General features: G+C 49.9%; 1 long non-coding RNA gene across 1 annotated transcript; it reads left to right on the top strand.

Annotated features, from left to right (window-relative positions):
- The first annotated feature begins 32,922 nt into the window (after window positions 1-32,922).
- On the top strand, window positions 32,923-103,484 carry LOC149361417 (uncharacterized). Its single transcript, XR_016288408.1, has 3 exons — window positions 32,923-33,295; window positions 85,805-85,998; window positions 103,371-103,484. It is a non-coding gene; the product is annotated as an uncharacterized LOC149361417 (long non-coding RNA).
- The last annotated feature ends 40,695 nt before the right edge of the window (window positions 103,485-144,179 follow it).

Below are 144,179 nucleotides of genomic sequence, written 5' to 3'. Positions count from 1 at the left end.
CGCCAATCTATCTATCCCAGCACAATGGCCAATCCTAAAACCATAACAATTTGGCTGTGGAACTGCAGATCTATGCGCAACAAAAAAGCAGATCTGCAATTACACATTCAATCGCAATCCGAAAAACCTGACGTAATAGCGATCCAAGAACCCAGAATATCTCGACTAAAACTGCCAGGGTACCGGGCAGTTCTGCCATGTCACATCACAGAACGACCTTTAACCACTACGATGGTACAGAGAAACCTTACCGTGGTTAACCACGACATTGAAAACGTAGAGCTCGACTGTATATTAATCGAAATTTTAACAAGCAAAACAAACTCCTCTTTTCTGTTCATACTGAACGCATACAGCCACTGCAGGGCGCAGGCTGGACCAGCGAAAGCCGCTATACTGAAAGACCTACAAATTGCAGGACAAAAGCCAACCCTAATTGTGGGCGACATCAACGCTCAACACGTGCAATGGGGACACGCAACTATATCTAAGAAAGGCACGGCCCTAATTGATTTTATCCAGCAAAGAGGGCTAACCCAATACACGGATCCCATGCATCCTACCAGGATAGGCAACAGCGTGAGCAGGGCCACGTGCCCGGACCTCACGATAGGCAAAAATCTCCCAGACTTAAGCTGGAGCAACACCAGACAAAATCTGGGAGGTGACCATTATATCATAGCATATAAAATCACCATTGGCAAGCTCAAACCCCAACCCAGAAAAAACAAGATCGCCGACTGTGAGAAACTTAGGATGACCCACGACCAAAATCAGGAGCCGATCACAGACCTAGAACAGTGGACACAAACCCTCCTATCAGACATGGGAAATGCCACTAAAGTACTAGTACATGACCTAGGCGTAAATGCGAGTGACAGCCGGCTTACACACATGTGGGAGGCAAGGCAAAGCCTAGAAAAAAGATGGCTTAAACAAAAATACAACGAAAAGCTTACAAACAAGATACTCACACTCACAGAAGAAATTCAACACCACTCCGCAGAAATCACAAGGCAGCAATGGGACCATATCTGCGAAAATGCAAATAGCAATCTAGGCATGAGAGAGACGTGGAATCTTCTGCGGCATCTCCTTGATCCGGAATCAAACAAAGCTACGACTCAAAGGGAAATCATCAAAGTTTTAAACATGGACCGAGGCACGGACCAAGATATTAAAAACACGCTACAGCAGAAATACTTCTGCACAACCCGAGAGACGCAGTCACTACCAGATTATAAAAGACAACCTAACCCCCTCCTGGACGCTGACATAACAATAGCGGAAATAAGAGCAGCCCTCCATAAGATACGCACGACATCCGCCCCGGGAGAAGACGGCATTAACAATAAGACACTCAGAAACCTAAAAGACGCTTCCATCACAGCCCTCACGCATTCTGCGAACAAGTGTTGGAGGGAGGGAAAATTCCCAGCGGCTTGGAAACGTGTCAATGTCAAATTCATCACAAAACCGGGCAAAAAGCTCGCGCTCGAAAACCTCATACCTATTTCGCTTACATCTTGCATAGGAAAACTGATAGAGCACGTCATACTAGACAGACTCGAGTCTCATATGCACAAAAAGAATTTATATCCAGACACTATGATTGGCTTTAAACCACGTTTATCAACACAGGACACGATGCTCAGACTAGCAAACGAAGTCCTATCTCAGGAGCAAGAAAGGAGCACCAGGGCAATCTTAGCTCTAGATTTAACAAAAGCGTTTGATAACGTCAAACACAAAGCAATCCTAGAATCTCTTTCACCGTTGAATGTGGGCGAAATAGCGTTTAACTCCAACAAGGACCTTCCCTCTGATAGAGCGGCTAAAATTCAAATTGGCGAAATCAAATCCGACACCTTCAGTTTAGTAGACAGAGGAATGCCGCAAGGATCGGTCCTCTCCTCCTTCTTGTTCAATATAACCCTCATCAAAATGGCACACGCACTCGCGAAAATCCCAGACCTAGAACACTCTTTGTACGCGGACGATATCACCCTTTGGACAACCAAGGGGAGTATCGCCACAATACAAGATACGCTACAACAAGCGGCAGATGTAGTAGTAGAGGAGGCACAAGCCGCGGTGCTCGCGTGTTCCCCCAAAAATCTGAAGTCCTCATCCTACACCAAAGCGTCAAAGGAAAAATAAAGCGCCTGAGATCAAAATCTCCCAGGAAGGGGCAGCCATTCGAGAAGTGGAGACACGAAGAATCTTAGGAATGCTGATACAGTGAAACCAAAAAAACAACACGTTAATTAAGAAACTGAGAAACACTGTCAACCAAATCTCCTTCCTCATCAGACGAATCGCGAATAGGCGAGAAAGAGTTAAAGAAGCCGAGACCAGGAGACTAATACAAGCCTTCTTTCTTAGCACAGTCAACTACACTACACCATACGTCAACCTTACAGTGAGAGAAAGAAACGACCTGGATTCGCTAATTAGGCAGTCCTACAAAATTGCGCTCAACCTCCCTCGTCATACTCCAAATGAAAAACTATTACAGTTAGGAATTCATAACACCTTACCGGAAATGATAGAAGCACACCTCACCGCGCAATATGAAAGCCTATCAGGCACTGAAACGGGACGTTTAATCCTAAAGAAAGCAGGAATACAATATGAAGGAATCCGTACACACACCTTGTCAAATCCAAGACACGTACACGAACACTTAACAGTCCCTCTTCTGCCCAAAAACATGCATCCACACTACGATACGGACAAAAGAAAGGCTAGGGCACAAAAACTTCACGAAATATTTTCAGTTCAGAAAGACACGGCGCACGTGGACGTGGCAGAACATGCGGACAGAGACGCCTTTTCTCTGGCAGTTGTCGATCATCGAGGTTCTCCACTTGCATCGGCGACAATAGATAAAACAAAATTTCCGGAGGAGGCCGAAGAAGCTGCCATTGCTTTAGCCATTATCTCCACCACTGCCAAATACATCATAAGTGACTCCAAAACAGCAATTCGAAATTCTGAAAAACGAAGGGCCCACTCAGCAGCCATCAAAATCTTACAAAAAATCTCCTATACCAGCCAGATAACATTGATCTGGGTCCCCGCCCATTCGGACCATCCTTGAAACGAGGCGGCGCACCAATTTGCCCGAGGATTCGTGGTTAACCGGGAGGTGCGCGACCCCAAGCTCAGGTCGGCCAAGGAGCGAATGACAACCTACAAAGAAATTACTACCCACTTCAAGAAAGAAAGACAGATTTTCCCAGAAGCACATAAATCCCTGAGTAAAACACAACTCAAGTCAGTTGGCGGCAGCTCCAAACAGACACTTTCTTTAATCCGTACATGTACTCCATATGGTTCCCGGAGCAGTACAGCCCCGTCTGTTCCCTCTGTGGGCACCAGGAGGCAGACACACCGCACATCCTATACTCATGTACTCAAGACAAGCCATCGCACAGTCTGCAGCTCTCTACCCAATCTCAGTGGGAGGCCGCGCTGCTCATCTCAAACCCTGAGGTTCAACTTCGAGTCACAGAGCGAGCCGAAGAGGTCGCCGAACGACGTCGTCGGTCGGCCACCTGGCGTCCGTCCTAGAAGAGGAGCCCACCGCGGGGAGGGGAACATCACCTCAATCTGCGCCTAAGACTTCCTCTTTAATAAAGTTTACCTCCTCCTCCTAGTAACCATGCAACCAATTAAAGAGATCGTGTAGTGATGCTACAAGTAATTGGGACTGAGTTTAGTAAATTGCTTAATTACCCAATTAGGCGAATTAACCCTTCTAGTCCGGCCAGATAAATAAATAAAAACGAGTAGGAAGTTGGTGGAGTTCGGGAATCGAACCCCGGTCTCAGAAGTGCGAGACGAGCATGCTAATCACTCCGCCATGCCAGCTCTTTTTTTTTCTTTATTGCCTGTCTTTGGGTCATGACATTGCACAACAAAAATACACACAACGCTATATACATACGACACTGTCGTGGTCAGCCAGCACGAGACTGGCTTCGTCAGCTTAAAATTCCCGCAACATACACAACGGCTCTAGTCTTGAGAGCCATTCGGGAGGCTCCGCAGCTGCTTTTTGGATTGCAAGAAACCAGTCCACGCTTTCCCGAAAATAAATTCGGGCCGGTCGTGCGTCTTTGTCACAATGGTAGCCTGCCATTCTGGAGCGCCATATACAGTGGAGGCCCAAGAGCATTATGAGATCAAAAGGTGCCCCATCCTCATTATCAGTGCTTAAATAGCGAATTCCGTGCGCGTCAAGTGGTAGCTCTTTCTTTATGGTCCTTTGTAACACGTCCCAAAAATAAACCCCTTCCCAGCAATGCAAAAAAACATGGTCTATTGTTTCAGGCTGTTTACAAATTAAGCAGTTCCATCCCCACGGTAAAAAGAAATCCTTTCCCTCTAGAAACTTTTTAAACGGGTAACGTCCCGGTGTGTAAATTAAAAAAGAAAGTCTACTCCTGGTGGCACCTGCATTGCCTTCACCCTTTTTAAAACATCCCCTCCCGGACCTCCACTGTACAAGGCCCTGTACATGGGCTCTGGGAAAACAGTATCACAAAGATCATTGTACAACTTTTTCCTTTTGCTTTTCCACAAATAATCGGTGGAAAAACGTGCCGAAAGAAACCGAACGCTTGCTACAATCTCTTTGTAGTAACCAAAACTTCCACCAGAGAGCTCTTCTGTGGATACCACAAACTCCGGCAGCAATCGCCGCAGCTTCACTTGGCACACGGTGCGCAAGAACGGGTCTATGACGTCGCGAAAAAAGAAAAAACGGTTCACCAGCTGCCTTAAAAAGAGGTGCCCTAGCCCTAGCCCCCCGTCTTTTACCCGCCGGAACAGGTTCGTTCTGCTACAACGTTCCCATTCGGACGCCCATATGAAAACTGCAAAAGTCCTTTGTAGCTTCTGAACGTTCACACGCGAGCAATGCAAAACCTGCATCACATACCAGAGTTTGCTAATAAAAAAAAGATTGCAGACTGTAGCTCTGGCGAAAATTGAAAGGTTGCTGCCTTTCCATTTCCCAGCTCGGTCACGTGCGTCTTTAGTTTGCTCTTTCCAATAGTCCTCGCTATCGCGATAAGCATCGAGCGGAACGCCCAAATACTTGCCCGGGGTCGTCGCCCACGGTACGTTGGCGAAATGGTCCGGGTGGGATGGCCACCATCCATGCCAGAGCCCAAGGCACTTGGACCAGTTAACGCCGCTACCTGTGACTTCGCTGAACGCGCGTACACACCCGACAGCTTCACTTATGCTCCCCTGATCAACCGTAAATACAGAAACGTCATCTGCATAGGCCAGCAGCTTAACTTCAGCTGCTTGTAACCTAAAGCCATTAATACTATTGTTTTCTATGATTTTCATGCACAGCGTTTCGATGTAAATACAAAACAAGAGAGGGCTGAGGGGGCAGCCCTGACGCACCGAACGCTGCACGCTAATGGGCGCCCCCAGACTCTTGTTAACAATCAGCCTCGTCGTGCAGTTTCGATACGCCAGGGCTACACCCTTACGGATAAATGAACCGACGTTCACATGGTCTAAAACGGCAAATAAAATTTCATGAGAAACACAATGAAATGCCTTTTCAAGATCAATCTGAAGCATCGCTACTCGCCCATTGATGTCATCACAGCTATCAAGCACACTGCGCGCTTTGTGAATGTTGGAAAAAATTGAGCGCCCTTTGATTCCACATGTCTGGTGGGGTCCAACAATATCCAATATCACTGTCTGCAGTCTACGCGCCAATACCTTCATAAAAATTTTGTAGTCCACATTAGTGAGTGCTATGGGTCGATACGCTGTAACCAATTGTAATTTCTCTATATCATCCGTTTTAGGTATGAGCACTGTATGGGAGGTCCCAAAAGACGGAGGCAATACGTTTATTTTATAGGCTTCATTGAAAATTGTGCACAGCACTGGGTAATTTCGTGCTTAAATTCTTTATAAAATGCCGCACTGAATCCATCTGGTCCTGGTGATTTTCCTAGGTTTAACTGATCTATCGCGTGCTCTACCTCGCTGTGAGTTATTGTTAGTTCCATTTTCTTTTTGCTTTCTTCGTCAAGCCGTGGCATTGCACCAAGAAACTGATGCGTAAAGGCTACTGCGTCTACAGGAGTCGATGAAAAAAGCCTCTGGTAATATTCATTAAAGGCTTCTTTGATGTGGTCAGTGTCTGCCGATAAGACACCCCCCCCATTCTATTTTATCGATGTGATTTCTTTCAGCGCGCGCTTTTTCTAGACCAAGAGCACGTTTCGATGGCGCTTCGCCAGCAGCTGTGTCTTCCGCCCTTGCCCTCACTAGTGCTCCGCGATAACGCCGTTCTTCCATAAGCTCTATCTTTTGTTTTGTTTTCCTGGCATCTTCTATCCATTTCCCAGGCTCTTTGCATTCCTGCTTCATCAGCGTTTGAAGCAGTGCCCTTAGCTCACCTTCGTCTTGTTTTTCCTTATAACGAATACATGTCGCCCTTTCTATTGCTTTGATTTTTAAAGATCCTTTACTTAGCTCCCACTGTTGCCAAATCTTCAAGTTCTTGCGCGGGTTTATTTTACCTATTTCGTCCTTTACTGCTCTGCAGTAGATTTCGTCTTGAAGAAGCGTGTTGTTTAGTTTCCACATTTCCCACGAAAATGCCTTGCTTCGGTTCACACTTCCCAGGTAGCACTCAACTAAACAGTGGTCTGAGAAGGAGACTCCCACAACTTCATAATGGTTGCAAACAGGGGCAAGGTCGACTGATGCGTAAATGCGGTCCAGCCGTGCATGGCTTGAGCCCTGGAAATGAGTGAACTGCACTGTCCGCGCACCCTCAATAAGTTCAGCCACATCCTCAAGGTTTCCGTTCTCGATCATTCGCATCAACACTTCAGTGCTCCTGTCTCGAAACCCCCGGATGCCTGACCTATCGCGCGCGTTAAGAACACAATTGAAGTCGCCTAATACAATGAGCCACCTCTCCGTACAAAGGCGCTCTTGGAGGCTTTGGAAAAAGGCAACCCTTTTCTCAACCACATTCGGCGCGTACACAGTAACAATGCGCCACTCATTGCCGTTCAGACAAAAATCAAGCACAATACACCGGCCATACACACACGAAAAATAAGCCTGCACCTCTAGCCCCGGCATCTTCTTTACAAAAAGCACGCAGCCAGCCGATGTTCCCACTGCTTGACTGACGACAACATAAAATCTAGTCGTGAAACGTCGCACCATGCTGTCGGTTCCTTCGTTGCCGTCCACTTTCGTCTCCTGCACGGCCAATACATCTATCTCGCGCTCCGTAAGAAGTCGGTACACCTGACCTTGTTTCTTCCTTGCCGCCAGGCCCCTCACACTCAATGTAGCGACTCTAAAGGCGGAGGCGGGAGCCATTTTTACACAAGAGGAAGGAACCAACAGCACGGTGCTTACCTTCCACGTCTAGCGCGCCGCTAGACGCCACTGTTGCCGCCGGTATCATCCGGCGCAAGAACATCAGTCTGCTCGAGTAGTACCTTGCCTGCGGAGGAGTACCGTTTGTCATCTGCATGGTTTGGGCGTGGCCGTAGCGACGAACGCCGGGCTTGAGTCGTCTTTGCAGGGGGCTCCTCGACGCCGGGTGCTACCACTTTGTCCCCTTCAGGGCTGGCCTGGTCATGGGAACGCTTCGCCGGGGTGTTAAGGGGGGGCGAGACGCTTGTTTTGCGGGCGCCGGTATTCTCGTGGTGGTCCTCGTTCAGGTCCTTTCCCTCGACGACTACGGGCTCTGATGGGCACGCCCCGTTCTCTGGCGTCTCGTTAGAGACGCCGAGGGAGCCTCCCGTCGGCTGTTGGCTCTCTGTTTCGTCGGCCGCTTTGGTGTCGTCACTGGGAGTCCCTGACGTCGCAAGTGTGGAAGCCGACTTGCCCGCCTCGTCCGTACAAGTGGCTGCTTCCTCCGCCTCAGCGATGTCCATGAGTTCCGCAGTGTCGTTCGCCTTTCCGAGCCCGGTAGCTGACGCGTAGGTACGGACGCAGTCCGCGTCCATGTGTCCGTAGCGCCTGCACAGGGAACACCTGGGCACCTTGCAGTCGCGGCGAACGTGACCCGTGCCGTGGCAACGCAGGCACTGCATCGGTCGCCCAGGGACAACAACGAGGGCCAGCTCACCGGCTACTCGGACCTGGTGTGGCAAATCATCCACCTTGATTCCCGGCTTCAACTTCAGTAGCACGGTCCTGGTGGTCGAGCCTTTCTCCTTCAAGCCTTGGACACGCCAACGCTCCCGCGTCACCTCCGTCACGTTGCCGAACGCCGCGAAAGCAGTCCGGATGTCGTCGTCCGCCACACCGTGCAGCATCCAATGCAGGCGCAGCTTTACCTGCTGATCTTCAGGGTCGAAAATAATGCACCGGCGCCCTTTCACTTGTAGCTCTTTGCAGGCAGCAAGTTTCTTCGCAGCTTCTGAGGTGCTCATCGTCACCGCCCACACGTGGTTAATCTGATACGCCCCCAACGCCACGACGTCGGGGAGCGCACCAGCGTTGGCCAGGGCGTCCCGAAAATCTTCCACCGTGTAGGGCCTCGCTCTCACGTCTCCGTGAAGAAACACCGTGTTAAGAACAACACGTCCTGTAGGCAAGTTAGGCAAAACAATTTCGTATTCCTGATCTGCGTCGGCAGCTAACCTGTTTCCGCGGCCAGCAAGTGCCGCTATCGCCGCTCCGCCGGAGCTCATGATCCTGCGTCCGTCACGCTCGGTGGCCGGAAGCTCTCTCTCCGCCATGCCAGCTCGATGGTTTGGAATGAACGAAGGCGCGTCTAGTGAATACGGTGTCTTCGTTCACTCCCATCTTACTTCCTTCCAGTTACGGCAGGCTTTAGGCGTCCAACCAGATATGCGAGACAGACACATTTCCTTTCCTCAAAAACCAATTTACCGACGAGCAAGGCGTACAATCACACGGGCGATGGCGTTCTATAGACTCCCTGGCAGCGTTGGAAGACGCTGTCGCGTTTCACTCTTAGAGGCGAAGCCTAACACTTAACAACGCATCAGTGACACAAGCAGCAACACCGCGCTTAAGGCTTTCGCCTCACCGCACTTTAGGTCAACAAAGTGCCCCCCGGATTTTGGGGCGGATGGCCTCTTTCATAGGAACTTGCCAGTACCCGGAATGCAAATCCAGGGAGGAAAGGAGTTCTGCCCCTTGCAATGAATCCACAGCGTCGTCTATGCACGGGAGGTGATAGACGTCCTAGCGCCTAATCCTATTAAGGCGGCGGTAGTCTACACCGAAGCGTATGAAGCCATCCTTCTTTTTCACGAGCACTATAGGCGACACCCAAGGGCAGCTTGAGCGCTGAATGACGCCACTCTGGAGCATCTTGTCGACTTGGTCTTCAAAGACACAGGATAGGGACGTTGTCGCAGCGGTGCGTGGTGACCTGTGTCGACGCCATGGGTGACACTGGAGGCTTGACCCAAGGAACTTTGATGAGTCAAATGACCAGCGAAACTCATGAAGTAAAGTAACAATCTGTGCCCTTTTCAGCGCTGGAAGGTTGTCGTCGATGGAGCGAAGGAATGCTTCGGTCGATGATGGAATCGGGCGGAGCAGTAGGTGGTCTGAGGGCCGCTATGGAGAGGTGGGCGCGTCGTCCGAATCTTCCTGGATGTGCAGAGATGCGAATGGTTGTACGTTCCCGACACATTCACCTAGGCGCAAGGCGTTGGGGGATGAAAATGGGTTAGAGGCGAAAAGTACGGAAAGGCCAGCGGATATAGTCAGTACGGCGTATAGCATAGGAAGACGCTTGCGGTGCAGAAAGATAGTGGACGGTGTGAAGACGACAGTGTTGTCGCGAAGAGAGCCGCAAGAGAGGGGTACAAGCACCGAAAAACAGGTAAGCAGGTCAATGTCTTCGGCAACGAGGGCTTTAACGCAGGCAGCAGAAGGGGCAGCGTCCAAGACAGCTTCGGAGAGGTCAGAGAACTCGACATCAGCTCGAGCATAATCGATGATAGCAGCATGGGACTGGGACGATAGTCAAAGCCCAGGATAACAGCATGAGATCATCAGGGCAGTACGACGAACTCGTCTCGTCGGCATAGATGGTCCCCTTGATGACAACTCGAGCGGTACACGCTGCAGACGGCTGGATGTTCTGAGCGCTTCCAATGAGCAGTGAGAGTCCAGCAATTGGCGTCCTCACTTTTTTTAATTAACTACACTGTTTTACGTCCATGACGGAAACCGCAGAGCCAGTGTAGACAAGCGCCATGACAGAAACGCCGTCGACGGATAATTCAATGAGGTTACCGGCTCGTGGGTGAGGCGTTTCGAAGTTCGAAGGGGACGCAGTTCTGCCTCAGGAATGGGGGAGCCTAGTTTTCCTGCTGGTTAGAGGTGGGGAGACGTCGCATATGCGAGATAGACCCAGCTATGTCGTGGAGTAGAGGGCCGGCGGCTGCAGAGGGCAGAACTATCCGGGGAGAAAGCACGACTTCGCGGCGGTGCAGCAGGCACAGAGTACTGTCTCGTTGGAGGCCAGTACCCAGGAGCTTCGGGAGGAATTTCTACGTGTGGAAGACAACGGCGGATATGCCGGGCTACATGACCAGGGAGGCCACAAAAGAAGCAAATTGCCCGATTGTCCGCTGTGCGCAAGGAATCGCTGACCCTTGAAGTAGGTCGACGGTAAGGCACCGGCCCTCGCAGATGCGCCAAAGGCGCACTATAGATTGGCGGCTGCGGTATTGCGACGGCATCGGCATAAGTCACATGAGCCACGAAAGGAGGCGGTCTCGCGAAGGCGTCGGCATATGTGAGCGGAACCGCCACAGGTTGTGGTCTAGCGACAACATCAGCCTATGGAGACGGAACCGTGACAGGTGGTGATGGATCGGCTGGTGGAAGAGCCTCAGGCATTTGTTATTGAATTGCATGTTGGAGTGCTGGAGCCAGATATGATGGTCGGTCTTGAGCGCTCGGCAGAAAGGAAAGTTCACGTGCCACTCTTTCCCGGAAGAATTTACCACATGAAATCGTACTCACTCACCTAAGCCGGACCGACTGCGGCCTGAACACATTTCGACACATATGCCAGCTTCTAATCGGTCGTCAAGCTAACACCCGCGTCCAGGATAGAGAGCACGGTCCCTACCTATTCGGCAGGAGGGGAACCCCAAGGCGCGGTACTTTCCCCACTGCTCTCAGTCTGGCTATGATGCACCTGACGGCCCAGCTGAGCGGTGGCGCCGGCGTGCAGCGCGCCATGTACAGTCTGGGACAAAAGTCTCCTGACCACATGTTCCTCTAATGAAGCCGATACCTCTGCCATTAGTCTGCGGCTGGAGACCACACTTGCCGAGGTAAAAGTTAAATTTCTGTTCTTTCATCTCCACCTGTGCGGTCTCCAGCCGCTGTCTGATAGTAGAGTTATAAGCTTCGTTTGAGGAACACGTGGTCCGGAGACTTTTGTCCCCGACTGTACGCCGATGACATTACTCTGTGGGCCACGCAGGGTAGCACCGGGGTCATTGAAACCAGCATGCAAACAGCGGCGACTATAGTAGACCGCTACGCCCACCGCTGCGGTCCTCATTTTTCCCCTCAAAAATCGAAATTTGTGCACCTCCGCCCCTCACAACAGTGCACAACTAAAATATCTCTTTCTATTGAGAATGGTCCCATACATGAAAGTGATGAGATACGGGTACTCCACTCTACATCCACAAACACAGATGGCTAGACGTTACATTGGCCAAACTGCGTAAGCTGGGGCACAAGGTGGGCCGCATGGTCCCCCGGGTTTCCAACAAACAGGGGGTTATGAAGTCAGCATGCCTTGCGGCTGGCAAACGCCTTCGTAACTAGCACCTTACCTTATATGGGCCCTTCGTAACCATACCTTATAGGGGCCCCTGCTAATTAGGGGTTGGCAGGAAACGAGGCAGCAGACGCATCCGCCCGCGCGCTCTCTCACCGGGCTGTTTTCTCCTCCCCACCCGCTCAGGAACCCGATGTAAAAAAAAAAATAACCCGGTCTATACGTTCAAAGATATTAAAACCTATTATCAAGATAGTAATCGCATTTACCCTAACCCGTGTAAAGGCCTCAAGAAGGTGAATGAGTGTCTCCTCCGCCTTCTCATCAATAAATTGCTGTGCCCGGCTGCACTAAAACATTTTCACCCATCCTTTAGGGGCAGCTGCCGGCACTGTAGTGTGGTGTCTTCGGACACCTATCACATGGTGTTGGCCTGCCCCTCCAACCCGGCCATTCCCTCCATCCTCAACCCAACCCGGGAGGACTGGGAGGCGTCCCTGCTCAGCTGCCACGACTTACATGCCCAACAACCCTTAGTCAGGCGCGCCCGGGCGGCGCCAACCACCACTGGGGTTCCAAACAAGGGACCTCCACATAGTGTTTGTAAGGAGGGGTCCCTTACGGTCTGATCCAAACATACCTCCTGTCCCTTCGAAATAAATCTTTTCACCACCCCCCCGCACGATGTCGTTAATCTGCTGTAGCAGCGAGGGGTCAGGAGCAGGCGTGAGCGTAGCAAGCGACTCAACCTGCTCTGGCCGCTGCCTATGCAGAATCTTCTGCTTGTGCAACTGCTAAAAGCATTGAAAGATCCTGAAAACTTTAGTAACGGTGCGCAAGTCGCGCGCTAAGAGCATCTGAAAGGGGTCGTCATCAATGCCTTTCAAGATGTGTTGGTCTTGGCGGCTCCCGGCATATGAGGATTGACCCGCTTGCAGAAGTGAACGACATCTTCGATGTAGCTAGTGAAGCTTTCACTAGCCTGCCGAGATCGTTCGTGCAATCGCTGTTCGGCTCGGAGTCGCCTGACAGCCGGTTGACCAAATACTTCTGAAAATTTAGTCTTGAAGGTCAACCAGGTTTGAATATCTGCCTCATGGTTGCGATACCAGAGCTTAGCCACACCGGCGAGATAAAAAAAGGACGTTGTTTAGCAAAAGCCTGTAAGCAACCACTATTTATAGATCTCTGAAGTGCGACCGTTCAGCCGTAGAGGCATTGTCTGCAATCCTCTTGTATTGCTTGCATCACAGACCTGTTCCTGTCCGTGACTCATTGCAGGTGAAAGCCTTCTTCCCGGAAGAGCTCGCATGCTCCAAAGAAATTGACCGTGGTGTCGATCAGCATCTTCCCCGCAGGAAACTGGAAGAATTTCAGGATGCAGGTGTGGGCGTTCTTTCTGTCTACCGGTGCAGCAGAGAATTAAACGATTTCCGCATACCGACAGAATCAGTCGTAAAAACAAGTGCTTGCTCCCTTCTGAACGCAAGGCCTCGCCTGTAGTTTTCCGTGTGCACTTCCTGAAGCCGCGTCCTCTGCAATACACCAACTGCTGGTTGTTTGGTCATAGTGAAAAAGCGCGGAAATCGGTGACCCGCTGCCATGTTTGTGGAAACAGCCATTCGGCTGAGCGCCTGTGCTGGGCCCCAGTGTTGTCGCTGCAATTGCAACCTCTCAGTTGATGAAGTCAACTGTTTGAAACAAGATGACGAACAAAAGCTCTTCTACACAATACATGTGAAGGAATGGTCTAAGCAAATTCGTATGCATGTCTGCACCTGAAGAATAATTCATACGACAGCCATACGCGATCACCTGTTGGAGATGTCCAGTCAAGTCTGACGGCTTAGATGGTGTCCACAATAGAACAGGCTTTTTCTGTGGTGGTGAAGCAAATGCTGTGCCCTTTTACCGAGGCTTTATTTCAACTTTTTCCATGCAAATCTATGCTTTCTCAATCATCTGTTCTGGCGGCGACGTCTCCATATCTTCCAAATTGTGCTGCTAATACTAGTCATTCCATGTCGCCTCTGACGCATCCCAACTCCCGCTGCCACCATCGCTCCTTGCAGTGTCTCTCGCGTCGATATTTGCACCACGGATGTTGAAATGCTCTGCCCTTCTGAGAAGTGTCGAGCTCTTTCTGCACCGTCGAAGTCTTCTGTTCCACAATCCAAAACAAGAAAGGAGCCCCAAATAATCCCCCAGACTGATGATGTATTGAAGGATGTTGTTGCTGCCTCTTTCATCAGTCAGTAATCACGGCGAGCCTAAAGATTATGCAGTGGAATCGCCTCTCCGTTCTTTCTTCCCTCCACGACCTTGAAAATGTTTATAAACTTAATCTAGATATAGTGATTTTGCAAGAAACGTTGCTCTGTCCAGTTCAATCATTTTCAATGAAAAAATTTCGCGTATTCAGAGTAGATCGCATTAACGGCCGCGGCGGCAGGTTAGTAACTATGATCTCTAAAAAAATATGTTACAAGGCCTCTATCTCGCAGAAATTACACTCCCTGACCGTGAATTGTTGGCGTTCAACACCTCCCTTCCGCAGTGCGCCAGTTGAATTTGCAAACGCCTACTTCAGTGTAGGCGTTCGCAGGCCAGGCTGTTTGGATAGCTTACTCAAATGCGCAAACAGTAGAATTATGGCCGGAGATTTTAATTCGCACCACAGTGTCTGGGAGTTCAGACTTCTGCTGCCAGCTTCTTTGGTAATGGATGGCCATGCATGCTGTGCGCTTCTGCAATTCCGGAGCAGCAACCTTAATGCGAGGAGCTTCTCGCTCAGTCATAGATTTAACATTAGCAGCTCGTGTGGTTCAGGTATCTACGTGGCCAACAGAGACTCAGATACATCTAGTGACCACCTTCCAAAAACGTTTACTATTCCTCCTCTCCCCTCAGAAAAGTTGGTGCAACCATGACATCGGTAAGTCACATTTCTTATAAAAAATTGATGTCAGCCTCACTTCGCTCTATAGTTAGCTCGTGTCGGGCAGAAAGAGCTTAGCGGGCAATCTCCTTTCTTCAAGATGCTGCTGCGCGTTCTGTATTCTCCGTGTGAGCTACAGCCCCTGACACCTACCTGCCTCCAAGGTGGACGGGAGTGTATGCGAACGCTTACCGTCGTAGAAAAGCAGCCTGGAAAATCCGTTCGTATAATCAGAGCCCACCTAATTGAATAAATGATAAGTTTTATGCGCCTTCCAAAGAGGCAAGAGAGAAATAAAAAATCAAAATAAGAATAAAATAAACATTGAAATATATATCTCTCAAGCCCCTGAACGAGAATGTTCTGTATAAATTCGTGGCGTAGAATAAGAACGTTTTGCTTATGTCACCAGTTTCCACTCGCGCCAGCATATTCAGAAAAACGTTATTGAAGGCGAACGTGCTATGGATCGGTTGACGGGAGTAGGTAAAATTAGAGATCACTGCGGCTGCCACAGATTACTGCGGCTACCATCATTTTATGTGTTAATTTAACTACTGAATTAGCGTAATGATTGCATGCTGTAATTAAAGGTCGATTTATTTGCCCTGAATATTCCTTCTTCTATCTTTCGGCAACCATTTTGGTTTTTGAAATTTGGCGCCATGGTTGCTGTTCCTTCCACTTCCTGTCCAGCCTATTTAACCATTCAATGGTTTTGATGATGTTTAAGTAACTAATTAATGCATGCCCAAGAAATGTCATCAAAAATATTTCAATTTATTTGAAACTTTTGTTAAACTCAATTGCATTTTTTTGCACTATTTGGCCATCCACGGCTCTTTTCTCGTCCAATAATTACATGAAGGTTTGTGACATTTCGACTTTTCTTCAACAGTTTGAATTAATCAACTGTAGATAATAAAGTAGTCATCCTACCGACATAGCTGTTTCGCGCAGCATCCTCGCGTCGATTAGAACCACTCGTTTGATGCTACCTGTTCTGAGAGCGTCACAACTGCTGCGGACTCGTTTTGGGTTATATTCGCAGGATATCGCTTGGAGTTATTTCGTTCGTATCCTTGATTATACTCCTAAATTCTTTGCAGGGTTTTTGCTATTGGTCTGGCCCTTCTCAAAATTCCGAGGCATGTAGCACGGGTACTTAACCTTAGTCTGAGTCTCTCTCCAAAATTCCGGCAACTCTCTATTGAATCGTTCCCTTAGGTTTTTTGCTCCGCGCACAATAGGGGCGGTCCGCTTTGTCTGGTGGTGGTGGTGATGAAAACTTTTATTTTGTGAAAAAGAGTTTGGGAGCCACAGAGTGGCCCCTCTGCATGGTCGGCGTCCCTAGTCCGGGACACCGCATGACGAGGCCCCGTCTCTCGCCCGTTTCACGAGAGCCCTTTGGGACTCAGGCGAGGAGCAGTTGAGGAGGGCAGTCTACCATGCCTCTCTGGAAGGGGTAGGGGAAGGGGGAAGGTGGGGATTTTGAGTACATGCCCACATCATGTGGAGGATATCACAGGTCTCCCCACAGTGTGGGCATCGCCAATCCGTGTTAGGATCGTATTGTTTTATTATTGCAGGACAGAGTAGAGTACCTGTCTGCAGGCGCATTAAAGTTCGCTCCTCCGTCTTACTCAGCCCTTTCGCAGGGGCCGGGAAAAGGCGGTGGTTGTCGCTATAATGTGTTAATATTTCCCGGAATCGCAGCAGCGGCTAGTTAGTCTCCGAGCCAGAAGAGCTGGGATGAGGAGCCCGGTGAGTAAGCGCTCGGGCAGCCGCGTCAGCGGCCTCATTACCTCGTAAGCCCTGGTGGCCAGGAGCCCAAATGATTCGTTTGGGTGTTGGATCAGTGGCAGTCCGTCGTAGAATACAAGCAGCTAAGGGGGAGATCTCCCCTGCCAAGTAATGTTCACATGCTTTTCGGGAGTCCGTGATGATTATTCTCGAATTGGCGTGGGCGGCAGCAAGCGCAATCGCAACTTCCTCGGCCCGCATTGAATTCGGGGCTCGAAAGGAGAGTCCATCGACGTGCATTTCCTGGTCAACGACAGCGGCCGAGTAAAAGCCCGTGGGCGATGGCCCTGCTACGTCTACATAATATACACCGGGTCGGGAGCCGTGTTGTCTCTCAAGAGCCCGAGCCCGCGCTTGTCGTCTGTTTTCATGCATGTCGGTGTCCATGTTACGGGGGAGCGGGGAGACCCAGAGCATATGGCGCCATAGTAATGGGATACGCTCCGCCTCCTCTGGAGTGCAGTCGTGTTGGATGTGTAAGCGGTTTAGCAGGCGGCGCCCAGGAGCCGTCTGTGTGAGCCGCGTGTATTGGTTCGCGAGGTGGGCCTCCCGCAGCTCCTGGTAGGAGTTTAGCACCCCCAATGCTTGGAGTTTGGCATTAGAGGTAGCCACCGGGAGATCCAGGGCTCGCTTAGTTGACTTGCGGATGATGGCGTCTATTCGCGCCTCATCTTGCTTAGTAGTGCGAAGATATGGCACGGCGTAGAGGATCCGGCTAGTCACGAAGGCAAAGACGAGCCGAAGCGCGTCCCTGCCCCGCAGACCACCCCGCTTGTTGGAAACGCGGCGGATCATGCGCCCTACCTGTTCGCCTACTCTCTTGAGTTTCGCAATAGTGGTGTACGGTCTGAGTCTCTGGTGAATGAAAAGGCCGAGAATACGGAGCTCCTCCACCTCTGTAATAGGACCTCCTGACAGAGAGATGTGTATTGCTGTCCTATCCTTTGGGTTCGCTCTGACATGCAGAAGCTCTGATTTCGCTAGAGCACATTGGAGCCCGCAGTCATTAGCATACGCATCGACTATGGAAGCAGCCTGCTGAAGGCGGTCCTCCATGTCCCCAAGGCTCCCCTGAGTGGTCCAAATTGTAATATCATCTGCATATAACGCGTGTTGAATGCCTTCCACTCAGGCCAATTGGCTTGGGAGGCGCATCATAGCAATGTTGAACAGGAGCGGTGATAACACTGCTCCCTGAGGGGTACACTCTAAGAACTGCTACTCCTGCATTAAGAGTAAAAGAGCCTTGCTACTCCTGCAGGTCTCAATCTACTCTCTCTACAAACGAGAAAGAGTGAAAGGTCCTATTCACTCCTCTTGACAAAAGAGTAAAATGGCATTTCCACTCCTGCATGCCCCAAGGGAGTTCAGTGCTTGTTTTACTCCTCCGCCAAAGGAATTAACAAACAAATGATAACGTTCATGCGGCTCCACAGGCTGCACAATAGATATCATTGCTCATCGTAGCAGGCAACTCGTATTATTTTCTTATGCCGCAAAGAATAATCTACAGCGAGGACGCGTTGTTCATTTTGCTAAGAGCGCTCGCCAGGCATTCCTTCAAACTTGCGTTTAACTGTATTTTCGCGGAAGCACTTACTATATACGTATACGTGAACTACGTATACATACGTATACGTGAACTACGTGAACTAAGGGACTCGCTACTGCAAACGGGCATTGAATGCCCATTCACACTTGCAAGTAGCAAAGGGCATGCGACCCGCAGTCGCTTGCGACCAGGCAGCAGCTCCACGACACCGTTCCTCACACCTACAAGGGTGACCTGCGGGTCGCCTGCTCGTTTGATTCTCACGTGAAATGAGGTCTCGGGAATGACGTCAGTCACGCGCTTTGGCCCAGGCTCCTGCGCCCTCGCGCTCGGTCTTTTAAAGTGGTCTGGTTCCTCGTTATTAGCAGTGTGCTGCTACAACCTGAGCGAAGAGGAGAATATCGTGGCGGTTTTTGATGTGCGCCACGGCCATACAAGCGTAAGGGCGCGCTAGCTTCTCGGGGCCGGCCTGCCAGCCTGGATGCCGGCTGCCGGCGTCAGAAAAATGCACTGGTATTGTTTGTTCACGAACAAAGCTCTGGGATAGAGTATCATTAGCCAATGTCGAGTTGTTGGTAGAAGCGATAACAGCCATACAAATTTCCTCCCATAGCCGCTTTGCTGCTGCTCTGGAGTTCGCCTGGCCTCTGCTATAGCTCCGCTCCTGAAGGGGTCGCGGAAACCGAGCATATATTTATTTCCCTATGACGCGGGGTTCAGAGTAAAACGGTGCCGAGGGTAGCACCTAAGTGCTGGCCAGTTTCGAAGCGCATTCAGCTACAGCATCTATGTGAAATCGGCTAGGTTTAGCGACGACAAGGGCAGCCATCGAGCAGCGCACAGTTCGTCGCCCGGGGCGACCGCGGGCGGCGTCGTTGCCGAAAGCTCGACTCGCTCAATGATTCGCTCCGTAGCTTGCGAATCGCGCACGCAAGGCTGGAAAATCGAGCAGCGACTGGCCTGCGATTGAGCGAGCCTTTATGCCCACGTTTGCAGCACAGGTGAACAAATTTAGCACACATGTATGCATGGAATATCGGCTGCGTTGCGGCGATTCTTAAGCTCGTACTCGACGCCATCATCACCGTTCGGGTGGACCCGAGCATATCTTTATTTCACTACGAGACATAGTTCACAATAAAACGTACTTACAATGCAAAGAGTAGCACCTCAGCGCTAGCCAGTTTCGAAGCGCTCTCAGCTCTGGCATCGAAGTGAAACCTCCTAGGCTTAGCTACGAATACGGCAGCCAGGGAGCAGGCAGAAGCTTGTCGCGCGGCGCGCTCGCGAGCAGCGTCATTGCTGAAAGCTCGGTTCGCTCACAGATTGGCTCAGAAACTTGCTAATTGTACTCGCAAGGCTGGCAAATCGAGCAGCTAGCTGCTGGCCTGCGACTGAGCGCACGTTCGCAGTACAGGTGAACAACAATTAGCGCATGAATGCTTGGGATACCGGCTGCGTTGCGGGCACGTTAAGGCGATTCTTAAGCTCGTCCTCGACGCCATCGTCACCGTACGTGACACACAGGCTGAGAACTTGAATTCGAGTACGTGCTAAAGTAAGCTGCGTATTTCTCGGAACAATCTGAACTCGAAAAGACAGTTGCTTCTGTCGGCTTCCATGCATGTGGGCTCTTGCTAGTGAAAGTACACTCGAACGGGGTGCGGCGAGTGCGGGCCGCTGTTGCATATAAGCTAAAGTGTGAAGCAAGTATCGTCGTAGTTCCGTAACGCAGTTGATATCACAGTAATCCGCTTGTACGGGTCACATTTAAGCTCTGTTTCATGCAGATCTCCGTCGAGCATGCCAGTGTCGCGTAGAGTAATGCATCGCAGCTGCTCTTTGTCCTACCGCTCGCGTCGAACATATCCTTGATATGGACCAGTTTGCGATACGGTGCGTTTCTTTGCCTTTTTTGTCGCATTTAAGGGATTTTCGCTGCCGTCAATCGAAATTGCATTCCGTCAACAGCGTCGTCTGCGCCGTCGTCTGCTAGGACACCCGGAGATGGGATCACAGGATCGCAGCTTCTACAAACGACATGTCAGCAAAAGTATCTAAAAGCGCTTTGGTATTCGCATTTAATAAAGAAATAAAAGGAAAAAATATACTTTGTTTTTGTTGCGAACACAATTCAAATATGGTAATAAAAAAAGCGCATTTGTAGGCTTTTTCAACGAAGCAAAACTGCAGCCGTCGTCACGTTTTGTGTTATTTGGGTTTTCGTAGCATTGTTTGAGTGCTCGTGCGGTGGACGTGTATGAAGAACACAAGTGTGTTTTGGAAACCAACAACGAGAATTACGCCCTGTCAACACTGGTGATTTTGAACGGGTAATGCCGTGAAGAAAGGTAGCGCTACGACTTCTTGTCATCTGGAGAGGCAACGAAGAAGAATGTGCGGTTTTGCTAAGCCTTGATGAGCCGTCTGAACGGTGAGGCCCGTGTACGTTTCTTTACTTCTGATCTCTATTCGCACGCGTTATTAGTGTGCGCCTATATAGGGATGGCAGTGCAGGCAGTCTGCGTGCGGTTGCCTCAGCTATAATGCGTTAAGGCCGATTCACACGACGGTCCGTTCGCCCGCGGCCCGCGCACTACGTATTCATGCGTCGCCACATTGAGATGCGCGCTGTCGGCCGCGGCAACTGTTGCTCCATAGTCTCTATCTGCGTTTAGTACTCGGGTGCCGCGGTGAATAAAAATGCCACCAGTTATCACAACAGAGTTATGCGGTCGCTTGCTAGCGCTGCGAAAAACAACAATGTTTACTACATTCCAATAGCATAGATTTGTGCTACGTAGGAGAGGATGATGAGCGTGCAGTGCCACGTTAGGAAGCGCTCTTGCTAGGCCAGCTGCAGACAGACAAGGGAACTGACAACGGTCGAGTTGCCTCGCGGCTGGTGCCCGTCGGATTGATTTGTGCTACTTAGAAGATGACGATGAGCGGCAGTGCCGCGCGACAGAGCACTCGCGCTAGGCCAGCTGCCAACAGACAGGGCTGGGGCATATCCCTTGCCTAGTCGTTTGTAAATTTTTATCTGTGCTTCCCCATGGAACAGAATTTGACACAGTATTATGTCAGTTAGATCGTTCTTGCGTCTGCCCTGAGGTGTAGGTGTCGATGCTTCCTCGCCTTCAGATTTTGAGAACTGTTTGGGATGCAACTGCGCACTTATTTAGGATTTCCAGCTTTTTGCTATATCCCTCGTTTGTGCGGCCCGCTTTCAAGTCGTTCGCTATATCGGTGATGGTTTGTTATTGATTTTCACTTTCTCTTATTTATTCTTTGTTGACTGCCACCAGCTGTGCTGCCGGCGATTCTCCGCGCTCGGAACTATTCCAGGCACGAGACCCTACCCACAGACCTCCCTGCACCACACTCACCAGTTTTCTTCGGTATTTTTTTCCCTTGCTCTTACTTGCATTGCCACTAGGCAGTTTTTATTTCTGTGCAGATTTGTTAAATGCAATACCAACTTTCGTTTCATGCTGTAATGTGAGATATCGTGCTTCTTGCTAATGAATGCATGCCTTTTCCATCCTCTCGTCATTTGTGCAAAGCAGACGGGTCTACTGGTCGCTACGTTCAATTTAAAAATACCTTCGGTGCTGCTGCAAAGCACCCTAGTAGTAATAATTAAATCCTGTGCATGCTATATTCGAATAGTCACGCTCTTTTCATCATGCATAAAAATAGTGGTATTCCAGCCTGCTCATCTTTCTATACGGTTGTGACAGTCATGTAAATCTACTGAAAAAATGTATATCGGTGCATCACATACAATCTGTTCATTTCTTTTGTCATGGGCCATCTCATTGCTTTTTGTGTTCCTATGTTAATACCTTATTCTAATTTATGAAGCAGTAGACAATTTCTTCTCTTGTCATTCATGACATTGTTACGGCCACTGACAGCAGTTGCTCTGACATATTTATTTGCAGTTGCCAGCTGCCAGTATCTAGTGGGTCATTCGTGCTTCCAGCTTTTGGCTGTGCTATCTCTCCTCAGCTGTTTGTGGTAGGTATTGTTTTCCAGTGATGCATACCTTACCTGCCTATTTAGAAACATTTCGTAGACATAGGCTCACAGCCGGGTTTAGAAAGGCATGCAGAGCTCTACGTGCACTTAGCAGCAGTACCTCCCTGTATAATCACATGAATCTGATCCTGAATTACATGGATGTAATTGCATGATCTGTATGAAATAGTCGCTCGTGAAGCTTTTGACTGCTGCTGTTAACATAATGGAGTTTACACTGCTTCAGGTGCAGTGACTATTTCACACATGTTGCCTCTTATGCATATGTGCCCTCTGAAAGGGCGAACATATTCCTTTATCCCTTTAAAAAACATTGTGTTCTATCATGATGCTTTACCGGTATTTCTGGTGTATAGACCAAAATGTCACTCAGTATTGTAACATGAAGCGGGAACTCAGTTTGTCCAATGTTTTAGAGGTAACATGATGCGGGAACTGAGTTTGTCCAATGTTTTAGGGGTCCTAAAACATTGGACCAACACAGTTCCCACTCGAGTTATTGATCAATTCGCTCTCGCCCTACCATAACCTTGCCGTCCAGGTTGGACAAATTTGTAGAGCGACTGCTCCAGTGAGTGGTGGTTCTGAGTTCGAACACCGGACCAGGACGAATCTTTCTTTAACTACGAAGTTTCTGTGAAACTGTGTAGCTTTCCTTTGTAGCCATTTGGCTGTGCTCGAGTGGATGTCAATTAGTAATTACTCCTTATTACAGATCTTTTGTCAACGCCAAACTGATTCAGTAGCAACAAATAGTAGAAGGGTAAAAGCATGCTGCTCCCAAAAATTCGTTAAGCATGTTATAAAATGTGTGCTGTATTGTTTTAACTGCTGCAAAGAAATAACGGTGATGTTAGATGCCCAGCCCCTATTAGGTAAACATAGCTCGCAATTAACACAGTCGATGTAAAAGAAATATGGACTTCAACCCTCACGACGACCCTCACCCCAGTAAAACAAAAAGTGCCAGTGTTGCCATACTTGAGAGCTTTGCTCTTTAAAAGTGCAGTAGACTGCTACTCAAAGTTGACAAAAAAATGCGTCTCGTTTTCTGCATGTGCATTCCACAGTGCTGGTGCCATTTTCACTGGCCATTGACATTCAGTCGCATGATGTGCACCCCGCTCCTCGAGTTGATTTTGTTTGTCTTGTGAACCTGCCGTCAAAATCAGTGGAGGATAATGCTTCCCCAGTTGATCTGCAGTTAACCTTGTCCTTTGCCAGCTGCTGTCACCCTTTCTCCACAGAGAAGGGCGGTGGGAGTCCAAGCCAGGTGGAGTTGAAATATTTGACTAGTAGTGGACAGGGATCCTGCGGTTTGTTGAGAACACAGGCAAATTGGAGACTTATGGAAGAATTTTTTTACCAGCCAAAAAAGACGCATACACAAGAGAGAACGGCACAGGACAAGGGCTGGTAAAAGCCATAGTCCTCTGTGGTTCCCTGTTGTGTATGTGTGTTCCTTGGCGGGTAAAATATTCCTCCGTAAGTCTCCAATTTGCCGGTGTCCTCCACAGATTGGAGGATCCCTGTCTGTTACTAGTCAAATTTCACTACTCCACCTGGATTGGACTCCCACTGCCCTTCTCAAACTTTTGAAATCCTGTTGCCCTAGCAGATCATCAGCTGTGGGTTGTATTACTTCCGCTTCAGTGAAATTTGACATGTAGCGGACAGGGATCCTAGAATTTGTGGAGTACACAGGCAAACTGGAGACTTATAGAAGAATTTTTTTACCAGCCAAGGAAGACGCATACACAAGATTCGTTGTTTGTGTTTCACAACTGAAAGTTCTAAATGCGTGCAGAAGTGTATCGTGCATTCGCACGTATTTTGTAAACTCAATTTTTGCAGCGTTAGTTTTTCGGAATTGGAGCTGTAGCATTGCCGCCACAGAATCCCGCTCGTTAACAAAGCGCACACTTATTTGCTAGGTATATATTCGGTATACCGCAACCAGTATACGTCACTGTTTGGAAGGTTCTGTCGCGAAATTTCTGATTGTGCAAGGTAGCTTTTCTTTTAAAATCAAGCGCTCGCTATTTGCTTTTTCCTGTGCATATTCATCGGTCGTTTCAATTCGGAAGCGTTGGTGCTGCAAGACGTGCATACGGAAGCTACGTTTGTGCACAAAGCTCCTGAATTTTTGAAAGCGCAGCTGTGACAGTTCTCGTTGTCATAAATAAGTACAAAGCAGCCTAATCTTTTTGGACACACCATTTCATGCTCTTAGCTGTTTCTGAGAAACAGGCTGCCTTTTTTTCTGTTTTTGGTGTGAAACATTCCTAACAACTTCTTTCTTTCTCCATGCACAGATAGCCTATGCATACACGGGCAGCTTGATTGCAATATTTAGGGCAATATTTATAACAGGTGCAGTGAGCCTTGGTGCATGTGGACAGAAATTAAGCTAGGGTGGGGTGGGGTATTTTCGCACAGGGTAATGTTATGCGGAGGGTCTGGCGTATTGAAACCGAGTCCTTCTGAGCTCTTATTAGACGTCCCAGCACCAGGACAGTAGTTGAGGCTTTTCTTCTTTGTTGCCTTAAGCCTGCCTTAAGAGTCGGAATCACAATGAATGACAAAGCCGCAATTATATTGCAGTTTTCCTCATGCCTCCCCTGGCTTATACTGACCTTTGATGCCATTGCCATTGCTCAGTTTTAAAAAGTGAAGCAGGAGAGAGAAGATATTTAATTACAAATTATTTAGCAGTCATAGGCGAATACTGTGTGGTTATCCGTGCATAGTAATGCCTTATGCATCATTAAAAAAAAATGTGCAACTGAAATTTGCTCGGCTGCTGACCCAAAAGACGCGGGTTCGATCCCGGCCGCGGCGGCTGGAATTTCTTTGGAGGAGAAATTCTAGAGGCCCGTGTACTGTGCGATCCCTTAGCGAAAAAGAGGATGTGCTAAAAATGCATTTCAAACGTATTGTATTAATTTCATATTTATTTCGCATTTTTTCGTCCCTATGCTTAAACTGCAATACGAATGCTTTCTAAGTATACTAGGAATAATATTTTAAACGTTCTTAAAAATACGTGAAAAATACATTTTTGCCCGCTTAGCATATTTATAATGCATTAAAAATACAATAAAAATATACATCAGAAATATACTAAAAATGTACATTTAATACATTAAAAATGTGTTTACTCGGGCTTAAAACAAGTCTACTGGGCGGCTCCTTGGAATGACACGGGTTAATTCATCAACTGGAGTGTTAACAAATCGTACACGGGTATTTATCATTAATCAACAGGAGTCTGATATTATAAGGTCACGTGATTGAATGGGAACGGGAGATACCTACATACAGCATACCAAGACGACAGCGACACAGCAAACAACAAATCCTACGACAAGCGCTGTACTTGGCTTGCCGTATATATACCCAGCGAAAGCGACGCACTATTTTGCACGGTGATGCCTTTTTTTGCGCAAATACTGTGGGCTTCCAAATTATCGCAGAAGTACCCTACTGGTCGCGTTCGAATCTGGGATTAATTGAGAACAGAATTACTAGTTGAAACTTGCGTCAGGCACAGGTCAGGAGTCGAACTGTCAACCAACAGATACATGGGCGTGTAAGGGAGCCGGTCTGCCCTGCCACACGGGGTCCTTTCCGCTGGCTTATTCGGGCCCAGAAGTACCCAAGGCGCTTTTCCTGGTATAATGCTATCACGTTCTCACACGGAAATGTTCGAATGACATTGAGTGGAATGGCATTCGAGAATAGGAATGACATTCGGACTCGATGGACTGCCGCGGTGCTGCACGACACTTTCGAAACGAATTCGAAAGCCTCAGCTCGTTTTCAGTGTACAGCGACGACGACGACGGCGGTCACACTGGTCCGACAACGACAGTATATATCACGCTGAACAACAGCATGTAATTATAGTGAAATATCTAGTTTACTATAATATGATCTAGAGGGACACGTTTTTCAGGCCAACGACACCGACGAATCCGGTCGGCGGACGGTCAGCCTTGTCAGCGGCTGAGCGAGAGCACGGTGATGAGGCGGCGGTGTGTGTATGCTCGCACTTCTAAATGAGCGAAACGAACGGCTATATTTCACGTGTGCATACCTGAACACTCACCAGCGATAAGCGCTTGCAAAATCAGTTTCAATCGACGACGGCTCTGTTCCCTTCCGCGACGACTAGGCCCAGCGAGTTCGCAGGGTTGGATCTGTGATTTCGGCGGTTGTGAAGAGCGAATGCAAACGGTCACCAGGTGTAGTTTTGGCAACAGTGACCTGAAATCAACTATTGCTTACATCGCAGGGCACGCGTACGATGAACGGGTATCGCCGGTGTGACCCAGACTGCCGAGCCGTGCTTTACGGCCAGCAGCAGTCGTCGCCGTCGCTAGCTTGTGGATAACAAGTTAGGCCGTTTCAGTTAAAGCGAACAGTCGCCATACATACTTCTGGATAAAGTAGTTTAAAAAAAAATACTGGTCACGTCGGAGAAAGCCGGGACAAGAAGCGAGAAGCGCCAGTCCTGCGCGATGCCAACAACCCGGCTTTCTCAGGCGTGCGATCGCATCATCGCTTCCCACACATTGTAGCACTGCGTAAACAATCACGAGTACAACCAGCAAAAAAGAAAACAGATTGTTTATTAGAACCAAAGCGCAGATTGCGTTTTATGTTATGTAAACAAGCGATGTAAACAACAGTATGAGTGCAGTCGTCCTCATCGGCGCACTCCCGGGGAAATTTCATGCTGACGCGGTTAATATTCATTGGCGTAATATTATCTTCAAGCACTCCCTTAGACAGAACACGTGTAGCATCGTTAGATGACATTCGGCTGGAAGGCATTCGAAGCGCCCGTGTAGCAGGGGTATAAGTGGTGATCACCTTCCTGCTAGAAGTTACCATAAACGAAAGGATGACAAGAAAGGGAAAGTTTTCACTCTTCGCTGAAACGTCATTTCGAGCCCTAGATTGTTCCACGGTAGCTTGAAGTGTAATGCAAATATGTTTACGCGGACAACCCATTTGTTAGAATTTAAATATACTTCAGACGGATTAATTGCGTATTTACGAAAGTACACTTTAAATAGATGGCCAGCACCAAAATGCGATGTCCCGAAACTCGATTTTGAGCATTAGATTGTTCAACGACAGCTTGTAGTGCGCTGCAAATATGCTAATGCGGACTGCCAATTTGCTAGAATTTCAGTGTTCTTTGGACGAATTAATTACGTATTTACGGAAGTACACTTCAAATACATTGACGACACGCAAATGCCATTTCCCGAAACACGATTTCGAGCACTCGACTGTTCATGGCAGCTAGAAGTGTGCAAAGACGTTTAAAAGGACTGCCCGTTTGTTAGGATTGAAATATATTTCGGATGAATTAATTTCATATTTACGAAAGTTCACTTTTAATACATTGACAAGATGCTAAAACTGCATACATATACGTTTACAAGGGCTGCCCGTTTTCTAGAATTGAAGTATACATTCGATGAATTAATTTCATATTTCCGAAAATACACTTTTAATACACTGACAAGATGCTAAAACTGCATGCATATTTTTTCATGTATTTGAAAAGTGCTCGAAGTATGCTTTAAGTGAGGTATTTTTGGCACATTTTAAAAATATATTTCGAATACCAAGCATGAAATTTCAGAAACGTATTTCCTACATATTTTTAGTGCATTCATGAATACAAAATATGTTTAAAATACATTTTAAATAGACCTCCGTATATTCCAAACGTATTAGTTTTTGCTAAGGGATGTCAGTGCACGTTAAAGAACCCCAGGTGGTCGAAATTTCCGGAGCCCTTCACTACGTCGTCTCTCATAGCCTGGGTTGCTTTGGGACGTTAAACACCATAAACCAACCCAAACCAAACTGAAATTTGTTGTCTGCCTCTTTGAGATGAAAAATTTTGAATTTTTCCTTCACTATTTTAGAGCATGAAATTCAGTTAATGGTATCTGAGAAACAGGAATTGCAACAGCCATTTCTCTTCAGCAAGAAAACTGTCATTGGTTTAAGTGTTTTCCCGATTCAAGGTTACCCTATATTTTAAACTGCACAATGTATTATGTGACAAGAAACCGTCAAGCACAATAGGTGTGGTTTTAGAAATGACTGGAAGTGATAAGGGAATACATTTACTTAGAGCAGGTAGTGACCGCTGATCCGGATCATGAAGGGTAATAACTAGAGGAATATGAATGGGGTGGAGTGCATATGGCAGGTTTTCTCAGATCATGAATGGCAGTTTTTCAATACCCCTCAAGAGAAAAGTATACAACAGCTGTATCCTACCGGTATTCACCTATGGGGCAGAAACGTGGAGGCTAACGAGAGTTCAGCTTAAGTTAAGGACAACGCAACGAGCTATGGAAATAAAAAATTACCGACGATTACGTTACTTCCTAATGCGAAATTTGAGCGCAGCAAATAAGCTGTTTCACCTTTTCGATAGTGAGTCAACCCCAGCTGCGGAGTTGGTTTCAGGGACAACGCCGCCGATGCCGACACAAACAATATGATACCCTCGCTTCCGCAGCGCTAAGAACCAGGTCTAGCCGTGGGAAGGTGGTCACGTATTCGTCGACGTGCCGGGGCCTACGTGAAATAACCGGCGCGTCGGCAACTAAAGAGCACCCTATCCGCCACACAAGAAGAGGGGGGGGACCCTTTCCTCCTCTTTCTGCATGGCGGCGACGGTGTTCTATGCAGTCACGTTATCTGGACTCTCTAGCGGCGTCAGCAGCATCCAGCGGTATCAGTCGGTCGCTGCTAGCGCTGGGGGGATGAAAGGGGGGCGGAGCTGGTTACGAGGCCGACGACAACGCCGACGACGACGCGAAACCCAGGAACGGACGCCAAAGAGGTGCGCTCTAAAATGATAGGCGTAACGTTAAGAGATCGGAAGCAGGCGGAGTGGGTGAGGGAACAAACGCGGGTTGAAGACATCCTAGTCGAAACAGGAGAACAAAGGGTGCTTGGGCAGGGCATGTAAGACGAAGGCAAGATAATCGCTGGTCCTTAAGGGTAACGGAGTGGATTCCAAGAGAAGGCAAGCGTAGCAGGAAGCAGCAAAAAGTTCCATGGGCGGAGGTTTGCAGGAACACGGTGGACATAGCTGGCGAAGGACAGGGTTAATTGGAGAACATGGGAGAGGCCTTTGCCTTGCAGTGGGCGTAGTCAGGCTGATCATGATACTTGCAGAAGAGCTTGCTCATGTTAAAATTTTCATTTGGTAAATATGTGCTTGTTTTACATGCACACAGCTTTTGAAAGGACTAGCATAGTGATAATTGCATTGGGCTTCATAAAATTGTAGCTCTGAATGAAGGTTTGCAATGAAACGTGTCTGCACTTGGTCACAATATAGGTACACACTAGTGGTGACATGACACACGATCAGTACATTCTAGTTGTATTCGTTCTTTTTTTTCATGGGGTTACATGCAGGATAGTATGAAAAGGGCATTGGAATTGACTCTTACTTGCATTATGTTCATTCATGTTTGCAGGCACCCGGAGAAATGCACGCATAGCCAAAGCTCCTTCACTCAGCCGAGCAAGCTACGGCATCATCCAGCATGTTAGTTTCTTTTGACCGCTTACAGCTCACTGCGGTGGATTTGGTAGATGGGTTTACTTTGCTTTTTGCAGTGTTCTTGGCATTTAATGTCAAGTACACCCCAAAAACAAAGCGGGCTTGTCTGCTGCTTGAGACACTAATGGGGCTTGATCCTAGCGAGCGCCTCCCGAGCGTGTTTTGGGCAGCCACAGCAATCACAGCAATGACTTGAGAAATAAAAGTTATCAGTGTTGTACATTTGTGTCATTATTTCTTGAACCATTGTTATTCCCAACGCAGACAGAGCACCATACTAATGTGCAAACTGTAGTGTATCCATAAAGTAGTTGTATGAGCAAAAATTATTCTACTCAAAGATTATAATCCCTTTTGCTCATTACTCTTTTGTAGATGTAGCGCAGGTGGATCCTGCAAAACATATGACCAATTTGCTCTGAAGAATATGCGAAATAAGAAAATTAGTAGGACACATTGAAAACACGTGAAACTCCTTTTGAAGGAGTAAAATAAGATCTGGGCTGATACTCCTTGAAGGAGTATAGTCACTCTAACAAACGGAGTCCTGGAACTCTACCTGAAAGAGTAGTAGGATGCTGTTTCAATGTGGTAGCTTTACTCCCTCGGAGGAGTGCCTGTACTCTATTGCAGGAGTAGTACAGTACTCCTTGAGTAGGTGTTGGATCACTCTTTGTCCAGAGGGAGTAATTTTATTCTGGAAAAAGGAGTGGAATATGGGACAAGCGAATACTCCTTCAAAGTGTGTTCTGGGCACTCCTCTGCACTCCTTTAGTTCTAAGAGTGTACCCCGTGTTCCCATCATGTAAGGGCCGTATTCCTCGTCCTCAATCCGAAGAAAGGCCTGGCGATTAGACAAGAAATCTCTTACATACGCGTAGGTCCTAGCCCCACAATCGGTAGAACTCAAGTTGGCCAGGATGCTTCCGTGTTTCACATTGTCGAAAGTCTCTTTCAGACCAAGCGCAAGGATGGCTTTGTCATTGTGTTCCATTGTTGTGGGTCGTATTACATCCCTGTGCAGCTGGAGAAGGACATCCTGTGCAGACATGTGAGGGCGAAACCCGCACATGGTGACTGCAAAGAAGCCCTTACTCTCCAGGTATGGAGAGAGGGGATCCCGTACCATCGTCTCCATAAGCTTGCCCGCACATGAGGTCAGTGATATGGGCCTCAGGTGGTCCGTATTCACGGCCTTACCTGTTTTAGGGATAAACGTCACAAGTGACGTTTTCCACTCGGGAGGGAGTGGACGCCCGTCCCAGATCTGGTTGATGTATTCTAATAAATGAAGGTAGGCTGAATCCGGTAGGTTCGCCAACAGGTTCACTGTTATGTGGTCCCGTCCCGGAGCCGTACCCCAGCGCATTTTTGCTAAGGCCGCCTTAAGGTCGTGCAACTCAAAAGGGGCATCGAGTGTTTCATTAGGCCTGCCAGAGTACATGTACTCTGGCCCAGGCGGGTCCTCCATACGACAGAGATATCTGCCGCACAGAGTGTCCGCAAGTTGCGCCGTCGTACCTTGGAACCCTTGCAGAGCCCGCCGGAGCTGCTTTTGCGTCTCCCCTCTTGTTTGGGAGGGGTCGATTAGACTGCGAAAGAGACGCCACGTCCCCTTCGAGCTCATCTGATGAGCTGCGGCGTCGCAGCGTGCTATCCAATTTGAATCTGAGAGCTCGGCAGCATACGCTGCAGCCTGCTCTGTGAGTTTGGCTATGCGGTCGCGTAATTTGCGATTAGTTTTCTGCTTTTTCCACCGTTTAGTTAAGCTCCGGCGCGCCTCCCACAAATGCAGGAGGTGGGTGTCCACTGCGGGGATCTCTTCGGTGGTTTGTAGTGTTGTGACGTGTTGTTTCTGAATGTTGTATATGTGGTTAGCCCACTCCGCGTAGCCGCAGGAAAATAGTACGGGAGGGATAGTGTGATTCCGGAATTTGTGCCAATCGGTCAGTTTGGCCTGACCCCATTTTTTTCGCGCTGCCTTTGCCTCGAGTGTAATCCGGAGAAGGAGGTGATCGCTACCTAGAGAATCTCCCAAGTTCTCCCAGGCAGCCACTCTAGCATTTTTAACGAGAGAAAGGTCTGGACACGTGTCGCGGGTTACCGAATTCCCCACTCCAGTGGGATACGCCGGGTCCGTGAGCAATGCGAGGCTGAGGGTGGAGATGATCTCCGCCAGCTTACGTCCTCTTGCCTGTTCCAAGTGGTAGCCCCAATGAAGGCTGGGAGCATTGAAGTCTCCAACGATCACTAGAGGCTCTTTGGCTGCCAATTTTATCGCGCGAAGGAAGATTTCATTGAAAGTTACGCGCGGCTTACGCGGAGGGCACTATATGTTGAGGATATGTATTGACGGGTCGCGGCGACTGAGAGGCAGTACTCGGACCATAGTATATTCTTGCTCGGTACTCAAGTCTAAGTCGACCTGAACCACGGTGTAAGCCTAATTCACCAGGATGCACGTAGAGGGGCTCCCCTGAAAGGTGCTGTAGCCTGATAATTTAGCGTCTATGCCGGGCTCCTGCAGGGCAATGAGCGCCGGCATGTCACCTAGGGACTGCAGGTAAAGCTGGAGGTGTGACCGCTTTTTCCAAGCTCTGAAACCCCTGCAGTTCCATTCGATGATCTGGAATTTTTCAAAGTTTTTAGCATTCCTATTACATCTGGTAGCCATCTTGTTGTATTTATTTAAGGGCGATCGGATTAGCTCTGGTCGGGAGCCGGCGCAACCCCAGTGAGGGGCCGCACCGCAATATTTTAAGGTCCCTCAGATGAGGTTAGGACTCCCCGTGTCTCTACCAGCTCTGTCGTTCCGTGCGGGCGCCAAGGGATTCTCGTAAAGTAGTCTTTGCGGCTACTTACAAAATTACGTTATTGCAACTGGTGTTCTACCTTGTTAACTATACATAAAATTTCCCCGAATGTACACAATGTGTACTTTATTCTATCTTTGGTCACTTTAATTTGTTTATTTCGCAATGGCTTTTTTGAGCACAAAGCACACAGCACAGGACGGCGTTCACTGGCAGTCAGCGTTTCTAGCAGCACCAAACCGAAGCACGCGCTGCCGAGAGCAGTCAGGCTGCCGCGCGGGCAATTTTTCGTTGATGAAATGAAAATTTTTCAGCAATTAACATACCTTTTTGTCTATTTTCAGTCATTCCACTATTCCACTTCGCCGCATCACGCCTTTTTTCCCGTGCCAATGCATCCTTCGCATTCGCCGCTGTACCACGGACAATCCCCCCGCATGAGCATCTGCTATTTTTACAGAGAAGACAAAGAAGGCATGCACAGCTCCCGCCTCCTCTCGAACGCGCTGCGCCGAGACGCCAGAGCCGGGCTTTCTCGTGCCGCGCCAGCAGCACGCAGAAGAAATTCGATGCCTTGCCGCTGTGGTCCCGGACTCTACGCTCCTGAGCTGGTACCCTGACCCGGTTGCTGGCCTCCGTGGAGGCACTCCACTTCGTGCTGGTGGCCTGCACTTGTCCTGGGTCGGAAGGCATCGCCACTGCAGACGTCGACAAGGCAATGGTGAGCTTTTTGTACCGTTTTCGCCGGCGACAGCAGGGGAGAGGCATTGACAGGAATCAGTGATTGTAGTAACTTGAGGATTTTTCTCCTCTCGCCTCCAGCCGAAGCCTTTGTGCGTTCTTGCAGCGCTGGGATGCCTTTCTGAAGGGTGTTGGCTAGGGAGGTGACCAGAGTCAGAAGAAACTTGAATCGAGGCATTTGTTGGCTAAGCCTCGTTAAGAAAAAGGCTGAAGTGGACCGTAACCCTACTAGCCTAAACTTGTTTTCCCACCGGTCCTGCTTTCGTAGTTAATTTATTGCGGTTTCTTTTTTTACAGTGACATGTTTTTACTGAGACTTTTTATTGAAAATTGTTTTGCAGCTTGCGTTTGCTTATGCGTACCTTAATGGTTGTCCTAGCACGCCTCGCTCAGCCTTGACGGGTCCTTGCACTTCCGGCCAGCTCTTGTTTTACGTTAGTCCTGCATGTGCGCTCGTTCTCATTTCTTGTGCAGCATCTGTTGCGTCACAATTTTTTAAAATGCCTTCTTTGGTCGAGACGCTAGAGCACTTAGCCGTGTATTTTCGAGCCGCATCAATTAACCGAAGGGTCTTGTTAAGCTTAAAGGGGTCGTTGACCCTTCCAGCACCTTTTGTTTTCACCAGACCCGTGCACGTGCTCTCGTTTTTCATATTGCATTACGCATCTTGTGCCAGTTGCGGTTTCTTAAGGCGGGAGGGTAATGCACTCACCCTTACATGTTCGTGTTTTAAGCATGAAATGCTTTTAGCTCCCGTTGTGGCAGTGTGGTGCCGTCACGCCGAGACCGAGAGCGAACACCCGGGCACTAAATTCCACTCATCTGGGCACTGAAACGAGATCATCCGGGCACCATACGGGATTTAACGAGACTATGCGCTCCTACAGGACCGGCACACAAGCACCGGTAGCGTCGCGCCGAACGTGTGGTGGCGTCCCTTCGTTCCTGTACGGTGCAGTTCGGGTGTCCACCGAGATGACAGAGAATTACTGCGCCATTTCTTTTCCTCAAAAAGCGTTGCGTTCAAAGGCCTCGCGCTGAACGGGTGGTGGCGTTCCTCCCTTCCGTTACGGTGCGCTTCTGGTGTCCACCCAGGTGACAGAGAATTACTGTGCCATTGCCTTTCCTCAAAAAGCGTTGCGTTCAAAGTCCAAGGCATCGCACTGAGCGGGTGGTGGATAGGTAGGTAGGAAAGACTTTTAATGCTCTAGAACGGTGCTAGTAGCAGACGAGAAAGAGGTCCATCTTCCTTCTTCTCACAGGGTCGGTGCCCCTAATTCAGGGGTGGTGGTGGTGAAAACATTTATTCAGAACGGACAGGAGGTGTTTGGATCAGCCCGTGAGGGGCCGATCCTTACAAACAGTAGGTGGAGGTCCCTAGTTTGGGACCTCAGTGGCGGTAGCCGCCGCCCGGGCGCGCCCGACTAAGGCTTGTTGGGCCTGTAAGTCGTGGCAGCCGAGCAGGATCGCCTCCCAGTCCTCCCGGGTTGGGTTGGAGATAGGGGGAATGGCCGGGTTGGAGGGGCAGGCCCACACCATGTGATAGGTGTCCGAAGACACCGCACACAGTGCGGGCAGTTGCCGCTAAAGGAGGGGTCGAAATGTTTTAGGGCTGCCGGGCACAGCAATGCATCGGTGAAGAGGCGGAGAAGCCGCTCATCCGCCTTCTTGAGGCCTTTACATGGGCTAGGGTAAAGGCGATGGCTATCTTGATAGTAGGTTGCGATATTTTTGAACGTATAGACCGGATTAAAGGCGGGTTCTTGATCACGTGGGGAGGAGAAAACAGCCCGGTGAGAGAGCGCACGGGCGGCTGCGTCTGCTGCCTCGTTTCCTGCCAACCCCTGATGAGCAGGGGCCCATATGAGGTAACGGTGTGCGCGGTCCGTATCCCGTATGCAATTTTAAGGCGGAAGCCTTTAATGTCTCATCGTTGTAAGCAGCAGTTGTCGACAGAAAATGTCACGCTTTTCAATTGGTGGAAACGGTCGTGACGTCACAGTGCGCAAATTTCAAACGGGGCCAATTGTACTTAGGCTAGTAACCATGCAACCAATAGACGATATGCGAAATTGCTTGGCGGTCTGGCAACACCGCGCCCACAACTTCCGGTTTCCATCTTGGCGCGGTCGAGCTCGTCGAGCTGGTGCATCGTTTGCTATGCGTACTTTCTTCTTGCGAGTGGAATTTCAACAGGCAAGCTTCAGCTGCTGCGTTGTTTTCACAGCTGATCTTTGACTAAATGTAGGTGCTTTCAATAAGCGCCAGCTTACTCCTACCGCGTCCTCAGCTTCGCTTTAAGTCTGGCGCTGATGATCGCAATAATCGGCACTCGAAAGTGGGTTGGAAAGTCGAACCGTGACCGTGTGCTGTTGTCGTTTTAATGCTCGCATTAAAGCACCAGTTCAAGCATCTCGCATTATCATGGCTATTTTATTCCCAGGTGGACGTGAATTCATCTGGTAGGGTAGCGAGCGGTTATTTTGCGTTAAGTGCGCACGTGTGTTGACAAACTTCTGTGATAGTGCGAACTTTCGTTCGCGCCGACGCCAGGAGCTTCGTGCATTGCAGTATAATCACACAAGACCCTCGACCAGCTGCGTAATTCGATTCCTTTACTGTAATGTGCAATGCGCATCTGCGGTTTTCAACGTCACCGTTTCAGAGCCCGGCGTCGGTTGATTTTCGCCGCAATTCGTTGAAACCGCGTCTTGCTTAAGACGCAGTTGAAGCGAGTATTGCGATGTTGTCAATCGATATTACCAAAAAGAAAGTGGGCATATATAATTCAAAATGTAAGCAAAGACGCAGTTTTTTTTTTTTTTCAGATAAGCACTGAGCTACCGCGGCGGCTTGATTAGAGAAAGAGCGTACAGCTGTAGGTGCCTGCACGGACTCGATACGCTGGTCAAGTTGTGTGTGCAGGGGCGAAATTAGCATGTTCGGTTGCTTCCGAAACTTAATTAGCTTACTCCCAAACTTGGACAAATGGCTTTGTTGCGAAGCAAGCTGTTGAAGCTTGCCACAACGATAACAAAATCTGACGGCCTGAAGCGTTTTCAGAACACTGTTGCACGAACTTTCTAGCTTAGAAATGCGTCCCTCCTTCATAATAAAGTAGCTATATTATTCGCTTCTTTTTTTTAGATTTTCGTCGCCGCAGATATGGAAGGTATAGGAATCCTCAAGAAATAAAGCATTCGCACCTCAGTTTTTATACGTAGGGTGTATTGCTTCATATGCGTATGGTCCAGAGAGTTTGCTGGCCCTTCTAAAACTAATTGAACGCGGGAAAAACTTAACTGAACACGTAGCAAACTAAGCAGTAATCGGCATATGGTTCTTGAGTGAACTTATTTCGCCACGGCACGAGCGATTGGCCCGCTCAAAAAAATTACCTTCTCTATTACGTTGTTCAAGTATACGTCTATATATATTCACGCCCGACCGGAGAGTTGAGAAATGCACGAAATCGGCTTCTAATTTTGATCAGAGACAACAAAGGTTGTGGTCCTTATCTTAATTTAAACGCAAATCACCTCGAGAGATTTGTCAAAAATCAGCGCAGAAAGCGAAAGCTGCGCACTGATCCGCGTGCTGACACATGATACCTCGCATGGCGTTTTGTGTTACTAAAACGTTGGGACGGAGTAAAAAAAATAGAAAAGCGAAAAGCTGGAACGCACCTAGTTCTGGCACGCATCGTAGTATCTTTTCACAGTGTAGAGGGTAGCGCAACACTGCATCGGCATTTTACTTTTCAAACGAAGCGCAGCCGTTTTAACCCAACGCTGGGCAGCGGTTTCGTTTTCTGTACCGTGCCAACATGGAGGACTTAGTTCTCGGAGCGTCGAGAGATGGCGCTGCGCATTTCGCATATCGTCTATTGAAGGGATCGTATAGTGATGCTCCAAGTAAGTGTGACAGAGCTTAGTTAATTGCTTAATTACTAATTAGCCTAATTAGCTTTACTAGTCAGGCCATATAAATAAATAAAACCGATGAAGAAATTGCTCGAGCTCAGGAATCGAACCCCGGTCTTCGGCGTGAGAGACGAGCACGCTATCCACTCCGCCATGCCAGCTCGATGGTTTGGAATGAACAAAGGCGCGTTTAGTGAATACGGTGTCTTCACTCACTCTCATCCTCCTCCATTCCCTTCCGGCGAGGTTTAGGTGTCCACCGACAAATGAGAGACAGATACATTTCCTTTCCTCAAAAGCCAATTTACCGACGAGCGAGGCCTAGAACCGAATGGGCGATGGCGTTCTATCGACTCCTTGGCAGCGTTGCAAGACGCTGTCGCGTTCCACTCTTAGGGGCGAAGCTTAACATCTTAACCACACATCAGTGACCACACTTCAGGTCAAAAAAGTGCCCCCCTGAATTTTGTGAGACAGTTACTGCGTAATTTCCTTTCCTCAAATACAATTTTCATTTTCTTCATTACGGCTCCTCTTTATCTATCTTCTTTCACTCCCACTTCCTCCCTTCCTCTACGGTGCGGTTCAGGTGTACACCGAGATGACAGAGAATTACTGCGCCATTTCCTTTCCTCAAAAAAGCATTGCGTTCAAAGGGCGAGGCATCGCGCCGAACGAGTGGTGGCGTTCCGTGGACACCCTGGCAGCGCAACAACACGCTGTCGCGTTCGACTCCTAAAGGCGAAGATTAAGCGTCATTAATTAGAAGTTAATTAGTATTCAGCCATTAATCAGTAATTAACCATAAATTAGCGATTTGTCATCACTTAGTAATTAGTACTCAATTATATGTGATGCCACCAGTGCCACAGAAACAGCGAAGGTGGTGCGGAAAACGCTTCCGCTTCTACCCACTTTAGACTGTCAAATTGCCCCTGAATTTTTGGTATATTCGATAGGCTAGGAAGGGAGTGCAGCCTTGTTCGACGTTCCGACAGGCCCCTCGCGAGTCGGTGATTATGTATTTTGAATTGGAATGTGAGGCCGCGAGAGCAATCGCGACCTCTTCTGCTTGTGTTGCACTGCGGGCTCTGAAACTGAGGCCGTTAACTGTGTTGCTGTTGTGAACTAGAGCGGCCGTGTACCATCCCCCGTGGTGAGGGCCGGAGGCGTCCATGTAGTCTACACCTGTTTTGTTGCTATTCCAGGGCTCCGCTGAGCTTCGCTGCTCGTTGGGCGTGCTGGATCAGACCTTGTTGGCAACCCAGATCGCCGCTGGAGAGCCGGCTCCCACACCACTGTTCTGCACTCGGTTCTTTGCGAAAGCTGTCGTTCTTACTGCATTCCCACGTGATGTGGTACAACGATGGTTTGCTGCCACACCACGGGCAAGTGTCCCCATATTGCGTCGGGTAAATCTTGCTAAGGATATGCAGGTTTGGGAATGTTCCTGTCTGCAATCTGCGCCAATATACTGCCTCTAGTTGATTTAGATCAGGATGAGGCGGCGGATAGCGGATCCGTACCCCATTATAGTAGTTGAGAATGTCTGAGTACGTAGGGCCGACTCGGTCGGGTAGATCGTCCGATTGGGAGGAAGCTCGGCTCGTATACCCTCGAGCTGCCTCGTCGGCGCGTTCATTCCCCGCTATGTTGGTGTGTCCTGGCACCCAGTAAATGCTCTGTGTGACTTTTGGTGCGGTCGCGCTCTGGAGGAGCCGGAGCACGGCGCGACCTATGTGGCCGTTCATGTAGTTACGGCACGCTTCTCTCGAATCTGTAAGGATGGTAAGGGACATGTTGCTTCGATAACCGGCTACCGCAGCTAGAGCTACGGCCAGCTCCTCCCCTTCGGTTACCGTGCAATCCCTCACTGAGGCGCTAGCTAATTCGTTTAGGTTGGAATCAATAACTACGGCCACTGTGCTGTTATGTGATCTTCCTGTATACGGAGCCGCGTCCGTGTATACCGTTGTGGATTTTGTAGCTAGATTTTTCTGTACATACTTCGCCCGGGCTGCTCTACGGGCCGCATGCAAGTTGGGGTCCATGTTCCGGGGAAGGGAGCGAACCTTTAGCGTCTGGCGAATTGCGTCCGGTATGCTCGCAGTACGATTCTCGAATTCCGCAGGCCGATCGTATGGCCGCATCGCTGGTTGCTCTGCAGCCACATTCCCAAGACTCGTATCTTGTCTCGTTCGGAAATTAGCTTTCCTTCGAGGGAGACATTGAGGGACCCTTATTTGTGTTTCCCTTTGTGGACTCGCCGGAGTTCGGATTTTTCGGTGGAGCAGGCGAGGCCACGTGAACTGACATATTCTTTCCCGCAGGTAACCGCTGCTTGCAGTCGTTGTTCTTTATGGCCGAGCGACCCAGTGGTAACCCAGACCGTGACGTCGTCAGCGTATATTGCGTGTTGTATGCCTTCGATCTTCTCGAGTTGTCTCGCGAGGCCGATCATGGCCACGTTGAAAAGTAATGGCGAGATGACTGACCCTTGAGGTGTGCCTTTGTTGGGGGTCGAAAATTTAGCGCTGCGAAGGTCTCCGAGGCCAACCGTTGCAGTGCGGTTGGAGAGAAAGGCATTCACGTAGCTGTGAATTTTCTCGCCGCAGTGGAGGTTGTCGAGTCCTTCCATTACAGCCGTGTGGCTAACGTTGTCAAAGGCCCCTTTGACGTCGAGGGCCATAACCACGTTCTCGCCTACGCTCGGGACGTTGGTGAGGACTTCCTCTTTGAGTTGTAAGAGGAAGTCGTGGGTGGAGAGGTGGGCTCGGAAGCCGAACATACTGTGGGGGTACAGGTCTTCGTCTTCCATGTAGCTTTGGAGCCTCCGAGTAACGACTCGCTCGTAGAGCTTGCCTAGGCAGGAGGTGAGTGAGATAGGTCGGAGATTTTCGATCTGGAGTTTCTTACCCGGTTTGGGGATCATTACGACCTCTGCATGCTTCCACTCTTCAGGAACCGTTCCTGCGGCCCAGTGCCCGTCGAGGAAGGTGGTCACTTGGTCGACCGCCTCGTCGCAGAGGTTGCGTATGAGTGCGTTCTGGACCTTGTCTGCTCCCGCCGCAGTGTTGCGCGTGCATGCCTTTACGGCAGCGAACACTTCTTCCCTGGTGATCGGCCTGTCTAAGTGGGTGTTCGTTTTCCCCAGATATGGTTTCGCGTATGCAGCAGGCAAGGTCGTGCCGTAGCATTTCTCTTTGGTCTTATCTAGGAGTTCCTCTTCCGTACCCTCGAAGGTGTGGATGAGTCTGCTGATAGCTTTCCCGCTTTCGGCCCTGGTTTGGGTAGGGTCGAGGAGGGTCTTGAGTATGCGCCACGTTTTGGCCGTGCTGAGTGTGCCGTCCAGCGAGCTACTGAACTGCTGCCAGTTCCTCTCACCTTTCCGGTGCGGTTCGGGTGTCCACCGAGATGACAGAGAGTTACTGCGCCATTTCCTTTCCTCAAAAAGCCTTGCATTCAAAGGGCAAAGCGTCGCGCCGAACGTGTGGGGGCGTTCCTCCCTTCCTTTACACCGCGGTTCAGATCTCCACCGAGATGTCAGAGAATTACTGCGCCATTTCCTTTCCTCAAAAAGCGTTGCGTTCAAAGGGCAAGGCTTTGCACCGAACGGGTGGTGCCGTTCCTCCCTTTCTTTACTGTGCGCTTCGGGTCTCCACCTAGATGGCAGAGAATTAGTGCGCCATTTCCTTTCCTCAAAAAGCCTCGCGTTCAAAGGGCAATGCATTGCGCCGAAGGGGTGCTGGTGTTCCTCCCTTCCTGTAGGGTGTGGTTCGGGGGGGTGTAGTTCGTGTTGGTTTTGTTGAGTACGCAGGGTGACCAGATCTTTGGCAGTCACTGATTCAAGCTGCCATTTTTATGCGAAGAATATTACTAGAGGTACACTACAGCCCTTCGCCGTGGTTACGCGCCGTGCACACCACGTGGTACAGTGACGTTACACCACGTGACATACCACGTGACACATGACGTCACGACAGAAGAAGACGGGGTCCACCTCGCGCCGTCGCTGTGGTTGCACGCCGTGCACACCACGTGGTACAGTGACGTCACACCGCGTGACATGCCACGTGACTCATCACGTCACGACAGAGGAAGACGGGGGTCCTCCTCGCGCCGTCGCTATGGTTGCACGCCGTGCAGACCACGTGGTCCAGTGACGTCCACCGCGTGACATACCACGTGACACATGACGTCACGACAGAGGAAGACGGGGGTCCACCTCGCGCCGTCGCTGTGGTTGCACGCCGTGCAGACCACGTGGTATGGTGACGTCACACCACGTGACACAATGAAGTCACGACAGATCGCCGTCACGCACTGGGAGAGGGAGAACGATGCCATCGCACAGACGCCGGAATGTCCTCGAGCGGCATTCCCGCGCATTTCGAACGCGCGTTCACACTCGGTGTAGGTGAAACGCTCGCACCACCGGGCAGGCGGAAGCGGCTTCCGTGTCAATCTAGGCGCTCACCCAAAGCGCGTCTCGGGGTTAGTCGGCGTTCCGCTGTAGCCATGCCGTTGTCTTCTAGTGGTTGTATTAAAATGACCAAGTATTTAACCAAGGAAAGCCATGTATTACCAAGCCTAGCCACCAATATGCTTCGCATCTGACTAGGCTTAACCTTAGCTAAGCCTCAGCCATTTTTTATTAACACACACAGAGAGAGCAAAGCAAAGGTGAAACGGTGACGGCGCACCAACGTATACATGGCGCCATCTTGTGACTGGCCATTACAATACTAACGCCCCCCCTTAATGGACTGTCATTGCACCGACACTTTTGATGCCCAAGCATTCATAGTGCTTGAGAGTCGTTCTTCCATTTAAGGCCATAGTGAAGAGGTCAGCACAGTTCTTCGACGACTCGATGTACTGGAATTGTAACTTTAACTCTTCGACCTTTTCTCTCAGAAAATAATCCTTTTGGTCAATATGTTTGCTTTTATCTGAAGTAACTTGGCTTTTCCATGCGCAATTGCACCCTGCTTGTCAGCCATTAAAATGTGTGGTTCGCGCATGAATTCGTGCGCATTAAGTTCCTTCATGAGGTTTTGGAACCACATTACTTCCTTTGCAGCGTGACACATTGCTACATATTCTGCTTCGACTGTTGACATTGCAGTGCTTCGCTGCTTCTTGCTACTCCAGTAAATCTCAGAACCAGCTAGCGTGGACACGTACCCGCTGAATGACTTCCTGTCAGCTTTGTCACTAGCCCAGTCTGCGTCGAAAAAAGCTTGTATGCACTTCTTAGTTCTCTGGTAGACTAGTGCATTATTCTTTGTACGTTTCACACAGCGAAGAATATGCTTTAGCCCATTCCAATGTTCTTCTGTGGGATGTTCGTTGAACTGGCTCATGTAAGTAGTCGCAAAAGCCAAGTCCGGCCTTGTGCCTCCGGTAAGATAAAGCAATGCACCAATTGCTTGTCTGTGCTTGCGAGGTAGGTCCTCACTTGATAAATTATTCCCTCCTCTCCTGAGTTATTGTCTCCTCTTTGGTACTTGCTTCCATGATGCAAAGGGGACGATACTGCCTCTGCGTCTGACATGCCAAACGTCTCCAGTATGATGTTAGTGTAGGCCGTCTTTTCCTGGGTTAGTTTTCCACCTCTTTCTCTCTTCAGTCGTATGGAAAGAATGTAGCTAGCCTCACCCAAGTCTTTTGCATCGAATACTTGACCCAAGCGGCTCTTGAAGTCGGCAATCTCATTCTCATCTTATGCGATGATCAGCAAGTCATCAACGTAGACTCCTACCGTGAGGTTCTTCGTCTTGTTCATATAAACAGAGGGTTCTGCTTTTGACCTTGTAATCCCCTCTGAGTTGAGCATATATTCCAAAGCAAGGTTCCACTTCCAGACTGTCGTAGCCCGTAAAGGCTCTTCTTCAGAAGGCAGACTTCAACCTCTTACAGTCATTCAAAGGCTGCGGTAGTTTCATGTAGACGCTCTCCTTTAGAATATCATTTAAGTATGCTGTCGGGATGTCCATCTGGTGCATCTTCCAATTTCTCTCAACTGCTATGGCCAGCAGTGTCCTGATGGACTTCAGCTTCACCACAACAGAGAACGTTTCCTTGTAATCGGTACCTTTCACTTGTGAATATCCGCATGCAACCAAACGTGCTTTGTACCGCTCTTGGTCACCATTTTCGTTCTACTTCTTGCGGAACACCCACTTGCATTTTAAGACTTGTCTGTCTTTCGGTCGTGGCACTACCTCCCATCTATTGGAAGCTTCTAGGCTGTCCAGTTCACTCTGAATAGCTGCTTTCCATTCGTCCTTGTCTGGTGAAGATAAGGCTTCATGTAGAGTTTCGGGATCTCTATGGCAGTTTTGCCAGGCTATGCAGCAGCCGTGTCATTCATTTTGACGTGGTTTCTCGTTTGCTAGTCTTTCCGACGGTCTTAGTGCCTGTGTACCACAATTTGCCACGCTGCACAGTCGCTGCGTAGCCCCCTCGGTATGTGTAGTTGCCTCGTCTTCATCAGCTAATGAGGCAACATCTTCAGCACAGTTGTAATCAGTATCATTGCGATCTAAACTACCAACATCATGTGGCTCGCTCAAGCTGTCTTCAACTTGTAACATGACAGTGCAATCAGTGTCGCTATGTGCTTCAGTCTTGCTACTTGTAACTTGGGTAAGCTTGCATGGGAAGGACTCTTCTTCAAAGGTAACGTCTCGACTTACAAAAAAGCGATCTTCCTTCTGGTTCCACAGCTTGTACCCCTTCACTCCTTCTGGGTAGCCGACCAATATGCACTCCTCTGCTTTTGGGCCCAACTTGCTCCCCTTGCACCGTCTGTTTCGCACACTCCATGCTCTGCACCCAAACACTCTTAGGTGGTCCAGTTTCACTTCTCCGCCTGTCCACAGAGCTTCTGGTGACTCTCCTCCAATCGCCTTCGATGGGCACTTGTTTCTAATGTGACCTGCAGTGTCAACGGCATCAGCCCAGAGCCTTTTGATGACACCTGATTCGATGAGGAGGCACCTCGTCATGTCAAGCAACGTTTGGTTCATTCTCTCTGCGACTCCATTCTGCTCAGGTGTGCCAGGAATGGTCAGTTGGTGCTTTATACCATGCTTGGCCAGGTACTCGTTGAACTCATCGCTTGAGTACTCTCCTCCATTGTCACTGCGCAAGGTCTTCACCTTCATATTGTGCAGATTTTCCGCTGTGCGTCTGTAATGGTCAAATTTCTCAATTACTTCACTCTTGGCCTTCATGGGGTACACAACAGTATATCCAGAGTAGTCGTCTATGAAGGTAACAAAGTAATTTGAGCCCCGTTTGGTCGTTGGTGTGATCTTTCCAACCACAACTGAATGCACCAGCTCCAGTGGAACCTTAGCCCGTGTTGTCTCACCCTTTAGGAAACTGTCTTCCCTTATCTTTCCAAAACAACATGTGTCACATTTGTCCTTCACAGGGTCTTCAGTAGCTCCGCAGAGACGTCGAACAGCATCCTGGTAAAGGTGGCCTAGTCCTCTCTGCCACCAAGCCGTGTCTTTGGTCTTTGCCATCTTCGTTGACATAATCTCTTCTTTGACAGAGTACAGTCGTCCTTCTCGAGTTGCAGTAAGGATCAGTTCACCAGTGTGCTTTGTAACTTCGGCATTTCCCCCGGCGAACGTCACTTTCAAACCTCGCTCTTCAATTCTTCCGACTGATAGTAGGTTGCCGTTCAACTCGGGTACATAAAGGACGTCTTCTAGCGGGATGAATGACCCACCACACTCTTCAGATAGTTGAATCTGAACTCATCCTTTCCCCATGACACACATGGATTATTTGCTAGCCGTTTCCACTCTTGACTCGCATGGCTTGAAGTCACTGATCTTTGCCTTGTGCGATGTCATGTGATCTTTAGCACCGCTATCAAGATGCCACACATGAGGAGGCGATGTTATCACATTTTTGGCTCATAAAGCCATCTGTGTTGCAATATTTGCCTGTGATGAGTTTCTCTTCTTCTGGTCATCCCCTTCGTCTTGAAACTGGTCACAATCTTTGGCTATACGACCAATTTTGCCACAAGCAAAGCATCGCGCCTTCTTTTGCATACTTGAGGTACATTGACGAACCTTCTCTTCCTTCTTTACCGTGAGTTGATGATTCACCTTCTCGTTGGGTTGCTTGTTCTCAGTCCTTAAACGAGCTTTAGTGACTAGGGTCCTCGTCTGACTCTCTTCGTCGCTTAACCGATCTTCCTCACGACGCAGCTTTCTCTTTTCTTCGATCAGCAGCCTTGTCTTCACTACTTTGGCCGAGAGGGTTTGTTCGTCTTGCTCCATGTTCAGAATGAGCGGTTCATATGAGTCAGGAAGTCCCATTAGCATCACTAATGCAACCTCTCTGTCTGTAAATGCATAGCCTGCGCTTGACAACTTCCTATGCAGGACCATCAATCTTCCTAGGTACTCTTGCATTGACTCTTCTCTCTACACTTTCACATTGAAATAATCGCGCATCGATTGGAGTATATGCAAGAGTCCTAACTTTGAGTGCATTTCCAGCAGCGTATTCCAGGCTTCATTTGCAGTTTTGTAAGTCCCGATGTCATCCAGGTAGTTGTCCTCGACGATATGGAACAGAAAGGTCAGGGCCTTGTTGTCAGTCTGCTTTTCTCGCTCGTTGATTTCTTTATTCAAGAATCCGAGGTCGATCGCTTCCCAGCATCCCTTCTGTACGAGAGGAGCTCTTGCCCTTATCGACCATGGGTGATAGTTATCTCATGACAACTTCAGCAGTCTCAACTCGTCTAATGCCATGTTCGCTGATACTCGAACGCAAGGGGGACAATGCACTGCTTTTTCGTAGCTGTTTCTCAATTAGTGTACGCGAAAACGATTTTTCAGTCACTTCTTTCCGAAAAATTTCGCCACTAAGATGCACTGAAAAGATTCTGTCAGTCACTTCTTCCTGAGAATTTTGCTGTACTCACGCCGGACGAGTCGAAGCGTCTTCCGTACACATCCAACACGGAGTCTCCAGCAACGCCGGTGTCGCGTGGCGGTCAGTTTTTCTTCCAACAAAAAACGCACTACTCATTTCACGGGCACACACCACTTGTCAGTCACTTCTTCCCGACAGTTTCACGCAGCCCACGCCTGTCTAAAACTTCCGAAGACATCGGCACGACGTAGTGAAGGTGGTGTAGCTTAACGTTCTTTTCTTCAACGTGGTCGCACCTTTTCATCACTCAGTCAAGACAATTTTCTCATTTCTTCCAAAAATGCGGTTGGTGCGTTGTCTTCGGCCCATAACCTGTTGGTCTTGTTGAGTACGCAGAGTGACCAGATATTTGGGAGTCGCGGATTGAGTGGATTTGGCACGAAGCCAACAGAACGACACACACTGTCAAGCTGCCATTTTTTATTAACACACACACTCCTCGTTTCATCTTCGGGCACCTTCATTCGCGCTAATTTACTTATGTCCTTGTATTAATACATGCTGCTCACGTGAATGATAATTGTTCAGGTACGTCTTGAAAAAAAATGGGCAGAGGTGAGATGAGCTGAAGAAACTTTATTTTCGCCAGAAGAAGACCCGTGCCCCTCCGGGTCCGCACGCAGGCGTCCGGGGAGAGGCATTATCGCAGCTGGAAGACTAGCAACGATATAGTCGCGCAGCTTCTGCTGCCAGGCGGGTAGCGTATCGTTGTATGCTAAGGTCGGCACTTCTGAGTATGGTCTCCCATTCCTCTGCATTATTAATTCTGCCATATCCTGGGGCACTGGGGCATCTCCATAGTAGGTGTTCGAGTGTAGCGGTATGCCGGCAGAACCTGCACACATCCGCATCCTGCCTCGGGTCACCTCCTGTCTAGCTCCTCCAGAGCGGGGATGCGAAGTTTCTAGCTTGGAGTCTTCTCCAGTCATAGGCCTCGGCCGAGCTAAGCGATCTATCCGGAGGAGGATAGATTCTTTTGTTCTTTTTCTGATTGTCTGTAATGCTATTAAAGGTATTGGTTTCTTCTTTAGTGCTGAATTCGTATGAGGCGTTAACGGCTCCCCGGGGTAAAGAGGAGCGGGAGACCTGTGGGCAGCCTCGTTTCCAACCAGACCCGAGTGGGATGGGGTCCAGATGATTAGTATATTGTGGGCTGGGATAAAGTCTTTTAGATATTTAGTCGCCATTTCGTGGACGTGTGCCTTGCTGTAATTTCTAATTGCGGCTTTGCAGTCGCTTACTACGTATTTGGTACCTGGCTGAGTTAGATCGATCGCTATTGCAACCTACTCCGCCACAAGGGGTTTTAAGTCAAGGTGTCTTAGAACGCCTAACGTTCTGCCTGTGTCCCCGACGGCTAAGGAGACGGTGTCTCCTAGCGTGCCTACGGCGGCATCAGTGTAGGCCATGGTTCCCAGTGGCATCTTGCCTAGCTTAGCAGCCATCTTTGCGACCCTGCTTTTCCTTCTGCCTTTGTCGAGGATGGGATGCTGTTTCTCGGTATGGGAGCGATAATAAAATGCTGTCTTATTTCTCTTCCCAGATCTGTTCTGGTGTTCACTGTGCTATCTACGATTACCGATTTCGCTAGGTCTAGGTTTTGTTGAGTACGCAGGGTGACCACGTCTTTGGGAGTCGCGGATTGAGTGGATTTGGCACGAAGCCAACGGGACGACATACACTATCAACCTGCCATTTTTTATTAACACACACACAGAGAGCAAAGCAAAGGTGAAACGGCGACGGCGCACCAATGGATACATGGCGCCACCTCGTTACTGGCCATTACACTACTAACAGTTCGGGTGACCACCGAGATGACAGAGAATTACTGCGCCATTTTCTTTCCTTAAAAAACGCTGCGTTCAAAGGGCAAGGCATCGCGCCGAACGGGTGGTGGCGTTCCTCCCACCTGTACGGTGCGGTTCGAATGTCCACCGAGATGACAGAGAATTACTGCGCCATTTCCTTTCCTGAAAAGCCTTGCGTTCAAAGGGCAAGGCATAGCGCCGAACTTGTGGTGGCGTTCCTCCCAGTACGGTGCGCTACAACACGTGTCGTGTTCCACTCATAAAGGCGGAGGTTAAGCGTCATTAATTAACAGTTAATTAGTATGTAGTCATTAATCAGCATTTAGTCACTAATTACTAATCTGTCCTTACTTCGCCATCAATTATGTGCGACATAATCTTGTGGTGACGTCACCAGTGTAACACAGGCAAAGTGGTACAAATAACAGAGGAATGAAAATGAAAGAAGCCAACAGCCACAGAAACCAAGGGGCACAGGGGATTTTTAATTTTTTTATTTATTTATTTTGTGGTGTTGATCAATTTAGAATATTACTGAATATGTTATCGCTTAAAGCTAATTGATAAGAAAAGCAGAAGAAAAAACAACCACTGCCGCCGGTGGGATCCGAACCCACGACCTCCGGACGCGTAATTCGGAGGTCGTGGGTTCGGATCCCACCGGCGGCAGTGGTTGTTTTTTCTTCTGTTTTTCTAATCAATTAGCTTTAAGCGATAACATATTCAGTAATATTCTAAATTGATCAACACCACAAAATAAATAAATAAATAAAATTAAAAATCCCCTGTGCCCCTTGGTTTCTGTGGCTGTTGGCTTCTTTCATATTTATAACGAGCACCTCGTCCTCCTTCCCTTGTTTGCTTAGAGGAATGAAAAGAACGATTACAAAGCTGAAATACATTTCAAATTTTCTTTATTTCAGCATCGTTTACATCGATACCAGAGAGCCGTAGACTAAAAGCCACGCAAACGGCTTGACGAAGCCCACGGTCCCATACACTTGATATAGGATGACACGGCAGGAAATCGTAAAGTAGGAATATACACACACTGCCCGCATGCAAGCAGGAAAATAAAATTGAAACCAGAAAGAAGGAAATACAAATCCACTAAGAGAAATCAGCTTACACAATGCTTTTTAAATTGCTGAGAAGCAGAAAGTGAAGCATTTGCATTCCGTAGTTAGTGCGAGTGCGTGGAACTTTCCACTTTTGCGACGTTCGAGCGTCACGCACTTTTCTTGTTTTTGTGAGACGGGAAACAGTATTAAAGAAATTGTTATTGTACTTATGCCCATTTTATAGCGCTTAAGAAGGGTCATTTGATGAAGGTCACGTATTGAGAGTAAGTTGAGGTCTTTAAAAAAGGGGTTCAGTATGACAGCATGTCTATATTTAGTTATAGCACGGACTGCTTTCTTTTGAATCTTATGAAGTTAGGTAATGTTGGTAAAAGTGGTGGTTGCCCACACTAAATGACAGTAGTTAATGCCGGGCATGAATAAACTATTGTAAATTATGTGTTTGATGCTTCTTGGTAAATAGAACTGTAATTTGTTAAGTATTCCGCACACGCGGGGAACACTGGCTGCAACCAAATCTATGTGCATGTTCCAGGTCATATGGTCTTCAAAGAGTACGGCAAGACATTTTATTTGAGGGACAATTTCAATTTGAGATGTTCCGTATCTTATTTCTAAATTAGTGTTTATTCCGCGGTTTTTTGGCCGGAACAGCACGGCTTTTGTTTTAGTTGCATTAATTGCAAGAGAGTTTGCCTTGTTCCATAAGGAAAGTCTTGCTAACACAGGGTTGGCATCGTTAACCACGTCAGTTGGATCTCGCCCAGTGAAAAGCAATGGGGTGTCATTCGCGTAAATGATGAATTCAGTAGCGTTATCTGTGTTAACAACACCATTTATATAAAGACAGAAGAGTAGCGACCCCAGTATGCTTCCAGTATGCTGAAATGTGAAACAAATGTGAAACATGATTGTTAATGCATACTTGCTGCTTGCCGTGTTTTAGATACGATTGTAATAATTCATAAAAAACTCATCGAAAACCATGTTTCAGTTTTTAGACAAGGTAGTGTGATTAATTCGGGCGAATGCTTTTGAGTAGTCCACAAACACAGCCAGAGAGCACTCATCGCGTTCAAAGGATTCTAATATTCCTTCTTTCTGTAACAAAAGTGCATGTTCTGTACAGATGCCCTTCATGAATCCAAACTGAACGCTTGTAATTATATGGTGCTTACTGATAAAGGAAGTCATGCGTGTATGTATCAGCTTTTCGAAACCTTTTTAAAATACGGGAAGTATGGATAGTAGTCGACAATTGGAAAATGTATTTTTATCACCACGTTTATGTATTACAGTCACTTTCGCCTCCTGCATTCTTTTCGGAAACACTCCTTCAATGAAAGAAAGGTTAAAAATGTATGTTAAGAAAGGGGAAATTGCGTCTATAACTTCTTTGACTGCTTTAATTTGCAAACCATCGACATCACGGCAATAAGTGTTGTTCAGCGATCTAAACACACTCACTACCTCTCCTTCAGTGGTAGGAGCGAAGAACGCACTTTCACGCGTCTGATTCCTAAGGAAAAGCATTCAATCTTCGTTATGGCTGCCACACAGAGATCTAAAGTAATCGTTTAAAGAGGTCGCTAAATCTATACCTCTAATGGCTGTGCCGTATACTGTAATGTCATCAATATCTGTCTTCTCGCTACTCTTACGCCCTAAAAGCATATTTAATCGTCGCCACACAATATCTCTATTTTGCATTGCATTTTTGTCATAAGATTGTATTATTGTCAAAAAAGGTTGTGTAAGTATCTCGTTTTTTCGCACCGCAAAAGTGTATTCACATTATTTCTTTGGGCTTTGGATTGCAGTACAGTTCCAGCATTTATGTTATTTATAAATATTGCATAGAGTTTTTTTAATACGTATTTCTTTGAGGCATTTCTTGGTAATCCTCGGCTTTCTGCCTTTGCGCGCTTGATTTAATGTTAGATAAGTAAAATGTTCATCTTAAGCAGGGAAGAACTTCTTCAGAAACACTTCATACGCTGTTTCGACTGTGTTGGCGCGCCAAACATCTGACCAATCTGTTTGCAAGATTTCCTTTCTTAATGCCGTCAGGTTAAAGCTGTTTATGTCTCTGAACGTTCTGGAGTTCTGAGGTGCGAGATGTGGCATTGAAGTTTATTGAGCTGTAATAAGAAGTATAGGTAGATGGTCACTAATAGGTGCACAGATTACACCAGACGTTGAATCTGGATCATCAATGTTAGTAATGAACATATCAAGCAATGTTGATATACTACTCTGAATGCCTGTTGGAAGCGTTATTGTTTTAAAAAAGCCACTTCACCCCAAAATTCTGCACAATTCTTGCTGTTGCGGGGATATTTTAAGAGCATCTATATTCAAATCTCCCGCTAGAACCAATTTGATATGGCTGTCGTTAACCACGCCAAGGTAATCGTCAAAAAAGGACAAGAAATTCGGCACACTTCCTTTTGGAGGTCGGTGTAAACCACAGAAAAGGTAGTCGCTGTAGCGGAAAGTCAGTATTTCATAGTGAGACGTTATACAAGGGCGGGAATCCACAAGATGACAAGGTATAGCATTTTTTGCCATTAACATAACGCCTCCCCCATTCATTTTTAGTGAAGCGATTTAAAAAGGTTTTGTAGCCAGGCGGTCTAAGCACATCTGTTTCACTTCTATACCATGTTTCTGTTACCATAAAAATATCGGGTTCAAAACCAAGGGCGGCGAAGAGTGCAGAGATTTGCTCTTCTTTGTTCCTGGCAGCCTGGGCATTCATATGTATCAAGGTTATGTTTCTCTTATATTTAGCACGTACCGCACCGACTAGGCATGGTGTGAAAAAGTTGTCGCCCATATTCAATCCATGCGTTATGTTTCGTGAAAAGAGGGAAACTTGCTCATACTATCTTATCTAGATCACGAATGTGGGTAATGCGCAAAGTCTGTGAAGAGTCAGACTTTGCGTATATATTGCCACTCCTGGTCCACGTATAGCTCCAGCCTTTTTCCTTCTTTCTTGCAACAGTCATGCCAAAAAATTTTTTTAGTTGAGGACACATATGTTCGTTTACGAACAGTGAAGCATCATCTGTGAAAACAAGATCTGGGGTTTAAATGCGTATTTTTCGAGCTTTTTCAAACACAGAATTGCACTTTGCTTTTCTCGAGAATTGAACGATTATGTTCGATTGGTTGCAATCCTTGACTGGCACCCTTTGGCAGACTTTGACGTCATTTACTGTGATTGGTTGTTTTATGTTGTTCCCTATCTTTTCTAGGAGGGCTGGCAAGCTTTCACCTTTTGAAGTCGGAATGCCTTTGATTTCTACATTCCTATTCCTAGAGTATTGCTCGAGTTGTGTTATTTTCTGCTCGTTTGCGAGCACTGTTTTCCTCAGCTCTGTACATTCAGAACAAAGCGCAGCATTTTCAACTTTTATTGGAATATTTTCTTCTCTCGTGAGTTTCAGCTCAGCGGTCAGGTCTTCAAAGCATTTATTAAAAAATTCAAGGCTTTTATGTACTTCTGATTGCTCTTTCTAAATCTCTTTCAAGGGACCCTCGCATTTCCTTCAGATCTTGGGGTATCTGTTTTAGAGCTTTGACAATTTCTGGATTCATTTTGACAAAAAGCCGCGGTGGCTCAGCGGTTATGGTGCTCGGTTGCTGACCCAAAAGACGCGGGTTCAATCCCGGCCGCGGCGGCTAGAATTTCTTTGGAGGAGAAATTCTAGAGGCCCGTGTACTGTACGATGTCAGTGCACGTTACAGAACCCCAGGTGGTCGAAATTTCCGGAGCCCTCCACTACGGCGTCTCTCATAGCCTTAGTCGCTTTGGGACGTTAAACCCCATAAACCAACCATAAACCAAACCAAAAACACTTTCAATGAGCTTGGCAGCACCAGCAGCAGTAACAAAGAAGCAACTACCTCAAAATAAAGAAACTTTTTCCAACCTGCAAAGGGATGAACTGCAGGCTTGAAAGATGCAACGTTTCCTCGGTGCCGCTGCCGCCATGGCAAACAGAAACCGGATACAGCTGGCGAGGCAAGGCGGTCAAGATTTTGACTAGTACCGTCTACAACCAATGTGTTATGCCCGTAAACATTTCATACTTACGGTTACGGGGGCGGCAGAGATTTTTTTGTATATGGTTTGAGAGGAGCGTCGGAAGGCCTAGTCGTGCCAGTCAGATTTTTTCAGTTTCGCGGAAACCTTTGTTGCTCATAATTTATCAGCTGTGTGCAGTTGCGGTACTTAAAAATTAAGTCACGTTTTGCTTTACTTTACCTTCTTACCCATACCTCTTAGTCGACATATTGATTCTATGTTAAGCCTAACTAGACTTAGGAAAGCGAGTCTTTCGGTTTTATTGTGCAGCTCCGCACCTTCTTTCGCTCGTCGTTTTGCGAATTTTCCTTATTCGGATAACAGTATACTGGGCTCACCCGTACATCTTTGTTACATATCGGTGGAGCAATAAGAGCTGCTAGGCTCAAGCGCGTATTTGCCTTCGTTATTTTTTTGTCTGTGTGCAGCGTTCGTTAAAATACCCTAGAAAGTGAAAGCACTCTGAAACTTGTATGCGGGCTACAAATACCCTTAAGGAAGCTTTGCAGTTATGGCATCGAGCTTTTGTTACGAAGCCACAGTCGACGCAGCTCTCATGCGTGCCTTCCGTTACAAGCAGTGACTCTAGGTGGAATGTATTTGACCGCGACCTCGCGACACTAGTGGCTCATTCCATTCCCAGATACGGAGCAATCGAAGCACCTCAAAAGTGTTCTCTCAAAAAATTAGCTTCGGTTCAACTACTGCTGAGCCTGGTTACAGAGCGAAAGCTATGGCGCGTCGGGCAACGATAAGCGGCTTGGCGCCTGTAACATTGAGTGTGTTTGGGACACTGGATAGGCAGCGCACCCACCATGCCACCCTGACAGGTGCCAGTGATTGGTTTATGGAGAGTGCGAGCTCACCCAATGAACGCTGCGGCCTATTGCAGCACTGCTGCGTGTCTGCCACAACGTTGTCAGCGCTAACGCATGCAGGCCACACTCTCTCTCTCATCGCCCCACGTACCTATGCGCGCGATTCAGGCGTACATTGACCCAGGGAGCCAGTTATGCACACTTCCTTTCCTTAAAATCATCGGAATGTAAAATGTTGTCAACGCCAACGCCAATTAACACAACGAACACCGGCGGCCTATGGCTTCAATGCCGCATTTCTGCCGCAACGTTGCCAATGCCAAAGCATGCAGCGCACATCTGTCACTACCGCCACCGCCACATGGCTTAAAGCACCACTGAAGAGCCCATTCTTCCAAGAGGGCAGTTATGCGCCTTTCCTCACCTTTCCAAACTGCCGTCCCATTGGTTTCGTAGCTTGAAGAGCGACTAAGGTGTACACTGTCCCAGGGGGCCAGTTTTGGGCCTTTCCTTTGCTTTCGAAGCTCAAGTTGATTTGAACGTGAAAACTAGGCACCCGGCGATCGAAGCACGAGATCCCGTAGTGAAGCTTTCCATTCAAAAGCAGCGGCGTTCCAGTAGGCGAACAGGGGCGCGATTACGAGTCGCTCGAAATTGTCTCAATCGGAAAGTGTCTCAAAAAGTGTCTCATTTGCCCCGTTCCTATTGGTCGGTCGTGACCAGCGGCCATATTGTTTTTTTGCGTCACCGGCCGACGTCATAAAACGGGCAGAAGTATTGACGTTGCTTACCTAATTATGCGAGCCGATTGAGACGATTTTTCGGGATTGTAACGAGTGGTCTCAAACCGCTTGAGACAGAAAATGGCGGTTGTTTACATGGCCGGTGGCCGCGCGAGCAGCGGTGTAAGAGGGTGCATGAAGACGGTTTTGACGTGCCGGACGAGTTGTTTCGACGTTTTGACACAGGAAGGAGCATAATGGCTGTGCGACGAACTCGCCGTTGAACTTGGAGGTTGAGTGCGCGGTCAGTGGAGCGGCAAGTGCCTGTGCGCGCCTTCGCCGCCGGTGGGTTTCAAGACACCGTAGGAAATGAAGTAAACGTCGGTGTAGCCCAACCGACTGTGCAAGTGTTTGCGGTGAGTTGCTGAGACCACTGTCAAAGTTAAGTCGCAGAAGGTGCGCGCTTTCCGGCGAGACCCCTTAAGACAAGGCGGCGGCGAAGGTGGACTTCCTTTGCATAAACTTTCGCCACCGCAGTGTCCCCGGCGGCGTCATCCGACCATCATCCGAACGGAACGGCAACAACACCAACACGAATGTCAAGTTCTTAACCCGAAGCGGGCGGCATGAGTTGGCATGAGTTGGTTACGAGGCGGCATGAGTGATTGTTGGCGCAGTGACCAGGCGTGCCGGCTCTTAATTCCCGCAGTGAGATTGCAAGCTCCCAGCAGCTGCACCAGTCTGCTTCCGTATGTCGGCAGTTGCTGCAGTGTGATTATTCATGGTCGCCTTGTATTTTCTGAACAAAAATAAAAAGAATCACGCATCGCCTTTGGAGCACATTTGCCATCAATAGCAGGCTAGGTGAGTTCACACTGGCGAGACGCGGAGGTCGCGCGACAGGCTTAAATCGATTTGTTACGCTCCCTCCCCGCTTTACATGTGTTTCGCGAACCGTAACTAATTGACCGAAATCGGTCGCCTAGAATACTAGCGCGACGTTTGCAACTCGCCTGTTTGAACTTGCCTTGAAGCTGCCTTCGCCGGTTTTCGAGCCAAGCGCTCCTTCCAAATTGATCTCGGCAGACTCGTAGCAATCATTGCCTTTAAGCAGATTTTTCCGCGCACTTAAGACGTCTGCGCAGTACTTTGATTCTACGTAATGTTTAAAAAAAAGAGGACAGCCGTCGAATCAGCTGATTTTTTTTTCTGTCTGCCATGTTTACGATGGGTGAATATGTGGGTGGAGGGATAAGGCTGAATGTAGCTGAATCCTTTGAGTCAGGCGGCAGCTCACGCCACCTAGCCGACGCTTTTCCGCCGTCAGCGCACCCTCGCGGCAGAAAAAGTGGCTGAAGAGCAAGCTTAATTGCAAATTTGAGGACGCTTCTTCTTTTGCTTCATGTCGTTGAGTTTGAAACATAGTTTGTTAGTGAAATAAAATATTCTTCAAATTATTAACGGTGTGTTTACAGAAAAACTTTAGCATACGGTCTCTTATGGCGCAACTAAATGCTTCCTGGGTGGAACCCTACTATTAGACACCACAACCTCGCTGCTAATAGGTTGATTCCGCCGTCAACGACTCGCGGTGTCGTCATTTTGACGTCAGAGTCTCAAAATTGAGACAAAAACTCGTAATCGCGCCCCAGGAACAGGAGCAATGCGATCCGATCCCAGAACAAGGAGCAGTTTGGCGACGCCGAGAGCAGTCGGGAGGAGATGGAGTTGCTCCCGCGCGATACGCGGAGTGCAAAAGAAGTCAGGTTACGCAAACGCGTCATATGCTCTTTTATTGCGAAGCAATACTACTTTAGCTACCACCTCAGACCGTTCCAGCGCGAGGCGGTGGTAGCCACCACTTGACCTTTGGCACGACCATTGGCATGACGTGATACTATGTGTGTAAAAACGGGGCCTCATCTCGCGCCGACGCAGCGCGAGGCTGGTACGCACCAACGGCGGCCTAACTCTCGCTCCTCTCACCAGGGGGGCCACGAGCGGAGTGACGTCATACCATCTGTGTAAAAACGGGGCCCGATCTCGCGCCGTCGCAGCGCGAGGCTGGTAGGCACCAACGGCGCCCTAACTCTAGCTCCTCTCACCAGGGGGGCCGCGAGCGGAGTGACGTCATAACATCTGTGTAAAAACGGGGCCCCATCTCGGAGTGTATCTGATCTGTTCTCGCTTCGGCGAGCGCGGCTTCGGCCGCTTCTTTTTGAGCAGCGTCCGCTCCGGCGGACGCAGTTGTTGCTGCGACGCGCGTCTTTTCTTTCCTTTTTCTCTTTCCTCTGATCTTTTAACTCTCCTCTATCTGCACGTGGCAGCGGTGGTGGCTTGGCTCGAGCCAGTAGCAGGCCCGTGCAATTTCCTCTTCATTCTTCTCTCAGTCACAACAACAACAACAGTGTATCTGTTCTCGCTTCGGCGAGCGCGGCTTCGGCCGCTTATCTGTTTTTTGAGCAGCGTCCGCTCCGGCGGATGCAGTTGTTGCTGCGACGCGCGTCTTTCCTTTCCTCTCTCTCCTTCCTCTGATCTTTTAACTCTCTTCTATCTGCACGTGGCAGCGGTGGTGGCGCTTGGCTCGAGCCAGTAGCAGGCCCGTGCAATTTCCTTTTCATCCTTCTCTCAGTCACAACAACAACAACAACAACGCGCCGTCGCAGCGCGAGGCTGGTAGGCACCAACGCCGGTTCGCTCCTTTCGTCAACCCTGTCAGATGCCGCCTCAAGCAAGCAAGACACTTCGGATATGCGTCATTAGCCGTGTCAGTACATGGGAAACCAATAAAATAGCGGAACCTATCGTATTGCTTCGCAATTACCTGGCTTGACCAAGCTAAGCCACAGCCAGTTTCTTTACGTTTCCTTTATTTTGGCTCGACTTGTGCGCGAAAGAAATGACGGCTGAGGATAAACAATTGCGTTCTAGCGCGAATTTGTGGCCGTTGAAAGCAGAGAAGACACGATTGACTCGGCATTGTATGTTCAGCTTCAGTCGTTTGGTGAGCGCGAGATGGCGGCCGTGAAACCTCATAGAATAGCTGAACACTATAATAGAGACGTTGGGCGACACCAGCAGTGGCAGCTGCTTACAGTTGGATTGACAGCGTTCCAACCGTGTTTCGGACACGAGTGGAACACGCGCAGGGTTGCAATTGCGTCTCATTGCACTTTGGCCCGTATTGTACAAGACGGGAACGGCCAGTCAGCGAAGTTGGGAGAATTAAGGGGTTCGGAGTGAAGAGTGGCTTTAAAAAGTGCCGAAAACACTTCGGAAATTCTAAAGTGCGCTTGGCGGAAGCCTTGTGGTCAATCCGCTGCAGCTTCCCCGAGGTAGGTAGGAAAGACATTTATTGCTCTAGAAAGGTGCTAGTAGCAGACGAGAAAGAAGAGGTCCATCTTCCTTCTTCTTACAGGGTCGGTGCCCCTATTCCAGGGCTCCGCTGAGCTTCGCTGCTCGTTGGGCGTGCTGGATCAGACCTTGTTGGCAACTCAGATCGCCGCTGGAGAGCCGGCTCTCCCACTGTTCTGCACTCGGGTCTTTGCGAAAGTTGTCGTTTTTACTGCATTCCCACGTGATGTGGTACAACGATGATTTGCTGCCACACCACGGGCAAGTGTCCCGATATTGCGTCGGGTAAATCTTGCTAAGGATATGCAGGTTTGGGAATGTTCCTGTCTGCAATCTTCGCCAATACACTGCCTCTAATTGATTTAGATCAGGATGAGGCGGCGGATAGCGGATCCGTACCCCCTTATAGTAATTGAGAATGTCTGAGTATGTAGGGCCGACTCAATCGTGTAAATCGTCCGATTGGGAGGAAGCTCGGCTCGTATACCCTCGAGCTACCTCGTCGGCGCGTTCGTTCCCCGCTATGTCGGTGTGTCCTGGTACCCAGTAAATGCTATGTGCGACTCTTGGTGGGGTCGCGCTCTGGAGGAGCCGGAGCGCGGCGCGACCTATGCGGCCGTTCATGTAGTTACGGCACGCTTCTCTCGAATCTGAGGATGGTAAGGGACATGTTGCTTCGATAAACGGCTACCGCCGCTAGAGCTACGGCCAGCTACTCCCCTTCGGTTACCGTGCAATCCCTCACTGAGGCACTAGCTAATTCCTTTAAGTTCGAATCAATAACTACCGCCACTGTGCTGTTATGTGAGCTTCCTGTATACGGAGCCGCGTCCGTGTATACCGTTGTGGATTTTGTAGCTAGAGTTTGTTGTGCATACCTCGCCCGGGCTCCCCTACGGGCCGCATGCAAGTTGGGGTCCATGTTCCGGGGAAGGGAGCGAACGTTTAGCGTCTGGCGAATTGCGTCCGGTATGCTCGCAGTACGATTCTCGAATTCCGCAGTTCCGCCTAGCCCCAGTCGCCTAAGGAGAGAGCGCCCCGTAGGAGTCTGCTGGAGCCTAGCTAACTGCGTGACCAGTTGGGCTTCTTTGATCTCTTCGAAGGTGTTGTGAATTCCAAGAGCCAGTAGTTTTTCTTTGGAGGTATTCATTGGTAGATGCAGGGCTGTCTTGTAAGCTTTGCGGAGTATGGTATCTGCACTGTCCACTTCTCCTTTGTTGAGGTTGAAGTACGGGAGGGCGTAACCCACGCGACTAACCACCAGGCTCTGAACCAGGCGCAGGGTATCCCCCTCTCGCAAGCCGCTCCGCTTCTGCGACACGCGCGTGATCATTCTGGCGACCTGAGTGGTTGATTGCTTGTAAAGTCCGAGCGTATGGCCGCATCGCTGGTTGCTCTGCAGCCACATTCCCAAGACTCGTATCTTGTCTCGTTCGGGAATTAGCTGTCCTTCGAGGGAGACATTGATGGACCCTTCGTTGTGTTTCCCTTTGTGGACTCGCAGGAGTTCTGATTTTTCGGTGGAGCAGGCGAGGCCTCGTGCACTGACATATTCTTCCACGCAGGTAGCCGCTGCTTGCAGTCGTTCTTCTTTCTGGCCGAGCGACCCAGTGGTAACCCAGAGCGTGACGTCGCCAGCGTATATTGCGTGCTGTATGCCTTCGATCTTCTCGAGTTGTCTCGCGAGGTCGATCATGGCCACGTTGAAAAGTAGTGGCGAGATGACGGACCCTTGAGGTGTGCCTTTGTTGGGGGTCGAAAATTTAGCGCTGCGAAGGTATCCGAGCCCAACCGTTGCAGTGCGATTGGAGAGAAAGGCCTTCACGTAGCTGTGAATCTTCTCGCCGCAGTGGAGTTTGTCGAGTCCTTCCATTACAGCCGTGTGGCTAACGTATCAAAGGATCCTTTGATGTCGAGGGCCATAATCCCGTTCTCGCCTACGCTCGGGACGTTGGTGAGGACTTCCGCCGCAGTGTTGCGCGTGCATGCCTTTAAGGCAGCGAACACTTCTTCCCTGCTGATCGGCCTGTCTAAGTGGGTGTTCGGTTTCCCCAGGTATGGTTTCGCGTATGCCGCAGACAAGGTCGTGCCGTAGCATTTCTCTTTGGCCTTATCTAGCAGTTCCTCTTCCGTACCCTCGAAGGTGTGGACGAGTCTGCGGATAGCTTTGCCGCTTTCGGCCCTTGTTTGGGTAGGGTCGAGGAGGGTCTTGAGTATACGCCACGTTTTGGCCGTGCTGAGGGTGCCGTCCAGCGAGCTACTGAACTGCTGCCAGCTCTGCCTGGCCAGTTGGGTCGCGTACTCCTCCGCTATCTTGGTGACTTCTGCGATCTTGAGCTTGAGCTTCCTGTTAAAGCGCTGCTTCTTCCAGCGCTTGGTGAGTCCTCGACGTGCCTCCCATAGCCTGATGAGCCGAGGGTCCACCTCTGGTGTTTGCTCGGTGCGATCCACTTCCTGAGTGTACCGCTTCTGCATGTCTTTAAGTTGTTGGCACCACTCATCTATGGAAGTAATCCCCCCTTCCAGGTCCGCGCCAGCCTTGCGGAAAGCCGGCCAGTTGGTGATCTTGGCCGTGCCGAGCTTGCGCTTGATGTTGGTGGCTGCTATCGTAGTCTTCAGGATATAGTGGTCACTGCCTAGATTCTCCAGCAGATTCTCCCACGTTGCGTGCTTCACTCCCCTGACAAACTTTAAGTCCGGACACGTATCCGGGCAGGTCGAAGTGCCAAGGCGCGTTGGTTGAAGTTCGTCTGTTAAGAGGGTACATTGTATCGCTTCCGCCGTGTCCTCGACCTGTATACCTTTGTGATTATTAGTGGGGTATCCCCATTGCTGTCCGCGAGCGTTGAAGTCGCCTACAATGAGCAACGAGTTGCTTTTCGCAAGTTTGCTGGCCCCTAGAAAGAGTGTATCAAAACTCGCATCCCGCTGGCGAAGCGGGCTATAGAGGTTTACGAGAAAGGCACTCTTTTCCTTACGCTTCTTTCGGGAAAAATTTCCGTCACTAAGTGTTCAATTCCGGTGTTGGGAATTGGGTCATAGGGTATGGCTACCAACTTTTTGCTGAACAAGGCTGCCGTGCGTCCGCTATCGTAGCACGTGTATCCCCTGAGTGACGGTGTCGTGTTAGTTTCCTGCAAAGCTATTATATCGGGTGTGGAGCCTTGCGTATGTAAAAACTCGATTATGAGTCCCTGCTTTTGGCGGTACCCCCTGCAGTTCCATTGCCAGATTTCTAGTGGAGTTGGTTTAGCCATGGTTTTGGGCATTCTTCTGATTGGAGCCTTCACTTCCGAAACGGCGCTCGTGTATGAGCCTGTCCCGGTCCTCGTTTCTTATTCGTTGCGTATTTTGACTTTTGACGTGGTTGCGGAAACTTTGGTCCTGCAACGCAACAATTGCTGCAGTAATGTGACGTTCTGTTCTGACAGGTTGAGTTGGACCTGCATGGCATCTAATCTTGCATGAGTTTGGCGGAACTGTCCTTCGGTGCGAATCATGAAATCCTCCATGCGCTGCATGAAAGCTCTTGATTCTTCGGGGTTCACTGCTAAGGGGGTTGGAGATCGTTGCACTTCGGTCGAACCGCTTGGCGCGTGGCGGGCTTCCCGCATGTGTGGTTTTTATTGTCTTTGGCGATTGCGGTCGCTCTTTTATTGTAGCGTTTGAGACTGCAGCTCTTTGGCGACCGTTTCACGACGTCGCCGTTGCCCTTTCGGCGTTCATTGTTTTCATTGGCGTTGACGTTGACGTTTTACACTCCAATCATTTTAAGGAAAGGAAGTGCGAAAACTGGCTTCTGGGTCACTGGACGCCTGAATCGTGCTGATGTGTTTTTGGTGCGGCCGGATGAGCCGTTGCCTAGCAAACCGTCGCGGTGGACACCCGAACTGCACCATATCGGAAAGGGTGAAGTGGGAGTGAAATAAGAAAGTGAAAGAGGGGGCGTGTATAGTGAAGAAAATGAAAACTGTATTTGAGGAAAGGAAATTAAGCAGTAACTGTCTCGCATATCTTGGTGGACTCCAGTCATCCGTTTGTAGAGGAAAGGAGGAAGTGGGAGTTAAAGGAAAAAGAGGGGCCGTAATGAAGAAAACGAATTTAATGAAATGAAATTGCGGAGGAGGGTGTGCCGCTGCGCGGAGGAGATGCACAACTGGTGGAACGATTTCAGTGCAATGGACACCGCTAGCATGGACGGACAGCACGAACATGAGCTATTAACGGGATTCGCCTTAACAATGCGAAAGTTATAATGTGCCGCTGCTCGTCGTGAAGGTAAGGTCAAACTCGTCTATCCTTACCGCCGTACCGGCCACACAAAGCAAACGCGTTCATCGCACAGGATGCGCGGAAACTAGACGACCAGGTCACGTGATACAGCTTCGCTCGCACGCCTGCTCTCCGACAGCACAGAAAGTTTCAATTGGTGGTGGTGTGACAGTTTTTATTCGAACATCCTTTTTGTTAGGCGTTCAGTACATCCTGGGCCAAGGCGACGAGGGCACGTTGCAGTCTCAGATCCAGGGAGGCGAGCCAGATGGGCCACGGTGGGGGTGGGGGGAAAGGATAGGCGGGGGACTGGAAGGCTGCGTGGCACTGTGTAAGGCAGTGTTCTATGTCTGCATATGTGTGTGGACAGTTCGGGCACTGAGGTGTGGAATTGTACCGGTATAGGTAACGTTTGGCTGGTGTATGTAGGAGATTAAACTGTATTCGGCCAAGAATGCGAGCTTCACGGATCGATAAGGATGGGTGCGGTGGTGGTAAATCAGCTAAATCCAATTTTTGCTGCGCGTAGTATTCGTCGACAGTGCGTTTGTAAGCCTTGACCGCCTGCTCCGTGGGTGGGCTCATCCATGGGATCCCCGGCGCCCGGTGTATAGTTTCGCAGGCAAGCTGGTGAGCCAGCTCATTGCCGGGGATGCCCATGTGACCAGGGATTCACCGAAGGGTCACCGGTCGTGGGATTAATGCTAACAGGGCGGCATCTAAGGCCGATCGAGTAGGGAAAGGGAGGGCCTTTCATGTAAGGCACGCAGAGCTCCCTGCGAATCTGTATAGACAACGTATTGGGCGGCGGGGGGTAGGGTGGCAAAGTGTGTGATGGCATCGGCGATCCCGTGTATTTTTAAGCATGAAATGCTTTTAGCCCCCGTTGTCGGCAGTGTGGTGACGTCACGCCGAGACCGAGAGCCATCATCCGGGCACTGAAATCCACTCATCCGGGCACTGAATTCCACTCATCCGGGCACTGAATTCCACTCATCCGGGCACTGAAATCCACTCATCCGGGCACTGAATTCCACTCATCCAGGCACTGAATTCTACTCATCCGGGCACTGAATTCCAGTCATCCGGGCACTGAAATCCACTCATCCGGGCACTGAATTCCAGTCATCCGGGCTCTGAAACGAGAACATCCGGGCACCGTACGAGACTTAACGAGATTTAACGAGACTCTCTAAGCCCTCCTACGCGACCGGCATGCAAGCGCCGGTCGGTCTCCAAACGAGACAAAAAATAACTGCTGCCAGTGCCTTCTCAATGTTTATCAAGATATCAGTGGAGCTGTGGGTTTGATAATGCACGGAATTATAATTTCCGATTTCTAATAACGCGTGCAAAAAGCACATAAATGCCACGTTACACTTCGTTGTCATACGTGATCCGGGGGAGAAGCGCTGCGTTCAAAGGGCAAGGCATCGCGCCGAACGGGTGGTGGCGTTCCTCCCTTCCTTTACGGTGCGGTTCGGGTGTCCACCGAGATGGCAGAGAATTACTGCGCCATTTCCTTTCCTCAAAAAACCTTGCGTTCAAATGGCAAGGCATCGCGCTGAACGGGTGGTGGCGTTCCTCCCTTCCTGTACGGTGCGGTTCGGGTGTCCACCGAGATGACATTAGGCCCGTAAACATTTCATGCTTACTCTTCTCTCGTTTACGGGAGAGGCAGAGATTTTTTCTAGGGCGAGCGTGGAGGGTGGGGAGGTGTATGGACCGGTTGTGTGAGTGCTGGTTGTAGAGAGGGAAGGGTGGAAGAAGAAGGCTGCTGTGGAGCCCGCGGTTTCCATGAGACAGGCGTCTGTGTAGGCCACCGCCGCAGCGTCCAAAGGTGGTTTGTGGTTGTATGCGTATGCCTGGCGGCGGCCTGCGTGTGTGTGTGCGGACATGTTGCGTGGAATGGGTGCGAGGCGGAGGTTAGGGGGATAGATCGGAGACTGCGGTGGGTCTGGGAAAGAGATGGGTGTGTAGGGAGTCTGGGAAAGTATCCACAGTCCAGCTGGTGTACTGGACAGGCGGATGATCTCTCTCTCCCGGTGCAGGTTAAGGAGGGCTTAAAAAGGGTGGAAGAGGCCTGTTCTGTACAGGGTGTCTGTAGAAGCCTGAGGGGGAAGTTCTAGTGTTGCTTTATATAGTGTATTGAGGGCCCGGGTTAGTTTGTCTTGTTGTGTACTTGTAAGTGGGAGAGAACTCAGTTGCAGGCTCGCTGTGCCATTGCGCTTCTGATTGCTCTTTGCTTCTGCTCCTGTTCTGCCTATGCAATGCCCCTAGGCCGACGCTACTGGCTGAAAAGCCTCCTTCCAGGGAAAATAGACCCGACATCACATTCCTCTCCTGAGCTTTCATCCCGCACGCGTCGAGAGCAAGGTGTTTGTAACATTTCATGCACCGATGATGATATTCTAATATTTATGCCTAATACACCAATGAAAACAAGCGGGGCGCGTTTTTTCAGTGGTAACTTGCTGTGAGCAGAGCGAATTGCTCAGACAAGCTGCACGCGAGCGAAAATAAAAAACGGCAGGGGTTTAGATCTGGTTAAACTTGGTAAATTGCGTTAGCAATGGTGCCCGCGTTCTTCTGGCGATTCTTCGGCGCGTTGCCTTCGCCTGGTAGCACTGGGGCGTTCCTGAGCACTCAAGTGTTGAGATTCATCGGTGACCGATGACGTGGAACCACTCTGCGAGGTTGAGCGTTGTCGCCGAGCTGCATCCTTAGCACGACACTTTGCAAGACGTTCTTCACGCTGTTCTGACTTCTCTTGTGCACGTTGTCGCTTTCTCGCTTCTTCCTGTCGCTGACACTTCTGCTTATAAGACTGCTTATAGGAATGCATAGGAAAGCATTCACGCCAAGGCAAGCACGCATTTTTTGACGCTTTACAGCGCGGGAGCATGGGCGCCGCCGTAAGTGGTCATGTGACCATTCCGTCACACAGCCGGGGAGTCCGCAGAACCCCATCGCCCGTTCGGCTGTAGGCCTTCCCATTCGGTATGATGATGAAAAAACTTTATTTGCACCCGTCAAGGAATCGGAGGGCGATTAAGACTTGAGTCTTGACCGCCGTCATCTTCCTCCCCTTTCAGCAGGCTGGGATCCCTTGGGATTCAGCGGAGTCCAGGGCTAGACGGATGACTTCTTTTTGTTCTTCTTCTTTCTGACTGGCCATTAAAGCCTCCGAGGACTCTATATTCCTGTCTGTTTTGTTCTGGCTAGGGCATGTCCACACCATGTGGAACATGCCTGCTATTTCATTACACTGTTTACACCTCGGGTCTTGGATCGCCGAATGCCATCTGCTAAGTGCGAGTGGGTTCGGAAAAACTCCATCCTGTAACTTTCTCCATATGACCTCTTCCTTTTTGCTCAGGCCCTTGCATCCTCCAGGTAGTGTCTGTCTTCCTAATCTGTAATGGCTAAGAATATATTGGTACGTGTTGAGCTCCTCGTCCCTCTGAAGGGGCTCTCTGCTCGACAAGACCGCATTGGGGTCCCGGCGTGTGAGTCCTCGGGCCAATGCGTGCGCTGCCTCGTTTCCCTGAAGGCCCTCGTGGGCCGGAGTCCAAACAAGGTTAATTAGCTCTGCCGGTGTCGGGCCGGTAGTAAGAATTTTGACTGCTTCGACAGGTACTCTACCTTCGTTGTAGTTGCGGATAGCCGATTTGGAATCTGTCATAATCACCCTGACATTCCGTTGAGTTACAGCCAGCGCAATGGCTACCTCCTCAGCCGCTGTTGCCTCTCTGTCGGATGCTGCAGCACGAGACTCGGTCTCCGCCCTCCCTGGTCGCTAGGGCTACAAAACCCGTTCTGCCTTCATATTCCGCCGCGTCCGTGTAAACCACGTCCTGTCTGTTGGCTAATTTTTCTGTACAGCTTTCGCTCTGTCCTTTCGCCTACCCTCATGGTATACCGCATGCATATTCCTTGGCAGTGGTAGGATTCTCATTTTGTTCCTTATGTCTTTTGGGATATTCTCCGTGTGTTTGAGCCGCGATCGAGGTGCGAAGCCTAGCTTTTCTAGTATTTTTAACCCTGAATGGCTGCGTAGGACTCGTTGTTGTTGCGCTACTCTGGTAGCCTCAATGAGCTCGTCTCGTCTAGTGTGTTTGAAATCCCCATGTTCCGAATTTTCTGGGTGGTGTGCACGGGGTGAGGCCCAGAGCGGTTTTGACGCCTTTCCTAATTAGGATTTCAATCTTGTTTTTTTTCTGCTTTGGCTAGCCGTAGGTATGGTGCCACGTATGTGATTCTGCTGATTACGAATGATTGAACTAGTCTTAAGAGGTTCGTCTCCTACATTCCCGCGTGTTTATTTGCTATGCTTTTGTGTAGCCTACACGTCTGGCCTACACTCGATTCGAGTTATTGTATCGTTTCGGTGTTCTTAACGTTTGTCTGTATCCTAAGACCCAGTACTCCAATCATCTCCACTGAGGGTATTTTGTCCCTGTTTACCGCTAGCGTTATTCCATGCTCATGGGGCTTTGTCTCTTTTGTAGGCCGAGGAAGAGCGCTTCCGAGTTCTCGGCAGAACATTTGAGTCCTTGTTTTAGGTACGACTCAATTTCCTCGATCGCTCTTTGGAGGGTACCTTTGATATGCGCGTCACTGCCTCTGGTAACCCAGAGGATGAGGTCGTCCGCGTATATTGTGTGGTTGAGTCCTTCTATACCCGCCAATTTCTCTGGTAAGCCAGTCATTGCAATGTTGAAGAGTGTTGGTGATAGGACCGAACATTGGGGAGTACCTTTGTTGCCCAGCCTTATGCCTTTCTCTTCCTTCCCTCCTAGGCTGATAGTAACTGTTCTGTTTGAAAGAAAGTCCTTCACGTAGTTGTATACCTTTCCCCCTTCATTTAGAGTTTCTAAGCGTTCTAGTAAGGCTGCGTGGTCAACGTTGTCAAAAGCTTTGGCCACGTCTCGCCCGAGTATTACTCTGGTATGAGCTGCTTCGTTGTCTACCACTTGTTCTTTGAAGTATAACATCATTTAAGCATAACATCGCATGCAGAAAGATGTGTCCTGAATCCAATCATCGTGTCGGGGTAAAGTTTTTGTTCTTCTAGGAATCTGTTTAGCCTCGTTTCAATAACGTGCTCCATTAGCTTACCTACACATGAGATAAGCGAAATGGGCCTCAGGTTTTCGAGACTTAGCTTCTTACCTGGTTTCGGAATAAGGACTAGGTTGGGCTCTTTCCACGTAGGTGGGATTCGGCCCTTGTCCCCACATTCCTGCATGCACGCTGTTTGGTTTCTAATTGATGCATCATACAAATTCCTCAGCATGCGATTGCTGATTCTGTCTGGACCTGCCGCTGTTTTAGTTGTGAGTATGTTCAACTCCACCCTAGCCTCTCCGATGGTGATGGGCCCATCCAGAAGAGGATTATCTTTGCCATTGTACTCGGGCAGGGGTGTCGGTGATGGGCACCTCAAATACCTCTCCCTCACTTCAGAGATTAGTTGGTCGCTAGTGCCTTCGTATTTATATACGAGTTTCTGTACTTGTTGTCGTGCCTCATACTTTGTCTTGTCCGGGTCTAAGAGATGTCTGAGCATTTTGCACGTGTTGGCTTTGCTGATTCTCCGGTCCATTTGATCGGAGATACTACCCCAGTTTTGTCTGCTTAAGTTCGGCATGGGCTCCTCTATATCTCTATTCTGTTTGGCTAGAAGCTTACGTATGTTTCTGTTCCCCTTGTTTTGAGCAAGTTTTGCTTCTAGCTCCCTTTGCTTGCGCCACAGGCCTATCATACGCCTGTCCACCTCTTCTTGCGTTTCGTCTGCTTCCACCTCTTCGGTGGCTTCTTTAACTGCCGCGAGAATGTCTGTGCCCCAAGATTCTATGTCCCTGATTGCGTCTCGGGTATGAAGGTTCGCCCTGAATAGATCCCAATTTACCGCTGCGACCTTGTTGGGTTTCGGTGTGGGCTATCCGTCTTCTACCACGATCTCAATAATTTTGTGGTCGCTTCCACTACCTCCCCCGTGTTACACCACCTTGCCGTGATTTGGCCTCTGGTGAGTGTTAATTCAGGTGTAGTGTCCCTACTCACGCTATTGCCCTGTCTTGTTGGTTTGATGGGGTCAATGATTAAGATGAGCTCATTTTGGAGAATGCTGTCCCAGAGTTCTCTGCCCTTGATTTGCGTAAATTTGTATCCCCATGCGGGGTAATGAGCGTTAATGTCCCCGACAATGACGATAGAGTTTTTGCCCGCTATCTGTTTCGTTGTTGCGAATAGCCTGTCAAAGCCACAATCCTCTCTCTGTTTCGGAGAGCTGTACACGTTTAAGATGAATAGGCTTTTCTCTCTTCGCTTACGCGGTATCTTTCGATTAGTGTGTGATCTAATTGGACGTGCCCTGTCTCGTGCTGCAGCGTGGTTACATTGCGTTTGACAAGGGTGGCAACCTGCGTATTGTCCCCTCAGCACGGGTACGATTTGTAACCGGGCAGCTTCCCGTTTTTGCCGCACTGTTTTAAAGCTAAAATTTCGGGTTTGTCTCCCTTTGCAAGGAACGATTGTAAAACGGCCCGTTTACGCAGAAAGCCCCTACAGTTCCACTGCCAGATAGTATTATTGTTTCTTGGCCAAGGCATTTTTGGTTGCTTGTAATTCCGCGTATATATATTGGACCCTGTTTTCAAAATCCGCCGTGAGAGCAGCGTCTCGCTTTGCAAATTCTACTCTGATCGTTTCTGTGACTTGTTTCATGAATTGCATTAGTGTTCCGTTCAGTAGTTTCATGTCCTGCTGTTGTTGGTCGTTTCGTTGATCGAATTTGGTCTCAAGATCTGACTCTTCCGTACGTTTCTTTTTTAATCGGGGCTTTTTCACTGTGTCTACCTCTTTATCCTGCTCCACCTGCATAGGCGCCATTGCCTTTTCCTGTTGCGGTTTGTTTTCTAGGGTTGTTTAGCTGTCGTTTCTAGCATTTTGATCCACTCTTCTGGCTTCTTAATATAATCAGTTAGCCTTAATCTGATCTGCCTGCTGTTTAATGTTTTTTTTAATTATTTAACTGTCCCGGAGTCCTGAGAAACTTTAGCTGGCCAGCTCACCTTTGCTGCTTGCTCCTTGCGTTGCTGTTGCTATCCTGTTTGTAGCGGGGGGAAGGACTCTGACCGAAACCTCGTTCTGCTGCCGGATCTATTACGGGAGCGGCTGTTCCTTCTGTCTTCTTTCTTCGCTTCTTCATCCTCCTGTTTGGCTCCCCATTGGCGTTTCTTGACAATATAAGGGGTGCGAAACAGATTTTTGCACCTCTTGTCGCCGGTGTAGTGTTCTTTGCCGCATAGATGGCACTGCGGTGTGCATTGGTGCCCCTCGAGGGGCGATGTCGTGCCACAGGCGCGGCACTTGGTCGCCTCTCTGTCGCAGACGTCCGAGCGGTGGCCAAGTCCTCCGCACTTGTAGCAGACCTCATAGCGTTTTTTGTGAAGAAAACACTTGAAAGTGATTGCGCTCAAGACTACTCTGCGTGGTACTTTCCCTTCTTCGAAGGTGATTAGGAAATATTTGGTCTTGCCCATTATTCGTGCGTCTATGACTAGAGGGGTGAATCCGTTAAGGCTCAGTCCTTCTAGTGCATACTTGTGTGTGTATTCCTCATCGATTCCATGGATGACTCCCCTGCCGCAACTCTCTGGTGCGTTCATGTAGGTGGTCACACCGCGTTCCTTGTCTCCGATCTTGACAGTTTCAATTTTCTCCACCTTCCTCGCGTTTTCGTAGCAAGGCGAGTGGTAGGTAATTGTTCCTTGCTTGGCGTTTATAGCTAGTCTGGCCTTCAGTGCGTCCTCGTTCTTGATTCCGGCTTTCTCCCTGATCGACGCCGCAATTCTCATCTCGGTGGTGCTCTTCAGCATTGTAAGTCCTTCTTTGGGCCGCAGAACTACTTTCCATCCGGTCGCTGGAAGTCTCAGGAGGTCTGAGGCTATTGAACGTTGAGCGAGTTTCCGTCCCGCCTCTCTCTAGGCTCTCGTGCCGCTGCCGTCGGTCGTCGCACCGGTGGCGGCATTCGCTGCCGCCGCGTCTGGGGCACCTTGTTGGCGTCCCAGGTGGCGTTCTTCGTTCTCGATTCTTTCGGCTCGCTTCTTCAGCCTCATGATTCATTCCTCTTTTTCTTGTTCCTTGGGGTCGATGTCGGTTCCCACCACAGTCACTTCCATCGTCATCGTGGAGCTGGCCGTGGTCGGCGGTGGCGGGAGCTCGCCGGTCGCCGCCTCCCCGGTCGAAGTAAGCCTACCATGGCGTCTAACGCTGGCGAAATTGGAATGACGATACAGTCTTTAAAGATGCACTTGCCGGCACAAATGTGGTATCCTCGGGTTCCTTGTACCTTAGGAAACAGGTTTAAAACACATTTACGGTCAACGTAGGAAAAAATCCGCCATTAAACCACTCAGTTTGCGGAGCCGACGTGACCGCGTCCGTACTCCTCGACGCTCGCTGGCGGACCTGCTCTTCGGTAAATTGTTTCTTGAGGAAAGGAAATGTGTATGCCTCGCATATCTCGATGAACACCGGGACCTCTCCGTAACAGGAAGGGGAACGCCGCGTTTGAGCGCGGAGCGATCGGACGCGTGGCGCATCGCTCCGTCAATTTTCGGCTGGAACCGTGGAAGTCTGATGTAACACCTATCAAACCTGTGAGACTTCATCCGTGAAGTCAGCAGGATCCTAGAGACCCCGATCTGACCCAGTTACGCCCAATTTCGGCCATTTCGAGCAACCATCCGCATCACCACGTAGCGGTCGAGCTGAGCCTAACGACTCCGGCTCCCCCGCAAAGGGTTGCGGAGACGCCCACCGGTCAACCTCTCAACATGGCTCTGGCTGAGCAAAGCGGCTACGTCCCTACGACTTTGTCGTGGTCGTCTGTCAATGTAAGCCAGCCAGGGGACGGCCCATCCACCTTTTCGGCGCAGCAAGCTTTCGTTTTTCAAGTCGTTGAGAGCCGGCGCTGCCGCCTGCAGAACGCACGAGGAGCTGCAATGCCGAAGAGTCCTGTCGACAACTCAGCAACGGGAGACGCTCGCACTCCGTCTTCTAAATCTCCACTGAAGACTTTTTCACCACTCTCCGAGTGCAGGCCCAAGCCAACAGTCATGATGAACCCTGACGATTACTTGATCGTGCTGATGCCATGCAGTATGGTCGCCCTCAAGACAGCCTTCAGCAGTGAACTCGGCGCTGCCATATCGCAACTCATCGGTAGGCAGCACATGCACAGCATTGCTATTTCTCCAAATTGGGAACAAAACATAATTTTCTGTGGCACGCAGAACCCCGAAGTAGGTAAAAAGCTCCTCACGGACATTCAACTCCCCACGAGCAAAGGATCACTCACGCTTCACGGACACCTCAAGTTCACCGGTGAAGTGTGTTCCGGTGTGATTTCTGTTCACAACCTAGGAACAAGTGAGTCCCAGAAACATAATGTGCAGTGGCGCGGTGGTGAAGTAGTCCATGGGCGGAAGCTGGGACAATCGAACGTAGCTGTACTGACTTTCGAAGGACGCAACGTTCCGCGTTGCGTCCCTATAACGCACAACTGACTCCCGCCAAGGAATACAAAAAACAGTGACAGCGTGCTACCGTTGCGGCACACTGGGGCACTGGGTGGACAACTATCCCACCCCGGTCAAAGAAAGATGCGGCTTTAGTGGCCAAAACGTGGGTGTTGGCACTGAGGGTATGGCCCCCCACGATTGCAATCCGATGTGCACAATCAGCGGTGGCCCGAACCTCACTAGCTCTCCCGCGAAAGCACCAGCAAATTCATCCGGCTTCCGCAGCCAGGGCCCAGGACGCCAATCAAACCACCCAAGGGAGCCAATTCTGGCCAGAAGACGCCACGCCATGGCGTGCCGCCTCCCCCTAGAAAGACAGCAGCAGTAACGCCACCTCCTGGAGAAGCAAAGTTCCCAGCTCTCAGCGCTTCATCTGGTGGCGCCACCTGCAACCAACCCAAGGTAGGCAGCTGGGCGAGGACCGCCTCCTCTCCTTCCCGTCCTCCCTCCTCCCCCACCAGCACCACCCAGACATGGGAACTAAAGCGCGCGCTCGCCCTCTTGCGAGCTCAAAACGGCAAACTAGTCATCGAGCTTTACTCGCTCTAAGCCCAATTACCTACTCCGCCCGCGTCGAGCGACGAGAAAGGGAGGTTCTTAATCCTGCGGAGGGTCGCGCCGCGGCCCTGAAGACTCGGGTGACCGCGATCAAAACACAGTTGGCTGACCTCCCCAAAATTATCCACGATACCATCGCGCGTCACATGGAGAGTGCTATCGCACAGGTGACACAAGTCATAACACACATTATCAAAATATGGATAAAAGACAATCCGCGTGTTCTAACACGCACAGGGCCCATCAGGGACGCTAACCGCCCCTCAAAATTCAATACAGCGGTTCCCGATGAGCTTGATTCTTCGGAAGACTCCTGCACGTCAGCGCGCCCCACCCTCCGCCTCCGACCATTGCCTCCAACCCTATGTCGCGAGCAAGAACAACTCAGTCGCTTACACTAACGCAGTGGAACTGCCGAAGTCTCAAGAACCGCAAGAAGCGGGCTGATCTCCGCCTCTATCTTGAGACCCTTGAGTTCCTCGTCGCCATGGTTGCCCTTCATGAACCCGGCGCCGGTGCCAAACTCACAAACTACACTACATTTCAACACAACCCGCAGACATGTACACGCTTTCACAAGCGATATACTGCGCAGGAGGTCACGCTTACCAAAACACCGCCTTTCCCATAGACGATGGCGTCAGTGCTGCTCCTAAAGCGGTCTGACCCACCTATAACTATAGCCATACGGGCGAGTTGGTGGTACATATTGAATGCCAACAGCGCAAACGACGCAGACAAAGTAGAAGAAGACACAGGACAAGCGCTGACTCACAAATGAAATTTTATTCAAGGAAAGTAGTACATTTTATAGAAAAAGTGGCCAACTTATCAGCTAGTGAACACAACCCATGTTTCTACGTGGCTTCAAGATATGCAACCTCACTCTCATATAATGAAATAGATGGCTTACTGACGCATAACCTTGTTTTTTTCCTCATGTGATATGCTTCTATAATCTCACGTGTTAATCGGGACGGGTGTTCGTAGAGGATATCACAGTAAGGCAATGAAGGAAAACAAGATTGGCAGTCTCGAACATGGTCAACTAGATTATTAGATTTGTTAGCTTCCAGATTATTTGCATGCTCTATCAAACGTGTATTGATGCAACGCCCCTGTGTCCTGTGTCTTCTTCTACTTTGTCTGCGTCGTTTGCGCTGTTGGCATTCAATATGTACCACCTATAACATTTACTGCCCACCGAGACTTAAGAACGTCACGTTCAATGAAATTTTCACCCAAGCTATGCAGGTGACACCGCCTTTCACATACACGATGGTGTCAATGCTGCCCCTCAAACGGTCTGACCCACCTATACACAATCTAAACATATACTGCCCACCGAAACTCAAGAACGTCGCGTTCAATGAATTTCACCCAAGCTATGCAGGTGGCGGGAATGGCGGGAAGGGATCCCCTCCTGATCGTCGGCGTCTTCAACGGCCCGAGTAGGCTATTGGGGTACCCCCCAGAGGACAGGCGTGGGCGGAAGCATGCGGAACTTTTTTGCACACTTTAACTCACCCTACACACTGACCCCGCTAACCCAACACGTGTCGGCAATTCGATTCAACCAGATACTTGCCCGGACCTCACATTTACGCGCAACATACGCCATGCCGACTGGCTGAATACAGAGGACACTCAGGGTAGTGATCACAGTATAATCAGCACAACCATTTACATGCGTCCCCTGAAACACCCACTAGCACAAGCTCGTGTCCCGGACTGGACGGCTTTCCTCTCCTCTCTACCTATCGTAGACCCCTTCCAGTCGGGGTACGATGCCTGGTCCAAATCGCTCACGTCTCCACTAACAGGACACGAAAAGCAGATACAGCTCACAGAAACACAAACGGACGTGGAAAACCACTTGCTCCACCTTTGGGAGACCCGCCGCAGCCTTACCAAACGGTGGAAGAAACAGAAACATAACAGCGCCTAAGGAAACGCATCCTCGAACTTCCACAACAGCCAGCGGAATATGCTACTCAGCTAGCCGACACTAACTGGGTGGACCAGTGCAACGCGGCTGCGCGCCAGATGTCTGGCCGTAACACGTGGCGCCTGTTCCGCGCTCTCATCGATCCAATACAAACACGCACGGAAACCCAACGCCAGTTCCATAGGGTCTTGCCCAACTTTACAGGAACTACAACACAGCTAGCGCAAACGCTCAGGGGTGGATACCTGTGCACCACTAAGGCCCCCCGGCCGGCAGAATACTCGTATGCAGGCGAAGATCACAGGGTGCTGGACATCCCGTTCCATCTCCACTACCTCTGGGCTGCCTTAAGCATGATGAAGCGGGATAGTGTACCTGGGCCAGATAAAGTTGCGGTCAAGCTCTTGGCCAACCGTCCCGACGCAGCCTACGCAGCGCTCCTCGACTACATCGATAGCATTTGGGACGGAGAAACTTCCCTCCCTCTTCATTGGAAATTGGCTCTCGTGACCTTCATGCCGAAGGCCGGCAAACCTATTGATGTGGAGAACCTTCGCCCCATCTCCCTCACGTCTTGTGTCGGCAAGCTGATGGAGAGGATGGTGCACGACAGACTCTCCGATTATCTCGAAACACAGCGCATTTTCGCGGACACCATATTCGGTTTTCGCCCTCACAAATCAGCAAAGAATATACTTCTGCAGCTCCACCACGACATCTTAGATCCTGTCGAACGTCCCCCCACAAAGACAAGGTGGTCCTTGCCTTGGATCCTAAACGCGCATTCCACAACGTCCAACACGAAGTAACCCTGGACCCCCTCAGTAACACCAATTGTGGCCACAAAACATTCCATTACATAAGACAATTTCTTACAGACTGTCAAGACTATACACGCGTACAAGATGTGGAACACGGGCCATACACCATCAGCTCGAGGGGAACACCTCAAGGCGCGGTCCTGTCTCCCCTGCTCTTCAATTCGGCAATGCTTCGTGTTCCCTCCAACTTGTCCTCTTTGCGCGGGATACATCACGCTCTTTATGCGGATGACATTACAATCTGGGCCACGCAAGGTAACCTGGGCCACATGGAATCCTGCCTGCAAGCAGCGACTACCCTAGTCGACGACTACGCGGCCTACTGCGGACTCAAGTGCGCCCCAGCTGAATCAGAATTTGTGCACTTACGTCCCTCCCCTCGAGACACAACTCCGCTTCGCATCAGTCTCCCCTTGGGACCGATCCGGGAGGCCAAGGAGATCCGTGTCCTCGGCCTCTTCATACACCACCACCGCAAGGTCGACACCAGCCTAGCGAAACTTCGCACGGTGGGAGGCCCGGTAAGCCGCATGGTCCGCCGGGTCTCCAACAAGCGGGGTGGATTACGAAGCAAGGATTTACTACGGCTTTCCAATGCTTTCGTAACGAGTATGATCCTCGCCTCAACCCCCTACTTGCACCTGCGCGAACACGATGATGACCAACTGGAGGTCATCCACAGGAAGGTCATCAAGCGGGCTCTCGATCTCCCGGTCGCTACATCTAACCAGAGACTACTGGCCTTGGGTGGGGTGAACACATTCCGGGAACATCGAGAAGCCCACTTAGTCAACTAATACACGCGTCTTGCACAGACCACGTCTGGTCACCGCCTCTTGGACCGACTACACATCAAAGACGACTACCACAATGAGGAAAGGGACAGAGTGCCAGAACCCTGGAGACGCGCCCTCACGGTCGGACCCTATCCCCGCAACATGTCCAGAGAAGGCCATATCGGTCGTCACCAGGCACGCGGCGAAGCGTTGGCTCGATAGTATGGTAACACACAACACGTGTATTACGTGGACGTTGCCGGCCCACTCCACGGGGAGTGGTACAAGGCCGCAGTCGTGCACAACACAAACGCAGTTACCGGGCTCACTTTCACAGCCTACAGCGCAACACACGCGGAGGAGATTGCCATTGCTCTGGCTCTCACTAATCCCAAGTCGAAACACGTCGTCACTAGGGGTGCGCGAATAGTGGTTTTTTTTATTCGAAGCGAATTCGAAGCGAATAGCAATTTTCTTCGAATAATTTCGAAGCGAATAGTTCGAATAGTACTTCTGGCACTAAAAAAAGGCTGAATGACAGTAGGCCTTTCCAAAACCATTTATTTTCCTAACACACGAGGCCATTACAAACTGCACTGAGGCTTTATTTAAAACCATGCTTCAAAATTTTAAGAGAGCACCTAAAGTGAGTTAAGAACAATTTTTACCGCTTTTGTATTAAAAAGTTAAAACACATAAAAATACCGCCTGCTTTCTAATCAGAAATTAGAGATAAAATACAGAAAATAACAGTATAACAGAACGGTGCCAGTAGTACAACCAGTAACTGAAACCATAGGAGTAACTGCACTACACTGCAGCAAGAGCACTGAGAACAATAATGAAAAAAAAAGGATATTCTGCACTACCGGTGACCAGTGGTCGAACGGGTCGAATGTCTAACACTGAGCTCGGCAATCACGTTCGGTGCACCGACTTGCCACTTGCGTTGCTTGCGTTTCTATAGTTTAGGATCCTCACTTCTTGGCTTGGACTGCGCCTTCTTTTCGGTTACGCCGATGGGACTGCTGCAGCCAAAGATGTTAAAATCGAACATAGGCTGACCGGACCTCCTAGGAGCACTGGCAGCATCGCACCATCGCGTATGCAAAGCTCCCACAACGCCGATAGGTTGGCCGTACTGTCGGGGACATAGCGTTCAGGACGCTCCGCGCGCGGTTCAAATGTATCGCCATCACCTTGCGGCCGGAGATTGGCGCGTCTATTTCGCTATCCGAGGGGTGCTCGTATGGAAATGTCGGCTCTGCTCTGTCTCTCTTTCGTTTAGGGCGGCAAACTGGCGCTCTTCCCGGCCTATGCCGTCACTCTGACAAGGCGTGTCGCACGATGCATTTATTTTTGCATTTCACTAGCAGCTCGTGGCTGATGTATGCCGGAGCGTTGCTTCGCTTATCAAACTGAAGGATCTGAACATCGTTCCGGTTACATTAAAACTCTAAAAAAACTCTTAAAACTCTAAAACTCTTAAAACTCTAGCGCAGCAAGCGAAACGTCATTCGCACCGCTCGCGCCTCCTGGCAAAAGTGTCCCCAGTAGTACCTCCGAGCAGCACTTAGCATCGCGCTTCCAAGAATGATCTGAGCCTCCAACGTACCGGAGTGCCCGATTTGCGGCGACGGAGGGCGGCACACCGCCCGAAGACGGCTCAATGCCCTGATTACGACGGCGTTCCGTTCCCACCAATCCGCAAGCAGTCACAATAGCAAGAAAAGACGCCAGTCATAGACGGATGCGATCATTCCGACCTACTAAAGTTCGGCAGTCACGTATGCGTCAGCAACCTCCCCGATGCCGAGCGTTAACGACAGTAATCCTCCACGGGTGCAAAAAAAGCTTGGCGTTATCACATGCTAAATACGCCCTTTCCATTGAAGTAAGTATACACTTCGGCGACATCGGGTCCCCGCGCTGCCGCTGTATTTTCCTCGCCTCCGCCGGTAATACGATGGCTTGCTTCAATGCTGCCGAGGGAACGGTCGCCCATGTTCGGTACGCATGATTCGTCACCTGATAGGGTGAAGCGATAGCGCGGTAGGGCTGCGTGTTTATCGTCGCATCTGTCCTATCAGATAATCTTTACCGCAGCTCTATTGAAAAAAAATAGGGGGCCGGGGGGTGGGGGGGGGGGGGGGGTTAAAAGCGGTAAGGCGATGCCCGCGTTCGAGTACTTGAGGTGTGCGAGCTCATCGATAACGTCACCGCCAGCCATAGAATAAAGGGTTCGCTGACAATAAACGGAGGTTTCTTGTTTTGAAGCTTAGACGACCGTCGGCTGTGTTCTTCTTTCATTGCATCTGTCTCGACATGGTGGCAGGGACGCGACTTATGGCAACTTTAGTGCGGAGGTTCGAAGACGGCCAGAACACACGATCTGTCGCAAGAGCGCGTCGCCCTCACCTTTCTTTCGCGTGTCGCTGGGTTCGCACCCCGGCGTGATCGTGATTTGCGTATTGGCTGATCCCCGAGCGTTGAAAGTGCGATAAAAAAAAGGCCATCTATGCGGCAATACTCGGAACCGAAACCATATAAAGCAAGCGGGCAAGCGTCCCAGTAACACTATTCGCGCGAGACGAATACTTCGAAATTTCGAATACCGAGAATTCGGTTCGAAGCGAATATCGAATACCGTGCTATTCGATCGAATATTAGAAATTATCGAATATTCGCACACCCCTAGTCCTCACCGACTCGCAAGGGGCCTGCCGGAACAATGAGCTGGGCTGGGCTCCCCCGCTTGCCTGGCGCATATTGCAAATACCTGCCTATGCGAAGATCCAACTGCACGCAACCTGATTGAGGGCCCCGGACAACAGGGAACTCCATGGAAATGAACAGGCCGATCAGGCCGCCCGCGCACTCTCTCCCCGGGCTATCTCCCTGTTCTTGGAAGGCTACTTCCAATCAGACTATCTGGCCCTTACATTCAAACACATCCGCGATTACTACGAGGAGCATCGGCGCTACCCGGCCCCTTCTAAGGGTCTGGATCGACCGGAACAACGCCTCCTCCAAATTTTCTCTCAACACTGTACTATGCCCGGTGGTGCTTAAACATTTCAGTAATCCTTTGATGGCGCGTGCCAGTTCTGTGGGGAGGTTGGCTGACACCTTGCACATGGTTTGGGCGTGTCAAACAAACCCATCTACCCCCCTCAACTCCAACCGCACCAGAGGGGACTGGCAGGCGGCCCTGCTCGGCTGTCGCCACCTAAAGACCCAAAAGGCCTTGGTTCGACGGACGCGGGCGGCGTTGCATGCCAATAGGCCCCAGAATAGGGGTTCCACCTAGTATTGTGAGGCAAAGGGCCAATAGTGTCCTACCCCAATCCCCTTTCTGTGAAAAAATTATTAGACGATAAATGTTTTTCACCACCACAACCACAGGAAGGGCGGAAGATGGGAGTGAATGAAGACACCGCACTCACTAAACGCGCCTTTGATCATTCAAACCCATCGAGCTGGCATGGCGCAATAGCTAGCGCTCTCGTCTCCCACTCCGGATACCCTGCTTCGATTCCCCAACTCGGCCACTTTCTTACTCGGTGTTATTTATGCGGTCTGACTAGAAATCAGGCTAATTGCTTAACCGATATCATTAGAGTACCATCGATGCACTGCGCGCCACTGCGCGCCAAGGCCAGAAGCGGCGAGCCTCATAGTGGCGCCATCTGTCGTAGACGGAGCAAACTGCCTGGCGCCGCTGCCGCGTGGCGCTCAGCTGGTTCTGCCATCTGGCGCAGCACGGTAGAAGCAACGCTGTTCAAGCTCATCCATCCCTACCGACCGGGTCTACGCGTCGAGGCGAAACCTACAGTAGTACTACTGACGCACTAACACTGAGAGGAAAAGCGCGTCTGGTACCACTAGCGCGATGTCGTCTTTCTCACGCCTCTGTCGCCGCAGCAACGCTAAGGCTGCGTGCGAATTTGGCCGAAGGCAAGAACTACCCAGCTCTTTCACGTACTTGATCTCTTCCCTCACGTCATAGTTTTGGTGTTAACAACCAGCTCCCAGGCGAGAAAAAGTTTGGTTGTCAGGAAACTAGAGGACAAAAACATTTTTGTAGGAATACATCACTACGGCAGGTTTCAAGCCGTCGTCGTGGCTGCGCCTCGGCCGTGTCGGTGCCGGAGAGCATAGCCGTTCTCATGGCAACCGCCGCAGCTGTGATGGGACTTGGCCTTGCCTGGCTCTTCGTGCGTTTAGTGTGGCTGCAGCGGCCGTGTGGGTGCCGGCGCTCCACCAGCTGCACATGTGCGCGATGTCTCCACACACCGCTCGCCTCGCACGGCGTTTAGCGCGGTTAGCGTGGCTGCGGCGGCCGTGTCGATGCCGGCGCTCCGCCAGCTGCGCATGCGCAATAGAGCGGATAGGCGGCGCGGCGGTTGTATAAAGGGGCGTTTGGCGATGCAGCCCCGGCTAGGACTGGCAGACAGATATATCGAGATATGGCAGACAGGCGTCGTTTCATTTCATTAAAACCAATCTTCATTTCATTTTCCTTCCCTTAGGTGCAGTTCGGGTGTCCATCGAGATATAAGAGACAGGCGTCGTTTCCTTTCCTTCGGCCAAGGCGTCGCGCCGAACGAGCCATGCGTGGACTCCTTGGCAACCCTGCAACACGCTGTCGCGTCCCACTTTTAAAAACGGAGCTTAAGCATCATCCAATTTTGAAGCGAGCACAATACGCTAGGTAAAGCCAGCTTCACTGTCGCGAAGTTTTACCTTTATGTGACCTTCATCCTACCACACTACTAAACACGGCGCAACGGCGGTGATTCCCTCTCAGAGGAGACACTTGAACGCGCCGTGTTCCCCTTTTCCAACTCATAATCATGAAGAACCTCAAGAAGAAGAAAAAGTGATCATCACAAAAGCCCATGCCACGCTGCTAACAAATAAAGTAAGAGAAAAGGTGCGTATCTGGCCCCTGGGACAGGACACAGTCGCACAAACCTCAAAATGGAAGAGCGGGAGCTTCGAAAGCAGGGGAAAGGCGCATAACTGAAGCAATGGAATGAATGAATCAATGAATTCATTCATTCATTCATTTAATCATTCGAAAGCGAAGGAAAGCCACATAACTGAAGCAATGAAAAGGCACATCGCTGGGACTCTCTTACAGTGGGTACCTTAGTCGCGTTTTCGTATTAGTGTGGAAACATTAGATGGCTATGCTCTTGCCGAATGACTCGCTAAATGTGTACCCGGAAATTCGTCCCTTGATGTTATTGCTCATACGACGTCATGAGACATTAGAAAAGGATATCAAAATTTTGGTCGAGGTGGGAATCGAACCCGGCCGCTCGCGTCCGAGATGACGGGAGAGGATGGTGCCGCATTTAAAGAATGAAGTCACACCCGAGCTGAGTGACAATCCCTGCCATTTGAGAACTGTAGAGAGAAGGAATGATAGAAAACGCGCGGCGCAAAACCGTGTCTGCCGAAGCGAGATGGATGGATGGAATAAACTTTAATGTCCACGAATAAGACGATCTACCCATCCCCCAACACGCAGGTCAGGGGGCCGGTGCCGCCGCCTTAGATGCAGACTGCAAGGCCTTGGGTCTCAAGAGCGTCTTGGAGTTGGACGAGCACGAGCTGGAGCTCAGGGACCCAGCTACGCAGCAGGGTCTCCCAGGTGTCTGTACTGTCCATATTTTACATACCCCCGGGTGAGTACGGGCTTTCCCATATTATGTGGTCCAGGGTCTCCCTCGCTCCACAAAGGTTGCATTTATCGCTCCTGGCCTCGGGGAACATGTGGTTCGCCATAACCGGGTGCGGATAGTGTTTGCAGTGCCTGCACGCCCCTGCTTGTCTGCTGTCTAATTTTATGTCTGGCGGGGTAGCAGTCTACGCTCCGATATATAATGCTGCGTGATCTCCCCATATTTTAGCATGCACTCTCCGCTCCCTCTGGTATCGAGGGGCCAGCAGCGCCTCGGCAGTAAAGATCTCGAGCCAGTTCGTGGACCATCTCGTTGCTGAGGACGCCTACAAGCGCCAGAGTCCAAATTATTTTAATTCTCCCATGTAGCGTTCTCTAGCCTAGGACTCTGGCCGCTAAGGGCGAGATCATTCCCTTGCGAAAATTTCGTATGGCAGTTTTGCTCGCACTGATGACACACTTCGCTTCCGTTCCACAGCAAGCTAACGCGATCGCACTTTCCTCGGCAATTCTGTGCTCTGCCTGCGTAAAGTGGCAGCTGTCACGGGATTGCCCCGGCCGCTGACGGCCGTTGCCACCATAAAACCGCCACCACCTCCCACCGCATCTACATAGGAAACCTCATGTTCCGAAATTTTGCCGCGTCTACTAATTTCGGCTCGTTTTTGCCTCAGTGTGTTCGTTTTACTCTGGCAGGGGGCGAGGGAGGGGGGGGGGCGGAATCATGAGATTTTGTCAGACTTTTCTATCCACCTCCGCCTTAAAGGCCAAAATTCGCGGTCCCAATGTGAAACGCGTCCGCTCGCTTTGGTATCCCAGTTCCCAGCCCCCCCCCCCCCCCCCCCCCGATGTGAGCATTGGTTTTTTGGGGAAAGACAGTTGCGCAGTATATGCCTCACATATGTCGGTGGACACCTGAAAAGCGCTGTAAGGAAAGGGAGAAAGGTGGGAGTGAAATATAAGAGAAGGAAATGCGGTAGTGGAGGTCTCCGGAATAATTACGACCACCTGGGGATCTTTACCATGCACTTACAACGCAAAGAACACGGGCGCCTTGCGTCCGCCTTAATCGAAACGCGGCCGTCTTTTCTGATTCACCTCCATCGAAACGCTGGCGCCACGGTCGGTATCCATCCCGATTACTTCGGCTCATGATGGCCGATAGGGGGCCCGAGTGGGCGGACACGTTTAATAAATGCTCTGGAGGCAACTCCAGACCAGGGACGGTACTACCAGTTTTTGTCTCACTTTTGACGCTCTGACGTCAAAATGACGATACCGCGAGACGTTGACCGCGGAATCAACCAATTAGCAGCGAGGTTGTGGTGGCTAATAGTAGGGTTCCACCCAGGAAGCATTTAGTTGCGCAATAGGGGCCGTATGCTAACATCTTGCTGTAAACACGCCATTAATAAAATGAACAATGTTTTATTTTCCTAACAAACTCCTTCAAACCTCACAACATCAAGCAAAACAGGAAGGGTTCTCAGTTTTGCAATTAAGTTTGCTCTTCAGTCACTTTTGCTGCCGCGAGGGTGCGCTGACACTGGAAAAGCGTAGGTAGCGTCGGCTAGGTGGCGTGAACTGCTGCCTGATTCAAAGGATTCAGCCATGGATTCAGCCTTATCCCTACACGCACATACTCAGCCATCGTAAACATGACAGCCAGAAAAAAAATCAGCTTATTGACGGCTGTCCTTTTTTTGACACACTACATAGAATCAAGGTACTTTGCGGACATCTTAAGTGCGCGGAAAAATCTATTTAAACGCAGTGATTGCTACGGGTCTGCCGAGATCAATTTGCAAGGAGCTCTTGGCTCGAAAAAAAGCGAAGGCAGCTTTAAGGCAAGTTCACACTGGCGAGCTGCAAACGTCGCGCTAGTATTCTAGGCAACCGATTTCGGTCAATTAGTTACGGTTTGCGAAGCACATGTAAAGCGGGGAGGGGGCGTAATAAATCGATTTAAGCCTGTCGCGCCACCTCCGCGACTCGCCAGTGTGAACTCACCTTGCCGATGGCAAATGGGCTCCAAGGGCGATGCGTGATTATATTTATTTTTGTTCAAAAAAACCAAGCGACCATGAATAATCACACTGCAGCAACTCCCGACATACGGAACCAGACCGGTGCAGCTGCTGGGAGCTTGCAATCTCACTGCGGGAATTAAAAGAGGGCACGCCCGGTCACTGGGGCAACAATCACTCTTCCGCTTTGTAACCAACTCATGCCGCCCGCTTCGGGTTAAGCACTTCATATTCGTGTTGGTGTTGTTGCCGTTCCGTTCGGATGATGCTCGGATGACGCCGCCGGGGATATTGCGGTGGCGAAAGTTTATGCGAAGGAAGTCCTCCTTCGCCGCCGCCTTGTCTTGGGGGTCTCGCCGGAAAGCGCGCACCTTCTGCGACTTAACTTTAACAGTGGTCTCCGCAACCCACCGCAACCCACCGCAGACACTTGCTCACAGTCGGTTGGGCTACGCCGACGTTTACTTCATTTACTACGCTGTCTTGAAACCCACCGGCGACGAAGGCGCGCACAGGCACTTGCCGTTCCACTGACCGCGCACTCACCCGCACACCTCCAAGTTCAACGGCGAGTTCGTCGCATATGCATTATGCTCCGGCCTATGTCAAAACGTCGGAACAACTCGTCCGGCACGTCAAAACAGTGTTGATGCACCCTCTTACACCGCTGCTCGCGCGGCCACCGGCCATGTAAACAACCACCATTTTCGGTCTCAGGCGGTTTGAGACCACTCGTTCCAATCCCGAAAAATCGTCTCAATCGGCTCGTATATTTAGGTATGCAACTTCAACACTTCTGCACGTTTATGGCGTCAGCCGGTGACAAAAAAAAACAATATTGCCGCTGGTCACGACCGATCAATAGGAACGGAGCAAATAAGACACTTTTTGAGACACTTTCCGATTGAGACGATTTTGAGCGACTCGTAATCGCGCCCCAGGACTCTTCCTACCCCTCATCTTCTATCCTACTTCCGCCCCGTTTCCCCCCGTGAACACTCTCTGCGGAGAAGCGCGCGCCATTCTGGACGACATCCTCTTCGGCTGCCCTGCCCATCCTCCCCCGCAGGGACAGCCCGCCATCGGAACATGGGAGGCCCTCCTCGCGTCGCAGGACCCGTACACGCAACTTTACTTTGTGAACCGCGGTGCCCGTGCCATGGCCCTACGTGGCCTGGAGACATGCGCGTAATGTGAGGGCTGTGCGATGGCCCTGAGACCTTGCACGGTCCAAACTCGCTTGTATATTAAGTTTTCGATTCACCCATTCATACGGCTCAGTAGACGGGTGCTTTGACCCACCGCGGCGAGTATGCGCGGCAGCTGGCTTCACCAACACATGTAGCAGCTGGAAACGAAGTCCCAGCGATGTCAACACTGGTTGGCCCAAAAAGAAATTGGCTTTCGAGGAAAGGAAATGGGCAGTATCTGTCTCGCGTATCTCGGTGGACACCTGGACCACGCTGTACACCTTAACCGCGCCGTAAGGGAAGGACGGATGGCGGGAGTGACGGAAGGCCTGAAAGTGTTTGGTTTTGGGGGGTTTAATATCTCTGAGCAACTCAGGCTATCAGTGCCGCCGTAGTGGAGCGCTCCGGAAATTTTGACGGCCTGAGGTTCTTTAACGTGTACTGACATCGCCCAGCAGACGGGCCGGTAGTATTTCTCTTTTATCGAAATTCGACCACCCCGGCCGGAATTGGAACCTGCGTCTTTCGGTGAATTGCTATGGTGCGCGCGTTCTTCTTGCCATTCTTCGGCGCGTTGCAATTCGCCTGATAGCATTTCGCCTGATAGCGTTCACGTGAACCACTCTGCGAGGTAGAACGTTGTCGCCAACCTACATCCTTAGCACGACGCTTCGCAAAAAGTTCTTCACGCTGTTCTGGCGTCTCTTGTGCATGTTGTCGCTTTCTCCCTTCTTGTCGCTGCCACGTCTGCAATCCTATGTGCTTAATCTGCGGGGGCCCGCACCTCACCAGCTCCCGCGAATGCACCGCCAAATTCATTAAGTTGCTGCATCCAGGGCCCAGGACGCCATCCAAGGGAGCCAATGCCGGCGCTACACGGGGAGGGCGGCAGCAAAACAACCAGAAGACGCCACGGCGTGGCGTGATGCCTCCCCCTGGCAAGACAGCAACGCTAACGCCACCACCCGGAGCAGCGGAGTTCCCAGCTCTCAGCGCTTCATCTGGCGGCGCTGCCTGCAACCAACCCAAGGTAGGCAGCTGGGCGAGGGTCGGCTCCTCTCCTTCCCCTCCTCCCTCCTCCGCCACCAGCACCGCCGAGACGCAGGAACTCAAGCGCGAGCTCGCCCTCTTGCGAGCTCAAAACGAAAAACTAGCCAGCGAGCTTAACTCGCTCAAATCCCAATTCCATACTCCGCCCGCGTCGAGCGACGAGGCAGAAAACATGACAGGGACATCCCTCCTCCTGTGGAGAGTCGCGCCGCGGCCATGGAGACCCGGGTTACCGCAATTGAAACACAATTGGCTTAGCTCCCCAAAATTATCCATGATAACATCATCCATCAGGTGGATAGTATCATCGCACAGGTGACACAAGCCGTAACGCACATTATCCAAAAATGGATAAAAGACAATCCGCGCGTCCTTAAACGCGTAGGCCCCATCAGGGACGCTGACCGCCCCTCAAAATTCAATAGAGCCATTCCCGATGACTTCGACTTTTCGGAAGACTCCTGCACGTCTGCACCGGGCACTAGCGGTCTGGGCAGTCTGAACAAAGTGACCCCACCCTCCGCCTCCGACCATGGCCCCCAACCCTAAGTCGCGAGCAAGAACAACTCAGCCGCTTACACTAATGCAGTGGAACTGCCGGGGTCTCAAGAACCACAAGAAGCGGACTCATCTCCGCCTCTTTCTTGAGAACCTTGAGTTCCTCGTCGCCGTGGTTGCCCTTCAGGAACCCGGCGCCTGTACAAAACTCACAAACTACACTACATTTCAACACAACCCGCAGACATGTATACTTGTTCACAAGCGATACACTGCGCAGGAGGTTACACTTCCCACAACACCGTCTTTCCCATACACGATGGTTTCAGTGCTGCCCCTAAAGCGGTCTGACCCACCTGTACACATTCTAAATATTTAATGTCCACCGAAACTTAAGAACGTCACGTTCAATGAAATTTTCACTCAAGCTCTGCAGGTGGCGGGTAGGGATCCCCTCCTAATCGTCGGCGATTTCAACGCCCCGAGCAGGCTATGGGGATACCCCCGGGAGGACAGGCGTGGGAGGAAGCTTGCGGAACTTCTTTCCACACTTGTACTCACCCTGCACACTGACCCCGCCAACCCAACACGTGTCAGCAATTCCATTCAACGAGATACTTGCCCGGACCTCACATTTACACGCAACATACGCCATGCCGACTGGCTGAATACAGAGGACACTCTAGGTAGTGATCACTGTATAATCAACACAACCATTTACATGCGTCCCATGAAACGCCCACTAAAACAAGCTCGTATCTCTGACTGGACGACTTTCCGCACCTCTCTACCTATCGTAGACCCATTCCAGTCGGGATACGACGTGTGGTCCAGAACGCTCACCTCTACACTCACACAACACGAAAAGCAGATACAGCTCACAGAAACACAAACAGACGTGGATAACCACCTTCTCCACCTTTGGGAGGCCCGTCGAGAGCTCACGAAGCGATGAAAGAAACAGAAACAAAACAGACTCCTAAAGAACCGCATCCTCGAACTCACACAACAGGCAGCGGAATATGCTACTCAGCTAACCGACACTAACTGGGTGGACCGGTGCAACGCGGCTGCTCGCCAGATGTCTAGCCCCAACACGTGGCGCCTGTTCAGCGCTCTCATCGATCCAATACAAACACGCACAGAAACCCAACGCCAATTACATAGGGCGTTGCACAACTTTACAGGAACGATAAAACAGCTAGCGCACACGCTCATGGATCGATACCTGTGCACCACTAAGGACCCCCGGCAGGCGGCGTTCTCGTATGCAGGCGAAGAGAACACGGAGCTGGACAAGCCATTCCAACACCACGTCCTCCGGGCAGCCTTAAGCGAAATGAAGCGGGGCACTGCACCCGGGCGCGACAAGGTTACGGTCAAGCTCTTGGCCAACCTTCCCGACGCAGCCTACGCCGCGCTCCTCAAATACATCAATAGCATTTGGGGCGGAGAGACTCCTCTCCCTCTCGATTGGAAATCGGCTCTCGTGACCTTTATTCCGAAGGCCGGAAAACCTATTGATGTGGAGAACCTTCGCCCCATCTCCCTCACGGCTTGTGTCGGCAAGCTGATATAGACGATGGTGCGCGATAGACTCTCAGATTTTCTGGAAACACAGCACACTTTCGCGGACACCATGTTCGGTTTTCGCCCTCACAAGTCAGCACAGGATATGCTTCTGCAACTTCACCACGACATCTTAGATCCTGTCGAATGTCCCCACAACGACAAGGTGGTCCTGGCCTTGGATCTGAAATGCGCATTCGACAACGTCAAACACGAAGTAATCCAGGACCACCTCAGTAACACCAACTGTGGCCACAAAACATTCAACTACATAAAACAATTTCTTACAAACCGTCAAGCCTACATACGCATACAAGATGCGGAACACGGGCCATACACCATCGGGGGGGGGGGGGGGGGGACGCTGAGGGCGCGCGTAGGGAGAAGACGTGCGCACATCGGCTCCGCTTCTGATCGCTCCTTATTGCGGTCTGTCAACTCGGACCCCACGAATCTTGGCACCATCGACTCCGCGAAGATCAGCGGCACAAGTGGGCACTACTTTCATCAAGGTGGGCCCATTTCTGACAAAATTCTGAGATTTTGAAGATTTCGCCCACCGCCGCGGCGCTAAGCCTAACGGCGGCGGGGCGTCCGCCGGCGTTCGCCAGCCCCGGCTGGGGATTCCCCGGCGATGGCGGCTCCCAATACGGTTACCGGCTATGATCCGGTGTCCATGCAAGTCGTACGCATGGAGACCGCTCAACCCGAGGACCTTCCAACATCGGAAGTTGACTGTTTGGCAGATATGGTCAAAATCTGGAGACGCCGGCAGAAGACGAACGCTCCCAAAGCAAATGGAGCCGCCGCCCAGCACCAGGCGGCAGTTCGGTCCCCGAACGCTTCGCCAGGGAGTGTCGGTGGCGCGGCCTTGAAGGCCGCAACATGCAAACCCCGGTGGCGGCCGCAGCAGACGCCACGCATTGGACGCGACGAACTCATCGTGGTGCTCAAGCCACGCAAGACGCTGGATCTGAAGGCCACCTTCGCTCCAGGTGAAGCCGGAGTTGCCGTGCGCAGCATCATACGGGACTGTGGAGAGGTGCAACTCTCTGTGTGGCCCGTGTGGGACCAAAATGTGCTAGTGTGTGGGCTGAACTCTGTGCCAGCCGCTGAGAAGCTCCTCGGCGATGTCACGCTGACGGTCGGCGACCGCCAGCTTCTGTTTCGCGGGCATGCCAAGGCTTCTGGCGAGGTCTGCAAGGGAGTGATCAACGTTCACCCCGGCGAAACGTCGGCCTCCCTCAAGCAGAAGCTGGAGTGGAGACACGGAGAAATCCTATCTGTGCGCAAGCTGGGCGGCACCGCCATCGCAGTGGTCACCTTTCAAGGGAAGAAGGTACCCCGCCAAATCTTCTACAGCGACCAGGGCATCCCCGTGAGGCTGTACAAAAAGACGATCCCCGCCTGTCATCTAAGCGGCACGGTGGGGCACCGGGCTGACATCTGCCCGCGGCCGCAGTCGGGACGCTGCGGCCTCTGCGGCTCTCAGGTGGCCACCACACCCGACGGCATAGCACAACATGAGTGCACCCCCTGATGTCTGCTGTGCGCGGGTGCCCACTTCACCGGTGCTGCCGGCTGCGTCGGCAAGTACCGGAAACCGATCAAGCCAGGACCATCACAAAGTCAAAGCAAGCGGAAGACGACTCAGAAGCAAGCTCCGCCCACCAATGCCAAGGACAGCAAGTCCACTTCTGCGCCGGGCAAGTCCGGGCATGTCAAGACGGCTGTGAAGTCCGGGACCCAGGCGAGGTCGCCGAGCTTCAGCGCTGGGGATTTCCCGCCTCTAGCGACCGCCAAAAACAAGGTGAGCGATTGGGCTAGGGCTGCCTCCGGGCCTCTCTCCCCCTCTCTCTCTCCAACAGAAGCCGACCTACAGAGGCAAAATGTTGAACTTAGGCGCCAAACAGAATTCTTAGCGCGGAAAATTCATGAGCTGGAGGCTAAGTTAGAGGGACGTAAAGAACCTGAAGCTGGTCCTTCCGAGCCTATAGAACTAGCCGAGCCGGAGGACCGAGATGAGAGTGCCTCGGTCGCATCTGGGCTGACAAGCGTGTCGCAGCAGTCGGCCACCACAGTGGTTGGTAGGCTGCCAATGGTGGAGAGCCGCCTGTACAACCTGGAGAGCGAAATTGATGCTCTGCCAGGTAAAATCATGGAAGCGGTCCGGGGCTCCATTCAGCAACTTCTTCAGGCCGAATTGGCAAAAATCATGCCTGCTATAGCGGCACAGGTTACTGAGACAGCTCTCTCTGTCGTTCAGGACCAAATTGCAGCTCAACTCAGTCAAAGCCGCTCCCGCTCGCGGTCTCCGCGACCAGACCTCCGCAGGCGGAAGGTGGTCCTTCGCCAGGCCACAGGCTCACTAGAAAACATTCCGGCCGCTCTCTCTCCGGACGTGCTGGTGCCTCTGCCTGAGGCCCCATCACCTTCGGGGGTGGAACCTGGCCCCCAAAATTAAATAATCACGTTCACGATGGCTAGCCGACCCCAGCGGAAAGCCAACAACAATTCGGAGCAATTCGAAATCATACAGTGGAACTGCAGGGGTCTACGGAGCTGGAAGAAACGGTCACACCTCCAGCTCTACCTGCAGTCTCGGTACCGAACCGGCGCTCCTAGCTCTTCAGGAACCCGGCGCAGATGCTAAATTCACAGGGTATAGCTCGTTTCAAGGCGGTCCTACAACGTGCATACTGGTGAACAAAGCGTACACCGCAGTCCCAGTAGACCTCGAACTGGAGACTGAACAGGAATATAGTATGGTCAAGGTCCTGCCGCTCAAGCGCCGCGACCCATCAATACATGTCCTTAACATTTACTGCCCCCCGCATAAGCCGCGCGTGACCTTCAATGAAATCTTCTACCGCGCGCTCAAATCGGCTGACAAGGAACCTCTAGTGATCGTTGGGGACTTCAATGCTTCAAGCCTACATTGGGGCTACCACTTTGAGAAGGCCAGAGGACGCAAGCTGGCGGAGCTCATCTCCACACTTCGTCTTACACTCCTCACGGATCCGTGTTGTCCCACACGTGTGGGCAACTCGGTTACGCGAGACACATGCCCTGACCTGACTCTTGTTACGAACACCAGAGATGTTACCTGGGAGAACCTGGGAGAGACTCTTGGTAGCGATCACTGCCTTCTCCGGGTTACTCTTCTGGCGAAGGCGGCTCGCAAAAAGTGGGGCCACACTAAATTGACCGATTGGCATAAGTTTCGAACAAAAGAGATACCTCCCGTGCTCTTTTCCGGCGGATATGCGGAGTGGGCAAAGCAATTAGACACAATACAAAGACAACATGTCACGACACTTCAGACCACTGAACAGATCCCTGCAGTGGACAATCACCTCCTGCACTTGTGGGAGGCTCGTCGGAGTCTTACCAAACGGTGGAAGAAGCAAAAGCTGAATCGCAAACTTAAGGCTCGCATTGTCGACCTCACGGAGCAGGCTGCGGCGTATGCTGCCCAGCTCACCGATTCAAACTGGATAGAGAAGTGTAATTCGGCAGCGCGTCAGATGAGCTCGAGAGGAACATGGCGCTTCTTTCGCAGTGTCATCGACCCCGCTCAAACGAGAGGGGAGACGCAAAGACAGCTCCGGCGGGCTTTGCACGGGTACCAAGGTACGACGGCTCAACTCGCGGACACCCTGTGCGACAGATATCTCTGCCGTATAGACGACCCAGTTGGGCCCGAGTACGAGTACGCGGGAAAGCCGAATCCCGACATTGATGCCCCTTTTGAGTTACACGACCTTAAGGCGGCTTTAGCTAAAATGCGGCGAGGTACGGCTCCGGGTCGGAATCGCATAACAGTCAATCTGTTGGCCAACCTCCCAGATTCGGCCTACCTCCACTTGTTAGGGTACATTAACCAGATTTGGGACGGGCGTCCACTCCCTCCCGAATGGAAGACCTCCTTGGTCACTTTCATCCCTAAGCCAGGCAAGCCAGTGAATACCGACAACCTGAGGCCCATCTCACTAACCTCTTGTGTGGGCAAGCTTATGGAGACGATGGTTAGGGATCGCCTCTCTCCACACATAGAGACCAAGGGCCTCTTTGCAGACACTATGTTCGGGTTCCGACCGCATATGTCTGCGCAGGACGTCCTCCTCCAGTTACACCGCTACATAATACGACCCACTGCCATGCGCCACAACGACAAGGCCATCCTTGCCCTTGATCTTAAGAGGGCCTTTGACAACGTTCGTCATAGCAGCATCTTAGCTAACTTGAGTACCATTGATTGTGGGCGCAAGGCATTCACATATGTAAGAGACTTTCTCTCGAAGCGTCAGGCCTTCCTCAAGATTGAGGATGACGAATACCGACCATACACGATGGGTACACGGGGTACACCCCAAGGGGCGGTCTTGTCGCCACTTCTTTTCAACATTGCCATGATGCAGCTTCCCCACCAATTGGCCCGGGTGGAAGGCATTCATCACGCATTATACGCGGACGACATAACAATTTGGACTACCGAAGGGAGCCTTGGGGAAATGGAGCGGGCCGCCACCATAACCGATAGCTACGCTATCGGCTGTGGTCTCCAATGTGCTCCCGCAAAATCGGAACTTCTGCACATCAGATCCGATCCTAAGGACAACACGAGTTTGCAAATCTCTCTGACGGGAGGCCCTATCAAAGAGGTCGGGGAGCTCCGCATACTAGGTCTGTTCATCCATAACAGGCTCAGCCCGGAATCCACTATTGCCAAACTCAAGCGCGTAGGGAGAACAGGTCGGACGCATGATCCATCGCGTTTCTAACAAGCGCGGCGGGTTGCGAGGCAGGGACGCGCTTCGGCTCGCCCATGCCTTCGTGACCAGCAGGATCCTCTACTCCGCTCCCTACCTTCGCACTACGAAACAACAAGAAATAAGAATCGACACCATCGTTAGAAAGGCTACAAAGCGAGCACTGGGCCTCCCAGTGGCCACCTCCAATGCTAAGTTGTCGGCGTTGGGAGTGATCAACTCCTACCAGGAGTTACGAGAGGCCCACCTCGTGAACCAATATACGCGACTCTCGCAGACGGCATCCGGGCGCCGCCTGCTAGACCGCTTGCACATCCAACACGAGTGCACTCCAGAGGAGACGTGTCGGATTCCGGAGCTATGGCGTCACAAGCTCTGGGTCCCTCCACTCCCGCGCAACATGGACACACATACACACGAAGGCAGACGAGAGGCGCGCGCTCGGGCCCTCGAACACCAACACGGATCCAAATAGGGTGTATACTACGTTGACGTGGCAGGGCCGTCGCCCAATGGATTCTACACGGCCGCAGTAGTTCACCAGGATCAATGCGTTAACGGGCTCTCCTTTCGGGCTCGAAATTCAGCACAGGCTGAGGAAGTAGCCATTGCGCTTGCCGCCTCGGACTTGAATTCGAAGGTAATCGTGACAGATTCGCGTCGAGCCTGTCAACACTACCTGGCTGGCGAGATTTCACCTTTAGCCTGGAGTATATTAAAGCGCGCAGTGAGGGAATCGGACCCTTCGCCCAAACGCATAGTTTGGACTCCAGGCCATCAGGGCGTTAGAGGTAATGAGGCTGCGGACGCGGCTGCCCGAGCGCTTACCTACCGGGCACCTCACCCAGGCTCTTCCGGCTCGGAGATTGTGCAACCGCTTCTGCGGTTCAGAGAAATTCTGGACGACGATTGCGAACGCCATCGTCTTTTCCCGGTCCCTGCTAAGGGCCTGAGTAAAGCTGATGAGCGAACTCTGAGGCGCTTGCAGACCAACACTCTGTTGTGTCCTGCAATAGTGCAACATTTCGACCCCAAAATTAATGGGCGCTGCCCTCACTGTGGGGAAGTTTCCGATACCTTCCACATGGTTTGGGCCTGTCAAAAGAATCCTTCCCTTCCCCCCAATCCTTCCCCTTCCCGAGAGGCATGGGAGGCAGCCCTGCTGAACTGCTCGGGGCTGGAGTCTCAAAGGGCTCTAGTCCAACGGGCGCGAGTAGCGGCCTCGTCCAGCGGGGTCCCGGACTAAGGACTCCACCTATGTAAAGGGCCATTTTTGGTCTGCAAACTCTCCTGTTGTTTATTAAAAATTTTTCACCACCACCTACACCATCGGCTCGAGGGGAACACCTCAAGGCGCGGTCCTGTCTCCCCTGCTCTTCAATTCGGCAATGCTTCATCTTCCCTCCAAATTGTCTTCTTTGCCCGGGATACATCATGCTCTTTATGCGGATGACATTAAAATCTGGGCCACGCAAGGTAACCTGGGGCCACATGGAATCCTGCCTGCAAGCAGCGGCGACCCTAGTCGACGACTACGCGGCCTACTGCGGACTCCAGTGCGCCCCATCTAAATCAGAATTTGTGCACATACGTCCCTCCCCTCGGGACACAACTCCGCTTTGCATCAGTCTCCCCTCGGGACTGATCCGGGAGTCCAAGGAGATCCGTGTCCTTGGTCTCTTCATACACCATCAACGCAGGGTCGACATTACCCTAGCCAAACTTCGCACAGTGGAGGACCAGGTGGGCCGCATGGTCCGCCGGGTCTCCAACAGGCGGGGCGGATTACGAAGCAAGGATGCACTGTGGCTTGCCCATGTTTTCGTAACGAGTAGAATCCTCTACTCAACCCCCTACTTGCACCTGCGCAAACATGATGTTGACCAACTGGAGGTCATCCACCGGAAAGTCATCAAGCGGGCTCTCGACCTCCCGGTCACCACGTCCAACCAGAGACTTCTGGCCTTGGGCGTGGTAAACACATTCCGGGAGCTTCGAGAAGCCCACTTAGTCAACCAATACACGCGTCTTGCACAGACCACGTCCGGTCGCCGTCTCTTGGACCGGCTACACATCAAACGTGACTACCATATTGAGGAAAGGGAGAAAGTGCCAGAACCCTGGAGACGCGCCCTCCGGGTCCGACCCCTTCCCCGCCAGGCGCGCGCGGAAGCGTTGGCGCGATACTATGGTAACCAACAACATGTGTATTACTTGGACGTTGCCGGCTCACACCACGGGGTGTGGTACACGGCCGCAGTCGTACACAACACAAACACAGTTAACGGGCTCACTTTCAAAGCCTACACGCAACACACGCGGAGGAGATTGCCATTGCTCTGGCTCTCACTACTCCCAAGTCGAAACACATCATCATTGACTCGCGAGGGGCCTGTCGGAACTATGAGTTGGACTGGGCTCCCCCGCTTGCCTGGCGCATATTGGAATATAGCTGCCGATGCGAAGATCCAACTCCACGCAACCTGATTTGGGCCCCCGGTCACCAGGGCCTACAAGGAAACGAACAGACCGATCAGGCCGCCCGCGCACTCTCTCCCCGGGCTATCTCCGTGTCCTTGGAAGCCTACTCCCAATCAGACAATCTGGCCCTTACATTCAAACACATCACTGATTACTACAAGGAGGAGCACCGGCGCTACCCGGCCCCTTGTAAGGGACAGGATCGCGCTGACGAGCGCCTCCTCATCAAAATTCTTACTAACACTGTACTGTGCCCGGCGGTACTTAAACATTTCAACGCATCCTTTGATGGCACGTGCCAGTTCTGTGGGGAGGTGGCTGACACCTTCCACATGGTTTGGGCGTGTCAATCCAACCCATCTATCTCCCCCAACCCCAACCCCACCAGAGAGGACTGGGAGGCGGCCCTGCTCGGCTGTCAGGACCTAAAGACCCAAAAGGCCTTGGTTCACCGGACGCCGGCGGCGTTGCTTGCCAATGGGGCCCCGGAATAGGGGCTCCGCCTAGTATTGTTAGGGGAAAGGGCCAATAGGGCCTACCCCAATCACCTCTCTGTAAAAAAAATTTATTGCACTATAAATGTTTTTCACCACCACCACCTTAGGGGACTGCATAGCAAAGCATTCACGCCAGGGCAAGCGCGCATTTATAGACGCTTAACAGTGCGGGAGCATGGGTGCCGCCATATTTGGTGACGTGAGCATTCCGCCAAGCGGCCTGGGAGTCCACAGAACGCCATCGCCCGTTCGGCTATACGCCTTGCTCGTCGATAAATTGTTTTTTTTTTTTGGGGGGGGGGGAAGGAAATGTATCTCTCTCGCATATTTGGATGGACACCTGAATCTCTCCATAACGGGGGGTGGACACCCAACTGCGCGGGAACGCGGACGTGCTCTGCATGGGCTCCGTGAATCGTCAGTGTTTTTGACCGCAAAACCCCAGTTTAATGCAAAGTATTTATTGAATGTGTTCCGTGAGGTTACGAGGACCATCTGGACACCAATTTTATCTCTGTGCGTAGAATCTATTTCCACTTACGGGACATTGAAATATTGATGCGGCCAGAGTCACGCTAACCCTAACACCGACGTAGCGTCGGCCGTGGCCGAAGCAGGAGACGCATGGGCTTCGCTGGCCCTACCGGGGCTGAGCAGCCTCGACGGCGGCATGGCGTCAGCATCGACTGCGACACACATTACGGCCCCGGTTATTGAAAATAGCCCGGGTACGGACCAGCCCCAAGCCATGGAGCTTGCAAGCACCAACAACGCCGGAGGTACGAGGGGACCGCAAGAACAACCAAGAGTCTACCCAGTCAACGAGACCCCGTGGCGAGTGATGAAGGAATTAGTGGAGCGCAGAGCCCAGAAGGATAGGAAAGCTACCGGTCAAGCAAGTACACCTTCCGAGGCAAACAAGACACCAGTGAGCACGAGTGAGCCGCAGCAGCAGAAACCTGGAACGCCAGGAACGACCGCCAAGGTCCCGAACGCGCCACCGGCGTCCGCTGTAAACAACCAACTAAAGAGACTCGCTGGTAACAGGCGAGATTTCGTATAGCTCCCGAAAGGAGGATACAAAATCGTATTCCGACCGATGATCCACAAACTAAGAGTGGGAGATTTCAAGCCCAGCGATTACATACAAGCCGTGGTGAAGGAATGCAACCTGGTCTACATCGGCGACATGCTTGTCGCGGTGAAAGCCATCTCAAACATAATAATAGTCCGGACGCCAGATTGTGCGAAAGCAGAAGCAATGCAAAAGACGACGAAGTTGTGTCTCGGAGACAAACAATTCGAGTTCAATGCCTACTGCTCCACGGCGGAGGGAACTGTCCGGGGTGTGGTGCATGGAGTGATGGCCGGCACCACGCAAGAAATCCTAATGAACCACATCCAAGTAGCAACGCCGGGAATTCGTGCAGTCTACGCAAGAATGCTCGGGAAGTCAGTCAGCGCTCATCGCGTTCGACGGACCGAGGTTGCCCAAGACAGTCGCAGTGATGGGAGGACTGTATAGAGTTTACCCTTACCAACCTACGAAGCAGGTGTGCTTCAGATGCCACCTGCAGGGGCACCGATCAGACGTCTCCCCGGAACCACAACCCATTCCGCAGTGCCCTAGATGCAAACGTGCCAACGTCGACGGACACGAGTGTGGAGAGCCCAGGTGTGAGTGGTGCGGCGAAGCTCACGCCACAGGCGATATAGGATGCAAGAGACGTCTCAAACAAAAAGGCCAGCAGAACCAGCTAGGCAAGAGAAAAGAAAGTAATTACCACGGTGGCCACAGGCCGCGGTGGTTCGACAGCGAGGAAGCGGAAACGTGAGGAAAGAACGGATCTTCGAGATCTGCGTCCCGGAACAGGCGCGGCGGCAGCAGAAGCCGAACGCCGTTCTTCAAAGATGGAGACTTTCCGGGGCTAGCAGACGCGAGATCCACCGACCACGGTGGCGGCAACGCCTGGGTTCCAGGGAACGCCCATAACGCTTCCGCATCTAAACAGAAGACCAAGAAGTCCAAGAAGGTGAGTCAGTCTATGAGCGAGTCTCCAGTCTATCCCACTGCTATAGACTATTCGATACAGACTAGATTCGAAGCTCTAGAAAAAACAAACAGGGAACTTAGAGAGGAAAATGAACGACTAAAAAGGAGGCTTTCGTTTATAGAACAGCGACAACAAAGAGAACATGATACAAACCGAGGAAAAGTACACGGAGTACAATCGCCCACGACGACAACACGCACGCAGGGGCCTGCAGCCGTACAACCGCAAGTAAGGGAAGAAATAGATGCTACTACACCACTACACCAAATACAGGAGCAACAGAAAACAGTCTTGACGACGCTGGAACAAATCATGACCAGACTGAACGCGACCGATCAGAGACTGGCAGAACTGTTCAGGAGACAAAACTAGAGAGCACCGGAACAGGTCGACCTAAACGAAAGCGCGAAGATCTTCGTGGCGCAGCAGTAGTGTCACATCATGGCTAGCGCAGAAGAAAAATTTACAATATGGCAATGAAACTGTAGAGGATTTAGAAAAAAAAACGATTTCCACATACATGTAATGCAGCATAAACACCCACCTACTGTAATAGCGCTGCAAAAAACTAACACTTCGCCGAAGATAATCGGCTACGACACCATAGTAGATGAAAGATATAAAAAAGTGGCCATTTTATGTCAGAAGGCGGTCACTACGCACAAGCACACGACACCACAAGACGATATAGAACACCTTTTAATAGAGGTAATACCTAAGAAGCGCGGGGAGAAGAGCCTATTCGTACTTAACATTTACTCACCACCGCGCAAGAAGAGACATGACTTCAGAGAAATCATTAGACCGGTGATCGGCCTGGTGAAACAAAACCACCTTGTGATTGTAGGAGATTTCAATGCTCCGCACAAAGAGTGGGGCTACAACATGAATACGAAGAAAGGAAAAACCATCCTAGATGGAGTGGATACGCACGGGCTGGAAATCGTTACCGATAGCAGATACCCTACTAGGGTCGGAAACAGCGTTTCAAGAGACACTAGCCCTGATTTGACCATCATAGGAAATATCCTAGACTATGAATGGTCTAACACCGGGGAGCAGTTCGGAAGTGACCACTACGTAATTCAAACGCAAATTAAACTTACAAGGTTCAGCACAATCCAGAGGAAGAAAAAAATCAGATTGGAAAACATTTCGGGAACAGTTGGAGAATGAAGGCGGAAGAACTGCGATAACGGACATCGAAAAGTGGACCAAACGACTACGGGAGGTCCACAGAGACAATACTACGACGCTAGAGGTTACCGATGAATTTCCACGTGCGGATAAACGAATGCTACATCTTTGGGAGGCTCGTAGGGGGCTGACAAAAAGATGGAAGAAACAAAAACATAACAGAAAATTGTCTCAGAATAGCTCAAATCAATAAGGAGATAGAAGACCACACCGCAAACTTACTTAGAGATAATTGGCACCAAATTTGCAATGAACTAAACGGCAACCTGGGTAGCGCTAAAACATGGGCGCTGCTCAGGCACCTCATAGACCCGACAAAATCGAAGAGAGAAAACAGCAAAACGATAGAACGTATCACGCACAATTTTCAGGGAACGGACGCCCAGATTACAGATTTTCTTTGGTCCAGGTACGTCGGAAGCACTCAGGTGCCACCCTCCACCATGGTGTATTCAGGGACAAGGAACTCGAAGCTGGATGAACCCATAAAAGAATACGAGGTATACGCGGCTGCCAGGTCATTCACGAGGAACACAACACCGGGAAAAGATCAAGTAACCAATGCAATGATCAGAAACCTCAGTGATGATTAAATCGAAAGCCTGACCGGACTAATCAACGAGCACTGGGAAAGGGGCACGGTCCCGGCGGAGTGGAAACACGCTGAGATTATCGTGATACCTAAACCAGGGAAAACACCCAGTTTACAGAACCTTAGGCCAATATCACTAACTTCCTGCCTTGGTAAACTATACGAGAAAGTGGTCAAGACTAGACTGAGCAACTACATGGAGGACAACGGTCTGTTTCCGGATACCATGTTCGGGTTCAGAACGGACCTCTCCACGCAAGACGTGATGCTCCAGTTAAGAGACATGGTACTAAAACCAATATCGGGAACTCGAGAAGGCGTAATTTTGGCTGTAGACCTCAAGGGGGTCTTCGACAACATCAGCCACAACGCCATTCTAGCAGAACTCTCGACAACAAACTGTGGGGAGAGGATCTTCGCATACGTAAAGGCCTTCCTGTCTAACAGAACAGCAACGATCGGCATCAACAACATTAGGTCAGAAAAGAAGACGACTCCAAACAGAGGGACACCACAAGGATCCATCATCTCACCTTTGCTCTTTAACATAGCAATGATTGGATTAACTAGGAGACTGAAAAAGATCAAAGATGTAAAACATTCAATTTATGCGGACGACATAACAGTGTGGACGACAAAAGAATCGACAGGAAACAAGCAAGAAATACTGAAAAGAGCGGCGGATGAGATCGGTCAATTTGCTTTATTTAGCGGGATGCAGTGCTCTCCAGAAAAATCTGAATTTATTAGACTTCACAAAAACAAAGAGGACAGGGGAACGATAGAATTAGAGATAGATGGACAACCCGTAAGAAGGACAAATAAGCTTCGTATCTTGGGAATGTGGCTGCAGGAGAAAGGCAAACGGGACCATACCATACAGCTCTTGGAACACTCCACGAAACAGATATGCAGGATGTTAAGTCGGATTACGAAGAAGAGAAAAGGGGTGAAGGAGCGAGATGCGTTACGGATCACTTCTGCGCTCATCATACCGAGGATGACGTACGCGCTTCCGTACCTACAACCTAATAAAGGGGAAAAGAACAAAATGGAAACATGCATCAGAAAGGCGTATAACAAACCTTAGGCGTCATGACCTGGGCCTCGACAGAAAAGCTAATGAATATGGGTGTGTACGGCACCTATGAGGAGCACAGCGAAACCATGCTCAGATTTCAACTCGAAAGACATAAAAGAACAGCCGCTGGCCGCGCACTACTGCTAAAGCTAGGATACCCGGTAGAAGGCGAAGGCGAAGACAAGACAGACATTGACAGCCAAATTAAGAGCACTTTCTTGGTTAAACCAGTGGCCAGAAACATGGACCCGAAGAACCACGAAGGAAGACGGGCGGCGAGATCCTTGGAGTTGGACAGGTTCCTAAAGAAGAAACAGATGGTTCTGTATGTTGACGCGTTCAAGTACAGAACGAAGGAAAACGCTAGGGCGGTAGCAGTAGTGAACGCCAATGGGAAGATAATTACTGGTGCATCAGTGCGCACAAGGACAACACAAGCAGCGGAAGAGATCGCCATAGCTCTAGCCCTGACTGAAGCCCATCGGCAGGGACTGAGTTACTGGATAGCGACGGATTCTCAGGCTGCAGCGAGGGCATACAGAGATGGAAGGATCGGCCAAAAAGCCGCGAGGATTCTCTTCGCACAAAACGAACAAAGACATGGATCAAACAACACACACATTCAACACACCGTCAATTTGGGTCCCTGACACTGGGGTTGAGGGAAATGCTGCTAACGCCCACTTCGAAGGCCAGAAGTGTCAGACCTCCTAGTGGCGCCATCTGTCCTAGACAGAGCAAACTGATTGCGCCGCCGGCGCTGCTACCTGGCGGAGCGCGGCTGATGAAACAGCGCCCTACCTGCTCGGCGAAGTCGCTGTTCATGGTCATGGCCATGGTCATCCATCCCTACTGACCGGGGCTACGCGACCAGGCGAAGCCTACTGTATTATTGCTAACGCAACAAAAGTTGGCAGTGGCTGAGCTCTGCTATGCCAGGATATACGTAGCCTGAGCAGTGATGTCATGTGGCTCTGCGCCGGCGGCAGAAGTGGCAAGCGCGCGCGGTGAGACGCGCCTGCTGTGCGCAGTCACGTTACTCACTCTTCGCGGATGCGCAGTATGGACGACGGAGGGAGCACGCGAAACGGCGAGACTGCGGCCAATGTAGCTGATGCTGCAAAATAAGTTGTCTGCAGTTGTACATAAATATCTGGGTCGAATTCTTACCTCAATCCAGCGAAAAGCTGGAACAGCTGATGAGCTGCGCTCAAATTTCGCATTACCAAGTAATGTAATCGTCGGCAGTTTTTTCCATCGTTCATCCTCTCCTTCCTGCACATGGCAGCGGTAGTGTGTCAGCTCTGGTGTGACGTCTCTGAATTTTGTGTTATGCTGTCACGTCATCTCGCACGCCGGCGGCCCGGGTTCGAGTCCAAACTAGACCTCCAATTGTTTATTTTTTATTCTAAAACCTCTTGAATTAGTTTCTCATGATGGCACATACCGAATCACTGGGGACAAATTTCTGGCGTCAGAATTAGCGGACACTTCCGGCGTTAGCGTCGCCATTTAATTTCACATTTAATAAGCAGTGTTGGAGGTTGCATAAGGGGCAGGGCAGTTAGCAGTCGTCATGAATGAAAAATTGTTTTTGAATAATGAAATGACGCATTTTCTCGTATATATGGTTGGGCATCCGGGCCGAGAGGGAAAAACCAGGAAGTGAGAAATTAGCTGTGGTTCAAACCACTCTTGAACCTAGTTGGAGAGTGAATGCTATAGTGTATCGGTCAGCTATGCACGGCTGGGCGTATGTATCGTTAAGTGCGTTCCGGACACTGGATAGCCGGACATCCTGCCGCCCTGGCAAGTGACAGTTATGGTTGATCGCAAGAGTTTGCTCACCCAATGAGCGCTGCTGCCTGTTGCTGCTGTGCCGCGTGTCTGGCACAAAGTTGTCCCCGCTAACGCAGGCAGCCCACATCTCGCCACCCCACGTACCTCAAAGCGCGAATCAGGCGTCCATTGACCCAGGCAGCCAGATAGCTATACAACTTCCTTTTTTAAACTAATCGGAGTATAAAACCCGAACACCAAAGAACACAATTAACGCGGATGACCTTTGGCATCAAGCCGCGTTTCTGCCACAATGTTGTCAATGCCAACGCAATGTCAGTACATCTGTCGCTACCACGTAGTTTAAAGAACGACTGAGGTGGATGGATGGATGGAAACAACTTTATTACAAAAAAAAGAAACATCCAGGGTGGCCCCCTACTGGTCCAGGAGTCCACGGGCTTGTGCTTCACGTAAAGCCCGATCCACCAGCCACTTCTAGCCGTTGGGCTGAGCGGTCCGTAAAGCAGCCTCCCAGGAAGAATGAGTGGGATTGAGGATTAGCGGTACTGCCTTTGGGGAAGGACATTCCCAAAGGTAATGGAAAAGTGTGGATCTGGGCACGCCACAGGTGTTACAATCAGGAGGAAAGGTGGGGTGGAGCATGAGAGACGGTGGGGTGAAATAAAACAGCCTGTCTGTAATTCTCGCCATGTGGCGCTGGATAAGGGCGACAAGGTACTGTGGGGTGGTGGCAGTGTCATGTGGCTGAATTTGTAAAATGTGGTGATTTGGTGATATGTAGAGAGGACCGATGGGCCTTCTTGTGCAGGGTTGGGTGCCTGATCATCCGGAGTCCGGGAGGAGAGTTCTCGGGCCAGCGCATGAACTCGATCATTACCGGGCATCGAGGCATGCCCAGGGACCCACGATAGAGTAACCGTTCGGTCGAGAGAGGTGGCCACGGTATGAATACGGTGTGTTGCCGGCGTCTGTGCAAATTTCGGTTAAGCTTGTTCGAGCTCGAGCTCTCGACGCGCGCACTCGACACACAAATCGCTTCGTCGTCGTAGGTGCTGGCGCACTGTCTTCATCGTTGCAATATATATATATATATATATATATATATATATATATAAGATAAAGTCACCAGAAATTGAAAAAACATGACATTTAATTCAGGACGTTTCGGCTGGAGGACCAGCCGAAACATTACGCGTCCGATGCTATAACGCTGAGCTACAGCGACGGCTCCCAAATATTCTGCTCTCAGGGGTATTTATTTCTAAAAATAACTTTACCTTGAGAGTGTTCATGAGCGCCACCCACGTTCTTAAGCGGCGGATGTAGCACGTCCTGACTTACCGCTGAAATGACGTAGAACGTCATCGAATGGCGAGGGTAGAAGCTGTGTGAGATACCTCTTATCCTTCCTATGGCGTCAAGGCTGCCAGAACCGATGCCCTCGCTAAGCAAGTAAGCAAACAATTGAAGGGGAATGAGGGGCTCATTACAAATATGAGAGAACCCAACAGCCACAGAAACCAAGGGACAGAGGGGATTTTAATTAATTTATTTTGTGCAGTTGTTCGATTTAGAATATTACTGAATATGTTATCACTTGAAGCTAATTGATTAGAAAAGCAGAAGAAAAAACAACCACATGCCGTCGGTAGGATCCGAACGCACGGCCTCCGAATTACGCGTCCGGTGCTCTACCACTGAGCTACGGTGACGGCTGTCAAATCTTCTGCTTTCGGGGGTATTTATGTTTACAAATAACCTAACCTTGGGAGACAAGGAAAGGGGAATGAGGGGCTCGTTATAAATCTGCGAGAAGCCAACAGCCACAGAAACCAAGCGGCACAGGGGACATTTAATTTTTAATTATTTATTTATTTTGTGGTGTTGATCAATTTATAATATTACTGAATATGATATCGCTTAAAGCTAATTGATTAGAAAAGCAGAAGAAAAAACAACCACATGCCGCCGGTGGGATCTGGCAGCCTTGATGCCTTAGGAAGCATAAGAAGGTTCTCACAGAGCTCCCACCCTCACCGTTCGATGACGTTCTACGTCACATCAGCGGTCACTCAGGACGTGCTACGTCCGCCGCTTAAGAACGTGGGTGGCGCTGGTGAACACTCCCAAGGTTAGGTTATTTGTAAATATATATGCCCCCGGAAGCAGAAGGTTTGACTGCCGTCGCCGTAGCTCAGCGGTAGAGCACCAGACGCGTAAATCGGAGGTCGTGGGTTCGGATCCCAATGGCGGCATGTGGTTGTTTTTTCTTCTGCTTTTCTAATCCGTTACCTTTAAGGGATAACAGATTCAGTAATATTACAAATTGATCAACACCACAAAATATTTAAATAAAATTAAAAATCCCCTATGCCCCTTGGTTTCTGTGGCTGTTGGCTTCTCTTTTACCTTTGGAGTGTTCATCAGCGACACCCACGTTTTTAAGCGGCGGACGTAGCACGTCCTGAGCTAACGCTGATATGATGTAGAACGTCGTCGAACGGCGAGGGTGGAAGCTGTGTGACAACCCTCATATGCTTCCGATGGCGTCAAGGCTGCCAGAACCGAGGCCCTCGCTAAGCAGTTAAGCTAAGAAGCGAAGGGGAATTAGGGGCTCGTTATAAATCGGTGGCTCGTTGTAAGGGCGGTGTGCAATGGCACACCGCCAATCCAACGCAGTCTGGGAGTTTCTTGGAACCTGAAAAAGGATGTCTTCACATTTACGACTTCAATCCAAGAGATGCCATTCACTCGGCGCGGTGTCTTGTCAGTGGTGAATAGCCTGTACGACCCACTCGGGTTTTTTGCTCCAGTCATCGTTCAAGGGAAGTCCCTCCTCCGACAGCCAGTCGTTGGGACATGCGTCTGGGACTGTCCACTTCCTGAATAGGGCCGCGTGGGAGACGTGGAAAGACTCCCTGCAAGTACTCGAGCAGCTGGATATACCTCGCACCTATTCCCCTGCCTCGCTCACTACCGCACAGCGCAAGGTATTGCACATATTCTCCGGCGCATCAACCAACGCTGTGGATGCAGTGGCTTACCCCAGAGTGACATATCTAGATGGGACGTGCCATGCCGAGTTCGTCATAGGAAACGCTAAGCTAGCACCACAGCCGGAACACACCATCCCAAGGCTTGAACTGTGCGGCGCGGTGTTGGCAGTGGAGCTAGCAGAGCTCATCAGTCGTGAAATAGATATGGAACTTGATGCTGTAAGTTTCTACGCTGACAGCAAGGTGGTCCTAGGTTACATACATAATCAGACTCGGAGGTTTTATGTGTATGTCGGTAACAGGGTCGAATGCATCAGGAGCTCTACACGGCCAGAGCAATGGCACTAAGTTCCTTCCGACATGAACCCTGCGGACCTCGGAACGAGGTCTGTGCCATCAGCTCAAATGGCAGGATCGGTCTGGCTGACAGGCCCGGAGTTTTTCTATCATCAAGAACACTGCCCGCGGGTAATGAAGGACAAGTTTGACTTGGTCGATGCTGATTCTGACACGGAGGTGCGGCCCCAGGCAACTGTTCTCACAACCAGGGTAGATAGATAGATAGATAGATAGATAGATAGATAGATAGATAGATAGATAGATAGATAGATAGATAGATAGATAGATAGATAGGATAACTTTATTCGGCTCTAGCCCAAGGTTTTTTATGTGATCAGATGAGTCCATCCGCAACGGTCGGTTGCCCTTATTCCAGGGCTCAGCTGGATGCTGCCGTCAGCTGAGCTCGCCGTATCAAACCGATCTGGTCATCGCGGCAGTCGCTGGAGAACAGACCCTCCCATCGCTCCACACTTGGGTTTTGTATAACTGGGACGATGTCGACTTTTTGACATGCCCATATGATGTGATACAGTTTAGGTTTTTCATGACACCACGGACAGTTGTGTGCGTAAAGTGTGGGGTGAATTTTACTCAGTGTGTTTAGATTTGGATATGACCCCGTTTGAAGTCGTCTCCATGTGACAGCCTCTTCTACGTTTAAAGATTTGTGCGGTGGTGGGTACCGCATCCTGCTGCCTTTGTAGTTTAGTATGGCCGAGTATTCCTGAGGTACTGGCAGGGATTCCTCAAGGTCGTTGACGTTGGATGCTCGGCAGTTAGTATATCCTCGAGCTATCCTGTCTGCCTCTTGGTTTCCTGCCACCCCCGTGTGCCCCGGTACCCAGATGATCTTATGTTTGATCGGCTTGTGTGGTTTTGCATGTGTTTGTTGCGTCTTCCAGTCTACAGAGCGGAGTATGCGGAGCGCTCTGTGACCGACTCTGCCGCAAAGATAGTTGCGGCAGGCTGCTTGTGAATCAGTAAGAATTGTCAGTGACCGCCCAGTCCGATAGCCCTCCGCTGCCGCTAGAGCGACGGCCGCTTCTTCAGCCTCAGCTATCGTGCAGTCTTTCAGGGAAACGCTGGTAATCTCGTGTAATTCCGAGTTGACTGCAGTTGCCACTGCGTTGTTGGTGCCTTGTCCCCTAGTCATGGCATATGTGGCAGCGTCGACATACACTGTTGTATCCTGGTATGCGTGTGTTTTCTGTAAGCGGTCGGCCCTTGCCTCTCTTCGGCCTTTGTGGCGGTTCGGGTCCATGTTTCTTGGTATTGGTGCCACCTTGAGCGTGCTGCGGTACTCATCGGGGATCGTTTTAGTTCTCAATATTTCTCGAATTTGTTCGCTGTAGCCCAGTTTCTTTAAAAGTACTCTGCCTGTGGGGGTCTGCTGTAGTCTGCGCATTTGGGCAACATGCTGCGCTTCCCGTAATTCCTCGAACGTGTTGTGCAGTCCCAAGGCTAAGAGCTTTTCAGTTGAGGTGTTATGGGGTAGTCGAAGCGCGGTTTTATACGCTTTGCGCAAAATCGCGTCCGCCTGTTGTATTTCACTTTTGATATGATTGTAGTACGGGAGACTGTATGTCGCCCGGCTTACCACTAGGCTCCTGACCAGCTTGAGTGTGTCTTCTTCTCGCATGCCATGACGTCTGTGTGAGATGCGCGTAATCATGCGGGCCACTTGGAGTGTAGATGCCTTTAATAGCGCAAGGGTGTGAGTACAGCGTTGATTTGACTCTATCCACATCCCTAGTACCCGTATGAGTGTCTTCTCTGGTATTGGTTCTCCTTCGAGGTAAACTTGTAGTCGAAGTTCTTTACTGGTAGGGACTGTTCGGTTCCGTTTTCCTCTCCAAACCCGTAAGAGCTCAGATTTTTTGGTCGAGCATGCTAGCCCTCTTGCTTTGACATAGCTTTCAACGCAGGTGGCCGCCTCTTGTAGCCTATCCTCTTTCTCGCCGAGTGAGCCAGTGTTAGTCCATATTGTGATGTCGTCGGCATAAATGGCATGGTGGTTGTCGTCAACCAGTGTAGACGTGCAAGAACTCTGCAGCAGGAGGTTCGAGCGCTTCTCGAGTTGGATTAAGCTGACTTGCGCAGTTGCAATGCTTGTGCGGCTGGTGAGCAAATTTCGGGGCACCTCTCGCAACGTGTCAGACTGCCCGCATAACAGCTCATCTCACCAATTAGGGCCTTCTACAGAACACCTAGCCCGAGCGAAGGCAGTCATTATTCTGTCTGTCCAGAAAGAAGCCTTTTCAGAAGAGTTGAAAAGCTTGCAACAAGGAAAGCGACTCCTGAAGTCAAGCCCTCTGTGGAGACTGGACCCATGGGTCGATTCCGACGGGCTTTTGAGGATTGGTGGCAGACTAGAGAGAGCCAACTATTTCGACCAGCAAGAGCGGAAGCCCATCATCTTGCCAGGAGGACACCATGTCACCACCCTGATTGTGCGGCGTTACCACGAGCAGGTCAAACACCAAGGACGCCATTTTACTGAGGGAGTGGCCAAGGCAGCTGGGTTCTGGATCGTCGGAGCTAAGCGTAGCATCGCCTCATACATACACAGTTGTGTTACGTGTTGCAAGCTCAGAGGAAGGCAGCTGCAGCAGAAAATGGCAGACCGGCCTGCAGAAAGACTAAGCACCGAGCCACCTATCACTTATGTCGGCAGGGAAGGATTTTAGGAACTTTACTTTATAATCTCTATCTGAATGATGTCGTAACTATTACCCCTAAAGCAAAATTTATTATCTATGCAGATGACACTACTATTTTTTTTTGCTCGCAATATTAATCTTCTTGTTGAACAATGTAACAGAGCAATGAAATCCTTAGAGGAATGGTCGAGAGTAAATGCAATGAAGGTAAATGAAAGCAAAACAAAAGCGATTATATTCAGGGCGAAAAACAAGCACATACCTCCGCATCAAGATATCATAATAAACTCACGATGCATCGCTTTATTCGAGAATTTCACATGTCTGGGTGTCACCTTTTCCGCAAAGATGTTCTGTGATAATCACGTCAAGCATGTTCTAAGCAAAAGTCAAATAACTGGGGTAGTAGGTGGTTTAAGGTATATCATTCCCACACGCATGAAACGTGTGCTTTATCATTCACTCTTTCAGTCACACTTGAACTATTGTCAACTAGTATGGGAAAACATAACATCCACTAATATAGAACACATCAACTTGTTACAGAAAAAGTATCTCCGAAACACATATAATGCTTCTTATGCTGCTTCCACCTCAACTTGCTTAACAACTCTGGTGTAATTCCAGCTCACAATCTCTGTAGATATCGCTTAAGCCATGTATATAAGCAAGAAATCCACAGGAATATCAAGAATATACGTAACCTATCCCATTTACAAGACAGAACTCCAAGTTACCTTACAAGACAATTCGAGGATTGGTCAGTACCAATGTCATGTTCAAGTTACGGGAAACAGTGCCTTAAGTACACAATACCAACGCTTTTGAAGTATTATAATTCTGTCCGTTTTGACCTCTTCACGGCAACCTACAAGGACCTCCGGCAGATGTTTTTCGTTTCGTTAACGAGTACTTAGTCTGTATCATATTAAATATATATCTATATGTTTGCATATCAAGAATATGTTACGTGATGCCGCCACTCTGCCAAAATAAGGGATTGTGGACCCGTCAAGCTGTCCAAAGACAGCTTTTTTTTCTACAATCCCCCATCTGTATTTGATGGCAAATAAAGATTTATTTCATTTCATTTCATAGATATATTTGGCCCGTGACAAGTCGCTTGCCGTCGGACCAGAGGCGGTGAGGCCCAAAGCAAAAGGTGGGCCGTGCTCTTCACTTGCATGAGTATCCACGCTGTTCACATCGAAGTGATCGAGAGCATAGCCACCTCAAGTTTTATTAATGCTCTCCGAAGATTCTTCGCCATAAGTGACCCCGGCAAAGCAACTGAGGTCCGATTGCGGGACGAATTTTGTTGGAGTGTGCTCACAACTAAAACTGGACACCAGTGGCCCAGACCATGAGAAGCTATGATCATTCCTGTCAGACCAAGGATGCACTTGGGTATTCAAACCCCCTCATGCTTCTCACATGGGATGAGTGTGGGAAAGAATGATAGGAGTCACGCGGCGAATTTTGGACTCCATGCTTCTTGAGAGTACCTCTCGTCGCCTTACTCATGAAGTCTTGGTAACCTTCTTGGCGGAAGTCTCGGGGATCATAAATTCCCGACCCCTCGTTCCTGTCTCAACGGACCTCGAGTGCCGGGAAGTGCTGACTCCTTCAACGCTCCTGACCCAGAAAGTCGGCGGCAACACAGTGCGACCAGCCTTCGGTGAAAAGAATATGTATCGGCGACAGTGGCGGCAGGTTCAGTGGCTGGCCGATGCCTTTTGGTGCCGTTGGCGACCCGAGTTCCTTACAACCCTGCAGAGCCATCGGAAGTGCAGAGGACAACTATAAATCTCAAGGCAGGTGACCAGTGCTCCTGAGCGACAGCCAGGTTTATCGCAACGAGTGGCCTATGGGACTCATTGTGAACGCCATCGCAAGTGCGGACGGCAGGGTGCGAAAGGTCGAGATCAAGACGGCGACGCGGGGAGTGATAAAGACGGTTCTCCGTCCTGTGACTGAGACAGTCCTGCTTATTCCGTAAGGCAGTTCTGCTTATTCCCCGTCTGGTTATATGTATAACCAGACGGGGAGTGTGCTGTCCCGAGTCCAGTTTGAATATCCCGCCGGTGCCAGCTTCATCTGCGAACACTGGACTTCTCTCTTCTCCTCGCTCTTTCTCTTCCTTCCTCCCGTGCGCCTTCCCTCTCGCCCGCGCGCTTTCTCCCTCTTTACAGCTCCCTCCGGGGTTTCATCTTACGTAACTCGTCTCTCTTTCGTTCCTTACCGCGCTGCACGACTGTAGCAGCACCGCGTTTTTACAGGTTGTAAATGCCTGGATAAATGTTGATTTTCCTTGTGTTTGCGACCTGTCATCTATCTGAGGAGTGGCCGCAGCCCCAATGCGTGCCACGGAATCAGAATAGTGGTGTATATTAAAAATTATGTTGTGAACGCTCCGTCTTCACTAGGGCGAACGCTCTGCCTTCACTAGGGCGAACGCTCTGCCTTCACTAGGGAGAACGCTCTGCCTTCACTAGGGCGAGGCCCTGTCTTCACTACGGCGAACGCCATGTATCCCGAACGTAAGCGCACGCTCCTCACGCTTTCTCTCGTCCCTTCCTCCTGTCCTTACCCTCACCAGGTCACCTATATAAGCTGGCTGACCGGGATGAATAAACGCGCTTTCTATCCCCAGCGTCCGTTTGTGTTCCATGGAAGCACGGCACGCGCAATGCGCGTACGAGCCTTGTAACAGTGGCGACGAGCGCAAAGCGAACCCACGACAAGTGCCAACCTGAAACGTCGGTAAAGGCTGAGTCACTGGACACAACCATCTCGGCCATGGCACATCACCAGCTTCCCAGAGTATGACGAACGCTGTGACAACTGGAGAGCCTATCTGACGAAAGTTGAAGCCTACTTCGAAGCAAATGGAATAGAAGATTCAATGAAGAAGAGGGCGTTGCTCATTTCTGCACTGAGCACAAGCACAGTACAAGTACTTTAAGGGACAGTTCCACCGAAGAAGCCTAATGCGCTGAAGTACGAAGAAGTAATTCAAGTCCTAAGTGCGTATTTTGACCCAAAACGCCACGAAGTAACGGAGCGCTCCCGCTTTTTCAACCGGCGTCAGCTGGAAGGTGAGTCTGCTCATACATTTATTGTTGAAGTTCGCCAAATAGGGGATGGCTGCCACTTCGGAAGCATGCTCGACAGAATGCTTCGCGACAATATAGTATGCGCCGTCAGGTCTAGTGTCTGCAAAAGCAGTTGCTGGCGAAAACAGACCTCCCCGTGAAGTAAGCCGAAGCGATAGCGCTTAGCTCCGAGGCAGCAGAAAAGGACACTAACGCGATTTCTTCAGGCTTGACGGCCGTAATGAAAACAAACGCGCGGAGACGGACCAGCGAGGAGCCGGTATTAGAGTGTGGACGGTGGGGAAGCACAAAACACAATGGAAAGGCGTGCAGCTGGATTAAAGCTCGATGCTGCCGCCGCGGCAGGTTCGGGCACCTTGCGAAAAAGTGCCTTACCGACGACAGCAAGGAACGCCAGAAAACCCTTTCTCAAGGCAGGTCAAGCCAAGCTTTAAATGTAACAGAGGAAGCATTGGATGACGCGGCCGACAGCATGCACATCTGGACTTTGGTTGCGTGTCGGAAGTCTCAGTTGGAACCTGCGATTCGCCGAACGTTCACGTGGTGTGACAGCAATATACCGATGATTGTCGATACTGGTTCAGCTGTGTGTGTTGTGCCTAGGCAACGTTTTGAGCAGCACAAGAAACAGTGGCCACCATTATCACTGTGCAACATAGAACTTGCCTCTTACCTAGCGACCTTGCCACTTCTGGGGCAGTTGGATATGCCTGTCTCGTATAACGGGACTGTCGTCGAGGGCTCATTAATTGTTATCGATTGCCCAGGAGAAAGCCTCTGCGGACGCGCCTTGATATCAAAACTCAGCAACGCAGGGTCCTCAGTCCTCAACATCTGGGCAAAGATGGGGGCGAAGCTCGGGGCGCCCCTCGGGAAGAACTGTGCATCAACTTTGGGCGTTGTGATCTCGGACTTCAAAGACGTCGTCAGCACAGAATTGGGCCTGATTGACGGACCACCAGTGCATCTTCAACCGAACGAAGGAGCCACACCAAAATTCTGTAAGGCCCGTTCTCTTCCATTTGCTGGGCCCGACAAGGTATCCAAAGAGATTGAAAGGCTGGTAACCATCGGAATGTTGTCCCCTGTAACAAACGCAGAGTGGGCTATAGCAGTTGTGCCAGTACTAAAAAAAGGATGGCACCGTTCGAATCGAATCTGCGCAGATTTTAAAGTAACCCTAAACCCTGCATGTGAGCTGGAGGAATGCCCGCTACCTGTCATTGATGACATTTTTGCGTCCTTGAATGGTGGCGAGCAATTCAGCACGCTCGACCTGCGTGACGCCTATAATCAGGTCCCTCTCGATGACCAGTCCGAGGAATTGTGCGTTATCAATACGCAGCGGGGGTTGTCCTGCTACAACCGCTTGCCTTTCGGTACAGCTTCCGCGCCTGCAACTTTTCAACGGAAAATCGACAATGTTTTGCAAGGCATATCAGGTGCCCAGGCTTACCTCGACGATATACTGATATCGGGAAAACACGGTGGCACCGACACATGAAGGCTGGCGCTCCGCATAGAAATTACAGAAGTCGCAGTTAAGTTACTAGCAAAGCACGTTCCCGCTGCTCTTCCTCTTCGCTTCGAGCGCACGTACGGCCATCAGGCGGTAGTTCAGGGGACACATTCGCTGTCTAAATTACTTAGAGGCGAAAGCGTTTTCCGTACCACTTTGACTGCCTCTGTGGCACTGGTGACCCACTGGATAACGTCACACAATTATTGACTCAGTACGAAGGAATAAAAATTACTAATTAATGCCTAATTAGGTCTACTTCATAATGACTAGATGCAAATTAGCCGCTAATTATTGCCACTTGAACTTCGCCTTTAGGAGTAGAACGCGACCGCGTGTTGCAGCGCTGCCAGGGAGTCCCCACCCGTTCTGTCCGATGCCTTGCCCTTTGAACGCACCTTTTTTGAGGAAAGGAAATGGCGCAGTACGTCTCTGTCACTTCAGCGGACACCTGCACCGCACCGTTCAGGAAGGGAGGAAGTGGGAGTGAAGAAAGAAAGAGAAAGAGGGGCCGTAATGAAGAAAATGAAAATAGCATTTGAGGAAAGGAAATTACGCAGTAACTGTCTCACAAATCTCGTTGGACACTCATCATTCGTTTGTATAGGAAGGAAGTGGTAGTTAAAGAACAAAGGGAAAGAGGGGGCAAAATAAAAACAATGAAAATTTTATTTGAGGAAAGGAAATTCCGCAGTAACTGTCTCACAAATCTCGTTGGACACCCATCATTCGTTTGTATAGGAAGGAAGTGGTAGTTAAAGAACAAAGGGAAAGAGGGGCAAAATAAAAACAATGAAAATTTTATTTGAGGAAAGGAAATTCCGCAGTAACTGTCTCACAAATCTCGTTGGACACCCATCATTCGTTTGTATAGGAAGGAAGTGGTAGTTAAAGAACAAACTGAAAGAGGGGCAAAATAAAAACAATGAAAATTTTATTTGAGGAAAGGAAATTCCGCAGTAACTGTCTCACAAATCTCGTTGGACACCCATCATTCGTTTGTATAGGAAGGAAGTGGTAGTTAAAGAACAAAGGGAAAGAGGGGCAAAATAAAAACAATGAAAATTTTATTTGAGGAAAGGAAATTCCGCAGTAACTGTCTCACAAATCTCGTTGGACACCCATCATTCGTTTGTATAGGAAGGAAGTGGTAGTTAAAGAACAAAGGGAAAGAGGGGCAAAATAAAAACAATGAAAATTTTATTTGAGGAAAGGAAATTCCGCAGTAACTGTCTCACAAATCTCGTTGGACACCCATCATTCGTTTGTATAGGAAGGAAGTGGTAGTTAAAGAACAAAGGGAAAGAGGGGCAAAATAAAAACAATGAAAATTTTATTTGAGGAAAGGAAATTCCGCAGTAACTGTCTCACAAATCTCGTTGGACGCTCATCATTCGTTTGTATAGGAAGGAAGGAAGTGGTAGTTAAAGAACAAAGAGAAAGAGGGGGCAAAATAAAAACAATGAAAATTTTATTTGAGGAAAGGAAATTCCGCAGTAACTGTCTCATATAACTCGTTCGACACCGCTCCAAAAGCGTGATGCCTCTACTGACAAGCTTGTGCTGTCAGCCTTCTGTCGACAATGATGAGGCATTAACACGGCTTTCGCCTTGAAGCCGACCCCTCCTCTTCCTTCTCGTAATGTACGCCACTGCCCCAACAGATAGAGCTCGACGGCAGCGACTCCCAATGGTCTCGTTCTAGCGTAGTCAAGCCGTGCGGGGATGCAGGAATCACGCGGTGAGCGGCGAACAACGCAGCGCGCATCCAAGGCACGTTCACCAAGAAGCTTGCGGCTTGCTGGCCGTTCGTTCGGCGCGGAAGCTACGCAAGCGTTCGGGGCATCGGGTTTGTCGAGGATGATGTTGCCTAGAACTACGAGTGCAACTTGAGAACGCGCGTTTCAGCAAGGCGCCTGGCAGCGCTTCTACCTGATTTGCAGCTCCGCGCCTATATTTCACTGCTACATAGGGTCAGCAGCATAAGGTTCAGAGAATGGCCAATTCGGAATATATGGGCATTAATAAAATAACGCTCTCGCGACCTGTACATATGTTAATATGTAAATAGACATATTACAGTGTACCTCTTCCCGTGTCCTTTCTACTATCCTTTCACTCCTTTCATTTCACTTCTACACTGCCTGCTATCCTTTTGTTCCGCTGCCGCAGCTCAGGTGCTTCCAGCAAAGATAGCAGATGCCGGGGAGAGCAAAAATCGTTTCCTTCCATTTATTATGTCACTAAAAGCCCTTACTACCACTTAAGTCTCTCCGCCGAATTTCAGGAGAAAGGAAATTGCGCAGTATATGTCTCATATACACCAGACACGCGCTGTAAGGGAATGGAGAAAGCTTGGAGCGAAAGAAGAAAGAGAAAAGGAGCTGCGGTAGTGAATGGATTGATGGACGGATGCAAAAATTTATTATGCAAGCGAGTTTGGACCTTGCAAGGGCAACCGCACAGCCCTCACATTACGCGCATGTGTTCAGGCCACGTAGGACCATGGCACTAGCAACCCGCTTCTCACAGCGAAGTTGCGTGCCCGGGTCCTGCCACGCAAGGAGGGTCTTGCATTCGTTTCATGTTCCTATGGCGGGTGGTGGTGGTGGCGAAAAATTTTAATACTCAAAGAGAGTTCGAGGGTCAAAAAACCCCGTGCATGGTCGGTATACTTAGTCCGGCACACCGCACGACGATATCCCGTCTCGCGACCGATTTACTAGAGCCCTTCGGGACTCCAGCGTGGAGCAGTTGAGGAGGGCAGTCTCCCATGCCTCTCGGGTTGGGGTGGGGGAAGGGACAAGGCGAGGATTCTTAGTAGATGCCCACACCATGTGAAACATATCGCACATCTCTCTACAGTGCGGGCAGCGCCCATCTGTGTTCGGATCAAAGTTTTTTGCTATGGCAGGACAGAGAAGAGTTCTTGTCTGCAGGCGCCCCAGAGTTCGCTCCTTCGGCTTACTCAGCCCCTTGGCAGGTGGCGGGTAGAGGCGGTGGCTCTCGCACTAATGAATTAGGATTTCGCGGAACCGAAGAAGCGGTTTATGAGCTTCTGTGCCAGGAGAGCTAGGGTGAGGAGCCCGGTGTGTGAGCACTCTGGCGGCCGCATCAGCGGACTCATCGCCTCGTAGACCCTGGTGACGCCCAGATGACGTTTGTGCGAGTTGGATCGGCGGGAGTGCGTCTTAGGATATGGGAGGCAAGAGGTGATATTTGCCGGCAATATAATGTTCACAGGCCCGGCGAGAGTGTGTGATAACCGTTCTCGATATGGGATCGGCGGCAGCGAGAGCTATTGCAACACCCTCCGCTCGTGTTGAATTTGGGGCCAGAAAAGATAGCCCATCGACCTTCATTCTCCGGTGGACTACGGTGCCGTGTAGAATCCCGCGGGCGACGGCCCTGTGATGTCCACGTAGTAGACGCCCTATGTAGATCCATATTGCCTCTCGAGCGTGCGAATCCACGCTTGTCGTCTACTTTCATGTGAAGCCATGTCCATGTTACGCGGGAGCGGAGCGACACGGAGCATGTGGCGCCTCAGCACTGGGATGTTCTCCGTCTTCGCTGGCATGCATGTGTGTTGGATGAGTAAGCGGTTTAGCAGGCGGCGCCCAGGAACCGACTACGATAGCCGCGTATATTTGTTCACGAGGTGGCCCTCCCGCAACTCCTGATAGGATTTTGCCACTCCCAACGCTTCAGTTTGGCGTTGGAGGTAGCAACAGGGAGGTGCAGTGCTCGCTTTGTTCTCTTCTTGATGATGGCGTCAATGCGCTCGTCTTGTTGTTTGGTGGTGTGTAGGTACGGCACGTCATAGGTGATCTGGCTGGTCACGAAGGCCTGAGTGAGCCGACGCGCGTCCCTGCCCCGCAGACCATCCCGCTTGTGGGAAACGCGGTGTAGCATGCGCCGTACCTGTTCACCTATGCGCTTGAGTTTTTCAATTGTAGAGTCCGGCCTAAGATTGTTATTGATGAACAGACCCAGAATCCGGAGCTCTGCCACTTCTCTGATGGGACCGCCCGGCAAATATATATGAAGAGACTGTTGTGCTTGTGGTTTGTCCTGGCGTGTAGAAGCTCTGATTTGGCGGGAACACATTGGAGACCACAGTCAGCAGCATATGCATCGACTATGGAGGCGGCCTGCTGAAGGCTGTCCTCCATCTCCCCAAAGCACCCCTCGGTGGTCCAGATTGTAATATTGCCCCGAATGTTTGTAGCGTTTGTTTATTGTGTTTATTTGCTCATGTCAGGGTTGGCGCGCTTGAAAAGGCGTTTCATATCTTCCACATACGCAGTAACGGTCTCGTTTGGGTGTTGAAATCGCGACTGCAGCAGGATCTCCGCTCTTTCCTTGCGTACCACGCTAGTGAACGTAGCCAGTAGTTGCGTCTTGAAGGTCGCCCAGGTCGTGAGGGAAGATTCGTGGTTTTCAAACCACGTTCTGGTGGAGCCGCCCAATGCAAAATAAACGTTTCGAAGCTTAGCGCTGTCGTCCCAAGCGTTCAGCGCTGCTACATGATCGTACATGTCCGGTCAGTCTTCCCCATCTTCGTGTGGTTCTCCACGGAAAGTCGGTGGTTCACGAGGCTCGCCCACTTTCGACATACAACCAGCCCTGCCAAGGGCCAGACAAGACCAGATCCGCAATCTTCTTCGGAGCTACAGCCAGTGCTTCTCGTCGTCGCCAAAAGTCCGACAAACGCCAATTGCCAAACATCGCATTATAACCGACCAGCACGCCCGACCTCTCCGCCAGAGCCCCTACCGAGTGTCGCCGCGAGAACGACAAGCCATCCGGGACCAAGTGGAAGAAATGCTGTGCGACGGCGTTATCCAGCCTTCAAAGAGCCCCTGGGCGGCACCTGTTGTTCTAGTGAGAAAGAGAGACGGTGCACTTTGATTCTGCGTTGATTACCGTGCTTGAACAACATAACAAAGAAGGACATCTACCCCCTCGCTCGCATCGACGACACACTGGACCGGCTCTGCAACGCCAGATATTTCTCATCGATGGACCTCAAGAGCGGCTACTGGCAAATTTAGGTCGATGAAAGAGATCGCGAGAAGACCGCATTCATCACTTCAGATGGCCTCTTCGAGTTCAAGGTGATGCCGTTTGGTCTCTGTTCCGCACCAGCGACCTCTCAACGAGTAATGGATACAGTGCTGGCAGGCCTGAAGTGGCAGATTTGTCTGGTATATTTAGATGACGTCGTTGTCTTCACCTCCAGCTTTGAGGAGCACCTGAAAAGGCTTCGAACAGTACTAGACGCAATCAAATCGTCCGGGCTAACCTGAAATGCAGAGAAGTGCCACTTTGCCTATGAAGAGCTGCTGTTTCTAGGCCACATTGTCAGCAAGGAGGCAGTACGGCCAGACCCGCAGAAAACAGCTGCTATCGCAATGTTTCCGCCACCGGCCGATAAGAAAGCTGTGCGCAGATTCCTCGGACTGTCCGCGTATTACCGACGTTTCGTAAAAACTTATCGCGCATCGCCGAGCCACTGACCCACCTGACAAAGGCAGATGTGCCATTTAAATGGGAAGCGCCGCAAATAGAAGCCTTCAAGGCACTTCAGCGCCGTTTACAGACCCCACCGATCCTTGCGCACTTTGATGAAAACGCCGAGACTGTAATTCATACCGGCGCAAGTAGTGTGGGCCTAGGTGCTATCCTCGTTCAGAAAATTGACGGAGTGAAGACGGTCATCGCGTACGCTAGCCGTTCCCTGTCCAAAGCCGAAGCAAATTCGACAACTGAGAAGGAGTGCCTTGCCATCATCTGGGCTACGTCGAAATTCCGCCCCTACCTGTACGGACGACCGTTCAAGGTGGTGAGCGATCACCACGGAGTGTGCTGGCTCGCCAGTTTGAAGGACCCCTCCGGCCGCCTCGCTCGATGGAGCCTACGGCTCCAGGAGTTTGATGTAACCGTCGTTTACAAGTCCGGACGCAATCACCCTGACGCCGACTGCCTGTCACGAGCCCTTGTAGATGCACCGCCGCCGGACGACGATGAGGACGCCTTCCTGGGACCCATCAGCTCCAGCTCTTTTGTACAACAGCAACGCTCGGACCCCGACATAAAATGCCTCATCGAATACTTGGAAGGCAAGGTTTCTTCACCCCCCGCCTCGTTCAACCGAGGATTGTCTCCGTTCTGTTTACAGAACGATGTCCTCGTGAAGAACTTTGCAGCGAACAAGACAGTCTACCTCCTTGTTTTAAATGTAAGTCTGCGCGGAGAAGTTCTTCAGGCCTGACACGACGAGCCGACAGCTGGACATCTCGGGTTTTCTCGCACCCTCTGCCGCATTCAAGACAAGTATTACTGGCCCCGACTGACTGCCGATGTCGCACATTATGTGAAAACCTGCCGAGATTGTCAGCGACGAAAGACCCCCCCCCCCAACCCGACCACCAGGAATTCTGAACCCCACTGAACTCACCTCAAGGCCCTTTCAGCAGATCGGCATGGACTTGGTTGGCCCGTTCCCGAAATCAACATCTGGAAATAAGTGGATCATTATAGCGACCGACTACCTCACCCGCTACGCCGAGGCGAAATCCCTACCGAGCGGAACATTCTTCTGCGACACGGCGCCCCTGATGTGCTCATCACTGACAGAGGAACAGCTTTCACAGCGGAACTGACGCAAGCCGTCCTCCATTACAGCCAAACCAGCCACCGGAGAACACCTGCATACCATCCGCAGACCAACGGACTGACCGAGCGCCTCAACAAAACCATCGCCGATATGCTCGCCATGTATGTCGATGCCGAACACAAGACCTGGGACGTCATCTTGCCTTAGGTAGTCTTCGCCTACAACACTGCAGTGCAGGAGACCACCCAGATGACGCCTTTTAGGCTCGTCCATGGCAAAGAGGCCACGACCATGCTGGACGCCATGCTACCGAACGTTAACGTGAAAGATAACGTCGCCGTCGTCGCCTACCTACAACGTGAAGAAGCCCGAAGACTTGCCGATTAAGGATCAAAGACCAGCAGCGGTGAATTGGGCAGCGAAGTCCTCCCTGACCAAATGACTGCATCCCAGCGACGCCGCGTGCGACCCGAAGTATTCCATGTTGTACGCCTAAAGCCCTATCATGCACGCTAAAGGACGCCTTGTTTCCACATTCGGTGCTTATTTTTGCACAATCCGTTTTTGATTGTTGAATGTTGATTATGTTCTAAAGCATCGAGTCGATGGTTCTTTGAGAGGGGAGTAATGCAGCGAATCTTTGTAGCGTTTGTTTGTTGTGTTTATTTGTTCATGCTTCATGGCTGCCGGCACGCCGCTTTATCACTTCGTTTGTGACGCAAGACGCGTCTAGAATTATCTCGATTGATCGCATCCAGGGGGACCCGATTCTACTTTGTGCCAGAAAGTTCTAGAACCTTCCACGCTTTATCTGGATGGTTCGCTATCAGCTTTAAAAATAGCACGGCCGACAGCGGCGGGTATTCTGTTCGACGACCGCCGAGCACGCTTGTTGCTACGCCGCGGCCGCGTGATTCAGTTCTTTGCGGGCGCAAGTCAGCCCGGATAAAGCGTTTCGTTTCGAAGACGTTCTCGCTGTTTTCCTGTTCGCCGTACTGCGGTCACCACTATGTGACAATATCGTCAGCGCAGAGTGCGTGTTTTAAGCCCTCCACCTGAGCCGCTCGGCCGGGCAGGTGAATCATGGCGATGTTGAAAAGGAACGGCGATAACACCGCCCCCTGTGGTGTACCTCTTGTACCCATAGAGTACGGGCCGCATTCCTAGTCCTCGATCCGGAGGAACAGCTGACGCGCAGAGAGGAAGTCGCTGACATAGGCGACGACCTTCGCCCCGCAGTTAGTGGTGTTCAAGTTAGTATGATACCATGTTTAACAATGGCCGGCTGTCCTTGCGTGGGAGGATCGGCAGGGCAGCCTAGGAGGATGTGGTCCAGGTTGGCTTGCGATTCTCCGCAGAGAGCGCACTCTAGGGAAATAGGGTGGAAGTGGGATAGAAGCTGAGGGGTAGGAAGAGCTCGGGTGTGGTGTCTCCTCGTGAGCATTTGTTGGGAGTCGGATAGGCGGGTGTGGGGAGCGGGGTAGAGTCGACGGGTGAGGCGTGCTTATTGAGTCAGTTCTGAGAACGCGTGTGCCCGCTTCCTAAAGAAATCCCGGCTGGGGTTGCCATTCTCACGGTAAATAAGTCATCGCGCTATGTTATCGGCGGCCTCATTTCCGCGATTGCCAGAGTGAGCCGGCGCCCACACGAGCTCAATACGGCAATCGAAATTTAGTGTGCACATTCTCAATATCTGCCAGACCTCTCCAACCCTACGCGCTACCATCGTACCACGTGCTAACACAACCCCCCTCTTTTCCGCGGTCAAGCCAGACCTCGCCAACCCTGGGCGCTACCATCATCCAGTACCACGTGCTAACACGACCCCCCTCTTTTCCGCGGTCAAGCCAGACCTCGCCAACCCTAGGCGCTACCATCACCCAGTACCACGTGCTAACCGACCCCCCTCTCTTCCGCGGGCACGCCGATGAAGACGTCGACGACTGGCTCTCCACGTTTGACCGCGTGAGCCGCCATAATAACTGGGACAGCACCACTAAACTGTTCATGGTCTTCTTCTACCAGTGGGGTGTAGCCCTTCAGTGGTGCAGGAACTGTGAAGCAATCCTTCCGACTTGGTCGCGATCGATAACTGCCTTTAGGGTGCATTCGCCCGGCCTGCCGTTCGATAGCTTTGCTCCGAAGAACGGCTCTGTGGTCTCGCCCAGCGGATCCTGACCGCGCGAAAACATCCTTTTTTCACCCCAGATGGCTTATGGAATTAATGTTAACAAGTGTAAATTTATGCGTGTGTCAAGAAATGCTAATGAACTTCCAGTGTATTCTCTTAATAACGCACATTTAGATCCGGTAACTACTTACAGTATCTTGGCCTTCACATCACCTCTGATCTAACATGTGCCGTTCACATCGCGCATATAATATCCAATGCTAATCGAATGCTTGGCTACTTACGACGCAATTTTTCTAAAGCACCATCCTCTTTAAAATTACTCCTTTACAAAACTCTAATACGGCCCAAACTCGAATACGCCGCGTCAATTTGGGATCCCGGCCTAACAAACCTAACACAAGCTTTGGAAATGGTTCAGAATAACTACTCGCTTCATTCTTTCTAACTATACCAGAACAGCAAGCATCAGTGCCATGAAATCTAGCCTAAACCTACCATCCTTATCATCACGTCGCAAAATTTTTTGCCTTTCCCTTTTTCACAAGTTATTCTATCACCCACAGTTTCATACCGAACTTATCTCACCCCGTCAGTACGTATCATCAAGACTAGATCACATTCATAAGGTTGGCATCCCTTTCTGCAGAACTAGAACTTTTTTTCAGTCATTCCTACCACGCACATTGAATGAGTGGAATCACCTTCCTTCTTCGACGGCCACCATCACCGATTATCGTTTATTCAAGAATGTCATAGCTAACATTGTTTAATTAGGATGTATTTTATCCTGTGTTATTGTATTTTTTCTTTCCCTGAACGCCTTAGCTAACAATGTATGTGTAGTAGTCATGTTTGTACTTTGCCTGTTTAATTAACTCCTGTTTGTTAAATTTCATTTTTTGTAACCACTCCCCTCTGTAATGTCGTAATGGCCCCGATGGTATAATAAAAAATAAATAAATAAATAAATAAATAAATAAATAAATAAATAAATAACAATTTAACTTGATGTATTTTGGCTTAATAAACACACATTGACATTCGAGCGAATGATGGACACTGTCTTGAGCGGACTCAAGTGGCATTCCTACCTTTGTTTCTTTGATGATATTGTCTTGTTCTCTCCGGACTTTCCTACCCACCTCCGTCTATAGCACGTCCTTACTTGTCCGAGTGCTCCTGTCCTTCAAATAAATCTGCATAAGTGTTGCTTCGCCTCAAAGAACCTCTATTTTTTGGGCCATGTGGTCGCCAAGTCTGGCGTTCTTCTCGATTCCGCAAAACTTCGTACGGTCGCTGATTTTCCCAAGCCATCAAATCTTGAAGAACTGTGAAGGTTTATATGTTTATCTTCGTATTTTCAGCTCTTTATTTGAAAACTTTCTTCTATTCTCATCACGTTAACCCGCGTGCTCTCTTCCAGCGACAATCTGTCCACTTGGACACCAGCTTGCAATGACGCCTTTACCACCTTACGCCACTTTCTCGTGTCACCCTCGATTCTACGACATTTTCACCCCTCTGCACCGGCTAAAATCCACACTGACGCCAGTGGAGTGGGTCTTGGCGCAGCGATCGCGCAGCCGATGCCGGCTTCTGGTGAATGCGTGGTGGCTTACGCAAGTCGTACCTTAACAAAAGCTGAATCGGTGTATTTGATGACCGCAAAAGGATGCTTTGCCTTCTTCTGAGCGATTGGAAAATTCCGCCCTTACTTCTATATCCGTGCGTTTTGCTCCGTGACGGATAATCATGCCCTCTTTTAGCTCTCTTCTCTGAAGGATCCATCTGGCCTTCTCGCTAGTTAGGCCCTCCGCCTGCAGGAGTACGACATTCATGTCGCTTACCGCTCCGGCGGGAAACATTCTGATGCTGACGCCCTTTCCCATACACGTATTCCGAGTGACTCGTCTCCACCATTAACAATTTGTCGTCCCTTGAAATCTCAGACACGCCGTCTGAACAGAGCAAGAGACATTGGATTGCCGCCCTCATCACTCTGCTGTCTCCTTCCCGCCATTCTGCTTCTCCAGCTCTCCAACGCCAAGCTCGCCACTTCGCCGTTCGGAATTATTTGCTCTACCGCCGTACCTATCTCTCCAAGGGGCGCAAGTGGCTCCTGGTTATTCCCCGCCACCTGAGCTCTGACATTTGCGCAAGTTTCCACGATGAACTCGAGTGCGCTTATGCCGGAGTGTTTCAATCGTATGCACACTTGCCTCTGCTGTACTATTGGCGAAGCATGTACTGCTTTGTGCGGCAATATGTCCGCTTGTATATGTAATGCGAAGGCAATATGTAATGCGAAGGCAAGATAACCGCTGGTCCTTAATGGTAACGGAGTGGATTCCAAGGGAGCAAACGTAGCAGGGGACGGCAGAAAGTTAGGTGGGCGGATGAGATTAAGAAGTTTGCGGGGAGACAGCGGCGGCAACTGACAAAGGACAGGGTTAATTGGAGAGACATGGGAGAGGCCTTTGCCCTGCAGTGGGTGTAGTCAGGCTGATGATGATGATGTCCGCTTGCTCAGTTTGCCAATACCGAAAGCCACCGCCTCGCCTTCACACCTCACCCATGCTGCCACTCACCTGCACTGAAGACCCATTCGGCCGCGTTGGGATCGATCTTTGCGGTACCCTTCCACCGACTCCTGACGGCCATCGTAATGTCATCGTCGCCATCGAACCACTCACCCGTCACGGGGAAGCCGCGCAGTGTTTGTCCGCCTCCGCGATTGATGTTGCCCCTTTCATCTTTCATCGCCTCATCCTTCGACATGGCGCACTGTAAGAACTTAGTGACCGTGGCCGAGTATTTCTTTTGGAAGTCGTCGAGGCAGTAATGAAGGAATGTCAAATTATTCAGCGCACTACTCTGCTTACCATCCCCAAACCAACGGCTTAGTTGAGCGTTTCAATCGTACTGACAGAGACATGCTCGCTAAGTATGTGAACCGCTACCACTTTAATTTGGAGAAAATCCTTCCCTTCGAAATATACGCGTATAATACCGCGCTGCAAGCTACCACTGGGTTGTAGCCCTTTGCTTTCCCTACTGTCGGGAACCTATGTGCACAATTGACACCATATTCCTGTATCGCCCTGACGCTTCAGAGTAAATGCTGCTTTCCCAGGCTGCTCAGTACGCCGAAGAGTGCCGCTAGCTTTCCGGTGAATTCAAACAGGAACACAGCAACGCCAGCAACTCAGCGACCTCCTACCCTCCAGATTCACTCGTCTAGCTCTGGGTCCCTTTCCCCCTTCCCGTCCTCTGCATCAAACTTTTGTCTGGCTAAACAGTCCCTTCCACTTAATCGCACAAACTTCGCCGGTCGTTTACCGCGTCGAGCAGCTCGCCTGCTCATCGGATCGGCTTCGTCATGGGCGCGAAATTGTCCACGCCGAATGGATAAAGGAGGTAGCGAAAGGAAGGAAGAAAGTGGTGGCGCAATGGAGGTATCGATGAATGATTTCGGCCACCTGGGGATCACTAACGAGCACTGACATTCGCACACCACAGGGGCGCCTCTTGCGTGTCGCCTCCATCGAAACACTTCGGTCGCGATCGGATTCGCACACGGCTCCCGCTCAGTACACGAACGCCTTAAGCACTGAGCCACCACGGACCTGCATTTCCCGTTAATCGAAACACAGCCGCCTCGCCGAGATCTCGCGCTTTTTGCTGAACAGCCTAACGCCCTTAGCACTGCGTCACTGCTGCTGCTATTAACGTGGCGTTACTGCACCGTGGGCATTTTGGTTTTAGGGGGTTTAGCGTCCAACATCGACTCGGGCTCTGATATACCCCGAAGTGTTTGGCTGCGAATAATTTCGACAACCTGGGGTTCTATGCACAGATTTCACAATCTACACTGGCCTCTAGTATTTCTCCTCCATTGAAACGCGACCGCCGCGTGCCTGATCGCGCCCGCGTCTTTTGGGTCACCAGCCGCGCACCATAAGCACTGAGCCACCGTTCCGGCTAGAAGTGCAAGAGGTCAGAACAGGTTAGTTGGTGCAAGACTCGCTGCTCGCTGTTCCCAAATATGTACGGCTGAGCAAAAAACAATACCTGTCCAATCCGTGCTGCGGCTGATTGTTCCGCTGGAAGAATTCATGCCTGCTGACCCATGTTCTGTTGCCATACACAAGGTTCGGTCTATCAGGAAACATTTAATCCCGCCTGCCGTCTGTGCTGTCGCGCAGGACAGCGAGCAACGGCATGTTTTCAGAGGCATTATCAGGCCTATCATGTATTGCTGCTGCGCAAATGTCGCATTAATAAAGTTCATTATTATTATTATTAAGCAAAATAAATAGCTCTTGCTGGTTACATCGATTTGTCGTGCAAAGATGTAATCAATGCACATTGCAGCTCTGGTACTGGTTTGAAGTGGGTTGTTAGCAGTTGCTGCACCGAGTAGTTCGCCAGTGAAAACGGAACCACTCTGATTTCTTAGCGTCGACGTTAAAGGTGGCACAGATTATGCGGGGAGCGTCCAGTGACTACGTAATGCGTTTTGTGATATTCACGTAGTTCGTAAAAGCTATGACTATGGAATTTTTATGGGTGTTTCGGCTGTGTTTGCCGAAATGTATATACGCGCTGTCACTTCGTCTCGCGCTCATTAGTCCCGAGATATCGGCTTTTCGGCCATCTCGCTAGGGTTACTGTATATGCTACTATATATGCTACCAAAGGTAGCAGAGTTGCGCATAGGTCCGCCATAATGCCTGTCAAGCAACCGAGTTCATGCGGCAAAGCCGCACTCGGTTTCTGCAGGCGACATGCCTAGCACATCACCGATCGACCGTGGGCGCTTTTCTGAGGAATGTAAAAACTTTTTCCCTTCACTGTAAAAAAAAATCGGAACAGCTGACTGCGTAACCCCGTCAAAAAATATAGTCGACAAAAAGCGCTGCTCTTTCTAGCGCGTTCCGTGAGCTGCGGCAGCAGCCAATTCCTACAGTCGCCTTTCCCGAACTGTTTACCTGACAACTTAAGGGCAGACTCAGTATTCTAAATACGCCGTACAAATGCAGCCTTGATTCATCTTCGCAGCGACATTTAATTGCCGCACCTGCGTTAAAAAACCTGTTCATAATTCCCGTTATTGATTCCGAAACTCCTGCAAAAAAGTTATTAGCCGGAACTAAAGAACAGTATAAAATCCAGAATGCAGTTTACTCATAAATGTTAGTTTACTCATTTTCAGTTTACTCAGAATGCAGTTTACTCATAGAAACTGCATAAATGTTAGTATCTGTAGTAAACAATCAGTTGCCTAAACATGTTTTCACTCGCTTAAAAATATTTTGCCATTCAGGTTTTATGCCAACAGGAATAAATGCAATACGCAGAGCCCTATTATAGCAGACACGTACAAGCGCAAAAAAAACGGACAGAGATGAGACTTGGACAACACGAACGATTTTAGCATTTAAGCAGCGTAACTAATAAAGAGCAGAGCCGCAAGTCCAGCCTCTTTTCGCTAAAGAAACCTGAATGCAACTTGTAGCAAAAAAAAAAAAAAACACAACGCGTGAGCTACGCGCATGAACAGTACCAGAAGTAAACAATAATTGGATGATGGATGCGCTTCGAAATTGGCCGGCTGTCAATGCAGTTCGCTGCCGCAGCGATGTCGGGTACTGCAAATTTGTCCCGAGCGTCGCTTTCTCCGCAGCACACGGTTGCTTGGACACCATGTCATGGCGTTCTGTCAATGGAGGCGCGAGCGGCGTTTTGAAAACAGACGCGCACCTCTCCTACCTTTGGTAGCATATACACTAACTGTACACATCGCAGACAAAGGGCGCAATCTTGCGCCATCAACGCGTCTCTTGCTTGAGGGCTGGGTACCGCGCGGCGGTGGCAATCCGCGCCGGGCGCACGCGCTACTCTCCCAAACTAATAACCTTGAGCCTTGTGTCATTATTAATGCGAAAGCATATCTTGGCTATGTCGCCGGGGTCGTGTCGCGAAAGCGCGGCACCAAAACGTGTCCGCAGTGATTGTGACGTTATTAGAAGCGGTAGCATGAAACGAACAGTTGTGATTGATAGAGGACGAAGCGAGTATGATAAGCAAAAAAATAATGGCAATTGGATGCATAAATATTTATACAAGCCAGTAATATAAAAAAATCTCGAAATAGCGCTGACAGCGATATAATGAGTGGAACGGAAAACATACGTGTACGGCAAAATAATGGAAGAATAGTCACTGAAAATAAAGATTGAAACGGATTGAAACGTGTTTGATGAGTGATAATTAACAAAACGAAGAGATTGGTTGATTAGATGAATTAGTTAATTAACTCATTACACGGTTGAATCGGCTAGACGGCTATATAAGTGGGTGGGAAAGCAACCGTGGCGGCAAATTTGAAAGCCGAGAAATGTTTGAGATGAAAAGACGGTATAATCAGAGTAAATGTGATTAATTAATGTAATAAAATTAGATGTTAGGAAAATAATGAATTAAAATTGAGCATTGTAAGTGATATACAACCAATAATTCGATAATTGATCGTTGAGTCGATCGATAATTAGTGATCAATAAATGAATATTTAATGATGAGTTTCATGTAACTACAGACTAAGGTAATTGTGGTGATTAATTCATTTGAGTAATGAAAAACAACTAAAACGATTGGATCTGGTTTAGCTCTGGTTAAACCTAGGCAGTAGCGATAGCATTCGTCACCAGACCTCGGCGCTGAGATTCGTCATTAGAGGCTAAGCGAGCCCGTCTAGCGGCATCGCTTTCACAGCGTTCGGCCAACCGTTCACAACGCTCCTCTTCTCTTCAGTCTCTTCAGCGTGCTGTCTCCTCTTCATTTCCAAGGCGATCCCTGGCCTCCTTCAGGCTGGCAGACTTCTCACCATCCATATTGGGGACTCAACGATGGCTGTGGTGAAGCGAGCTCTCCCCGTCTATATTCGCGGTTATCACAGCTGCGGAGCGCGGGATGTGACATCACGCAGAGGGCGCAGCGAGCGCCCAACGTCAGGAGCGGTGGCCGCGCGGCGACCGCGACGAGCCGGCTTCCCGGAGGATCATCACCATCATCAAAACTTCTATTTCCACCAAAATTAAACCCCTTTTTGGACCCCCCGGCACGCAGCCCTAAGGGAGCCCTACTTAGGAGACTCGGAAACCAAGGTCTGGTGAAGATGCATTGTGGTTTCACGGACTCAGCAGCCAGGCGGATATCTTGTTGCTGTTGAGCGGGCTCCTCGCTCCGCAGCAAGGTCTCCCAGGCTTCTATCTTCTGTTTTTTGTTCGGCGTCCGGGCTGCCAGCACACTCCCATATTACGTGGTGGAGAGTGCCCCTCTCTCCGCACGTTATGCAATATTGGTCTTACTCCTCTTTCGACAGTATGTATACCTAGAAGAGGCTTACATGTTTCCCCCCTTGTAATCTACCCAACACTATTGCGTCCTGGTTTCTGAAGGAACAGTCGGGCGGCGGATAGACCCTACTGCTCAGCATAAAATGTTCCGTGATCTCGTTGTATAAAATCAAGCTATCTTTCATGTATATGCAAGAGGGCTGTTCTTGTTTAATAGCAAGTTTATTGTTTACTAGCCGGAGAATCGAGGCCCGTGGTGTGACGTCACACAGAGGGCGCGGCGAGTGCCCAACGGCAGAAGCGGTGACCGTGACGAACCGAGTTGCTGCAAAATCGACGGGCGTGGTGTGATGTCACTGTGCGGCCACGGCTTAAAGTGCGGCAGTGGCGAAGAGGCGAAAATCCGGCCTAGCGTAGCTCTCGCTACAAAAGAAATGAGAACGTTCGAACGAAATGTGAAAATAAGAGAGGCAACGCGAATCAACAAGAGGGAAGGAGAGGCAAAGAGAACCATTCGGGTAGTCGCATGTGGGTAGCCGCAGTGATTAACGTTTTTTTGTAGGTAGGAATCTTCGCATATAGTACTGCTTCGCATGACTATATATGAACCAATAATTACAAAAATACATGTTAATTTTTTAAATGTATCTCAGCCTCAGTAGGGCACCTAACAATGTCCTCTAGCCTTCGCGGCGGTTGAATTTCTTTGGAGGAGAAATTCGAGGCCCGTGTACTGTGCGATGTCAGTGCATGTTAAAGAACCCCAGGTGGTCGAAATTTCCGGAGCCCTCCACTACGGCGTCTCTCAGAGCCTCAGTCGCTTTGGGACGTTAAACCCCATAAACCAAACCAAAGCTTCGTCAGTTGGTAGACCTCTTCTAGTAACATTGGCATTCATGGCCGAAGCCTTGGCGGAAAATGGAAACTTAAAATGCAGTCGCTAAATGCACTCCCCCATAATACGAATATGTCCGATTTTCAAGCTACCCCGGCTTAGTGGAAAACGAAAGCTGATTGGCATTACTAGCCGAGAGGTCCGGTATGGTAGGGCCATTTTTACATTTCAGAACTGACTGCCGGTTCGGCGATCAGTAGGCTTGTTATGGCGTGTATGTGCTCATGCGCATACTCTGCCGCTTTCCGCCTGCGGTCTTCCGCTCGACCGCGTTCCCGGTACACTTCACAAGCTCCAAGGCCAGCTTACTCGGTGCGAATAGTCTTGTTCCCAATGTATGTTCTTATTCTGTCTAAACTCTTTCGAAGGAGCGAACTGTCTAACTGACCAAGTGGTCGAAATCGCTATGGGGGGTGGTGCCCTCATATAAATTAAGACACCTAAGTAGCCGCGATTAATCCAAGCCGCTGCTGCACCCGACAATGTCGTTTCTGTGTATGCAGAAGTTCCACGTCTGTTGTCGAGTTATTGTCCCTCTTGCACCGGCGGAAGATTACAGTCACTCCGAATAGGAGGCCCATAAATGGGACAGGGGATCACTGAAGGCATTTCTACGGTCGCTCCAGAGCTCCGTCGGGTGCCGCCAGTCCTTACGCCTCCGTCAAGCGTCAGGTCACCCTCTTCTGCTGGCGGCGAGCGACAAGGAAGCTATACGAGACGCGGACTCGACGCCGAAGAAACGGTGTCTTGTGTTTCGGCGTCCACGGCACTGTTTGAGTACCCACCAAAGTTTGAGTTACTAAGGCAGTTACATCCTCCATTGAAACGCGACCAGGATTTGATTCGTGTCGTCAGGTTTAGCAGGGAAATGCCCGTGGAAACCATAAACGATGGCGACGGTGGCTGAAGAATGCACCAGCGAGATGCTTGAGCAAATGAAAGGAATGGGTATCATGCGTATAATATCGTAAAAGGCACACGTGAGCTCAGTATTTGGCGAATGCGGATGAAGGAGCGCGCGATGAAGGGCACTGGCAGTTGTTTTGAAATTATCAGTTAGCAGTTGCCTAGACACTCGTTGCCCTAGACTGCGACAGCACAAGGAGCCCGCCGAGACATTTTCCGGTGCTTGCCATTTGCTGACGTCACTTTTGAATGGGGGCTTCCGGTTGCGTGACGCCACCTCCGAGTGGGAAAGCTGAACTTCATGGCGTGCTTGTCATGGCCACATATGACGTGGCATGTTCAGGGATCCATCACATCATCCTCACACACAACGTAGCCAGCTCGATGGCTCAGTGCTTATTTATAGTGCTCGACTGCTAACCCAAAAAGACGGTGGCTTGATCCCTGCCGTGGCGGTCGCATCTTGATGGGGGTGATAATTTATTAATTAATTTATTTAAAACGCTGCCCACAACGGCATAAATGGCATTACAGGGGGTAGAGGGTAGTACAATGAAAGGGGAACAAAATTTAAAGATGAACCGTAATGAAAACCAAAAAAAATGCACAAGAATAAACTCTGCTACAACGAACCATAAAAATAGGCTGGAAAAATTGCACCCAAAGCACGCGTAAGAGTGTCTGGCAATTACAGGAGAACAGACCATGAATGCGAAAAGTATCCATGTTTACAAAACTACATTGCACAAACAATACAGTGGCAGCGAAAAAAATGACGAAAACGCTGAGGCAGCGTATGAGTTTCGAACGTTAGCAATATCGACGAATATGGCGTTGACCCATCTCCGCTATATCCGGTACAAATTTTTCGCTGCATTCGGATATATTTTTAATGCCAACAAACAGAATGCAAGAAGAGATCGTTTGGCACCAATTCGGATTTCCTACGTCAAATAGCTTGACCCTAATGGATATTTCAAGATTTAAGAAGCCTGATGAACCGAAGGTCACCTATGCAAATCACTATATCACCTACGCTTTGATTTGATTAGTAATGTCGTGCTCCGTAACGCGGTGAATTTTTTCATAACCCTAAGAATTCCAAACATTCTACGCCAATTAGGTGGTTCATGATCTTGCAGCAGGGCTACCGCCCCCTAGTCCCCTTTTAATGATCTTATGCTTCACACTAACGCGACTTCGAGTAATGCAAGTATTAGAGCCAACGCTCCGAAAAGGAGTACTTTCCAGCGATGATGGCGACAGCTTTGGGGTAACTGGTTCCAATCCAAAACTGTCCGGGGAAAAATGCTATGTTAAGTCTTAGTCATACTTTATTTCTCTATTTTGGTTGACATGGTCTCGTCGTAAAGAAACAATCAGGAGCAAGAAAGTACAGGCCCGTGTGCTGTGCGATTCTCATGGCACATTAATGAAATCCAGGTGCTCTAAATTACCCGCCCTCTTCCACGTGACACCGGACGCCGCCAGACGCACCGACGGACGCTTACGCTTTCCAAAATACACTTTTTTTTCGGAAGCTGAGGCCATTCTTACCAAATTCACGTTGAAGACAGGAACAACCTGGCTGGCTCACTTTTTAAAGCGGACACTGACATCTTTCTCAAAGCTATTTAGCTTAAGCTTGTAGTACCTCGGGCGCTCTCGGCGAATCTAAGTTCTAAGCTTCCGTGAAGCATAATGCGTCTGGTTTGCGCCTGTACTCGAAGATAATCTCTCGTGTCTGTACCTTGACCAAATGCTGTTCTCTGCAGGTGACAAGAAATTCCCTCTCATCCATAGGCTTATGCGTTGTTGATATCTCTCGGCTAGGAAGAAAACAAACTGTTTATAAACGCACCAAATACGCTTTCTTAAGAAAACATAACCAAACAATCTGCATTGATCTGAGCGTCGAGGGCGTGACACACGCGCTGCATGAGCGGCGGTGCGCGAGTTGCTGCGTGATCACTCCGGTCGCTCATTGTAGCTCACAGTCGATACGCACAGATGGAGGACGATGCCAGGAAAAACGGAATAAAACGGCAAGGTCAGGAGCACATTTTCTCTCGCTATTACTTTGGTCCCATTGCTGTTCGCCGACAACCGTACTGTCATTTAAAAAGTTCGATCCGAACATTCACCTTGTACGATAGCGAAAATTTACATTTTCCAGTTCATCAGAAATGTAATTTTAAGATTTTGTCCATTTGCTGCGTTTATCATTATTGTCAGCAGTCCAATAAGCTCATCAGTAAAAGTGCATCCTTAAAAATACTACCAGATTCTCTTCTACGAAAACAATCTATCTTCAGACAATGGCAAACGCTTGCATCCCGTGAGCCCTGCTGGTGTCAAAATCACACATGTCAAAAATGAGTTCAAGCGCAGCGCTTAAGCATTCGATAATATTTACGTGTGGACATGAGCTTGGATAGGCATTTCACAAAACATTTAAAATTTGAGCGCGAACTACCAATGGTTTAGTGAGATATAAGCCTACAAATTTTCTATACCTCGGCTTCTTCACCCCATGCCTGCCATGCAGCTGCTTCCTATTCCTTAGACCGCAGAAGTGAGTGGAAATGCGTAAACAGTGATGCCGATAGCAACAAAGATCCCGCAGGTGCTATTGTGTTAAAATTAATAGCATGTTCTTCTGTTACTGTGGCTCGAGTGGAATATTTGTGTTGTGGTGTCAATTGAAACCATAAGGGTTGAAACGACTAGGATGAGTTCTGTCGGATATGGACAGCTCCTTGCAAATGTTGAGAGCGGCAGGTGTGTGTGTGATATCTCGGTTTCCGGTCGACCTTAAAGCAACCCAAACTCGGGGAGGCAAGGTAATAATCGCTGTGCGTCTCCACTCTCCAGATATGCAGCGAGCATGTGCTTGATGTTGCGGCTCACGCTTTCCGTGGGATTGGCCTGGGCTCTGTATGTGGTTCTGAAACGCGTAAGCCAAGGTCACATAGGAGTCCACGAAGAGTACAGCAGTGACGCAGGATGCATTGTCAATTTACAATTGCCTGGGATAGCCGAATTCTCTCAACACCTCTACCAGATTCCCATGATTAGGCATGCAGTCAGCGCTCGTATAGGGAACAGTTCCTCCAATATACTGAAATGGACTAACAACAAGCAGAGATTGGTTTCCACTCGGGGTCCTAGGGTAAGATCCCATGACGTCGGAAGCCGCAATTGTCCAAGGAACCTTAGCATTTATCGGCTAGAAGAGCCCGGGAAGGGGTCCGCCACATGGCTTCTTGCTTTGGCAAAACCACGCACGAGCGGGCTTTGCGAATCGCATCCTGCTTCATGCCACGCCAGCTAGTGAGGCGGCACAAGTTAAGTTACTCTTAGGGCCACTAGCATCACAATGGCGGTCAGTGGGTTGTGCTGCGGCGTAACGACGACAACATAAAATAACTACAGTTCTTGCGCACACTACAACACCCTATCGTGTGTGCATGTTTTGTCCTTTTTTTGCGTTGTCATCGTTGCGCCGTAGTATATTCGGCAACTTGCACGCCCAGCAATGTACGCGTCATCAAATACGTCTAAAAGAAAGCCTGAGCTAGTAAGTATCGCTCGCAGCCGGGATTCGATACGGGAAACTGTGCTAATTATGTTAGCGCTCGATATTCGATCGCTGCCTCAGCGTCGGTCCATTATGGAAGTCTTTTGTAGAGAGCATCCAAAATAAAATGTTCCTGCAGGAAACATGCTGAAATGCCTGCCACTGATTTGTTCTGACATTGGGGAGTGCAAAGCGGCTAATATCAACCTTCCTGTCACAGAAGCTCAGTTACAGGGTTTTCAAGTCGCCGCTTCAGAAATGGGAAGGTAATACCCCTTTGTCTGGATGGACAGACAGAAAAACTTAATTTGTGGCGAGTTATAGAACCCGCTGGTTCCCTGGGCCACTGCGCAGTCCCGCAGAGCTGCAGATTGGTCATGTCAGGACAGGACGTAGGCATTCCTAGTCACTGCATCAAGCTGCGATGTCGGGTCTGCAGACGTGGGCAGTGCCTCCCAGTCTTCTCAGCTCGGTATTTTCATAAATCTCACGTTACAAACGAGGGAAATCGCGTCCTTGGATATTTTCAACGAACCCTGCGACTAGTACCCCCATCACTGAAATCCCTAGCTTATTTAACACTTATTCGTCCCAAATTGGAACATGCAAGCGCGATCTGGGACCATCATCAAACTAACCTTTCCACTACTCTCGAATCTGTACAGAATCGCTCAGCTCGTTCCATTTTCTCAGCCTATTGTTATCTTGTATGTGTAACTGAACTAAAACGGAATGCTCAGCTCACCACCTTAGCGAACCGCTGGATAATTTCCAGAATGTGTTTGTTCCATAAGTTCTATTATCATTCATTTCTCAACTCTATTATCAGCCCCGCACATCGCATCTTCAGTCGTACAAACCATGGGTAGGCCGTCTATCCTCCCCCGCCCGCACTTCTGCGCTTCTGTCATCACTTTTCGTTCATACAGCACGGGACTGGAATGACCTGCCAAACGCCATCGTGGATCAGACGGACTCATCGTCATTCATATCGTCCATCGAAGAAATGGACTGCGGAGTATTTCACCCCCTCATGTGATACCCCCTCAATAGGGCCTTTGAGGTACAAACAAATAAAAAAAATTAGAAAAACAGATGCTAAGCACGGGATGTGGAGAGATTGCCACGGAGGCCGTCAGAAACCTGAGCCCAGTTACCTTTCCAAAGAGAGGCATTACCGCATCCTATTTGTGATTGAATCTGGACAAGTTTGAGCTTTATTTTGCTACTGTACTTTTGAGTGTTCATTTCTGCGTTATGTTATCTTGGAGCTGGGCGAGCTGACTATCAATAACGGAACTGTGTGGGGTAAAGTTTAGCGTTTCAGTATGCTGGCGAATCTCTTTCTGGAACTGATTAATCGAAGTGTTTAGGTCTAAGGGTACCGATGTTGGCTGCGCTTGCCTAATTTTGCGGAGCTCGTACCAATTAGTGTGCTAAACGGTAAATTTGCGCTGAGGTGGGCGATTGTTTAGCGTTGTGCGAATTATATGGTGACCGCTGCCTAGTGTGGTGTTCTTTCCAACTGAAGGTGGGACAAGTTTCTACCAAGCGCGAGGTCTGGGCTAGTATCGGCAGTAACACTGTTACCAATCCGCGTAGGCAGGCGAAAATCAATAAAGATGGTGACGTGGAGCACCAGGTTTCATTTTATAACACTATGCCTCTGTGGTTGCATGTTGTGCCGATAACTCCAGTCTACGTGAGCGCCATTAAAATCGATCTAATGAGTAAGGCGTTCGATCCGGCAATTGCGTTGTGGAGTTGAGGAGTGGAGCGAGTGGGTTAATTCGCTGGCGTGGGAGACGATAGCAGTTAAGGAGTATGGGGGATTTTGCAGGGGTGGGAACTAAAATTTCAATAAATAAGGTTGTGAGCGATAGGGCAGCTAACTGCGTGTTCCACGCACTGCAAAGACATACACGCGTATATGGCCACCCGAGGAAGATCAATTTTCTGAAGGGATAAAAGCGCATCCTCTCAGTTGCCTGTAAACAATGGCAGCCTAAATAGCGTTCATGTCGGTGAAGATGATAACTGGCAATAATTCTCAGGACAGGATCGCGCCTTCGCTGAGAAAGCCCCTGCAATTGCATTCAATACTCTCTAAAGATATATGGCCCGTCGGAGGAGCCATGTTGTTGGGTGGTGAGGGTAAGGAGCGGTGTGGAGTGGGACTGAGGGAGGAGAGGCTGGTAAGAGTAAAGGAATGATGTGAGCTAAACGCCCCTCTTACTTGGTCATGGTGCTTGGGATGACACTGTCCATTAGACTAGTAATGGTAGCTTCAATCATCTGGCAGTGTGCAGTGACCTGCGCTGTGAAGCGCTCTATGAGCCTGGCTTCCAAGTTTTCAGTGAACTCCTGAAGTTAGTGTTTAAGGTGGTCGAGCTGGACTGCGCTCTACTCAGGCCTCTGTATTTTTCGGGGGAGCTTCGGGGGTTGGGTAGGCTCAGTGGATCAGGTTGTGCATGAGGACATAGGGCAGAGATGGCAGTAGAAAGGGCTGTCCTGAGCTGCTTTACATGTTCCCGCAGAACTTCCTCGTTCGGGTCAAGGGAGGTCCTAGTGTTTCTCCGGAAGCCTTGGAGGGCACGTTGATCTGGACGGGAGGTTTGAGCGGAGCGAAGGAAAGTCCGTCTTATTGGGGAGCATTCTTTTCTGGGATGATGGGCTGCGTGGCTTGGCGGAGGGATTTCTTGCCTTGCACGAGCCAGTGCCCATGAGTGCCGGTCTCCACAAAGAATGCATGTCGGGATACAGGAGGGCACCTCTTGCAGTTCATGTTTGTCTACCGCGGAGAAAGACCAGTCTTGTGATGCGGGCACATGTGATACCTGTGGCCAGGCCGGCGGCATTTTTTGCACACGTCTGGACTTCCCTTCTACAGAGTGCACCTGTAAGCTACTCTTGTAGCCTTTGGTATGAGCACTGGTTCGTGCCTAAAATTATTAGAATCGCATGAGTCCTACGCATTCTTTCGGGCTGCGGTGATATAGCGTACGGGTTGCGAGTCTGGAGGTTCCATAGCATCTGCTCCGGTTTTTCATCCCAGCAGGTTTGCGAGATGACTCCGCGTAGCAGCCGACGGCTGTGCAATGTACGCTGCCACAGTGTCTCTTGGAGAACCACTTACTTTAAGCTGGACGAGGTGGAGGGCGATTGTCTCGTGCGGCGTAGCGACTGTTAAGGTGTTATTCACATGGGTGGATGCTGAGTTGAAAATCCCATAGGTCACGTCCAGCGGTGCTGGTTTGCATGGCTTGCGTGAGTGGCTGCCACTTGGTAGCTTGTATACCGAGGCCTCTTCTTGGTCGGAAAACGACCCATATAGCGCCGTGGGGGACTTACGCAATTTCTTTACTTCGCAGTCGAACTGCGTGCATCACGAGCAGCTGAATGAATTAATGAATAAAACTTTTATTAATCTACCGACAAGGAACTCCCAGATCCCATCCCGCAGACTCAGGACTAGTGAAGCTGCTTCACGGCTTCAGCCGCCAGACGGGTTACTTGCTGCTGGATGGCGCCGTCCTCGCACCGTAGCAAAACTTCCCAGGCTTCTGGACTGTTTGTTTATGCCGGCGCGCGGGGAATTGCCGCATTGCCATATGATGTTATCGAGGGTGCCCCTCTTTCCGCAGTTCTTACATTTTGCGTCGTTTGCATCCCCCGTCTGTGTCAAGCAGACCCATACAGGGCAGATGTTATTTACGGCTTGTATCCTCCTCCAGATACGCGCCTCATTGTTGGAGAGTCGCCGGACTCCAAGACATCGGAGTGGGCGAGAAAACGTACTACTATAGATGAAGTACTTCCTTCCAAACGGTCATGAAATTCAGAGATTTCGAATCCCCCAAGACCAAACTAGCGATCAAGGGCACCCCTCAGAGATCTTTCCTATCCTCGTTTCTATTTGATTCAGAATTGAGTGCACTCCCCATTTCTGCATTGAATTCAAGTCTTATTGTTCAGCAGGTACGCGGGCGATATAAACTTCTGGATAAACAAAGGTAGCGACGCGGAGATGGAACAAATGCTGCAAGCTGCCGCAGACACAGTAGCCAGGTACGCCGCAGGCATAGGTCTATCATTAACATACTCCCCGGAAAAATCGGAATTTTTTCGTCTATAGCCCCGGGAAAAAGACGTAAACGTAAAAATCGATGTAGAAAGCAAGGCCGTCCCGACAGTGGATGAATTTAGAATTAAGGAATGTTCATTCACGGAAATGGACCAAACGCAACTACACGGCGGAAGTAACGGGTAACAAGCGGGAAGCATAGAGCGGCAGTATCGGCAGTGGTAAATAGAGCCAATGGGTCAACGGCCTAAGTTCCAATGGCGCTCGCTCAGCGTCAGTACCCGACCGCATACAAATATTAGCGAGAGCTAAACAGCCGCATGAAACATCGAAAAATGTACAATTTCAGAGGAAGCCATGCGCATCTTTAAAATGAACCTAATTAATAGCGAAAAATCCGTAATGTGGACGACTGCGCAGGAAATTGTCCCCGGCAACGAGGCTGCGCACGGGCTCGCTCGGGATCTGTAGTGCCGAGGGGTAGTACAGCAACCCGAATAGAGAAGATTAAAAGATAGATAGTTACATGCAACGAATGTACCGAACACTATAAATCGCAGAGGACATTTCAACTCTCCGATTTTCCTCACGCGCAGCTGTTGTTGAGGCCTGTATGTCGACTTCAAATCGGAGGGGCAGCCGACGTGGTATTCTTAGCTGCAACAGACGCTGCTTGCGGGAATACGGCCGGTGTTTCCGCGTTTGACTCCACCCTCGTACGCACGGAGTATCATAGTCCACTCACTTCGTTCAAGGTCTTCGCCCCTGGGCTTGCATCTCCATGGCTGTTGGGGGTAGTTGTACTGACCTTCAGTAGATCAGCGTGGCGGTTAGGCTCGCCTTGTTGAGGCGAGGCTTAACTCAGCGGCGTGGCTGGCGGAGACGCTTCCACCGGAAGAGTTAACGTTGATCACCGCGCCCTGCTCCTCCAGTGGTAGATTAAAAAACGTTTAACCCAACTTCTGTGAAAGGAAGGACGGTGTAATACATTCGCCGAATTTCCTGCAACGAGCATACTTAAAATTTCTCTTCAATCATATGTATAACATACAGCAAAAGCGCACAATTTGTTTTACATGAAATTAAATTCCATGTTTGGAATCACCTTCCGAAGATACTTGTTGCCTGAAGATTTGTTCCCCTTAATTGACAAAAAAACATCTAGATCGAAAGCAGAACAGCGGCGCAGAAAGGAATAAAGGACGGAGTGAAAGAAGAAAGCATGAACGAGGTGCCGTTATTTTGTTGTTGTTAGCGGTTATTCATTAATAAAATTAAAAATGGAAGAAAGATTTTCTTAGCCGCAGCATCGTTCATCAAAACCTGAAGCACCTGGGCTGCGACTATTTATAGCGGGAATAAAAGAACAAGGAGAGGGAAAGAATGGGGAAGCGATAGTAAGAAAGGAATGGGGTTGTGCAGCGATATACACTTTGTACAAATACAAGATATGGGAATCCGCTGCGGAGGGATCCTGAATGCTGTCGACTAGCTAGGGATCTCTTCACATGCACAGACATCGCTTCACACACGGTGGCTTGAGGAGGAAAACTGATAGGGGTATCTGTCACAGCCGGTGTCGCCGCTTCTGCGAACGCGGTTGTTGCTACGCGCGCCTGTTTTCTCTTTCCTCTCATATATTTAAACTCCGCTCTACCTGCATGTGGCAGCGGTTGTGGCTGAGCACGAGCCAGTGGGAAGTACCGTGCTATTTCCTCTTCCTCCTCCTTTCATTCGCAACAACAAAACATGGCCGCCTTCTGCGTTTCGCCCTCATCGAAACGAGGCCAGCAGGGTACGAATTGCGCTAGCTGCAAAAATATCTGCCTACGACATATGTTTCTTCTTTCACTCCCACCTTCTATCTCTTCCGTTAAGGCGCCGTTCGGGTGTCTATCGAGTTGTTTGAGAACTAGTGCGCCATTTCCCTTTCTTACATATTTCTCAGTTTTGCACTTGTCGGTTACCCTGTGCGATATTAGGTAGGTACATGGGCGACACTTCTTCACGAAAACCAATACATTTTTCTTAAATTTATTCCAAAGCTAGCGCAAAGGTTCATCAAGTTCCATCACTGATAATGGGTAGGTCTTCGAAAAACTGCCAGCTTTTGTCATCTTAGGTGGTTTAAACGGGTTTGGAGATTTACATAGAGAAACGGGGTATTTTTAGCGAAAATTAGTTTGTTAGCTGAAATTTTCTTTGAGAGACACTGGCTGTTCAACCTGCCTGCACTGCCTCGCGTATTTTTCCGTATCTAGCTTCCCAGTGATGTTACTCCACGCGTATGGGGAATGTTTGTCGGATTATTCCTTAAATTACTTTTACTATTCTATTTACAGAACGGCCTGAAGTTTGAAAATGCTTGTTGCGCAGCTTTCACTGACGCATCATGGTTGGTATTCCGGCGGCTGCTAAAATCAATCTTCTATTAAATTATACTAATATGGCAACTGTTTAATCTTGTACTGTTAACATATTATTTTTTATTAAGCGAACAACATGCACCATTCACAATTCTCTGTATACTGTTAACGTGTTACACTTGGCTCAAGCATAGTCATCGTTCGCACAGCATGCACCATTTGCATATACTTGTATATGCCGCAGCACTGCCAAATCCAATCTGTTTATCGCTCGGTGCCTTTACAGAGCAGTTTTTGCGTAGCTTACCAATAACAAGGGTTAATGCATTGTAAGTATTTTTATTTTCGAGCACAAATCTGGCTTATCTTTCATAGTTTCACTGGCAGCATGCACCGTTGATGCTGACTGGTAACGCTTATATTTGCTGTCAACCTTATATATGCTATGCTATTTATGCATTTGGAGTGCGGTTTTCCAGGTGGTCGCAAATATTACGGTGTCATACATTACGGTGTCTCTCATAGCCCTACGTCGATTTGGAACGCTCGAAGCCACCGTACCGTTATACACTGTACCGTTGCCATGCTAAGGCATTCCCAACACAACACCCTACAAATCGAATCGAATCCCTGCACCGGTAGGCGCATTTAGATGAGGCGAAATGCAAAAACATACCTGTGGTACGCGAGTCTGTGCATGTTCAGAATCAAACCGAAGCATTACGTCCCTCACACACATTTTCGCGCGGATTCTTCGGCAGCTTCCAAAGGCGTTATTTAGTTGAAATGCTAAATAGGTTGCACTGTTCTATTTTTATAGAACGGCCTCAAGTTTGAAAACCATACTGCAAGAAACCGGCACCTTTGACAGAGCTCCTGGTGGGTATTTTTCAGTGGCGGCGGTGCACTCATGTTCCGCACTACCGCATTGTGCGGGAAAGCAAAACTATGCAATTTCAGAAAGATATAAGCCGTACATGTGTTGCTGAATTCTTTTTTTTTGTTTAGAATTGCTGCTATATAACTTAACACTAAACTGCGCTTACTGTAGTACATATATTGTACTTTTACAGCTATGGGGTCAGCTACTCGTCGCATCAGTCCACGGCCAGGATGAGCTGCAAGAATTACAGCATGCTCAAGTTACGTCATAATCTAATATCACCTCTATATGTCGCTAGTGATAATGCATGTGGAGGGTTCGACCTCCATCGCGACCATGTTAGTCCTTTTCTCGACAGGAAACGTAAGTAAACGCCCTGGACATGAAAAGCGCACTCTATGAAGCTTGCTGAATGTACTAACTCGTTTCTCTCCTGCGCGGGCGCTGCGCGGCTGCTGCATTGCACCCCCCCACCCTCTGGATTGGCAACCGACAATATATTAACTTCAGAGGGCGCTTCCTCTCAAGTTAACTGTTAAGGATTATTAACTCGCAAAAGCTGATTTCAAGTTAAACAGAAGCTCCGCATCTTGCTGTGGCTCGAAATCTGCTTCTACCGAGTTAAGTACCAAAGGCAGAACAGTTTCAGTTGTTAACTTGAAAGCGGGTCCCGCCGGCCCTCTTCAAGTTAAGAAAGACGACGGAGCGTAGACTATATATAGAATACCGGACGCAGCGTGTCGTACGTTTATGCTTTTGTTGGCGCAGTACTGTGTAGCCCAGGCGTGATAATCCATAGCACGCATGACAAAGCGGGTGCGTTATCTTCGCTTCTGGCGCAGAACAAGAAAAGCCAGAAGACAAAAATGGGACTGAAGAGCCGACCGTCGCGGCCACAATACCCACCAAGGCCCCCAGTCCAGGTACCTGCACACCTGAATGGGATTTCACAGGTAATATTGCAGGGTGGCTCATGTACAGAGTTGTCTTAAACGCCAAGCAATCAGGAGTACAGGAAATTTACAGAGTACCGAGGTTAGCCTCTCGATTCATATTTAATAAATATCGCCGAGTTCACTCCCCCTCAGAGCTGTGTCACATTGCAGACCTTCCCAAGTTAGAATTAAGGACGAAATTCGACAGGCTCAAGTTTATGTTCCTTATTATCAGTAACGCAATTAAAATCAATAGGACCGATTATTTCGACATTCGTTCTAATGAATCATCTAGACATCGCCATAGCATGTATATTCCGCCTCCAGTAACTCGTAACGATGCATTTAAATATACTTTTTTCCCCAGATCAATAAAAGAATGCAACATGCTTCCCGATTCCGTAGTTCAATCTTGTTCGCTCAGTGCATTTTTCGTTAATTTAGACTCTTTTATGTATTCCGGGAGCGCGCTGTGCTAACATGACTAGGTTAAGTCCGTGTATTGTGTTTCGTGTATTTATTGAGTGTTTTACTGTGTAGATGCTCTTGAGTGTGCGTGATTATGTTTTTTGTTGCTCTCTTCTACAATGTAATAGGGCACTGTGTAACCTTCTCTCGTCCTGTTTAATGATTTGTTACGTGTACAATGCGCTTGATGACAGATTTGTTGGTATTTTTGCTCTCTTTTTTTCCTACCACTCCTGTAATCACCTTTCAATGGGGTTAACAGTATCAGTAAACAAACAAACAAATTCAGCTCCGGCGGGCCCTTATCACTGCGAACAACAGACAGGCGGACTAATAGACCAACCGACCATGCTAACAGCACCGCACGTAGATAGTAAAACAAAAAACCTGCAGGACGCTTAAGCTTGGCCTTTAGGAGTGAAACACGAAAGCGTGTTGCAGCGCTTCCAGGGCGGCCTCTGAACGCCAGCGCCTGTTCGGCGCGACGCTTTGCCTATTGGAAAAATCTAAAATTGCTTTTTTTAGGAAAGGAAATGATGCAGTAAGTCACTCATCTTAGTGGGCACCTGAACCGCGCATTATACAGTTCTTGTTCCGCAGCCCGGAATTATAGGTCACCGGTTCCCTCAAATATAGGTCGCCGGTTCGAATCCCTGTCAGGAGCTAGGCTCTAACTTGTACGTTTATGGGGCACGCAACGCGGAATCGTATGACAATATCGTGAACATTCTGCGGCAATTTTTACGCAGCTC

The sequence above is a fragment of the Amblyomma mixtum genome, chromosome 2 (assembly GCF_055824585.1).
Source record: "Amblyomma mixtum isolate Tamu chromosome 2, ASM5582458v1, whole genome shotgun sequence".
Lineage (NCBI taxonomy): Eukaryota > Metazoa > Arthropoda > Arachnida > Ixodida > Ixodidae > Amblyomma > Amblyomma mixtum.
This window is presented reverse-complemented; position numbering and strand designations above follow the sequence as displayed.